Source organism: the organism of the source record quoted next, unplaced genomic scaffold, assembly GCF_019419815.1.
Source record: "Pyrus x bretschneideri cultivar Hongxiangsu unplaced genomic scaffold, Pyrus_bretschneideri_v1 Contig2, whole genome shotgun sequence".
Lineage (NCBI taxonomy): Eukaryota > Viridiplantae > Streptophyta > Magnoliopsida > Rosales > Rosaceae > Pyrus > Pyrus x bretschneideri.
In genome coordinates, this window is record NW_025999501.1 from 10,189,438 (window position 1) to 10,332,199 (window position 142,762).

Below are 142,762 nucleotides of genomic sequence, written 5' to 3' on the forward strand. Positions count from 1 at the left end.
TGCTCTTCCAACGGTTTTCAGTAGAGCAAAATTAGTCTCACATATTGACTATGAGAATGGTACTTCTTAACAACATTGGTAAGGGCACGAACATATGCATAACCAACGATCTATTCCATCAAGACAAAAGTAGATTCTGCAGGGTTAAGGTTTGGGAATACTATCCCTTATTCTTGAAGTTTGAGGTCTTAGATGCCAAGGATCATGCTTTAGGCATGATGCCACACCTTGGCAGACTCTAATTCTGCCATAGGTTGTAAAAACAAACTCGAAATTGAATTATGAGAGAGATAGACCCATAATTGGGTTTGGTAGGCTCTAGCCGAAACTAAAGGGGTTTGTTCGGTAGGCCTCTACCGAAGTAAAGCAATATCATTCGGTGCATCCCTGCCAAAGTAGGGCACCACCATTCGATAGGCTTTGATCAAACTGGGTTAAGTCATTCAGTAGACTCTAACCAAACTGGATTTATACAGTTTGGTATACTCCAGCCGAAACTGGGTCTATACCTTTTTCTCACGTTTGTGGTAGTAATCAAATCCGAGAATTTGGTAAACTTTCACTTTCTACACTTATTGCTTCAGGAGCGAGGTAGAAACAAGGAATGACGAGAAAAGTATTTTCCAGTCAAAATTCGATCGGATTCAAAAACTTCAGAATTATACTCACTTATGGATGTGATCATGGTGTGCTTCAGGCAATATCATTCATGATTAAACAGGTCATAGAAGCGAGTCAAAGATCCATGAAATCCTTGTTCGCTAAGTACTTTCGTGGGTAATGCTTCAGGCATAAGTCTTCGAATGAAGAGCATGATGAAGGCTTATTCAACTCTTCCATGCCATTGTTGGCTACAATGGTTTTCAGCTTCTTAATAGTCAAGTGGAGATTCACGTCTTGTGCCCACATAAAATGGTTTCAGTCAAGAAACGTCCAAATCAGTTAAATCGAACTTGTGACAATTCAACAATCCACTGAATGAAGGAAACAAGATTGTGCATAATGTTATGGACAATAAAACATCCATAAGCATCAAAGTTAGAACATTCGGATTTTAATACATGGTTTACATGCAAAACGTCGGGTTTTCATGGGTGTAGGCCTAGCGTGTGTTGGCTTTGGGCCTAAAAAACCATGCATGGGTGCAGGCCTAGCTTGTGCTAGCCTGTGGGTTGGTGCTGGGAAGCCCAGTCGAAGTTAGGTTTCAGGTGGGTCATGGTGAGTCAAGCCCAGCAGCAAAAGCTGCGAGTGAGTGGGCCGAAGGCTGGGGCGAAGTATAGCAAGCAATAGGCTGCTGCAGGCAGGCCTGTCATGGGTCAAGGGAAACCTAGCAACTATGGCCAAAAAGGTTACAGGCTTCTCGGTTTGGGATAGGGAACTTCATGCCCGTGTAAGCCTACCAGGCCGAAGGCCTTGCGCCTTGGTGCATGAGCAGCTAAGCCCAAAAAGCTGCTGCCGTGTGGTCCAAGGTGTCAAAACGACATTGTTCCATGATTTGCTCCAGACAGCTAGGCTGCAGGCCAACGCGGTGGGTGTCACAGTGATAAGGCTGCCATGTCGCATAAACCCATATATTTTTTTTTCCGACATGTGTAGGGTTTGAAAAACCCTAAATTGCTTCTAATTTATTTGATGTTTTGACTCACAAATTCCACATAGCAATATAATTGCGTAATGCATGAAATGTGTGTGTGTGTGTGTGTGTATCGGAAGGTAAATATGAATGTAGGGGGTTCATGCATCATGGGGAATGTTTTCATGCTTCATGGTTGCTTCAAATATCTTACTTTATTTTAAGCGTACCTGATTGGTAGAAAACAACAAAAGCCTTTGAATTTGTAGAAGATCCTTCCCTGAAATCCGAAATTTCATCTCCAATGCGTTGTATCACGTTCAACAAAGAAAAAATAACTTGAATCAATAGCATGTAGATCAATTCAATAAAATAATAAATTAATCATAAAAAGAATGATTAAAACATAATACTCCTCTGATTGAAGATCAAACTCTCTTTAGCGCAGCATCAAGAGCATGCTAATAACGTGTTGCAGGCCTAATTTACTGAATCATATAAAGGACAGAGAAAGGGGTGCGGCACAGTAGAGAGAAAAAGAGAGATGTATAATTGTGAGGTGTGTTCTATTCCACCCCATTGTGACTTTATTTATAATAGTAGGGAAGGTTAAATTTTTACCCTAATAGGATTACAACTCTAATATGATAATATCTAACCCTATAGAATATTGCAAGATATCCCTAGATACATTAAGATTTACACAATCACATTCCTAATCTAATAGGACTGCAACACACATGAGATTTTATGGACTACTCTAACATTCTAATTGAATATGCCCATATTTTTTTTTAAGTTTTATGAACACCTTTAAAATTTGATTGAATACTCATGAACTTCTACGAATTCATTCAAATTCGTGATTGAATACCCGTGAATAAACTCTTTTAAAATCTTTTAAATCCTTGAATACGAGCCCTAACCCACAGCCAGGGGGAATTACGAACCATTCTTCATTGTATGGAAAATTAAAATCCAACTGAAACTACCATAATCTGTGTTTGATCGGAAATACTTAATAATCGTAGGATTAATCTCCACATCATGATTAAGATCAACGCCCACGATCGCATCTACTCCAGCCGCCTTCTGATCAAATTAATGGTTGTATATTTCATATTTGTATCTGTGTATCTGGAAATCCATGTCCAGAATACATTGACATCTCAAAAGAAACATGTTAATCTATGCAACAAACAGGTTCTTAGCATGGTTAAGTATCCTTGAGGTACAACTGTGAGAGTTTAAACCGTTTGTGACCATACATATCAATTGCGGACATAAAAAGAAGATTTCAGTCTGATTAGTTAAAACTCTGACCAGGCTTTCGGGCGTTTAAATTTCATTCAGCTTTCTTCTTCTAGAGAGATTGGAGATCGATCTTCTTGAGTGAAATCAGATAACAACATACGCGTTCACTGCATCATACCTACCCCAACTAGTTTCATTTTCTCTTTCCGACTGAGTTGCACATGAAGACGATGTATTGACGCTTTCAATGGTGTTCTATCATTCAACCTTTGCCACACCTCCAGCAGGCATGTTGCTTTCTGCAACTCTCTCCCTCACGAACCTGGAAAGAATAGCAAAATTTCACATTACCAGAAAAATAGGTAGAGCAAAGCTTGAATAACCACGCAACACTGATTGAACTTTGATAGCTTGTTCCTAAACTCTATTTTCCAGGTAACAAAGTAGCCCAATATTTCAGAAACATACCTTGCTAACTTGTCCCGTGATGATTGCAAGATGTATATCGACAGAATAAAAGAAAGCATGAGACCTGTTGAATGCATGAAAATGGTTAGTAGCAACAGTGTCAGAAAAGCCCTACATTTAAGTGTGCTCTCAACAAATATATACATTGATCACATTAGGTTCACATATGTTGAGCGTCAAAGTAATGGTATGTTCTTTAAACAGTTGGTTTGAAACTTCGAAGATAAGGCTTGGGGGAAGGATAATGAATACACAATGACAATACTCAAGCATTGATTTTTACCTGATCCAAACAGTACATAAAATCCAGAAGTCACGTCTATCTCTGATTGCTCCTCCCTGCGTGCATACGACAAGATTATGTCACATTTCACAAAGTGCAAATCCGAAAGCCCAAGACTTACACAAATCATAACTAAAAGATAAGTGAAGTGATGCGGACCATGTATATCTGACCAGCACATGCTTTGGCCAGTGCTGAGCATCCCAAAATTGTTTGCGAATATCTGGATGGATTTCTAAGTCTGCTCAGACAGAAGAATCCACACCACAACGGTTATAAGAACTCCTCGACCAATAGCAAAATTAACTCAAATTAGAGGTGCTTTTTGTTTTCCAAAAATGATATTAAAGCTCGAAATATATCAATGACATCAAAGAGGCCTATTGCCTCCTTTTGTTTAGACTGACCTAAATGATGAAGGAACAAAACTAACCAAAAATATGATGAATGGATAAAGTGCCTGCATTACAAGACAGACCCTTCCAAAAGGCTAGCTTAACTCACTATGATAAAGAATTTGAACTAGATTAACGAAGGAGCAAAATGGCATTACGTACAGTGGTGAGGCATATCCACAACTTTAGCAGTGACACCATGCAGATCACTTCCCGAGTACCTCTGTATTGCATGCAAGTCAGTTTTCTAACAGATAGATAAACTTACAGAATCAATTGTTTGCATTATCTAAAAGAAGCTATTATCCCAGTAAGCCACTACTTTCCATTTTCCCAAAGGATAATGGCGTCGAAATTATGTTCTAATGCGCATAACTCACAACTTACCAAATGGACATCAATCATTGGGACCTCAGAACTTTTACGATTTATCACAAAAAGCCACGGTATTAAAAACTTTTCTCTCCCAACTTGAAATGATCTGCACAAGAAAACTTCCTGTAAATATGAATTTGACCAGACATGCTCGTAACTATAAATTTCCAGAGCCTATGAGGAGATCCAACCAGTATCCAGAGAACCTAATTCAGAAGCAAATATACAATCTACAGCTTCGGTTTTTTGAATCAGATGTCACAGAAAACTTAATGAAACTGTTAATTTATTGGTAATTCTAACATTAAGATTCCAAGTTTTGCACAATGCACATTCAATTACAAAGTAGATACAAAAGTAAGTTCAGCTACCAAACTTCAAATTAAATTACACAAACTACTCGATTACGAAATGTTTCACCCTTACTTACATAGATAGTTAGCTGATTCTTAGCAATCTAATAGTGATAATATAACGAAAGAAACGAAATGTGAATCGAAAGACGGAACTTTCAGCCTTAATTATACTCACATCTTATAAGCATCAGCTCCTGTATAACCCATTGGCTTCGCTATAGGAACTAACACCTACAAATTCATAAACCAGAAAAATGAATAAATTTACTGACTATGAAAAAACACACAAAAACCTGAAAAGAAAACCCAAATTGAAAAATACAAATTTACCTCACGATTGACAGCAAATATTGGGCAATGTCGACCGATCATATCATGCCATTCGGTTTTCATCTGAAACCACGAAATTGCACAAAACCCATTGAAAATTAAATAAAACCCATTACAATTGAGCCGAAATTGGATGAAGGTTTTAGAGAGAGCACGGACAGAGTGATAAAGGCCCATCTTGCTCATGGGGACGATGTCGCCTGGCTTGTAAGCGGCAGATATGCAGGGAATTGACAGAGAAATCAGCAGAGGAAGAAGCAGGAGTGAGAATCTCGATCTCCTTCCAGTTCCCTCCATCTTGTAGATTCTATCGCTCTGAAACTTTAACTCGATCTTCTGAAGCTGGAGACTGGAGGTTGCAGATGAAGCCGTCACCGGGCAGAAATGTGAAGGAAAATATTATTTCGGGTTTGGAGTTTGGATCATTTGAGCCTTATATGCCAAAAACCAAACAAACATTTTAACGAATTAGGCCCAATACAATTTTTTAATGTACAAATAATATTGTCGAAGAGGAAACTAGGCTTTGGATCTCGAGCGTAATGGTAAATATTTATCACCAACTAAGTTAATTACACCAACACTCTCTAAAGTTTATCAAATTTTCATAAAACCCCCTCAAGTTTGAGACATTACACTAACATCCTTTCACGTTTTAATTCACTTTCACATAACCCCTTCAGTTAATTTGTTAGTAAATTTTGAGTGAAGGGGCTATGTGAAAGTGAATTAAAACTTGAAGGGGTGTTACAGTAATATTTTAAACGTGAGAGGTTTTGTGAAAACTCAATAAACCTTAGGCGGTGTTAGTGTAATTAGCCCAAGTACTATATACAGCGAAATTAAATTGTAGTGGGCTAATGTACAATGGCAAAATCGACAAAATTGAATGTACAAGAACTAAAGTGGAAAATTTAACAAATTACAAAAATCGAAAATGAAATTTGACGTCTGAATACAAATTAAACGCTACTGTTCCATGTGATGTTATGGTGTTCGTATAAACTTTTTATTTTTTGTTTGATGGGATACAAGTTGAGTGGATGAAATTTTGAATGTAACATATATTGTTTGACTTCTTGCGTGTAAGAACTTATTGTTTTTAGCAGACAACTTACAATTTAACACATACGATTAAAGTTTTTTTTTCTTCTTTTTTCCGGATGTTAATAAGCTACTTCTCATACGCATCAAATTGTAATTCGTAGATAAATAGCCAAAAAATATATGAAATTAACAGCCTCCAATTGATATTTTCCCACCTTGTTTGGCTAACGTTCCTATTTGGGCCATATCTTTTTTAGTCAATTTTTTTTTTTTTGCCAAATTTCTCTTTTTGGTGTAATTTTGGACCAAATGTCTTAAAGATTAATAAATGCTCCATGTGGATGTGAACTTTTTGAGAGATTTTTCAAGGTATTAAGTATAGAAACAGAAAACTTTCTCTATAAGTTATTCAATTGTATTGAATGAATAAATCAATTACACAGATGTGAATATATATAGCCTTAGCTGCCTTAGGCTAGTTACAAGAATACCCTCAACTACCTTAACTAATTACAGTTACTCACAGAATTAATTACATTTAGCTTTATCAGACTATTTAATAGTAACTGCATTGGATGACTTGTCATTCTCCCTATTACACCCCCTCAAGCTAAAGGAGGAATCAGTGAGGATTCCAATTGGAAGCTTGGAACACATATAAGAGAATCTGCTCTTAGACAAAGATTTGGTGTGAAGATCAGCCAATTGATCTTCATAACAAACATAGTGAACTTTGATGAGATTTGCGAGTACCAACTCCCAGATGTAGTGATAGTCAATCTCAACATGCTTGGTTCGAGCATGAAAAATAGGATTAGATGCTAAAGAGATTACGAAGATATTATCACACCATAGTGTAGGTAGTGTAGGTAGAGGGAAATGAAGATCTTTGAGAATTTTGCAAACCCAAGTGAGTTCTGCAGAAATATGTGCTAAAGAACAATATTCAGCTTCTGTAGAGGAACGAGCAACAATACTTTGTTTTTTTGCACTCCAATTGATGAGATTAGAGCCAAGAAAATCACAATATCCAGTGGTGGACCGCCTATCAAACCTGCAGCCAGCTCAATCAGCATCAGAGTATGCTGAAAGATTGATAGGACTTTTAGTGAACCATAAACCATGAGAAATAGAACCTTTAAGAAATCTGAGAACCCTTTTTGCTGCTTGAAGATTTTGTTCTCTTGGAGCATGCATAAATTGACATATCTGATTAACAGCAAATGCAAGATCCGGTTGAGTCTAAGTGAGATATTGTAATCCACCAACTATAGAACGATATTCAGTGGGATTGGATAAAAGAGGCCCATTGTGGTCCAGTTTCTTAGAACCGAGAGAAGTGCAACAAGGTTTGGCACCCTCCATATTTTTTTTCTTGAGGAGATCAAGTAAGTACTTGGTCTGATAGAGAAAGAGTCCATTGGGAGATCTGTGAATTTCCAATCCCAAGAAATAATGTAAAGGACCAAGATCTTTTACTGGAAATTGAGTGCTAAGTTTATGTATAAACTGTTGACAGAGTTGAGAGTTGGGTTGTGAATTTCCAATCCCAAGAAATAGTGTAAAGGACCAAGATCTTTTACTGGAAACTGAGTGCTAAGTTTATGTATAAACTGTTGACAGAGTTGAGAGTTGGGTCCAGTAACTAAGATATCATCCACATAAACAAGGACAATGACTAACTGAGGTCAATTAAGGACAAACAAAGAAGCATCAGATTGGGATTGGTGAAACCTAAGTGTACGAAGGGCTTGAAACAATTTATCATGTACGAAGGGCTTGAAACAATTTATCAAACCAAGATCGAGGAGCTTGTTTAAGACCATATAAGGATTTCTTCAGTTTGCAAACAAAATTAGGAGAGTTTGGATCAATAAAACCTGGAGGTTGGTGCATGTAAACATCTTCCTTTAAGTCTCCATGAAGGAATGCATTGCTAATGTCTAATTGGTTCAAGAACCAATTATATTGGACAACAAGTGTAAAAAGAATCCGAATGGTAACTGGTTTAGCAACAGGACTAAAGGTTTCTTGAAAATCAACTCCTTCTTGCTGATGAAAGCCTTTTGCCACCAAGCGGGCTTTGTGTCTGTCAATGGTTCCATCAGGATTTTTCTTGACCCGAAAAACCCATTTACAACCAACTGCATTCTGAGAAGGATGAGAGGGAACAAGAGACCAAGTATCTGTGGTTATTAAAGCATTATATTTAGCTTGCATTGCAGCTCTCCAGTGAGCATGCTTTGATGCTTGCAAATAAGTACTGGGAACAAATTCAAGATCAACAGGAAGTGGATGTTTGAATAAGCTCTAGACTTGTATATTCCAGCCTTGGATCTTGTAATCATAAGATGTGTATTCCCAGAAATTGGTGGATGACTTGTCTGAATAGGCACTAGAGAGAAGTCTCTGAGAGAGACAGAGCTGGAAGAATTGTGAGAATTATCCACTGACTGATTGCATGAAGGACTCTCAGGTGAAGTTGAGATCTGAGTGATAGGATTAGGTACAGAATTACATGGTGAGTCTGAAAAGTGACTAGCTGTAGGAGAACTTAAGAAGTATTTGTGGAAGTGAATATCTAAGGATGGAGAATATGCGGGAGATGAATTCTCTGAATTGGAACTATGAAGCAGCAATGATTTAAATGGATAAGATTGTTCATCAAAGACAACATGTCTTGATATGTAGATCCTATTTGTCATGGGATCAAGACACCTATAGCCTTTATGTTGTAGACTATATCCCAAAAACACACAACTTTTGCTTTTAGTATCCAATTTGCTGGGAATGTAAGGTTTAAGCCAGGGATAACATTGGCAGCCAAAAACTTTCAGTTTAGAGTAATCTGGGTGTTGATTAAAGAGAAGTTCCCAAGGTGACTTTGTAAGACCAAAAATAGGAAGCCTATTAATAAGATATATTGCAGTGGAGAATGCTTCAACCCAAAACACTTGAGGAACATGAGAGGCAACAAGTAATGTTCGAGCTGTCTCAACAAGATGTCTATGCTTCCTCTCTGCACAACCATTTTGTTCAGGAGTATGAGGACAACTTAATTGATGTAATATACCATGTGCACTAAGAAAATAAGCAAAGGAGTGACTAATGAATTCACCCCATGAATCTAAGCACAGAATCTTGATTTTATTTCCACTGAAATTTTATACATAGCTTTCGAAAGTAACAAATGTAGAAAATACATCAGATTTGGACTTCAATGGAAAAAACCAACTATATTTACTAAAGTTATCAACAAGAAGTAGGTAATACTTGAAACCACTATTAGATGTAACCGATGCAGGTCCCCATAGATCATAATGCAGAAGTTGGAGACTTTGAGTGGTTGATGAAGAAGCCACTCCAAAAGGAAGCTTGTGGTTCTTAGCAAGTGCACAATCTGAACAGAAAAAATCAACACTCTTCTTGCCTTGGTATGCAAGATTATTGTTAGATATAACCCTTCTGAAAATGGAGGAGGAAGGATGTCGTAGGCGCTTGTGCCATATTGTGACAGGTGTTTTGATGCTGAGAAGAGCTAAAGGTGGAGAAGTGTGGAGACTGGTGGAACCTTGTAGAGGATAGAAACCATCCTACAACAGGTCCTTGCAAAAACATCTTCCCCGAAATGTGATCCTTGAATAAGGGTCAAGAGTCAATGAACAGTTATTATCCTTAAGAAACTGATAAGCAGACAAGAGATTATGTTTCATGAAAGGAACATGTAAAACATTTCTCAGCTTAAAGGAATTATAAGGAGTGTGCAGAGATGATAAACCAATATTATGGATAGACAATCATTTACCATTGCTAATGTAGACTTTGTCTTCTCCAGTGTAGGGAGTAGGAGAAGAAATATTGGCTACATTATTGGTGATGTGGGAAGTGGTGCCAGAGTCAATTAACCAGGGCTGAGAAGGTTTAACTGAATGATGCACACACATAGTAGCAAGTTTGGTTGGAGGAATTCGACCACAGATGTCCAAATTCATACGATCAAAGCAGTTAATTGCCTCATGACTGGTGGAACCACAGATCTAACAAGGAACTTTGAAAGAGGAAGAACCTTGATAATTGCGAGAGCCTTGATAATTTCGATTGCCACGATTTGTAGTGAAAGTACCACGAGGATTATGAAAATTGCGATTGCTGCGATTGGAGGAGAAATTACCTCGAGATGGCTTACCACGATTTGAGTTAAACCGAGAAGCAGAGTGAAGTGGTTGATTCTGAGCAACAAAAGCAGATGGAGTAGGAAGCATGAGAGGTTGAGATTGCACTGAGAATGCTTGAAAAGGCTCAGTGACAGAGGATGAAATAATAGTTCTGCGGCGAGCCATAGACAACTCTTTGGTGAGTAAGAGACCATGGAGTTCGTCAATGGATGTAGAAGATAACCACAACATGATGAAATCAATAAGGGATTCGAATTCATCAGGCAATCCATGAAGTGTAGCAGCAATTAGGTCACGATCGGACACTGAGGCACCAGCAGCTTGCAAGGAATCAGCAATTTCCTTGATTTGTTGAAGATAATCAGAGATGGACTGAGATCCTTTCTAAATTGAATGGAGTCGCGGTCGCAATTGGTGAAAGTGAGCCTCCGAAACTCCACCAAAGCGCTGTTCAAGCTTTACCTAAAGCTCGTGAGAAGAAGAAACACCAACTATGAATAGAATGATTTCTTCTGAGATGGTATAATTAAGCCAGATCAAGAGATTTTGATCCTTTTCATACCAATCCTCGAAGGTAGGGTTCATTGAGCGATCATGCAAGAATGGTGAAGGACAAATCTCAATGCCATTAATAATACCAAGAACTTTGTATCGGCGGAAAATTGGAGCAAACAGTGCTCGCCATGGCAGATAGTTGGATCGTTTCAGCTTGATCGGCACCATACTGCCAATGTTGTGAATCGTAAGAGAGGTATACAAGTTTAGATGAATGGGATTAGAGGAAGAATTAGGGTTTTGGACCGAATGAGAGATGATCAGAGAAGATGATCCAGTTGGTGGCGAGTCAAATTGAGCAGCCATATCTTAAAGAGATCAAGATTCAAGAGAGCTCGAAGACAAAAATCAAAGAATCAGAGAGAATCGATCAAGAATCGATCGATTTGACGAGCGAAAGAGAAGGTCGGTGCTATGAAGTAGAATGACGTGATACCATATAGAAACAGAAAACTTTCTCTGTAAGTTTTCCAATTGTATTGAATGAATAAATCAGTTACACAAATGTGAATATATATAGCCTTAGCTGCCTTAGGCTAGTTACAAGAATACCCTCAACTACCTTAACTAATTACAGTTACTAACAGAACTAATTACATTTAGCTTTATCAGACTATTTAACAGTAACTGCATTGGACGACTTGTCATTCTCCTTATTATTAGGAACACGGCTTGATACACTAAATGTCATAATACAAATTGTTTGACATTTGAAAAAAAAATTCAACCATTTGTATTATAAATTTTGATTTACCGAATCATATTCTTACACTGAAAATTTCTCCATTTATTGGTTGGTTGGGCAACTGTAGAGTCTAGACTCTAGTTGATCCTCTATGTTGCCTTCCTCCAACCCCTCATTACCCTCTCATTATGCTTTAGGATCACTAGCTATCAAATTTGGAACTTATGCTAACCATCATCTATAACAAATTAATAGCATTTCTATTATATATAATAATGCAAGAATACTAGGTGAAGTTCTTGTTATTTCACGAAGATATGTATTGTGTTCAATCCACATAGTAAAAACAAAAACTAATTTTTCGATTAAAATCAACAAAAGACAATTTGGTGTGATAGGTTTGTAAGTGGTGAATTGTCTAGATAGTTAGGGTTTTATTTTCAATTCATAATGTCTCGGGTTCATTAGTGTATTGCCAGATAGTCAGTGTCTACTTCTTTAACCCAATACGTTTGGAATTCTAACCATCTACCTTCCAATTATACAAATTAGTATAAAATATAGCTTATAATTAAATTCAAGATATTATACCAAGTGAAGCGTTCACGTCGAGGGATTTAAACGTGGGATTCTATTTTGTTCTTTAGTATTTCCATCATCTTACCACGTGGGTTAAAAGGAACGAAAGAATTAAAAAACAAGTGACTCTACCAAGAAAGGCAAAAGGCAACGATTTGAGCCATATGTTACCTCCGTCCTAATACGTCAAAATGCAATAAGATTATGTTATGCAATGAGTCACAAGGTGGCATCTTGTAAAGTTGCAAACAATGTCATATCTACATATTGGGAAGAGATCGAACTATGATTTCACTCTACTTAAACTAGAATAGTTTCGAATATTGTTTTTATCAAAAGAACGAAATGAAAAAGAAAATAATGTTACTCCAACTTGGCTGGGTCGATCTATACTCACCAAGCGCGAACGGCTAAGTAGGTTTATATTAGGATAAAACCTACCCGAACTAGACTCAACCAAATTGTTTTTTCTGGTTAAGTTGATTTGAGGCCTTGTTGGCCCAAACTGAATCCCAATTTCTAATTTAGATAATATTAAAATCATAGTACCAAGTGGTTTAAAAAGTAAGTTACAATTAGTTTAATCTCGCTCTTACAATCCGTCCGAGTTGTACCTCTACTCTTCAAAACTTGGAGGGTAAAATGTTGACCTTTGGCGCCTGAAAATGTAAATTGGCAAAGAAAACCCTTTGACACAAGAAGGAAGTGTGAATGAAAGAAAGAAGAGAGATGGACAAACGACAATGGAAACAACTACATTTTCGTTTTTTATGATTTAAAGTTTTCCCTAAAAAATAGAAAATTCTTCTTTGTTACGTACCATTAAATATTATGAGCATTGGAATTTGGAAGATTAAAATTGGTTTAGATTACGTTTATTGGGGTCTCGTAAATTTAGATCATTCAATGCTTGTTGTATTTGATACTACGTAGCATGAAAGTAGAATCTAACAAACAAAAGAGTAATGCTAAAAAGGCCAGCTTTTAGACCAAATTTTGTAAGTCATATAATGTGGTTGTAGATTACTTAAATGTTGATTAACGTTATTATTTTTTATTTATGACATATCATATAATTTGCATTTCTGATGCTTGACTATGGCCAATGAAAGGGTAAAATTCCCCAATAGCCTCTCCGGACCCTACAAGATGAATAACCATAACTTACTAGTAGTTGTTATCCTTTTATAAAAAATTAAAAAAAATAAGAAAAAAAAAATTTAAATTTGTCTATTTAACATTCCCCAAAAATAAATAAATAAAAATAAAAACCTCATAAAAAACATAAAATCGACAAACCTGCTCGTACATAGTATCACTTGGAATCCATCTGAGAAATTAAAAAAAAAAAAAAAAAAAATTAATAACCACTTCGTCTCCCCAAAACCTCAAATTGCAAGTCGTTTCGTTCCAATCACACCGTCGTTTTGCCCAACCGTCCGTACCAATCTGCAAAATCTGATCGCCCAAATCAACCTTCGATTTTTGCAATTCGCCGACACCACCGTTGTTGTCGTCGTTATGGTTGTACGGTCAAGCGGCGTGAGGATTTCCGGTTCGGTTTTTTTGTGATTTTTCGGTAAATTTCTGTTATTTCATGGGCGATCTTCGGGATTGGTCGCCTGAACCAAACGGCGCCGTGTTGGAGGAGAGGGAGAGGGCTTCTTCGTCATCGTCGTTGTCGTCATCACCTCCTTCCCAATTTTCATCGAATCAACAGGCGGCGGCGGCTGCTTCTGCTTCTGCGCCGACGGCTGTTAGCGCTGAGTACTGGCTGAGGGCGGAGGAGGCGACGCAGGGGGTCATAGCGCAGGTGCAGCCCACTGACGTGTCTGAGAGGAGGAGGAAGGCGGTCATCGAATACGTTCAGAGGCTCATCAAAAGTTGTCTTGATTGCGAGGTCAGTATTTTTATACGTACCAAATAAATACGTCTTCCGTACATACATACGAATGTGAATGAAAGAAGTTGAATTTGGTGCCGTACGATGTATTGGGCTGCAAAGATTTGTTTGTTTTGTAGAAGAATTTAATGTAGGACAGAAGACCGAAGCACTCGGTAGTTTAACCTCTATGGTGATTAAAGCCGTTAAATTTGATTGTATTGTTCGAAAAGTTGAAAATTTCTTCCTTTAGCTACACAAAACTTGGACCTTGAGTTTAGTTACAAGTAATGTAGTTCATTGGTTCAAATGGTCTACATCGTTTGTATGATTAGCTCGAAAGTTTACTTAAATCCGCAATTATATCTACGTTTTATGTGAATAGGTAATGTAAGTCGGTATAGCTTCGAAGATTTTTACTTCGAGTGAGTTGGGTGCTTGCAAATTCAATTTCTCATTATACCATTTGATTTTTCTCAAACTCAGCAATGGTCTTTTCGATGACAAACTTATGATGTCATGACCCTATTTGATATTTGTCGGGAGGTGGAGGGGGTGTAACCACGCGGGCATATTGATTTTACTTAAATCGTTGCAGGTGTTCCCATTTGGGTCTGTACCTCTAAAGACCTATCTGCCTGATGGAGATATTGATTTGACTGCTTTTGGTGGTATGAATGTGGAGGAGGCGCTGGCCAATGCTGTCTGCGCTGTCCTTGAAAGGGAAGATCAAAATGTGGCTGCTGAGTTTATGGTGAAAGATGTCCAGTTGATTCGGGCAGAGGTTTTTAGCTTTTACCCCTTAACTTATTAGATTGATGATAGGTATAAGTTACAGCTTAGTGTTGATCCTGCCATGCATGTCTAGTCAAGTTTTTGTGTTGAGTTTATGTTGTGTAATTGCCTTTCCTTTAAATTAAATTACTACATGTGAGTCGATGTGATTAGTCATTATTTTGATTCTAGTTAACTCAAGTTTTGATTTTCCTATGTAAAGAATGTTTGGTTTTGTTGTGGCAGGTCAAGCTTGTAAAGTGCCTTGTGCAAAATATTGTGGTTGATATTTCCTTCAATCAGTTAGGAGGGCTATGCACACTATGCTTCCTTGAGCAGGTAGTCATTCATACAGAGCTGAACTGAAAATGAAGTTCGATTTGTTACATATGAATTGAATGTTCCAGATTTCGATTGTATAAATGGATTCTTTTATTGGAAGCTCTGAGTTGTCTAATGAAACTTGTTTTTCAAGTCTTCGGTAGAAAGATTATGTTGATTTATGCCTTATAACCAATAACCTTGAATGCTATTCAATTGCTACTCAGTTGAGCGGTGACTCCAACCTCTTCTATCCTTTTCAAGTCATAGTTTTACTTTTGATCTTATGTTATGCTTTTGGTGATCTGAGTGGTTTGTGATTTTTATGGAATTTATATCCCTTGTTCTTTAGCTTCGCTAATCATATCCATGATGCTTCTTATTGCATAGGTTGATCGCCTCATTAGCAAAGACCATCTTTTTAAACGCAGTATCATACTAATTAAAGCCTGGTGCTATTATGAGAGCCGGATTCTTGGTGCCCATCATGGTTTGATTTCGACATATGCTTTGGAGACTTTGGTTCTGTATATTTTCCACCTCTTCCATTCATCTTTGAATGGTCCTCTAGCAGTGAGTGCTTTAATGCCTTAGCACTAGTATCCTCCATACCTATGGCATAAATTTAACTCGCTGTTCAATGTTCTATAGGTCCTATATAAATTCTTGGACTACTTTAGTAAATTTGATTGGGACAGCTATTGTATCAGCTTGAGTGGTCCTGTTCGTTTATCTTCTCTTCCAGATCTCTTGGGTGAGCAACATCTTTTTGTATTGGTGCCATGCTGTATGGGCAAATGTGTTTAATTGAGAGTCTTTGTGATCCATTTTGTAGTCGAGACCCCGGAAAATGGTGGCGGTGATCTATTGCTGAGTAATGATTTTCTCAAGGGATGTGTGGAAAGCTTCTCAGTTCCTTCAAGAGGATATGAGACAAACCATAGAACATTTCAACCAAAGCATCTTAACATAGTTGATCCGCTTAAAGACAATAACAACCTTGGCCGAAGTGTGAGTAAAGGTGAATTAATGTCCCTATAGTCCTCCCGTTTTGTTATTCTGTTTTTTTTGTCGGATTTTTCTGTTGATTAGTTGATGACAACCTGCATTCCTAAATACAGGTAACTTTTACCGAATAAGAAGTGCTTTCACATATGGTGCTCGTAAACTGGGGCGCATTCTTTCTCAGCCAGAAGTAAACATAGATGATGAGATCCGAAAGTTTTTTGCAAACACATTGGACAGACATGGAGGCGGACAAAGGCCTGATGTCCAAGATCCTGCCCCATGGTCCATATATGAGGGGTATGGTAATGTGCCGTTATCGGTAGGTACAGAGTCACAAGAAGATCAGACACTTTATGAATTGGAGTCTGCCTATTCTAGTGGCATGATTGGGGAATGTGGGTTAAATCATGAGAGATCAGGGAATGGTGAAGTCACAAGTGCTCATATACCTGGTCAAGGTCTGACTAGACCGCATGAAACTGATATGAAACCTGATCAAGATGTTAATGGACCACATGAAAGCAGTACAAGGGTAGCATCCCCAACAATGTTATTGGAAGAGGACAGTTCCCCAAATGGAATTGCTCTTTCCGAAAGGCGTCTTACAGGGGATGCAAAAGACCTTGCTACCTCCAGATTTCAGGGTCTTACAATTTCAAATGATGCTCAATATCCTTTGCCGTCCAGTTGTGAACTGAGTATATCTCCTTTAGGTAAAGTACAGCATGCACCTCATCTCTGGTCCTCTCACTCATCAACTGAGGATGGGGACATTGGCAATGGAAATCAAGATCAGCAATTGCCAGAAAACTTTGGTTCAGCTGATAATTTTGTTGGAAACCAGGATGAGAATCAGTTAGGTTGTAATCAGGAAGCTCCATCTCCTGTTGGATCTAAGCTCCATCCGTCACGGTTGAGTTCTGTTGTGTGTTCCTCCGATTACTTCTATCCTAGTTATTATCCAATGTCAAGTGGTACCGCTGGAAGTCCCAAACCTTATAACTGTTTAACAGATCTGAGTGGGGATTACGGTAGTCATTTAAATAGTCTAAACTATGGGCGTCGGCGTTATGACTGTGAGCTAAATGTGGCAATTCCTCCCATGATGCCACCTCCGGTGCACCCACAGTTTCAGGGCAAGAAGCCATGGGATGCAGTTCGAGAGTCAGTGCAGCTCAGGCAGAATGCATTTTCCCATATGAATGTCAATGGTGTTGTCCCTAGGCCACCATTCTATCCGATGAACCCACCAATGTTGCCAAATGGCATAACCTTTGGCATGGAGGAGTTGCCAAAGCCACGAGGAACCGGAACGTACTTTCCCAATACGGTATACTCATTCTAAGCCTCTGAAATTTCTTGAAGTCATAAAATTTAAGGGCCAGATTTTTGTCAATCTGCTGGTCGTTTGCAGTTTCTCTTTTCAGCTATGTTTCAGTTGCTGGGCCTTTTCATCTGAAGTGCTTTTATGCATAAAATTTTGCAGAATCATTTCAAAGATAGGCCTGTGACGCCAAGGGGAAGAAATCAAGCACCGCTGAGGTCTCATCGTAACAATGGCCATGCCATGATACCATCTTCAGAGAATTATACGTCGGACAGAAGCAGTCGTGATCTGTCACAACTACAAATGTCTCTTCATAAAGGTGGGGGAAAAGCTGGGTCTTCAGATAGCCCCGCTGGTTCCCCTAGAAGGAAAGTACACCCTAATGCGAATGGTTCAATTCATTCCTCTGAGAAAGTTGTAGAATTTGGGGCAATGGGGCATCCCCCACCAGAGGGACCTGCAAATGGCAAACATACAAACGCTGGCTCATCATTCAGTCAGAACTCAAGCAGTGACCATTTATCACCAAGGATGCAGTTGACAAAAGCTGAGTTGGTTACAGATCAGGATAGGTATTACAATTTCATTTGTTTTTAAGAATTCTTAGTCACCGATAGTGAACACAGATAGGACTCCGTTTAACCTTTTGTTTTTGGACATTTAGGATCGCTGCACAGTCATACCGTTTGAAAGATGAAGAAGATTTCCCTCCTTTATCGGCCTGACAGCAGCGTGAGTGATGCTCTATTTATAAGGTTGGTAGAATGAAAGAGTAATTACAGTAATTGCTAACATACCGGATTGAGCCTGTTCTCTGCTTATATGGCTCTGCCGCAAACTTTTTTTGGAAGCGTTACATATGGAGTTAGATATTCTGTTCGTTGGAAGCCATTTGTACATTTCAAGTTATAAGTTTTACACCCTATAAAATCTTGATAGCTGTGCGCTGCACCGAGTAGTTCATGTATAGGTTGGTTTGGTTAATCCTTTTTCCCCAGGTTTTGTTCTCGCCGTTGCCCCCACAGGTGATTGTACGAAACGCTTGTTCGAAATATTGTTGCTGATGCTTGATGTAACTTACATTCAGAATCCTTTTAAGTAAGACAGATTGTCGATTCAGTGGTGCAAAAGGGCCTGTTGGATGGTTAATTGTTTCCTTTTAATGGCGTCCACTTGGTCGACTTTGTGGCATAACTTTGGGGTATTGAAATATCTTGGTCCTTTAGCAATAGCAGAGTCAATTTGATGTGCTGAGATTCGGCCTTTGGAAAGAAAAAATCAAACGAAAATGATTTTGGTTCAAACTTTTATGCATTTATCTATGGCAAATGTCTACAAATAGAGTCCGGTTACAAACTCTTAATAAAAAATATACGGGATAATAAATAGTCGGCGGTCCATGGATAAATCATGGTATGGTTAACTGTTATTGACTTTTTAGTATATGTCCAATTCATATTTTATTTAAAAGTTCGTATTCGGTTTTGTATAAAGGTGGTGCTATCCACACACTCATTGATTTCTCACACTCCTATCTCAATTTTCAGCTGTTGGGTCTAATATATTAGAGAAGATCAATAAACAAAAATTAACAAAAGTGCGTGTGAGATGAAAATAAGTGTGTGAATAGCATTATCTTATATGAGCTTATGGCCATTCACATGCTAGGGGCTAGTAGCTTGAGCCGGCTAAAGGAGCATTATCCCTGCATTTGAAATCATATGTTAAATTCCTTCCTTCCTAGTATTGCTTGTACAAACCAATATTTAGTTTCATTGGCAGCACCAATCGTATAGACAATTATAATGTATACATCGTTTGTCAGTTAAATACTTGTCATGTAGTGAATTAGTTTGACGAGAGAATATATAATGGAAGCTTTCACATAAAATCATGATTGATTTTTGACGAATTTGGAGTTGAGGCAAGTATATATATTTGTAGCCTTCCAGCTATTATGCTTACTGTGCGGGCAATGCAGACGGTCATATTATCGGACTAAAATATTAAGGTGATGCAGGATCAGGAAACATTCAACCATCAACATTGTGTTACATAATTTCTCTTAGTTTTAATTCATTTATTGTTTAAAGCAATGTTTTATCCTTTCTCTCATTTTTTGAGACCTTTTCTTTGCCTGGGCTATTTTTTTGTTTATTTATTAAAATCAAGCGATATTCTTAGTTTAAACTACACCAAGATAAGACGAGAGTGTGAATGCGTGACGCAGTGGACTAAACAAGAAAGTCCTAACTACCATAACAATCCACCACTTGCTTGTCTGGACTTATTTAGGTTCAAAAAGAAAAATTCAAATTTTGAGGTTAGCATAGGTTAGATTTTTTTAATTACGGGAGCAATCGACCACATGCCCTAAATTTAATCTTACTTCTAAATAATTTGAATTTAGAAATTTTACTGTGCTTTTTATTTAAATCTATGAATTTCTTAGTTCTATTTTCTTTTCTTGCCCCAAAAAATGAATAAATCAAGATTGCTGAAGTGGGTACTTGGTATAGAACCCACAACTTGGGAAGTGTAGATTTAGATTAGCCACTGACTATTCCAATTATTGTTCACCAAACGATATAAAACAGCTTCAATTATCAAGTCCGTCGATGACATAAAAATGTATATGCAGTGGTTCTTATAAAGTCTGTATTTTTATTTTTCATAAGACCAACTTCAATGGTTGGGTTAGATGCAAAATTTAAGTTTTAAATTCAACCAAAGTTCCTCTAATTATTGAGCTAAAAAAAAATTTTAGGTTAAAAATTATTTTTGGGCCAAATTTAATCTAGAAAATGAGTCAATGTTACTAGCTGGGACCTAGTTGCTAACGCTTTTATTTTTTATTTTTTTAAGTAAAATTGGTCGCTTAGGGAAACACCACAACTATTTTTTTTATTTGACGCCCAAGTGGTTGGATTGTTGGTTGAAACAACAATCTATATTCAATTTTAAAAAAATTAAATTAAATTTATAAATATATTAAATTCAACAGTTGAGATCGAATACGAGCAAATCTAACAGTAAAAAAAAGATCTAGCGACTCAAAATTAAATCCAACATACTTAAAATTTTCATATATCGAAATTAACTAAATAAAAAGCTCCATTTTTTATTTTAATTCTCATTCTTTGCAATATTCTTTTGAATCCTTTTTAAGTGCATGCACAACGTATTTTTGTCAAACGATTACAAGGCGTATGCCATTTGATCTAGCATATAAGAACATTATGTGCATATATAATTGTATTATGCTTTCTGAATTATTAAGTTGTTCACAAATTTGGGCAAATTGTATCATCACACATGCTACATATTATTTAATTTCCTCAAAATGTATTATTGTGTTAATTATTCAACCTTTATCGACAATAAAATATAAAGTAAGGGTTTATTACTAATAAAACAAGTAATTAAGGTCAACCCTACACTTGTAACAAATCACACATTCGGGACAAAGCTTATGATGTCAACAAATATTTTACTTTTAAAAATCAATTTTAGTGCACATCTGGGAGAGATTTTGCAGTGTGCTGAGAACATGATCTAGTATACCAAGTATAATAATATAATTAGTTAGAAACTTGAAAGAAAAAAATCTATCCAATTGTTATGACACTTGGTGTACCGGACCATGTTTCCGACACATTGAAAATTTTCCCCACAACAAGGATTTATACAGAGAGAAGATAAGAATAAAAAATGGTGGTCGGACTCTTTCAACAAGATGAGTGTGTTCGATCAAAATGGAAAACTTGAAAATAAAATATTGTGATAATTCTTTGCCAACCACATCACAAAGTAGTACCTCAGCAAAAATGGGTTAGGGTTTCTTATTTCGTGGTTGAGAATTTTTAACCATTACAATATTATATGTTTATGTTTAATCATTGTTCTAAAAATCTCCACCTAGTGCCGCCTAGGCAGTTGACCGCCGCCCTGATTAATGCTTAGGCATTTGAAAATTAAGAAATGACACCTAGACCTATTGAGGCACCCACCTAGACTCCCTAGGCACCCACCTAGACACCAACCTAAGTTGCAACTTACTTAAACAGAAAATAGATAACTTTCATTTTGCATTTTATTTTTTCAATAAATTATAAAAGATTTGTTGAATACTTAAAGGAACACACATTGTATACTTGTATTTAATTAGTGCCAACGAGGCTGCAGGCTCCATCTTAAGCAATATTTACTTGTCCAACTTCAAAAGATAAACTTATGCATAATCAGAAATATATTCTCAAGTCATGTGATGAATGCAGTGAGACAAAATAGAGATGGAGATCAATCTCCGATTACATGTAAGTGTCAGCCAGCCTCCAGGCTCTAGCTATGTGTAACTGAAGTTAATGACGGGTTTTGAAGAATAAAAAAAAATTCACGTCGAAGAACTAACAAAATAAATTACAATATATATATGAATGGTGTATTGCTACCACCAAAGTCTTTTGTGATAATTCTCTCACACCTATCAGCCTTGCGAGTGGAAATATGGAAGCTGGAGAACAATATTAGCATGATTGGGAGTGAGCCGATGACTCGTTGTTCTGAAATCTTGACAATTCCCTCCTCTCAAACTATGTACGAAGCTACAAAAATCAGATAAGGTTTAGGGTTTAAGTTAGAAACCAAAAAAGAAAGTCGAAGTCCTAGGGTAAACACAATCGAGATGAGGTATTTAATGTTACTGAGTGAATTAAAAGCCTCAAAATTGAAGACCTGGCATCTGAGTGTTCTGAATCTTTCTGCTCTCAATACTGTGCAGTTTCCATCACAGAAAAACCTAGACTTCCCCTTCCCAATACAATCACTCACTTAAACAATATAAACCAGTTAACACTGTCAGCAACAATGTTCCTGTTCCCTTTTGGGGCCAATTTGGACTCCTTCAAATTCCGTTAGCTCCGTCAATTGGGGACCCCAAACAAAAAAAAAAAAAAAAAAAAAAGGGAAAAAAGGAACAAAGAAAAGTCCCTCCTATTTTCGTTTATAACATGAACCCATATCCCAACATTTTTCCACCCCCACCTTTTTTCTATCCTTATTATTGTTATTTGCAAAATTTGCAAGGTTCCCAGATCTTTCCAAACTCAAAAGTCTCTCTCAAACTAATCAAATCTCAAAAATTTTTCCTTAATTCTGATTGATATTAGGGTTTTTCTTACATCCACAAATGGTACCATCAAAGCACAGCCACAGATTCTTCAAGTTCAGGATTAATATTCCAGTTCCATGCCAAAATCCAACAAGTGCTCATTTGATACTCGAAGTTTTTTGATATTATTGGGAAGATAGTCCTCCTCCACAAGCTAGGTTCAATTTATTTCCAGTACATTAGTTGACAAATATTATTCTCTCTTCCCCACCACACCCTACATCTCAACAGTTTGCTCCATTTAGTCTGTCCTTTTCTGAAAAAATATCTTTGATTTGAATCGGATCTTCTTCTCTTCCTCTATATTTAAATTCCTTGGTACACCTTCATCTTCTACCCAAATGGTTACCAAAAACTTCGAAAGATCGTGTGGTGTTGTGGAAATGGCTTGGATCATGCTCAGCGTTGATTACTCGAGGCTTTTCTGGTTGCTGTATAGAGTCTTCTCTTATGAAAATCATGAGGGAAAGCCTCGGATTTCCTAGCACGTAGAGAAAAGTCTTCCACAAGCATCATAGTAAGTTAGTTAGTGTTGAATTATAAGTTTATAATTACTAGGTATTGCGTACGTAGTATATTATCAAGTGAAAAGCTGCTGGGACTTGTTTGTGGTCGGAGAGTTTCAGAGGGTTGTTTGATTAGTTCTCAACCATGAACAAGAACAACAGCCGGATCGGAAGCAGGTCTGCCAATGGAGGCAGGCCACAATCACCTGCTTACATTGAAACAGATCCATCTGGTCGCTATGGACGTGTAAGTTCCTTTTACTATTTCTATTTTTTATATGGTCTTTAATTAACTATTTGCTTGGGAAGTATAATTTGTAGTTATATATATGTTTTTCTACTAAACTATTTTAGAAATTTATATAGGGAATAAGGATTACACATATTTGCATGCAAGAAAATTACCATATGATGATTAATTTTTGAATTCGATACTCATTAACATTAACATTAAGTTTATATTTTCATTAACCAATATCTTAGAAGAACAAGAATATAATTTATGAACCAAATGGATGGTCAAATAAGTTAGTTCGTTTGCCGAGTCAAACTTTCATGTTAATTTGTACATGATATTAATTTAAACTGATTTAAAACGGAAAGTGTGTCATCCGATCAGTTTTATTCTTAAATTAGCCCAATTTGATGATGCAACCTGATTGATTTTTATATTCTACACTAAATTTGTCCTGCGTGTCTATTTGTAAAGACATGCTTCCAGGGAAACTTGGAAATGGATTAATTAATTTGGATGATAATTAGTCAGATCATTAGCGCTAATTAAGAGGGCAGTTTTGTTCTTAATTGATGTTTCTTTCCAAGCAGTTCAGGGAAATGCTTGGCAAAGGAGCCATGAAGACAGTTTACAAGGCATTTGATGAGGTCCTCGGAATGGAGGTGGCTTGGAATCAAGTCAAGCTTAATGATGTCTTTAGTTCACCGGATGAACTTCAGCGCCTATACTCCGAGGTCAACCTCCTCAAGAACCTCAATCATGATTCCATCATCCAATACTACACATCTTGGATCGATGTTAATCGCCAAACCTTCAACTTCATCACCGAAATGTTCACCTCCGGCACTCTCAGAGAGTAATTAATTAACCTCACCACTTATAACTAATAGCACACAACATGACTTAAATGTGTTAAGGTAGTAGTTGATCATGGTAAAATATGGCAACTGGAACTTCTAAGTTTAAGTTATTTGTGCACACACGAAAAATAAGGGTAGCGAATTTGACACTCCAATATTAATTTTAACAGGTACAGACAGAATTACCAGCGAGTGAATATTGGAGCAGTGAAAAATTGGTCCCGACAGATCTTGCGTGGTCTGGCTTATTTGCACAAACTTGATCCACCTGTGATTCACAGAGACCTCAAGTGTGACAACATCTTTGTTAATGGCCACCTAGGGCAAGTCAAGATTGGTGATTTGGGCTTGGCTGTTATTCTTCGTGGTACGCAACACGCCCACAGTGTCATAGGTAATGATATTGAACTAAATCTCTCCGATTATCGTCCTAATTTTTTCAATTTTAATTTGCTTCTGTTTCATCAGGTACACCAGAATTTATGGCGCCTGAATTGTACGATGAGGAATACAATGAGCTAGTGGACATATATGCCTTTGGCATGTGTGTGTTGGAAATGCTTACTTCAGAATATCCCTATAGCGAGTGCTCAAATCCTGCCCAAATTTACAAAAAAGTTACTTCAGTAAGTTTCGTCTTCAGTCTTCACTTGCTCAGCAATGTGAATGTGTGACATTGCATGACACATGTATATATGACATGTTATATTATGTGACTTGCTTTCAGGGGAAGCTACCAAACGCATTCTACAATATTGAAGATTTGGAGGCTCAACGATTTGTAGGGAAGTGTCTGGAGAATGTTTCAAAGAGGTTGCCGGCACATGAGCTATTGCTAGACCCTTTTCTAGCCTCTGATGACAGAGAGCTAGCGTCTTCCCCAAGAATCCCAATTCTGAAGTTAATGCCCGATAATGATCCAGTCGCGGAGGCAGAGGATGAGGAGGATGAGCTACATTTTGCCGCTGAGGTTGATTTGGAAAGAAGCACAAACATGATCATCACTGGAAAAACGAATCTAGAGGATGATACTATTACTCTCAAAGTTCGAATTTCTGACCTGGATGGTAAATCCTCAACCCTAATTTAAATATTACACTATATGACTAACTGGTCATGTAGATTGAAATAGACCCTTAAATTAAGAGTATGTAATCTTCTGTATTTGTGATGTTTTCTTACAGGGAAAGATGCTAGGAACATATACTTTCCCTTCGACATTTTGAACGACACTGCGATTGATGTAGCAACGGAGATGGTGAAAGAATTAGAAATCAATGACTGGGAACCACCAGAGATCGCAGGGATGATAGAAAACGAGATATCTTCTTTGATTGCGGGTGGTAAGAAATGTGGCTCACTGCGAGATTATCATCCTCATCAGCACAGCTTTAACTATGAAGAAGAAGATGATAATAATGGTGGTATCACCCATCATCCTTTCTACGCATTCTCTTCCTGCTCTTCATCCCAAAATTCTCTTCATGCTTTGAGCTCTCACTGCAAGAATCATGATTCGCTTCAAGGTACATTTATGAAAATAAAAAAATATCTACTCAATTAGTCTTGCTTGTCTAATATTTTTCAAATGCATTTGATCTGATATATTTTAATGTAGGTGATCTGTTTATGAATGATGATGTGAGTTCTCAGAGTTCATTCGACTCCTGCGACTACTCCAACATAAGTTACTACTCAGGCAATGAAGATGATCTCCTTGACATGAGCTTCGGAAAGACTACTCACAAATCTACTCGGTTTTGTCCTTCAAAAAGCAGGGTTGCAAATACTTACAAACATTGCAATTCACAACTAGATAACCATAGACCTCAAATATTGAATCATCATCATGAAAGAAAATTACCCAAGATTCAATCACTCATTGACGTGCGCAGCCAATTGTTGCACAGGTCACTGGTGGAGGAGGTAAACAAGAGGCGGTTGTTTAAGACTGTTGGCACAATTGAGAACGTTGGGTTTCAAACACCAGGAAGCTAGCAGTTGTAGTTTCCTTGGGAGGCAAGTAACAAGTTTCTTTACAATTGCAATGTACTAGTGTGTGCGTAAATAAATAATGGTTGTTAAAACATTCGAGCCATTAGACGATTTTATGGTTCATGATAATAACCGTTGTAGATTATGATTGTCATGAACCTGCGACCTAATTCTGCAGAGTGGACTTCTCTTTTGTGTAAAATTTCAATCGATTCTCGGGAGTTGGATTGCCCATGAAGCGAATCATGCAGCTGACCTAGTTGCCTCACTGGCCTTGAAGAAGATGAGCGATGGTATTTGGGTCTCGCGTCGCCCATCTTCTTTGGTTCATGTTCTCTGGAGGGACGGCCTCCCATGCCCTCCTCTTAACCCATAATGCTTCTGGGCTCAAGCCATGGCCAGTTGCTCTCCCCCATGATTGTGAGCCTCAATGTTTTCGTAATTGCACGCTGGTTCGTACTGGAGCCTAGTGAGGTTGGTTGCTGCTGAAATTCTCTGTTTCTTTTAGTCTAGTCTGTTGTTTTAGCTTTCTATGTTTCTAGTTTTGCTTCACAAGCCACCGCGTCTTTGTTTGGGCCAGTGTTTAAAAATATTGGCATAAGTAGGAATATCGATATGCAAGCTTATAAAAATATCGACGGATACTCGAATATGGATATTGATATCGGTTGTTTTCGATGGAAATGATTGAAATTTAAAATAAAACTTTAGAGATTTTCAAACATTGGCTTGGACGAAATATAAGAGTTTCTCCGATGTTTAACATATGTGTCAAAAATCTGGATGATATATATCAACTTTTGCTTAAACTTAAAAAGTTTTACTGATATGAGGTGAAGTTTATACTTCACCTTTCATTTTTCTTTGATTTTGTGAATACTTCCATGAATATCGGCCGTATTGAAGAAATTTTAAACACTAGTTTGAGCCATTTTTGTTCTGTTTTAAAACTTTACACTGATCAACCCGTTTCGCATAAATTCACAAAATTTGAGTCAATACCATCACCAACGCCACTAAGGCCCATGGGCCATGGGTCCCATGACACCAAACTAACAACTCACAAACTCAAACAAGTCCAACGTGCAAGCAATTAAAATCAAATTAAATTAAATTAAAGAAAAAGGTGCCACCTTTTCTATCTTCATATGAAGAACTGATCAACCAACCTCACCACTGATTACTGATCACCCTCCGATTCAGTTGGCTGCTATCCTACGTCCCCATGGCTATGATGCGAGCCAAGGGCCGCTTAACCACGGCGGACCCGCCTCCTTCTCCAATCCCAACCGGTAGAGGCTCCCGCTCTGCGGCCAACCAGAACTTCATCCAATTCCTCGACAGGTCCCTGCAGATCCCGGAGCTCACCGCGTTGCCGCCTTCGGGCTCCGGCACACGTCACCAACTCCCGGCTGTCGTCGACTTCCGATCGCTCTCCGCCGAGTCCTTCGCCCGGCTTCTCGCCTCGGCCAGGCAGTTCGGCGCGTTTCGGATCAGCAATCACGGGATTTCGGCCGAGGAGTTGGGATCCGTGGTTCGGGAAGCCGAGTCGGTTTCCCGAAACGACGGAGTAATCGGAAAACGATTCATCGAACGCATTGGGAATCGCGAGGAAATTAAATGGCGCCCGCAGGTATCGGATGACAAAATATATCGGGACTTATGGTAATTAAACACCACGAAACACTAATCTCACTTATTGGTTATTGCAATTTGCAAATACAATTGTTATTAACACTTCAGAAAAGTTGTTCACCAATACGACTTCTTACTGCAAATTCCGAGTTGCAATTTGTTATCGAAGTATTGTGTCACGTTGATTACTTGAAATTTGTCACCTACACTTAATGTAGTTAATTTTTCCATGAAAATTGTTGTTGTAGGAACTCGAAATTTTGATGAAAAATTTAACAGAGTTAGTATAGTTGAGAAACTGCAACTAATTAATATGCGAATTGCAACTCGGGTAAATATTCATGTGAAGACTTGGAAAATTTCCCAATTTGCAACTAACCCTAGTTTAGTGAAGTTCATAACTTATGTTGTTCACTGCTTTGCAGCAACAATATGGAGAAGGTTGCAAGAAAAGTTCAGGCAATTGCTGAGCAGCTCAGCCAAGTTTTTAATGGAAATGCAGAAAAGCAATTTGAGAAGATTGGAAGTGAAATGGGAAATGTAAAGTTATTAAGATACAATCACCAAGATCATTCCATGGAGCAAAACCCTAGTAATAATTTTTTACAGAATGAGATAAATAATGGCAGTCACATTCACATGCGCGAGAGCGATGATGATCATGCTTTGTGCCTTCACCTTCCGCTTGAGCACTCTCAGTGTAATGTCCGATCAGAGGGAGGCTCTGCATTGCTGTTTGATGCAGGGCCAGAGACTCTAGTCGTCACTGTTGGAAAGCAACTAGAGGTAACTTTGCTGAGCTCTTGCTTCTTTCATTTAATGTAGAACTCGCTTGAGACTTCTTATGTAAAATACCTATCTGCCTACAAGTATCTTTGTTGAAAACTTGAAAGCGTTTTAATTGCAAATAGGTTTAAAATTTTACTAAAAATTCAAATTCTTCCTATAAAAACACTTAGAAGTGTGTCCTTGAGAAGAACGTGCTAAAGTGCTTTTCTAAAAAGAACTAAAAAACGCATTTAAAATCTTTAAATACTCGTAAAATTTTTCCATCAAACACTGTCATATGCGTCTTTGGTCATTTGAAAGCGTATTTTAAATGATTTTCACATGGTGCTTAATTATATGTTGTTCATGTATTAAACTCTAGCTGTCTAGCTTGTGACATTTTGCATTCAGTGCCCAAAACTTACTTGGGTTTCTTTTGATTTGGAGCATGCAGGGATTTAAATGTGTTTCAGGGGAAATGATCTTTGTCCCAGACAGTAGAAGCCAAGCCTCTTTCTCCATACAACTCAAAGTTCCATTGGTTTCAAATTCTAGAAAAATTTGTAAGACAGTTTCCATTGCTGATCAAATCATCATTGCAGTCATTCTATATGTACTGTACACATTTGTTGTATTTACATACACACACATCATCACTTCATAGAAACACACTATACTTTCCTTACTCTCTTTTTTGGGTGAGATAATTGATTGGGGTTTGAGGATTTCAAGGATTTTTCTTTCTCCTTGTCATCAAGAAACTTACACAAGGATTGTGTATAGTATGGGATCCGTGGCTTGAAGGGTTTTGGTTTGTTCATTCCTTTGAATCGTATCGTACATCTAGATTTAAAGATTTTGTGTTGTCAGTTTGTCGATTTGTTGCAGGATTGTTGCATCTCATTATTGTATGTATTGTGTTGTGAATTTGTAAACATTTTATGCATTGTGGAGTTGTACAATGTACATGTTCAGCTTATACATGCAACTGGTTTTCATTTCTTGGAGTTGCAGCGTCTCTTGTAGCAAGATCCACAAAGCGAGCATCTACCATGTGATGTGTCATGCAATAAACCATAAATGTACATCGTGTCACACAATAAAACTATAATTAGTTACTCGGTAATGTTATCTTAACACGCAACTGGAATATAAGTGACTAGAAAAAGAGAGTATAATTTCTAATAATTAGAAGCGTGAAACTATATCCACTATCAGGAATTGATGCTGTGGTGGTGGTGGTCGCGGAATTGGCACAATCTCGAGTAGTGAGTACTGAGTACAACCACAGGAAACTTCCAAGGGCGGCAAGCGCATCTTGCCCGACATGAAGGCAAGCAAAATGGATTAACCCAATTGCCAATCGTGCATAGAGAAGCACAATCCCTATGACACAACTCAGTAGGCGATTGAGCCGTTCCCAGCACAAGCATGCACATCAGAATCAGCATTCTCAAAACCCTATCACTCAGCTTAGCTCCTCTTTCTTTGGTTTTTCTTATTTTCCATATAAATTACTTCTCCAAGTTTGATGGTGGACGACGTGGAACTTCAAGCCACATTGCTACAACTGATAGGACCCTCTTTTTAAGAAATATTGTAGCTATCATAATTGATAGGGGGAATTGAATTTCTGTATCAATTGCATTTCCTTTGATGAGGTTATTACTGATTACAGTGATGAGCACAGTAATTCCACCAAATTGGATCGTTTTTTAGAGGAGGAGGAGGAGGCGGGGAAGAGATGTTTGGTGCGCAAACTAAATTGATGGGTGCACCTAGAATTGTCTCAATCATTTTTTGGGTGCAATGGTTGGCATAAGGCCCATTTTATGACGTGTGACGAGGAGAAACTTCATTACTACTAAATCATGTCATAGCCGTTGGTCTGTTAAGAAAAAAGAAATAGAATTGTTATAATTGAGTGGAATAATAACCTCACTTACCGGTGTTTCGAGTATAATGAAAAATCAATCATTGATAAAATCCATCCCGTTCGTTGTTTATATATATTTTGTCAATTCCATTCCATTTTTCATGATTAGCATTTTGGAAAGGCATATTTGTCAATTTGCCCCCTAAACTTGTATAGAGTTGCTAATTTCTCCCTTGAACTTTAATTTTAGTCGATTACCCCATTGAACTTTTATAATTAGCCAATTTTCCCCTTGAACTTTAATTTTAGCCGAATACCTCCTGAACTTTTATAAATAGCCAATTTCCTTCTTGCGTTAGATTTTAAAAGTTTTCCTCCAATTTTCCATCCATCTTGATCACGGAAACAATACATGACAACTATATGAGAGCAAAAACGATGAAAAATTGAATGAAAGTTTTTAAAATCTAATGCCAAGGGGGGATTTATAAAAGTTCAGGGGGAGTAATAGGCAAAAATAAAAGTTTAAGGGAGTAATCGGCTAAAATTAAAATTCAGGGAGGAAATTGGTAGCTGCATACAAGTTCAAGGGGCAAATCAACAAATACCTCTTTTGGAAATATATATATATAAAACAACATTTTCAATGATTTGGTTACATTTTTTTCTTCGCCAAAGATTCTTGATTGATTGCCAAATTTATTCGGTTGGTTACAAAGGAAAATTGAAAAGAGTGAAGCTTGGTTACTTGATTAATGTTTTATATTTCCAGCTGAATAGCAATTGGCAAGGGCAGATTAGATTTGTTTGGTTGAGACGTCACTGTTAGAGCCCCATATGACATAACAAGAAAAAGATTATGAACCCTAGAATTAGATTGAATGTACAAATCAAACTCAAATTAGCTTGTATTAGGGGGTAAATTAATCAGAGAATCGTACATAATCTATTTATTGGTGTTGTCGGGGTCACTTTAATCATTTTCTCTTGTTAAATCACTAATCAATATCAACTAATCTCTCAAGATTTGAAATCTGATATTTGGCAAAAGTCCATCTACCCTTATTAAGAAAGCCTGTACTTGGGACCCCCATTCATTTTTCTCCAACATACAACAATATCAACTATGCATGCTTTAACAAGCATGTGAACACCGGCCTATGAGGTGAAATAGTGTTCCACAACTCGTACTATAGAGAAACCTAAAAAGGACTTGCATTTGGTAAGACGCAGCTGTTACCCGATTTGCGAAACACAACTGGTTAATTCGGTGAGATTCTCTTTTGGAAGTTGACCGTGTTTACATAATGGTTGTTAATTATTGATGTATGTGATCGAGCGCATTGAATTATATAGAAACGACTATGAGAATCAAGAATTCAAGAAGTTACTAGTGTTTGAAGATGACAGAGAACTGAAGAAGTTTTTCTCCGACTTTTATCGAGTGAAAATGAATCATAAAACATCGGATCTAATCTAAGCTCACTTTGCAATCCTAGTATGCATATATAGTGAGATAAAAGTTAGGATATTTTTTAATATATATTATGTATTTAAGACTTCTAGTAGGATAAGGATTATGATTAATTTGTCTGTTTGTTTATTGAGGTATTAGTTGATTTGCTCCCTAAATTTTAATTTTAGCCGATTATCTTTTTGAATTTTTATAATTGGCCAATTTTCCCCTTAAACTTTAATTTTAACCGATTAGCCTATGAGCTTTTATAAATAACCAATCCCCCTTAGTGTTGGATTTTAAAAACTTTCATTCAATTTTTCATCCATCCAATTTTCCATCCTTTTTGCCATCATACAACTGTCATGTGTTATTTCTGTGATCAAAATGGATGGAAAATTAGATGAAATTTTTTAAAATCTAACATCATGAGGGAAATTGGCTATTTATAAAAGTTCCAGGAGGTAATCGGCTAAAATTAAAGTTCAAGAGGGAAATTGGCTAATTATAAAAGTTCAAGGGAAAATTGATAGTTGCATACAATTCCCCGGGGGGGTGGGGGGTGGGGGGTGGGGCGGGGGCGGCAAATAAACAAATATTCCTTGTTTATTAGGGTTTCAAGATTGCTTAATATTCTGTTTGTTTCAAAATTAGATCTTTATAAATACACATCTTGTAACTCTATAAGAATAAATCTTATCCAGAGTTTGTGATTCGTTTTTTTCTTCCTCTCGATAATTTGTTAACACTCACGAGAGAATACGTTAAGAATTTTCAATACACTTTTATGTAGCTCAATAATTTGGTAACTGGCCACAGTCCTTTTTCATGCCACAGATAAACACGATGACCGACCACCGACACATGCATGCATTAAACTATTTGTGATTGACTCCTTCAATGGTCTGAAAATTTCACGTCCATAATAGTGCATAAGAAAGACACTTTCCCAAATCATTTCCATATGAACTGTAATTAAGAAGTCGATAAATTTTAGCAGTGTAACATCATCTATCAGCCTGAGACTGACTCATCTGGATTTAACTGTTTTCTTTTGTGTTTGGTAGCAGGGGAATTAGATGAGTTGTCTGGTTTGTGAGTTTATGACGTGCCCAAATCTTGAACCCCAAATATCGTTTTCGTCTCTTTCCTATTGGCAAGTGGTGGGGATATTGCATGCAATGCATGGTAATTAAATAAAGTAACAGTTAAATTGACAGAGTTGAGACTTTTTAGCTAGAGACAATCTGCACATAAGGTTCTTGAGATAAATGGTCGTCTATATCTAAACTCATAAATTCTCCAAAGATTTTTCTGTCTCTCTAACACACGTGCGCGCATTTGTCCCCCACCACGCCCCTCTTCTCTCTTTCGACAAATTTCTTCTCTTTTTTTCTGCTATGTACGTGATAACTGAACGTGTCCAATGAGGGTGTAACATGTACACAGCAACTTCATACTTGCATTATACGTGGGCTTTTTAGTCAAATGGTTTTTTAGATTGGTATAACTTTTCACATTGATTTTGAGATTTGAAGTCAATAGAAATGTGATCCTTGAGTTGTCCACCCTATTATTTGGAACTTCCGTAAAAAATCACTATTAAATAAGGTAAAGTGACAAAAATGCCCTCATTTTTGGCAAATCATTTGACCCATTGTTAATTAAATCAAGGTTTTTTTTGTCATTTTGGTCCTAAAAGTGCGTTGCCTCCTCATGTGGTACCATAAATACACGAGGAGAGACATTAGTCTGTCATATTAATTCATGTGTTAGGGGATTCCTATATTAAAAAAAATTAAGTCAATTAGTTACACAAACTCTATGGCATGACGATGTATATTTCATGCAAACAAATTCAACAATGATTCACAAATATTGTACAAGTAAGCATCTCCAAGAAATTATAAAACCAATAGAATCTAGTTTAATTAATAAGTCAAATTCATAAAAATTCTCTCTAAGAGACTCTATAAAGGACTCGACATAATTGCAAAGTGAATAGTTGATCTTTAATTTTGTAGAGCCGTTGTTCAAATGCTAATGGTAAAAATTAATAAAATTTGAGAGTGGACCCGTGAACCAAGGAGAAAAAGGAAGAGAGTTAAGGTGATTTTAGAAAATGAGTTGGTTGAGTTTTTTCTTTTTATAATGATTGATAATAAAATATTTAAAGTTTGTTAAAATAAAGAGTGTTATTGAAGATGAAAAGTTAATTAAATAGGCTAACAAATGTAATTTTTCGACATTGTTCATCCGCTAAACTATCAAAACTTTTAAAAAATTGTTCAAAATGTTTTAAGCAAATTAGGGTGTTAGATGTAAGAGTGTAAACAAACACAAAGATGAGAATCCAAGTGAAGGGAATTTAAGGGTCTAGATGATGACAAGTGTCACAAGATCCAAGGGAAGTTATAAGGTTGTTAGAATCTGTTGTTAGAATGCTAGCTTATGCATTAAGCAATGTAATCATATAAATACAAATAGCAAAGGTGTAAGGTAAGTAACTTGACACTCAAGAAATAAAAGAAATCTTTTCTCTCTCTCTCTTCTTCTCTGTATATGCAAGTCTGCTTTTCTTAATCACCTCTATTGAAGCTACTGCTTCAATCTTTACATGGTATCATCGCCAAGCATCCACCTGGCGCTTCCACACCTCAATCAAAGCATTTCTTTCTCTTCTTTACCCTCTAGTTTGCAATCTGTTCTGTGATAAACAAAAACAATTGGCTTCTTCCAATCTCCACAGAGCTTCAAGAAATTACTCTTCTTTTCTGCATATCAACTGTTTGATAAATTGTCTCAGTGAAATAATTCTTCACAGCATCAACAATGGTTACTGCTGATCAGCTCAAGATTGTTCAATCTCTGATCACCAGTCTTATTCCCACCATCTCTACATCCATTACAATCAAGCTCGATGAGTCTAACTACTCTTATGGAGTTCTCATATCACACTTTTCTTCAAAAGTCATGGCATTATGGGGTTTGTGGACGGATCAAGAAAATGTCCTCCACGATTTGATGATGATTCTACAAGTGAAGGGATTGAAAAAAATGATTATCTCATTTGGAAGATGCACAATCGTGCCCTTATGCAATTAATCATTGCAATTCTGTCTACAACTGCAATGTCCTACATCATTGGAGTCGAAGTTCTCATGAAATGTGGGTTAATCTTGCTGAAAGATTTTCAACAATTACAAAAGCTACAATCTTTCAAATGAAAACTGAACTCCAAAGGTCTGAATTTGTTTCTGTGTATCTGCAAAAGATCAAGGATGCAAGGGATTATCACGCAGCTGCAAATGTTCATTTTAATGATGATGATATAATCATTCTTGCCTTGAAAGGTCTTCCTACAGAATTCAATACCTTTAGATGTGTCATAAGAGGAAAAGAGAATAGTATTTCACTAAAGGATTTCAGATCTCAGTTATTGGCAGAAGAGACTATAGTTGGTCAATATTTTGAGTCTTCAACATCTTTTTGTTTTGCAATGGTGGCTGGTACTGCAATCAACAAAGGGAAAGCTTTAGTTCTTGATCAAAATTCCTCGTATTCTGTTGAAATTGGTTCAAGCTTTGGAATCAATGACCAAAACTATAAGAGTAATGGTAATGAGTTACCTTCTAGTCAAACTTTTGGGGGTCATTACGACACTAATGGCAGTCAATTTCACAACAATGGTGGTCATTATCAAGGCTTCTCAAGTTCTGGAGGTTACAAAGGAAATAACTCAGAGGCAAAGGAAGAGGTAGATCATATTACTCTAGACCAAGGCCTTATAATCCTCCACCAAATGCAAGTCCTAGAATTCTTGGTGCTTCAAGACCATTTCAAGCTTATTGTCTAGATCATCTTTTTGAGATTCCCACATGCCAAATTTGCAACAAAAGAGGGCATGTTGCAGCTAATTGTTTCTAAAGACACGGTACACCAGTCATAGGTTCTCATTCTCCAATTTGATGCCAAATTTGCTGGAAATTTGGTCATTCAACTATTCAGTGCTATCACAGAGGGAATTTTGCCTATCAAGGCACGTCACCACCCTTGAATCTTTCAGCCATGCATGTCAATCATCAACCATCTGTAACTATGGAACAGTTTTGGGTTGCAGATATTGGTGCAGCCTCACATATGACTTCTGAGCTAGTCAACTTGGAACTGGTGAATCCATATCAAGGCAGTGACACAATAACCACAGCAAATGGTGCAAATTTGCAAATTTCTCACATCGGAACTTCAAAATTACACATTTGTACTCATAGTCTTGCATTGAAGAATGTGTTACATGTTCCAAAAATATCTCAGCATCTAGTATCAGTTTATCAGCTATGTAAGGTTAATAGATGCAGGTTCATATGTGATGATGTTTCTTTTTTGGTTCAGGACAAATTCACAAGGAATACCTTTCCTTATTAATTAGAAGCCATCATCTGCATCATCTCGATCAAAAAAATGCTTTCTTGCACAACCTGTTAGCATAAGTTTATGGCATCAAAGGCTAGGACACCCATCTAATGCAATCACCTCTGCAATGCTTCATCAAAATAAAGTCTCTGCATCTTTTGACACATGTAAATCAGTTTGTACATCATGTCTAGAAGGAAAATTCACCAAGTTACCTTTTGTTTTTCCTACAACCAAGTCTATACATCCATTAGAAGTCATAGATAGTGATGTATGGTGACCTGCCCCTCTATTGTTATATGTAGGATTTCGATACTATGTAACCTTCATAGATGAATATACAAGATTTACATGGATTTTCCTATTGAATAATAAATCAGAAGTGTTTGCTCTATTTGTCAAATTTCATGCTTTTCTGTGTACTCAGTTTTCTGCCAAAGTAAAAGTTCTACAAAGTGATAGAGGTGGAGAGTATACCAGTTCTCAATTTCAACTTTTTCTAGCTAAAAATGGTATTATTCAACAAAAATCTTGTCCATACACCCCTGAACAAAATGGTTTAGCTGAGAGAAAGCATAGGCACATTATAGAGATTGCAATTACCCTACTTCAAACTGCAAATTACCTAATCTTTTTTGGTTTCATGCTTGTGCTATTGCAACATATCTAATCAATAAAATGCCCTATGTCACTTTGAAAATGCACTCTCCTTATCAACTGTTATATGGTCAAATTCCCAATATTAATCATCTCAAAATTTTTGGTTGTGCCTATTTTCCTCTCTTAAAACCATATAACACTAGTAAGTTACAACCAAAAACAACAACATGTGTCTTTCTGGGTTATGCAAGGAATTACAAAGGCTTCATATGTTTAGACATCGCTCAAAATAAACTATGCATATCTAGACATGTGTTATGTGATGAATCAGTTTTTCCATACAAATAGTTTTCAAGTTCTGATAAACCTTCCCAATATATAGTCACGCCTCCTTCACTGTACTCTTGTCCATTTCTGACATGCATTACATTACAAATTAAGTCACATCACCACTTCATTCTCATGCATCTCCATCAAATATCACATATTCAATAACTACAAATGCATCTAATGCCCCATATTCATTGGCTGCATCTAGTGACTTAGATTCTTTGCCTGCATCTAGAACCTTAGATTCCTTGGAAACACATGCATCTGTTAACGCACCTTTGACTCATTTTTGCTTTAGTAGCTCATTTCAAATGGCAACTAAGGCAATTAGATATAAAAAAATGCCTTCTTACATGGCTTTTTACAAGAAGAAGTATATATGGAGCAGCTTCCAGGATTTCAAAGCTCACAACATCCATCAAATTATGTCTGCAAGCTTCAAAAATCGCTCTATGGGTTTAAACAAGCTCCAAGAGCTTGGAATGACAGATTCACCAGTTTTCTACCTGCTATGGGATTCAAGCCTTCATAAGCTGATCCATCTTTGTTTGTTCAACATTCTAACCAAGGCATTGTAGTATTACTGCTTTATGTTGATGATGTTATCTTAATTGGAAGCTCATCTCAGTTGATTTCTCAAGTCATTAAAGAACTTACTACAGAGTTTGAGATGAAGGATTTAGGTAATCTGTATTATTTTCGGGGCTGCAGATTAGTCACACAGATGAAGGCTTATTTGTTTCCCAGTCTAAATATATCAGTGAGTTGGTTGACAAAGTGGATTTACAGGATTGCAAACCCTGTGCTACTCCATGTTTGCCATATCACATACTTCTAAAAAAATGATGGAAAGCCATATCATAGCCTTGATCAATACAGAAGTGTGGTTGGAGCCCTTCAATATCTCATATTTACAAGGCCAGATATAGCCTTCTGTGTGAATCAAGCATGCCAATTCATGCATAATCCTATGGAGTCCCATGTCATTGCAGTCAAAAGAATTCTCATGTATCTTAAGGGTACATCAAATTATGGAATTCGCTTTACACCGGGGCCAATACATCTTTAATCCTATAGTGATGTAGACTGGGCTAATCCAAATGATAGAAGATATACCTTAGGGTTTGTGATCTTTCTAGGGTCCAATCCTATATCTTGGGTATCAAAGAAGCAGCACAATGTGTCGAGGTCATCCACAAAAGCTGAGTATCGGGCTCTAGCTATCACATCAGCTAAAATAGCTTGGATCAGACAATTATTTTTGACTTACACATTACTCTTTATCAAGCACCAATGATTTATTGTGACAACATCTCAATTATATATCTATCATCCGGTGTTTCATGCAAAGTCTAACATATCAAGATTGACTATCACTTTGTTCGTGAAAGAGTTACAAGAGGAGATCTTCAAGTGCAACATGTTTCATCTGCAAAACAATTTGCTGATATACTCACAAAGGGTTTATCTGCACCCTTATTCTAGCAGCATTGTAGCAATCATGCTTAGTTCACTCGAGCATGAGATTGAGGAGGGATGTAAGAGTGTAAACAAACACAAAGATGAGAATCCAAGTGAAGGGAATTTAAGGGTCTAGATGATGACAAGTGTCACAAGATCCAAGGGAAGTTATAAGGTTGTTAGAATCTGTTGTTAGAATACTAGCTTATGCATTAAGCAATGTAATCATATAAATACAAATAGCAAAGGTGTAAGGAAAGTAACTTGACACTCAAGAAATACAAGAAAGCTTTTCTCTCTCTCTCTCTCTCTCTTCTTCTCTGTATCTGCAAGTCTGCTTTTCTTAATCGCCTCCATTGAAGCTACTGCTTCAATCTTTACAAAGATGTTCCTCCATCATGTTTTTGTGCAATTAATTGGTGTTTGGGTTTGTAGACATGGCTTAGCCAAATTAGGTAGAACCCGACTTATCCAAATTCAAATATCAATAGCTTAGATGAATTTTAACTAGAATATGGCTCAAATATGTTTTTCGGGTTTTGGTCCTTTTGGAGCATGGTGTGCCCTTTAGGTCTCTGCATTACTCCATTTGGTTGATTTTAAGACCGCTGTCGGAACATCCGAACATGATAGCCGCAATTTATGTCTGTAGATAGATTAACCTAATTCAATCATTTGATTGGTCAAACTCCATCCTTCTAATACCTGCACGGGTATAGTTAGTTGGATTAAATATTATACTGCACGGGCACATCCAATGCATGCATGTGAAATGGTAGGTCAAGCTGCTTGTGGTTTGTGTATGCATAAAATCTTCTCCCCAAGATCACTAAACTATCGTACTAAATAGATATATTTACTGGTTACTAATTTATCACGTGATAAACGTTTATTGAATGAATGATTCACTTTTTAAACACAATATAAATATTATTTGAGCGAGTGAAGCTACGAAACTATATTTTAGTTGCAAAAGATGTTGAGGCTATGAATTAACAGGTGAGGAACAAAGAAAAATAAAAACAAAAAGGGAAATGTCGAGGTTGGTAATAGTCACACGTGGAAGCAAGGACAGATCCACATAGGGACCAGGGAGGTCCCAGGACCCGTCGGCAATCCTAAATCGTTGCCATAAATTTTCCGAGGACCCCTCGTACTCAATCATGAGGTCTGTGTAGGTTGCAGTGGCTGTCTTCTTCTTGGAGAAGATGACCGCGCACGGGGAAGAAAGAAATAGGGACCCTTCCTGCCTCTCTCCTCCTTGCTTCTGCCATGGTCTCATTCATCGGTGCCACCCACTTCTCCTCCAACCTTTCTGTGTCGTCTGGTGAAGGCAGTACATAAGCCCAAACTTTCCCAAATTATTTCAACCATCTTAGTAATTTTTCTTATGGGTGAAGTTTCCTTCATAAGGTTAGTAAGATGGATATGATCTGTCATGGGTTGGTGAAATTTGGTGGTGGAGCTACCATGGCTTCGGGAGAATGGGGAGGGAGGCGGTTAGTGGAGGTATGGCAGCTTTGTTCTTAGTGAGAGAGAAGGTGGATGTTTGGAAACTAGTAAAAGAGAAAAATGGTGTGTTTGGTTAGAAAGATAGTGGGAGTTTGGGGAGAGTTTTATTTGACCGGTGTTTTAATTTGCTATCCACACACCCCTTTTTACTTCATACACACCCTCTTAATTTGCGGCCGTCGGATCGACTGAATTAAAAAAGATCAAATGACAGAAATAAATAAAGGGTGTGTGAGACGCAAAAAGGGGTGTGTGAATAGCACACCCCTTTAAATTTAGTGGTTCATATTAGATAATCAATAACTTAGGTACTCCCTAGTAACTTATGAAACCTCGTAATGGACGCTTGAATTATGATTTTATAATTTGTAATATTGTTTTGCATATGATTTTTAAATGAAATGTATTATATTTAAATTTTCAATGTTATTTTTGTCTATAAATTTTTTGACCTTTATAATTGGGACCCTCCGAGTTTAAAATCCTGGATCCGCCACTGCGTGAAAGAATAAGATTTTATTAAACGAATGCTCACCAATTATCGGACATTTTAGTTGAGCCCCTAGGCCCAGCTAGGGTTTAATCTTGCTTACCAAAGTAGCCGAGGAGTGAAGTGTGCGAGAACTACCTAGCTAGCTTTCTGCATGTACATTTTACTGGTTTTACATTGCATGACAGTGGGGACGATTCGGGTCGGACGACACTGCAAAAGCCCAGAATCTGCGGATAGATGTTGTGGTGCTTTGTTTTTCTCTTTACGTCATCGACCCTTTCATCAGTTTCTTCTGACCTTTGTCTTTTTTTTCCCTTCCAGCACGCCGACACAACCTGGATATTAAACATTTTAATCTCAACCGTCCAATCCTTTGAAGTTTGAATCATCTTGCAATGATTCTCTAATAAATATACCCACAGCCATAGGGCCATAGCATAAACGTAGGATAAACGTAGCCATAGTATGGTCAAATAATTATTGTATTATTAGGCCTAGATATATAGCAAGTAAAATATTATATGGTTGTACCTTGCATGTGCATAACGTATAGATTAATTCAGTGGTGGAATCAGAATTTTAATCTAAGAGGATCTCAAAAGTCTCAATCCGAAACACTCATCTGATCCTACAAAAATTACTTTGTCTTGCAGTGAGCAACCAAACACCGTCGTTTGAGTTTGGTATGGTGTCGTTCTTATCATCCTCTGCTTAAACCTCTCAAGCCTCGTTGAATTTCTTCCTCTCTCCCTCTACTGATCCCCAAACCAGAGTCTTCCTCAAAACGCACAAGCAACGATCACCTAAACTCTATTGAAACCACCATCCTCAAATCAAACAAAATTAAAATAAATAAATAAAATAGTCGGATAAAGACCCTTACCCTACGAAGAAATCTTAAAAATCATAAGCATAGCATTAATTTTTTGTACGTGTCTGAATGGACCTGAGATCATCCTAGTCGCTTCATCGCTTTCCCTTCGATCACTCTTTGGTCTCACATTGGTGAATATATATTTGTCAAAAAATTTTAAGTAGAAAATATATATATATAGATTGTACTTGTGATATGTGGATTTTTTTTTTTATTTACCAGATATGATAGGTCAACTAAGTTCTAATACTGAAAATCAGTAATCTCACACATCCTATGCATGTGAGAGAAAAACGTGAAAAAGAGATGGGAGAAAAGTGTGGAAGAATTTAATTATTTTATTTTGCATTTTAACTAAAATTACTATATTATTCTTATTATGTCAATGTTGTTGATGTTTTATTTATTTATTTTTTTTTTAACAATGTTGTTGATTTGAAGTGAAGCGTGAAACTAATAAAGGAAACTTAGCAACATTTTTGGTATTTTCACGAAGAAATACATTGTTGGTATTTTGAAGAAGAAATTGACAAGTCCCTTTCTCATGTACGAGAAAAACTTGTGTAGGGCTGAACATGTCACTGGACAATGCCTAGTAGCATTACGATTCAATCAAAATTTGACACATGGTTAAATTTAACTACAATTTCCTATTTACATTATAACTAAAAAAATATTATTTCCAACATTAAAACAAATAAAACAAAAACACCCACTCAGACTTCCTCCACCGGAAAAGCCTGGGAGATAAACTTTAATATGGGTTGATGTTGATAAGTTTCCTAAGTAAGGGATTAATTGGAATTGTATACACTTTGGTCATGAAAACGATTACATATAATTGAATCCATATTTTTTTTTTTCCAATGATGAATCATTTTCTGCAAACACAAAAGATTTCTGCTTTATTTTTCGAAGAATTAGGCTAACCATGACAAGAAAATCTATGAGAATGGAAAATATAAAGTTTATTCCCTTGAAGTTTAGTCAAATGATACCAACATTTGCGCCAGAGGGGTGAATTCTTAGATGATGGAGGACTGGTCCGATTGGGTGACTGGAGTCTATTTTTAATTTTACTAATCTTTATAATATCTTTTAAGTTTTTATGTAATTATATATGAAATCTTTAAAAGGTAACATAACTATGAAATCATAATTAAAATTCTTACCACATGTTAAATTTTAATTGAGTCATAGTGCTATTAGCATTGTCCAGTGGCATGTTGAGCCCCTCACAAGTTTTTCTCCTCATATACAGATATTGAAGATATGCAATATATTAGAACAACCGTTCACAAGATCAATAGTTTAGCATGTGAATTTATTATATATATCGTGTATAACAATAATCTTTTGATATCTTTAAATATTTTCGCGGTGGATAATTTTATTTAGCAGATTGTTTTTTATTTTTTACTTTATACAATTTGTTGCGACATTTAAAAAAAAAAAAAAAATTTTGTCTTAAGCTGCAATTGCATAAGTTGTCCGTTTGGTTCTTTTCTCAGAGTGCTTCATGACACTGCAAAAGGGCAGGAGAGTGACGCTGTGATAGATACAAGCACACGCTTAATTTTTCTCCTTTTTTTTTTCTTTTTTTTTTTTTTTTCATCTCGGTCCAATATCAACTCGTTTTTTTCTATGTGGGTCTTGGCATAGTTTCTCTGCTTAATATTTATCCATTTACTTTTATTATAATCAATAAATTTGGTAGAGGAGGGACGAACGGAGGGTTTCATCATTGCTTACATTAATCGTCCTCTCTCTTACAGGGAGGATAGGTGCCGTGCACACGACTGTTGCCAAAAAGCTAATTTTTGTTTTTGTCAAATGATATTCGAATAGGATTAAGATATACGTGTATATACACACACACACACAAAAATACAACATGTTTTTCTTTTGTTTTTTCATTGTTAGTATGTAGCCAAATAAAATATATTTCTGGTTGCTGAATTTCAATCCGCATAGTAAATTGAGCAAATAGGTTGTTCAATATTTAATCTCATGTCGTAGCCCAGTGTGTTTTGTTGACTCAACAAAAACTCTAAAAATGACACAGTTTTACTCTTTGTTTTAACACTCCAAGTGTCTGTACGTAGTCTTAACCAATAAGGCTAGCTTGCTCTAGCTAAAGTTGAGGTGGGTTAAGTGTTACATCCAACTAATCTCCTGTTATACATATAGTTTGTCTCTATTATATTCTTATTGGAATCCTCAAATTAATAAAGTGATAATATACAGAATTCATTTAGCTATTAGGCAAAAGTTAACAAGCTACTAATTCCCATTTTCTTGGTTGTTTGGATTTGTGTAAGCTAAAGTTAACAATAGTTCAACCTAGCTCATATGGAAATGCGTGTGGACATTTTATGATTAGGTGAAGATGAGTGATAAAGATAAATCTGTAATGGAACAGCAACGACGCCGTATAGTATTATTAATCTGTTATTTATATTATAGTTGGATAACATGATTTATATGTTTTGGACCTAGTTAGAATATTATAGTATTAATACATACATATAGATGTTTCAAAATAAGTGAATTTGTAATATCACATGGCAGTATAACAATCATGCGTACGCTGAAGATTTACTTGTTAATTAGTTCGACCCTACCATTTTCCTTCTTTGTGCAATATGTGCCTATGACTCGAGCTCGACGAAGCAAGACATTGATTCTGAGGCGATTACTTATGCTCAGCAAGCGGATTCGAAGATCAGCGAGTTATAGGTCAAGTCGTTCTCTCGTTTTTCTAATTCTGCATTTACTTTGAAGTGAGTTCCTTCATCTGTTTTGCCATCTGCACCAAAGCCTGATTAGAGTTCTAAGCCTGAAGTTTTTAGAAGATTAACTGCGGAGGAAATCCAATTAGGAAGAAAAATGGGTTGTGACTTTTGAATTGATACATTCCAAATGTCAATCGAAAATATAAGCAAATGACTGATGTTTAATTCAGTTGGTTAATAACATTTCTCTTTACACTTTCTTTAACTTTATTTGAAGTTTTTTTAGAATCTTACACCAATAATACTGAAACCGCAAAGTTAGGGACTTACAAGATTGAATAATAATATATCAATGCATGAGGATAATACATGCTCTACTTTTCTTTTGTCTGATGGAAAGAGTACCAAGCTTGAAGCTCCATGTCCCAGAAAGACACTACACTAACTGGGTGCTTTCTTTTCATGTATTGGTTCAAACTGTTACTGCCACAAAAAAACAAGTCAATTAATCCTAAGCGACAAGTGCAGGCTCAAATTACAAAAAGATGAATGTTAGGGAACTATTTCAAAATTGTAGCTTTACATAGACGTTCTGTCACATCGCAGTTTAACGTTAATTTTTATGCTAATAGTATAAAATATTATACCAAAAACATAAAATATTAGCAAATCTATGAAGAAATCTATTTTTTATAAAATCCTGCTAATATTTCTCTCACAAGAATATTCGTACACAAATGGAAAATTCACCAATTACCTGTAATACTTGTTTTCTTTTGCGAAGCCAATCCGATTCATTCGCCTGGTCCTATATAAAAACCAAACACAAAACAAATCCTCTTGCTAGGCCTCATGGTTCTCTTTTCATGTATTCTACTGCATGCCGTGTATGAATCCAAGGGTCTGAAAAGTACATTGCCTTTGAAATATTCGAAGTCACTTTTTATTTTGAAAAATAAAATAAAATTCGTACTTCCAACAGATTTTATAGGGTGGAAGTCTAGGCCTCTAGCAAAAGCTTTTAGTATTTGAATTTTCACTTCACTTTTACAGCCAAATAATGCAAAAATCTACTATGCTCTAAGTTTATTTTATAAACCGCAATATTTGACTGTCAGATTTTGATCGTTAGTGTTAGAAAATTCCTAATGTCAAATTCTTTAATTTTAAATCATGAACGATTCTTCAATCACCTCCGAGGGATACTTGACAAAGAGGTTTTTTTTAAGTTATCTTATCTCCTCTCGCTTTCCAGAAATGGCTGAAAGATGAAGGCCAAAGTGCCAGAAGGACCATTGAATTTTTCGGGGGAAAAAGGCTTGAAAACATGAATTTTGTCCTCGAAGTGTCTTCTTTTTGCAGGGAAAAAACAAAAGTTTGATTTGAGAAGTTGTCGGGTCTTTGATGGGGTCCTCCCACAACCAGTTTGATATGTATAGTCCTGTATATGTTACCCACAATTTGGTCGGGGTTCATGAAAATTGAAATGCTCAATTTCAGAAACCAAAATTCAGGTATCCTCTTGGTTTCTCTAGCACGACGACAAGTGCATACAACACACGAGGATAACCACACACCCTCTGCCCTTCAAGAAGAACTACCTGGGGATGCTACGTTGTCAATATCTCAGCAAATCATATCACATGTAAATCAATATCTTAGCGTAACATTTCAAATGTAGAAAAGTTTCTCTGCTAGTCTTTGGCCGTATTCAAAATTTCTTGAGACACCGCAATAAATATATCTTAAGTCAATGACGCGCTGATATATAAATAAGTTAAGCTAAACTTAATGCCTTATACATTTGAGATACATCATTGTGACATCTCGGATCTCTTCTATACCCTAGAAGCATAACATGGACAAAAACCCATCTCCACTTTCACATCCAGAAACACAAGAAACTTGTGAACAAATTAAAGACTGAATTTTGACAACAGGGTTGTCTTCCAAAACTGAAAACATGAACTCCTTGATTAAAAAGTAAGGAAATTTATTAGAAACAAGACAAACTAACCAAGGAAATTAAGACTAACAATTTACAGTTAACAGTTTTTTTTGTTTTCTCGAAATTTGTAATTTGTAATTACTTGGACCCAATGTCAGTGAGATCAAACCAGATTTGCTTGAACACCTTGATGATCATCTCATGGTACTCATCAGAATTTAAAGAAAGATAACATGCAAGTAGATCTTCCATATCCTTGGACGCCTTGATGTTGTTCTCCATGATCATCTCCACCATTGATTCCCTGAAATCCCTCTGGGGATCAAACGATGACTTGACAATTGCAAAGCTGTCGGAGATGCTCCTCCGCTTCGAGCTCGAATTCGATGACACGCTCCGCCGGCTGAGGCAGGCCTGGTTGATCTTCCTGTTGGAAATCCTCGGCGAATTCCGAAGGCGGAAGCCGGGAGATATAGCTGCATTTGATGAAGGAAGCCTTCTACCAGCGCTGTTGGTAATATTCCTCTGTTCTTTCTTCTTGTTCTTGCTCTTCTTCACTTCGCTCACCATTTCGCTGAATTTTGCCGGCTTGGTTATAATCGGAGGGAGATCGAGCCCGGAAAACGATTCCAAACCATCACCAGGCGCATCTACAATTCTCACATCGGATAATTTCATGGCCACTGACGCCTTTTCGACGTCGACAACGACGTCTTTTTTGCCGGAGTCAACATGGTAAGCGGAGAGAACGCGGTCGCACCGGAATTCAGGCTCACCGTCGTCGTCGAGAAACTCCGTCTCTGACGGCGGGTCTGGAGAGCTGTCGAAGGAGGAAGACGACCATGTCCCAGGTGGGGATTGGGATCTAGTCCAGACGGATTCAACGGTGGTGGAGTGGCAGCCGCAGCCGGCGGAAACAGAGGAAGTTCGGAGGTTGGGATCGGAGGAGGGAAAGGTGGTAGTTCTGTTCCTCGGTTTTTGTCTGTTGGATTTTTTTGGTGGTGGGTCATTGGTGGGGGCGGAGGAGGTGGGGCATCCGTGAGATGGGGCAGGCGCAGGGGAGGTGAGCTCTCTTGTGAAGTAGTAAGACTGTCTTGGGGAGTAGTGGAGGTGGTGGGGCAGTTGCAGCTTTGGCTTTGAGGGCTCTGTAAAATTTTTTGCTGGTGGAGAAGAAGCAGCAAATGGGGGTTGTTTTTGTTGTTTTTTCTTCTTGGATTGCTTTTTTCTGGGTTTGCTCATGTCTTTCAACTTGCTAAACCAGGAATTGGGCATCATATCTGATAATTTAAACTTGTGGTTTCCCATCACAACCCCTCTCTCTCTCTCTCCTCTCTCACTTTCTCTCTCTTCCACTCAGTAATCTGTTAAACAAAGGAAGGAAGGAAGAGATGAGTTTTATGGCACTCACACTCACACAGTCGCACTGCCGCTGATATTGAAAGATAAATAAGGGGGAGTTTTAGTGGAATTTTCTGAGGGCCCCTAGGGGTCCACCAAGGGGAAAAAGTTTGGTATAAAGAAAGAGCGCCAGGTGGAAATGGAAATGGAAATGGCTATCCTTTTGGTAGCCTGCCCATAAAGAAAGTTTGTTTTATTGTCAAAGTTACCATGATGACTATTTTGTTTACTTTTTTAACAACCTCTTTTGTATTTAGGATGGTATCATCACACATTTTTTTTTTTTTCTTACTTTTTACACATTTATTTTAATTTTTAATTATTGAATCGAATGAATAAAAATGATCAAAAAATATAATTAATAAAAAAGGTGTGAAAGATAAAAATAAATGTAGAGATAACATCATTCAATATTTATGTCTTTCAATAAAATGATGCCCTAAGTTATTGCCTTTTTAAAGAAAATGATTCTTTATTTAAAGTATTTTGACTAATATTGTGTAACAATCTCATCTTCTTAGATTTTATGGCTACTGTCCGTTCTTAATTTAACGATAAAGCAAAAAGCACAACATTAAAAGTTATATGACCACTTACCATTAGATTAAGATTGAACGGTGAGTGACAACAAATTTCATAGATCATAAGGTCCAGAAGAACAAAACTCTACATTGTAACAGTATTACCCTCTTTTATAAGTAGGAGTAAGGACGGAGCTAGAATTTTGTACATTGATGGGATAACATTACTTAAGAAAAAGGTTATCTCTAGCCAAGAGCCATATGCAGCAATATATCTTGAAAACTTCAAAAACCATCTCCACACAAAGGAGCTATATTCTAGTCAGCAAGCCAGGTCAGCTCCAAGTAAACTTCGAGCAGGTCCTCGAGCAGGCCACATTTAGCTCTTTGAGAAAGCTTTTATGTGGAGCTCACATGAGATTCCTCTCTCTCTCTCTCAATACACGAAACTATTAGTGTATAACCATATACTGCTGAAAATGAAAAAAAAAAATATAGTCTAAAACTAAACATTCAAAATATAATATTTTAAATAGCTAAAATATAGTCCTCATGGTTAAAGATGGCCTAAAAGAAAAATGAATGATAATAAGTTTAATGTGCTTCCTTGCACATATAATGTTTATGTCATATGGGGCTAGATTGAGCTTATTAATATGGTAAGACGTGGGCTAGATATGTCTAAAGTAAGTTGTCTTAGGCTATAATCCATCCCATGGAGGCTAAGCACAATTCTGTTCTTAAATGAAAGGTCGTATGTTCGCCTCTCATTAATATGAACTCGATATCTAATTATGATTAGTTAATTACCTGATTTTGTCCAAATTTTGCCCCGCTAACATTTTATTTAAAGAAAAAAAAAACTGAATCTCCCTCTCTTCTTTCAGTTTTGTCAGTATTTTCTTTGGGAGCTATTTTATCGTGACTGGGAGGTTGTTTCTGATAGTACCACAGCTTATCAGTGTCCTCCAATCCTTTTCCAACCATCCTGTCAAAGTGGCTTACATGCAGCCTGTGCCGGTAGGGTCCGGAATCAGTTTTGTGGGGATACAAGGGATCTTTACCTCTTAATCGTTTATCATACATCATGAGATTAATTTTTATCTGATACTATTTGTGTTTAATATTAAATAAAATCAAATCAAATGAAATGATTTTTGACTGCACGATGAATGACTAAGATATAAAGATCCTAGAATCCCCACGATTTAGATCCAGATGAGATCTAAATCCATAGGGTCCTAACCTGCACAGCAACACAAGGGACCCAGATTATCACAGCTGTTAGGCCTCTTTGGCCACATATGGATAAAATGGACTAGGATCCTCTTCTAATCTAAAGATGAGGATCCTCATGATCAAGAGATGTGAACCGTTGGATAAAAATCCAACGGTTATAATTATTATAACTTTAACGGGACCTCCTGTTTGTAGCCGTTAAATAAAAATTCAACGGTTCACATCCCTTGGTCATGAGGATCCTCATTCTTAGATTAAGAGAGGATCCTGGTCCGGATAAAACTACCCCAAAGGACAACCTTCTTACGATCACTGTTACTCTTGGACTTTGGGGACCTCTCTGAGAGTTGCCACTCATTCAACTTCAGAAGCAAACACAGATTTTTGCCGTACAATGAATGGCCATGAGCACTCGTTTTTATGCATAATCTATTGTTTGTTGGAGACCGACTGACCCATGTTTCTTTCATCATCCAAGTCCAACCCGAAATGAAAACCCTAGTCCAAGTAACAACAAAACCCTAAACCACAAACTCGGAGTAGTGCACAAAATGGGACAAGGATAAACTAGAAACCACTGGGGTTCCAAGAAGAGGATTATATCGGCATAAGTCCAAGAAAAATTTGTTTTTTGGTTTTTTGAAATTGGAGACCCGGTGTTGGATATGTGACTTAATATGTCGTTTTTTTTATAAAAATGGCAAGACTTGCTAAACACATTGCTTTGTTGTGAAATACGAGTTTTTATTTATTTATTTGTGTCAATAATTTTATAATTTATTCATGTTTAGCTAGGGCTTTGTAAAGAGTTGTATCGTATTCAATTTGAATATGATTTATAATTTTCTTATAAATAATGCATATATTTGTACTCATAAGTTTCAAAAACAGAGAAAAGTTGAATTTAAGAAGGAAAACAGGCCCTAAAGTTTGAGTTTGTAATCCAGTTACTCTTATCTTTTGTTAAATAAACTTGAGTTTTCTTATCATTATTGTTCCTAGCTAGCTAGGGTTTAAGGCTGGTTTACCCATTTATCATACAATTTTAAAGTTAAAAAAAAAAAAAAAAAAGAAAAAAAAGAAAAAAAGCAGAGACTTGCAGATAGGACGATCATGGTGAAGTTGCTTGCTGCTGTTGGCTCTTGGATGACCACACACACACACACACATATATATATATATATATGAGACAGTTTTAAAAGCCAGCCAACAAGCGAAACAGTGGGTGAAATGGGCATGGGTTCACATTCAGAAGGTTTGAGAGCCCTATAATTCCCCGTCAAAAAATATTGGTCCCTTTCGTCCTGCTGCTGCTGAGCCGTCTGAAAGTAACCGGACCAAACCCACAGCCAAAACAGTGAGTACTATATGGTATATACATATAAAGAAGAAGAGAGGGGACCAACTGGAATTTGTCCTTCTTAGGACAGGTTTTTGGAGTTTATCACAATTATTTGTTCGTGGAAGGAGGAGGAGGACAACAAAGAATTAAAACTCCAGGCCTGCCCAATATTTATGCCAATTGATATGTGTGAATTGTGGAAGTTTTGGGAGCTTTGGTTTTGGTTTTGGTGGGAATGTTTGCTCGGCACATGCAAGAGTATGGCTATATATACTTCTAGACAACTTGGTCTTGGATGGAAATTAGGGTTGATGATAGAGCGAGACAACGTAGTCCTTGGATTCATTGGAAATTTGGTTTAATCTCAACTATTGAACTAAATAAATTTATTATATTGGTCATAATGACCGCCTATTGATGAATTGACAACACAGAGGTGAAAGATTGATTATATCGCAAGGGTGGTGTTATCTACACAAATCTTTTTACAATCTACATACTCCTCTCAATTTCTGGTCGGATCAAATAAATTGAAGAAAATCAAATAATAGAAATAATTGATAATGTGTAAGAGGTAAAGCGAGATGTGTGGACAGCACTACCCATATTGTAATCATATATCTATGCCATATTGAAATGTTGATCATTTTAGCAATCGAGGTTTAAAAATTGATCATTTTGGACAATTTTCCAAAGAAAAACCTCATTACTTTCACTCACAAATGAGAACGCATATATCAGTCTCTGTAAAATTCCCAATTTGGAAATGGCTCAATTCCAGAAGTTTGGGCTTAGACTTAGGCCCGTTCGCGCTTATTGGGCTCTTTGAACAATTATATCCAAACACATTTTAGTGGAGGAGATGAGGAAGTTAGATTATTATGCCTCAGTCAATCAGGTACAACTACTCTTGTTAAGTGTTTAGTAGTTCATCTAATTTAAAATTGAAACTAATGTGGTTACTAAGTTAATCTTTTTTCTAAATAAATAGCTTTATATGTTAGTTAATGATAAACTAAATGGGCAAAATTAGAAACTTAGAAACAATGTGAATATATATACTGAGTTGGACAAACATAGAGACTTGATGGTCATTTCTCCAGCAATCATGGTCCCACCCCCATTTTAAGTGTCAAATTCCTCCCAATTCACAAACTAAATTCTTTGAATTTCTTGATACTGTGGCGTTATCTGCTGTGGATGCAAATTTCTTCCTCCTTGTTCTTGAATAAAATTGCACCTACAAAACAAATAACACCTTAGGTCAAGGCCAAAAGCCTCACGTGCCCATGATGAATGGGGGGCTTTGGCCGAAGAACCTCTGATGCCAAAGTTAGAGTTTAGAAATAAAAATGTTTGGAGAGTTTTTGGGAGTTTTTTAAGAGTGTGGAACTAGCTTTTTAGAGAAAAATGGGGTTCAGTATATAAAGCATGGCCGGTCCCCTTTGGAGAAAAGGTGGCCGGCCCTTTGGGGTATTTTTGGTGTGTAATGGGTGATAATTTGTGTAATGGGTGATTAATTGGTATAATGGGTGATTAATTGGGTGATTAATGGATTAATTAGGAATTAATCCATTAGTTAGCCTAATTAATTTAATTTATATGGAAGGTTTTGAAGGTTATGAAATGATTTCCTTGTAGAGGATATGGAGTAAAGATGGATGAGATAAATTTGAACTTGTTACCTATTTTGGGCACTCTTGACTCGGTTGATGGATGATTGCCCGCTGCTCGCACGTAGGAATCCCAGTATGCATCAAGGGTATTTTTGTCCTCTTTTATCCAAAAATTCACGTATCGCCTTGTGATTATTTTTGGCTCCACACTTATGTTTTCTTACCATTTGCTTAGTAAACGTTAAAGCAATCCGTAATCATAATCTCTAATACTTTATTTTAAGGGATTAATTTTGAATAAGCAAATATATGCGCGATGAATACCGACATTTTTCTCTCATTAAGAGGAGAGATATGGTGAAGATGGCAAAACAAATACACGAGACATTGGTATGTTTCTCAATTCAAGAGATGTGGTGAGACAAATGGAAACAAATATATTAAAGAATGAAAGGGATTTTTTTTTCATCTAATCGTGAAACAAATCGAAACAAAGAAAATGGAAACAAATATATCAAAGAATGAATGGGATTTTTTTTCTCTTTACAATCAAATTCGACCAAATTAGTGACCGTCAAATTTAATCAGCTTGCTACCACTGTTGTTGTTGCCGATGTACTCACATGATTCACCGTTGAATATCCCCCCTCCGCTACCTCACTATCCAAACCGGCAGCCCATCTCCTCAGAATCCTCAATAGAGACGCCGCCTTCCGCCTCGCCCTCAGCGTCCCCACCCCCATCAATTCCCATATCACCCTCTCAATCCCCGGCATTGACGCCAATTCTGCCACCATCTCCGATCCCCCTTTTCGACAGATTGTCACCAGCGTGGCCGCCGCGCTCTCCCTCGCCCTCTCCGACCCTTCTCTCAACACACTCCCCAATTTTCTAATCGCGCGATACGCCGCCGCAGTGGCCAGTAGTCCGCCGCTTCTCACCACAATTTCCAACACAGTAACCGCCTCCTCCGGCAGCCCCTCCATCACTTGCACGGTCATCTCCACCACCCCACCTTCCACCAATCTCGCCACTGCCTCCCTCTCTCCCGCCAAATTCAGTATCGCCACCATGGCGTCCTTTTTAAAACACCCGCGCTCGGGCCCATCCCTAGCCAGCTCCACTAACCCCTTTATGACACGTGTCTTCTTCCCGAGTCTCTTCCTGTACGCGTGCACACCTGATAAACTGAATATCGTAGCCGCCGCATTCCCCTTCGCCTCCCAGGTGGCCCCCGACCTCAGCACCTCGATAACGCCGTTAAGAGCTCCGTCAGTCTCCATGATCCGCGTTTTGTTCGCTTCCAAAATAGAAAGGTTAAGAATCGTCGTCACGGCGTTAACCTGCAGGTTCGGATGGGTCTCTCCCACGTCCGAGCTTAAGTACCGTACCAGCAAAGGAATAGCCCCGGCCTCCGCAATGCAGGCGCGACAGTCGGAGTCCGTCTTCGCCAGACTCCGGAGCTCGTAAACGACGCCGTTCGCCGCCTCCATCGACTGAGACACCGAAAGCTTGTTGACCAAAAACGAGCCGGTCATCCGCGCAGCTTCTAGCGCCGCCTTGTTCTTTTTGACGGCGTTGACCAGCCCCCTATTGTTCTCCGCGGTTTCGAAAGGGACTCTCTGCTCGCGGCACCACATGGCGATGAGATTTTTCAACGCGCGATTCGGTATGAGCTCCGTGTGGGCCAGGGCCTGACCTGTCTTGGGACACGTGTTGTGTCCTGATTCAATCCACAGCTTGATGGAATCACGATCGTATGTCTGGCCGGTGGCCACGGTGACCGGGTCCCGCATTAGCTCCAAACTGATCGGGCACCGAAAATCCACCGGGAAACTTAATTCCGATGCCGATCTACGGCGGATTAGGTCCGATCCCGGTGTGGATGCTCCAAATAACACGCACTTGCCGTAGCGAACGAGTCCGACGAGGGCGATGAGCTGCGACTTGGATTTCTCCTCCGTCTGGTTCTGGAACTCGTCCTGGAGGCTCTCGAGCTCCTCTCTGCAATTCGACGCGTCGCCAATCCCTAATTGCGCGAAAATGTCAGAGAGATTGGAGTGGTCGGGGACGATCTCGTTCCTGAGGCGGTCGAGCATCGAGCAAACCTCGCGGCGGAGGGCGTCGTCTCTCGGATCGACGAGCGATTTTGTGGTGCTGCGGGAGCACTGGCTGCGGAGAAGGGAGACGACCTCCCCGACATCGTCGTTTAATCGGAGCTCCTTGACGGGGAGGATGTCAAGCAAGGTGGAGAGGTCGAGGGTGAGCTCGTGGAAGCTGTTGGCGAGGGACTCGGTCTGGAGGAGGAGCCACATCCGGCTCCCGTTGGAGGAATCTTCCATGAGAGTCTGGATCCTCTGGAGCAGGATGTAGAGCTCCTGGAAGCAGAGGAGGGCGGAGGGGGAGAAGACGGCGGTGGAGCTCCTGATGATGTCTTCGAAGAGGATGGAGAGGAGGGTTGACCTGCGGATCATGGAGCGGGAGGTGCGGTGGCGGAGGAACTGGAGAGGCTCGAGGGAGGAGATTTCAAGGGAGAGATGGTGGAGGGAGCGGAGGAGGGTCTGGTCGGAGAGCTTGGGCGACATGAACGCCCCCGCCGAGGGCCGGCGTTTTGGCGGCAGGAATGCTTGGGGAGATATTGTCATGAGAAATTAGAGAAATTACAGAAAGGGGAAGGGGTTTGGGTGGTATTTTGTAATTTACAATTTATATAGGGGGGAAATTTGGAGAGGGAATTTGACTGTTTTTGGATGTATTGAGGAAAGTGATAAGCAATGGAGTTGGCGTGAGGTTGAAAGGGCAGGAAGCAGGCCTTTGTGTCGACAACAAAGATGTGACCAAAGTTGGAAGGTGCGGGGATATTGGAGCCGTTGGATGACTGGATAGAGACCACACAAATTAACCAAATGGCCAAATTGATAACATGTCTTCGCAAGTTTTGAACTGCCGCCGTGCCTTTTCTTATTTCCCAATTTTGTAAAGAGTTGTCAAATTTCTCCATAAACTATAATTTTAGCCGATTACAACGATGAACAACTTATAGTTTTTTTTTTCTTCTTCTCTTCCACTAATTCACTCCATACACTTGAACTTTAGGATTTAGTGGGGAAAATACAGTTTAGGAGAAAAATTAGCCAATTATAAAATTTCAGAATGGTAATCGACTAAAATTACAGTTCAAGGTGAAAATCGATTGATTATAAAAATTCAAACGTAATTAGATAAAATTAAACTTCAAAAGAAAATCGGCCATTACCTCTTTTTCTTCAAGTCTATCGGATATATAGATGTGGAATGCTATCATCATGGGTCTAGAAGAGTTTGGTTTGGGTTTCATAATGTGTCTCATAGTCATCTACAATGCATTCACAATTTCTTAAACACCTAAGCGTTCTGATGTAGGTGTCACAATGCACCAATAACTTACGTAGCTAGCAACAAGACTACCTTGGGATATAACTTAAGTATTTCTTATTCATTAATTCTAACTCTCCATGTTTTTCTAAATTTCTCGGAAGTTCACTTGATCTGTCTTTGAAAATCATGTTAACAACAAAGAGAGTCATTCCAAGGCATCCACAATGGATAAGTCGCCTAAACACGTTTTATGTCGGATTTCACAATAAATTAACACCTCACAATCATTCACAGCGCAAATTACGATCATTCAAAGTTAATATCTCACCGTCAAACTCGGTAAATTGATTGTAGCATAGTTTCATAACGACTAAAGTACGATTTATGCACTCTTCTCTCCACCGTCGGCACTTCAAACTAAATATTTTACCATTTACTTTTAGGGTTAGTGAAAGAAACAAAAGAGAAGCCCTAAAGTGACTACATCCTTTGCATATGGTCATCCACATCTGTTCAGCACTAATCATCAGATATGGCATGGCATGGCATCGCATCGCATTGGAAGGCAACGTCGGTAGGTGGAGAGTTGTTAGTGGATTTGGCTTTCCACCGTCACCCACATGCCATCTGCAACTGCATCATTTCGTTTGCTTCCCACTTTTCCTTTTTATCAAAGATTATTTAAGTTAGAAATCGGTTGGCACTGGCTTTTCCTTGTCCCGGACGTCATGGCGTTTTGATTAACATAAGCCACCATATACAAGTTTGTCCCCAAAAGGACAAATACAAGATATTGATTTAAACGAATTGATTGTTGCTTTATCTCTAATTACAAGTCACATTTCTGGTTTAATTTCAAGGTTCTTTTCATAATTAGATGGAGATGGGGGACAAAAGCAACAGAAGATTGTAGGGTTAAGATACATAAGGTTCCAAAACCCTAGCTTCAAGATAAAAACAACAGAGAAGATTACGATATTACTTGCATGTGGTCCAACATCTTAATGAATAGAATGTCATGTTTTCACTCATATGTCACGAGTTCAAAATTATCCTCCCCTCTTAACATATTGTAATAGTTTCGAATCCTCTTAATCTCCTTTTGTTTTCAATAAAATTTCTTCATACCGTCGAATTTTTTGTAAACTTCTTAAAATACGTATTTGGCCTAGCAAATTTCGTCACTTTGCCATAATAATAAAACATAAAAACCCTAAAATTAACGACACGACATACGTAAATCACCATTTCCTTACAATGAAGAATGACACGAAATGTGGCCGAAATTGGACATCGAAGATCCCCAACTTTAGAATTCTTCAAACATGTTATTCTTAGACGTACGCATGTCGAGTTGTTCCATGATTTCCCCCACTAATTGTTCCACATCATGCATACTACTTACATAATTTAGATGTAATGGTGCACCAAATTGTCGAGCTCTTGTCTTCAGCAACCAAAAGCTGAAAAGATTACCCCCAAAACCAAACTCAGTGAAATCCTATTATTATTTTTTTTCTTATTGTGGCAAACAAGTTAATAACTAATTTCAGAGTTCATTTTGAATTCATTTTAAAAGGACTGGAAATGTTTTTGGCGAAAATATTTTTAGAACCAATTATTTGTAAAAAATGTAAGTAAATCTTAGAAAAATACTTCAAGCATCTTTTAAAACCAATTTTTTTTTTCTTTTAAAAGCACTTGTAATCATTTTAAAACTATTTCCAAACGATTCATAAGATATCTTCACTTGTGCGTCTAAACCAAATGTGTGTTGGCTAAAATAATAAGCACAATTGCTCTCAGGTCAAAAAAGAATACGCGCTCTGTGACCTTCGTTCAACTTTCTACGAATGTTTCCATATTTTATGCCGTTGAATAATTAGTATTAGCTACATACTTTGAGCTAACTATTTTAATTAGTTATTAATTAATATGTGATTAGATTAATATGGCTGTAATGGTTGGTGACAACCACCTTAATGATATGATGATTGAAAGAAGGGCACACACCTGGCAGGCTGGTGCCTAATTATACAGCCAGCTAGATGGAATACGTTCTCTTTTTAAAGAACCTTTAAATTGAAGTATAAAATTAGGGTGTAGTTATCCACATACTTATTTTTACTTCGCACGTACTTTTTCTAATTTCCGACCATCAGATCAAATGAATCAAAGAAGATCGATGAACAAAAGTTAACAAAGATGTGTGGGAGTCAAAAAACGGTGTGTGAATAGAACTACCCTAAAATTATGAACTCCCATGTTTGCCACTTGGCCCTCAATAACTATTAGTTTTAGCAAAAAAAAATAAAAAATAAAAAATAAAATAACACTTCAAAAATCAAACTATAAAAGAATGGTAGTGATATCTACACACTCATTTTTACTTCTCACACACCCCTCTTAATTTTCGATTATCAGGATCGAATGAAGGATATGTGGAAGGTAAAAATGAGTGTGAATAGCATTATCCTAAAAAAAAACAAAGCACTTATGAATTGGTATTTGTCAGGTTTTGCGCATTGGAAAGCAATCAGCAATTAAAGTAGTTTACTTGCTTACTTAAAGCATAATAAAACAGAATACGGAGGGATTATTCCACCATTGGAGAATAGGTCTCTTATTTTGGAAGGAACAATATTCTAAAGAACTTTAAGATAGTTCTAAGAAGCTTTCTCAGCAAACAATAGTTGAATCGATTCGTATGCAATAACAATTTAGGGATTTTTTTTTTCTTTCTTCAAAACGGTATTTTAAGTGTTTTCACCTTTAAAATTAAGTATTTGGTAAACTTCTTCGTGACACTCCAACACATGGGCGTTTCGGGGCGATATGTCTTGCTATTGTGGTGATCGTTTCCAATGGGGTATCGAGTTTACGTGGTTGGAGTTGGATAAGCAATAAGTAGAAAGTAACACATGGCATATGTCGCTCTTGAGCTACATATAACCAATTTGTTAGGCTGCCCCCAACACATCAGCACCTTGAAGCCATCGAAAACGCACGACATGACAGTGCCAAGTTTCGTTAATTGCAAGGGCCAGCTGTGTTTTATGTTAAGTAGGCACTTAATGAATCAATTAGAGCCAGTTTTTTTGGACAATGCAATGACCTAACCAAACCAAACAAACCAGTATGATAAAGGGATTAGGATTCTCTCCCCTCCTCTTTTTCATTCCCTTCCATCCCCTCCTCTCACATTCTCTTATTTTGTCTTTCTCTTGCTATAAAAAATTAATATAAGATGTTGAAGTGGCTTAATCGTGACCATTCAGATAGGAGGGGAGGGAAAGGGAGGGAAATAAAAACTCTGATTTACGAGCATCAAAATAGAACCAGTATGTGGAACTGGAGAGAAACTGTCATAGGTTAGTGATAGTTGGTTACCGGTCTAATCAATATTTTTTATCAACAACTTATATGACATGAGTATTAGTGGTTTCATTTGTAGTCTATTACCTCATGGGTAACATATGTCGTGTAGAGAGAAACTGACAAGTGTATTGTATCATTGGCACATAATATCACAATACTAGTGTGCTCGTGTCATGAAAATCATTCTCATTAAGTAAGCATCATTTATGGTATGTTACCTATTACGTGTGGGGTGCCTCCTAACATGTGGGCTTAGTGCCTACTTAATTTGATCTCAGTAGAAGATGATGAGGTCACAAACTTGACATATCATCCATCGTAAAACAAGTAATTTCATTACTCTTAATTCTCTACTCAGTTATAAGTCTACAACACTTGGTATTTGGTCATGACTGTAAGCAATAATCGATCTCCTAAAAAGAAATTTCTATTCTTGATTAGTTAAGATTGCAGACAACTTACCATTTACCGTTTCTCCTATTAGTGAGCGTTTAAAGTGTCTAACCCTGCATAAGGAGCCGATTCACCTATTTATAGGCTATGAGGAGCCGATCTAAGCTATCGACATTTCTCTAAGTCATCAGTACAAGTAGGGGTCAGTGGCAAGACCTGTCTACTCAAACTTGCCCTCTGTCTATAGTAGGGCCGCCCGCTCCCTGCACAATATGGGCAGACATATCAGCCACGCCAATCAGTCTGGCTTGATAACCCACATGGTTGAGTGAGTGTTGCTCAGACTAGATAGGGCAGTTTAATATATGAGTGGGAGCAGTTGGTATAGCTAAGTTGCCGAAGTCGACTTACTCTGCCCGGAATAGTTTCATTTAGCAAAGAATTGCCTCCACTTTAGGCCAACCGGTGGAGTGGGCTTGAACATTCATTGTTCCAGGAAGGTGAAAATCATGGTCTCACTGCCGACGAGTGGGACACTCATGGTTGTGCATGACCCAGGTTGCTAATTGAACTCGAGCCAAACTATGCTTCTGCTTTTCTTTGTCACCCGGAATAGTTTCATTCAACGAAGCATTGCCTCCACTTGGGGCCAGCCTGTGGAGTGGGCTTGAACGTTCATTGTTCCAGGAAGGTGAAAATCATGGTCTCACAGCCAACGAGTGGGATACTCATGGATGTGCATGACCCAGGTTACTAATTGAACTTGAGCCAGATTTTGCTTCTACTTTTCTTCGTCTGATGCGTTGCCTACTCCAATGCGAGGTGAAGGAAACTCTTTGCGGGCCAAGCCACGAATGGACACTTCGGTTGAAATTGGGTTTAGAATGCTCGTCGAAGTGTAGGCTCTACCATGAATGCATATTTTTTTATGGACCTAGTCAGGAGTGGACACTGCTCTGCTCGCTAAGGCGAGAGAAACATTACCTTGAGGCCCAAGTGGAAGTGAAAATTGCACGAACACTCAGTTCGTGACTGCTTGCCGAGATGTTGTGGAAAGAAACATCGTCGCTTGCCCTCGTGTCTAGATGTGCTAAAGAGGCTGATTAACCAAAGTTATCTTTTGCGTGAAGGCGCTCATCAAATTTGCAACATACTAGGATACGTGTTAATCGTTATTCAGGGTGGAAGAGCTTGGATAGTAGGCGTCTCCATGAATAGTGGAAGTGTAGTGGACTTTGGGTTCAAAATTTGAGCCGAGATGAGTTAAATCTACGAAAAAAGGAGAAAACTAGGGCAAAAATACCCTTGGTTTAATCGCTAGTCCAACGGTCTGTCCGACCAGACCGACTTAAGTTGGGTACGATCAGAGAACCAAAAACCAATTTAACTGAACCGATCTGGAATCGATTGGGCCTCAAAAGTTGGCTAGACTGCTAGTATAGGCTGGGTTTGGTTGTGGGTTGGTTCGCTGGTCTTTGAGGCTCCATGCGCTAAGCTCTCGAGCTATAGGTTTCGGTATGTTGCGATGCAGCACAAAGCCTGGGTCTGGCTTTGAGCCACGACGTGAACTGCTTCTATAACGATTTGAGCTTGCTACTGGTAAATTGTGTGGCAGTGGAGATGTCTCACGGGCTACCAGAGTGGCAGCTGGGTTGCTGCTGCTGCATGTGCGGCAATTTAAGCTTTGCCTGGAGCTGTCTTATAAGCCACTGCTGCAATAACCACCGCTATCATAGCCGCGGTGGTGCTTTGCAGTCACAAAGTTGCTCTAATTGCAGTTAAAGCGACATAAACTTCATGCAAGCATATAGCCAAAACAAACAAATTTTTATGTGGTCTTATCCTACCATGCAAATTTTTTGTCTTTAAGATGGGCTAGGGCTTATGTGGTACTGTTGACCCTGAAATTACAAAATCTACGTTGCGCGCAGGCCGAGTAACTGATAAGCTAACTACGTCATTCGGTTGAATGCGGCATGTGCCAACTCTTCGCCCGAGCTCGACCGAGGAGTAAAATTTGTTGATGTTGCGTTAAGTGCGTTGCTGACTTCTTTATCTTGCAACTGCGACCGAGGAAGGAACAAATCTCTGCTTTTGGATTCTCGAGCCTGAAGACAAGGCTGCTAGTTCTGCGAAGTTCACAAATCGTCGGCGCCTGATTCGGTCACAGTGATTATATTCGTAAGAGTATAAACACGTCGAATCGACACCAGACTGTACAGACACAAGTATTCAAAGGTGATGTATGTTTTGATGGTGAAAGTGGTTCGGCTGTCAGAATGCCGAACTTTGAAACTCACTTGTGAGTATCCAATCATAAAATTATTCGGCGTCCAGTACGCTGAATGTCGTAACTCGTAACACCTTACTTCGCCAAGAAAGTTAATAAGATGACATCTGCTAATAAGGATTCGAAAACCCTTCTCGACCAAGACTTGGATAGGTAACCAATCAGCCTTGACGCAGTGCTGTTTATCCAAACTGAAGGTGCTCCTCGGTCTGCTAATTCTACGGTAACAGTGTTGTTTATCCAAACTGAAGGTGTTCGCCGGTTGCCTTCACAGTGCTATTTATCCGAACTAAAGATTTGTCGACGAGAAAAAGAAAATAAAAGGTCTCAAGATGTTTGAGAGGTTTTGCGCATGGCAGTTGTGTGTTCAATTGAAGGTCCCCAATTGTTGCATAATGTCTTGTATTTATAGTACTGAATCCTTCTTGAGATCGAGTCAAAATCATATCTGGATTGGGACTTCTTATTCCGTTCCAACTCTGCTTCAACCAATCCTACCCCCATTAGGACTTTGTACTCACCCCTTTGTGAGGCTTTATTCATTATTGGTCGAGAATCCTAATTGCCCTAGGATTTCTTTGACCTCTTTTGCTTATCCGAACCACTCATCCCTATGGTAGGACTCGACCATCCCTGCTGAATGGTCCGGGATCACCAGATAACCCATAGTATTTTTGAAACGGCTTTGGGCCGAGCATAAACCTACACTGGGCCCAACAATATTATTTTGGGCCCAAACATTACCCCCTCGCTTTTGAGGTCGTTGGCTGCCAACCTTTGGTCGAATCTCAACCTTGAAGAAGCGAAAACATCTTTTGCTTTTAAACTTAACTGTTCTCGATAACCATCACCATGCGCATTTATGGAATATGATTGCACGATCTCTGTTATTCCCGACGTCCTGCCACGTGTCGATTCTCTAATAAACCTAACAACTCTTAATCATGGCCCTCGAAAACGTGGGTCTGCCGAAGCGTCTTTTCTTCATTAATGCATTAAATCCACCGCCGCACGTAATCGTCCGTCCTAAAACCTCGAGAACCTTGATCTTATCCTTGGCGGTTTTCGAGATATCCGAAATGATTGGCCATTTCCCGATCGATTTTCCCTTAAATTTTGAAAATCAAAACGTTTCTGAATATCAAACGTTTGATTTTCCTTCTGAAATGCCTATAAATATCTGAGTTTCCTTTATTTGCATTTCACGTTTCCAGAAACCTTCAAAGAACCTCTCAGCCATTTTGCTTTCTAAATCCCAGAAAACAAACTCTTACTCTAGAAATCCTCCCAAGCATTCTTCCAAACCCTTCCAGGCTTTCCAAAATGACTTCCAGCACCTTCATTTCCAAGGTCAACGACGAATACAGCAAATGCAAGGGCTTCATCAATCGGAGCGCCATCAAAACTCTGCGTTTTGAGGGTGACCTAAGCACTACCCACCAAATCTTGGGGCCACTCTTTAAGGATGCAGTTCCTTTGTCTATCACCACCCTCTTCAAGGCTCACTGCCTGACACCCTTGCTGCAAGGGTTCGACTGGTCAAAATAGGACCTATCGATGCCCCAAGGAGCCTGGCCCACGACCAATGCTAACTGGGTGGCTTGGGTTGTCCGAATGGAAAACTTCTTCGGCCAAGAGTGGAAGACTCTTAGTATCTATGACGCCGTCAAGCTTTCGACCATGGATAAAGAACTCCTCATGCCAGCGCTGAGTCTCTGGTGCTCGGCCACCAACACAATGGTCATTCCTTTTGGCCCTCTCGGCCCTACCATCATTGACTTCTCGGCTATTCTTGGGACTCCTCCATCTGGCATCCCGATAGATGCCGCTCTCTTTGGGCACTCGTCGAATCTCGACCTTAAGGCGCTCTTCGAAGATCAAGCCGTCGAAACACTGAGTCGAGATGGTCGAGAGCCTTCGAAAGAAAACGTTCAGAACCTACACAAGAACTTCTTCAACTACAACACCCTCATCTTCCACTTCGCTGGCCGAGGCAAGGCAAGTCTTAGGAAGGGAGAACATGAAGCCTTCCTATTCTACTGTTGTACCCGATCGAACAAGTGTTTGGTCGAGAACATGCCGATGGCCGAGACTCTGGCTAGTGGTCACACCCTGATGCTTAGCTCCGCCGTTCTCGCCAATCTTCTCCACTACCTGGCCGAGGCGACTATTGAAAAAGTTGACCCAAACCAGAATGGTCCCCTCTGGGTCTTCCAACTCTGGCTACAAGTCTATTCACCACACTTCACCCGGATCTCTGCCTTTCACCCTACTTCCTCGCTCGGCCTTCAGTTGGCATCTTGGCCGTCGCGTCCTCACCAGGCTGAAGAAGTCTTCAAGTACCTCTTCGGCCTAGAAGTCCTCTCCAACGACGAATTTTTAGTATGTCATCGTCGAGAGCATCCTTGCTCCATCAGGCTTCCATCATCAGCCTAGAATGAAAGTGAAGATGCTGCCCTCCGCCAGAATTGGGGGTCGATCGTGCTAGCACACGACCTTCCCCTTGGTTGTGATCCTTGCCGAGCAAGTTGGGAAGTCTACCACCCCCACTTCACGGCCCGACAACTTGGATACCTTCTAGGTTGTCCGGTCCTTCTACTTACTTCTCGTTCCCTCCTCAGCCGAGAACGCCTTTCTGGCTCATCGGAGATGGAGTGCAGAGAATCCGAGAAAGAGTTTCAGGATCGGTGCAAAACATTTCACCTCCGACCAACTTTCCCCGAATCTCTTGACACAGACACCTTCGATGATTGGTAGGAAGAATACACTGGAGTCTTCTTCGGGGTTGCGGTCGAAAACATCACCGACAAAATTTTCGGTGATCGGCCAAGGAGAATCTCTACCTCCCAATCCAAAGAGCCGACCCGAGGTAGACGGCTACTCTTTCTTTTATTTGTTTTTTCGATTGTCACTACCCCTTTCTAATACGATCTTATTTTCTCAAATGGTCGGTCATCGAAGAAAGCGGATGTGATCGCTGCGGCTGCGGCCAAGAAGAAATCTGCTCTCTAAGAGGAGTAAAACCGCCGTGCAACCCTCACAAGGCAAATGGCCTTGCCCGAAAGCTAAAATGGCCGGCAAAGCTCCCCGACCCTCAAAACGCGTTAAGATCTTGGTGAAGAAAAGGGAACAGGAGATCCACGTGATTTCCAGCCATACTACTGGGACAAACGCAACAAACAACTTTCCCCCTGCTCGGGTCGTCCCGGCCCTAACGGAAGAACGGTCAATGGCATCTTGCCAAGCAACTCGAGTCGTCTCTAGGGTCATGGCTGATCTAGGGACAGCTCCGCTGGTCAAGGGACCTGTAATCCCGGGGCCAACGCCTGTCCTGGAGAAGATAACCCCACCCGTCGGGACAAATTCTCTAAAGAAACAGTCAACGGTAGTCTTGGAAGAGGTATGACTATATTGCTAACGACCCTTCTTCATTTTACCAAGTTTACAATCCTAACGGCTTTTATTTTAGGCTGATGAAAGCGACGAGAATGACGAAATCATGTTGTCGAGTCACCTTCGACCAACTACTACTGCCAACTTTCCTCTCGTGGTCGTTGCGGCTGCTCGACCGGATCCTCCAATGGCCGATCGTGGGAAAAAACCTTGGTCGAGCCTGAGGCAACGGCAAAAATGCCGCTCCACCCCTAAGATGAAAACCTCGACATTCTTCCACAAGAAGTTACCTCGGCTTTTGTAAGGCTCACTCTTCTTTCTTTATTAATTTTATTACGACGCATCTGAACCCAGGAAAATATTAAATGTCAGGTGCCCGAACGTTCATTTCACCGATAATTTTATGCGCCGAAAGGTGTAGTCTATATTTTTTGGCCACCTAAGTGGCCATCAAATGTAGATAACCTCAATCGACCGTGTGAATTGAGAAACAATCTTAGGCACTAGGCCCGGCCATTAAGTTCTCTAGGTTCGAGCAACAAACCAGAGGACATGGCCAAGGTCTCCTCTCAGCAGGTCTAGAAACACATTCCCTCTGTTATACATTCCATCTAATTTTCTTTTTGCTTACAAATTTTTCTTTTGTGTGCAGCCTTCGTGGGAGGTCAAGCTCGATGTTCTTCTTCAGAGCATCACTGGTGCGGCTGGTTCCTCTGCCGCCCCTGCCGAACTAGTGGAGGCCGTAGCCGAGGCCCAAGCTTTTGTTATGCTGCAGGAGCTCCTGTCCCTCTCTGCCTCTCAGGTCCTCCAATGCAAAGGTCTTGACTCCGTTGGGGAGTGTTTGAACAACCTTGCAAATGGCGGTTTCCTGAGCACGGAGAATATCGCCTATCTGTCTGACCTTTTGGAACGGACTCGGCAACACTTCACCATTTTCGAACAAGCTTTACGGGCTGAGAACAACCTGAAAACGGCCAAGATTGCGCATGAAGCCAGTCGGTCAGAGGTGAAGGCCATAAAAGTGAAGAATGCGCAGCTGACCGAGTTTGATTGCCTGATTTCTGAGCTTCAGCGTCAAATCGCTGAGCTTCAATAACAAAGGTTAGTTGCTGCTTCAGAGCTTGAGAGGGACTTTGAGGCGAATAAGGCTCGGCTTACGACCTTCACTACAGGCGTAAAGCACAGCCAACAACTGCAACTTAATAAGAAGACGAGGCAGGCTGAGATAATTTTGAGCGAAGTAAGGTGGCCGGAGTTGAAGGCTGCTCTCGAGACTTTCCTCCCTTCGACCCCTTAGAATTTTTAGGAGCCTTTTAAATGTATCTATTCGTCCTTTTATGAATTTAATACAATGATATTTATTCTTGCATCTCCCACGTGATTGGATAGTACTTCTTTAAGAATTTTCCGTTGATTGGTAATTTATGAACTAAACCAATTCGGTCTTTAAGGTGGTATGCCCCCTTGCCGAGAACTTTGTGTATGATGAACGGTCTTTCCCAATTTGGCGACCATTTGCTGAACCTGGGGTCTTTAGTTCTTGCGGGTAACATAGTTTGCCATACCAACTTTCCATCGCCGAACGTTTTTTGTCTGACGCGTTAATTATAAGCTCGCTCAGCGATTTTCTTCTGTGCTACTAATAAATTACACGCGTCGAACCAAATTTCTTCCAAGTCTTCTAACTCTTGTCGCATGGCTTGACTGTATTCGGCACTGAACAAACTACTATGCTCAATCATTCGTAAGGAGTTTATACTTAGCTCGACTAATGACATAGCGTTGTGTCCGTAAGTTAATGTGTAAGGAGTTGTTTCGGTGGCAGACCGGGCTGAAGTTTGGTAGGCCCATAATGCTTCATTTAGCTTTAAATGCCACATCCCAAGCCTCTCTCTTACCGTTTTTTCAAGAATACCGATTAATACCTTATTGCTTGCTTCAGCTTGCCCATTCGCTTATAGGTAATACGGCATAGACTGCTCAAGTCAAATATTCAGACTTGCCGTGTACTCCTTAAACATGTCGGCTGTGAAGATTGTGCCATTGTCGGTTATGATCGTTTCTAGCACGCCGAATCTGGTCACAATATTTTCTTCTACAAAACTGCAAACTTCTTTGGCTGTTAATTCGGCGTATGATTTTGCCTCGACCCACTTAATGAAGTAATCGGTTGCCATCAGTATCCATGCGTGTTTTGCCGCTCCAAAGGATGGTGTGATTTTGCCGATTACGTTCATTGCCCATCCTCTGAACGATCATGGTTTGGTAACCGATTGGAGTAATTCAGCCGGGGTTCTCTGTACTGGTCTATGAATCTGGCACTGTATGCATATTCGATGCAATCCTTTAATATACTCGGCTAGAAGTAACCGTGTCGTCAGAGCAACCAACGCATTTTGCGTCCTGATTGGTGAGCTCCGCAAATTCCTTCATGTACTTCGGCTATTGCTCGGGTGACCTCATGTGGGCCGAGGCACAGTAATAGTAATCCATCCTCACCCTTTCGATATAATTTATTTTAGTATGACACGTAATTCGTGGCGTAGACCCTCGTTCTCCGGTCGTGTTCCCTGTTAGGGTTATCGAGATATCATAAAATCCTCTTTCTCTAGTCGTCTGGTAGTGTCTCGACGACACATACTTCTACGGGGTCTCCTCGCTCTAGTAACGATGGTAACGACATCACCCTCGTGCATATCACGTGATTGCACTGGAGAATTTGCTGATTGACCAAGGCTGGGTAAGATTGCAGGATTGTGGGTGTTACCCGGCCTAGCTTGCCCCCTGTGAGTTGTGCTCCGGAGGTTATTTGGGTGAGTTCATCGATGTCAGTGTTCCGAATACATGAAATGTGCTCAAATGTAATTCGTTCAAACGACTCGGCCAAATAGGTGGCGACCATGTGATAGGGCGCCAGAGTACAACTCATGCAATGAAAAACGCCATTGAGTTGGTTAATCACCAGTTCAGAATCTCTAAGGACGAGGACACGGGTTGCTCTTAAATCGTGCAGGACGTGAAGGCCGATGATAAGAGCTTCATACTCGGCTTGATTATTCGTACAGCCGAAATCTAACTTAAGAGAGAAATACCAGCGGCAGTGGTTGGGGGATTGAATAGCAATACCAACACCAACCGAGGTCGAGGTGCTGGAGCCATTAAAATGCATCGTCTAATGGTTGTCACGTATTGTGACTAAGCCGATGTCGACGTCGCTGCCCCCAAAGCCATAATGAGAAGGGTGTTGGGCCAAAAAATCTGCGAGGGCTTGGCCTTTGACGGTTTTTTGGGGTACATACTGCAAACTGAACTCTGATAAAGCCATTATCCATTTTCTGATTTGGCCTTTGACGATAGGCCGAGTGAGCATGTAACGAATAACATCTGTTTGGGCAATGACCTGCTTAATTGATGGGAGCATGTAGTGCCAAAGTTTTGATGCGGCAAAAAACAGACCTAAGCAAAGTTTCTCGACGGGTGAATAATTGGGCTCCGGCGAATTCAGATTGCGGTTGAGATAAAAGATAGTTTGTTCACGCCCAGCATTGTTATCTTGTGCGAGGAAACAACTGATGGATTCAACGGCTGCCGAAATGTACAGTTTGAGAGGCTTACCACGACAAGTTGGAACTAGTACTGATGGCGTGGTAAGGGAAACCTTGATTTGCGTAAAAGCCGTTTAGTGTTCTTCGCGCCACTCAAACTTGTCGGAGTCCTTAAGTTTAAGGAGCGTAGAGAATGCTTTCATTTTGCCTGCCGAATTAATGATGAAACGACGGAGAAAATTTATCTTCCCGAGCAATGACTAAAGTTGATTTTTGGTCGTCGAGTGTAGAGCGCTAATGATTGCGCAAGCTTTATTTTCGTCGACCTCAATGCCACGATGGTGCATCAAAAAACCCAAAAAATTACCGGTCGATACACCGAAGGCGCATTTGGCCGGGTTCATTTTGAGATTATGTTGTCGCACGCGAAGGAATGCTTGCTGAAGATCATCCAAGTGTGTTCGGCGACTTTTCGATTTCACGACCACATCGTCGATAAAAAACTTCTATGACCGTACCGATCAAATCATGGAATATCGTATTCATGGCTCGCTGGTATGTGGCGTCGGCGTTCTTAAAGTCGAATGGCATGACGACCCATTCGTAGGTACCGAGTGCCCCCGGGCAACGAAAAGCGGTCCTGTGAACGTCAGCCTCAGCGATAAAGATTTGATTGTAACTAGCATGGCTGTCCATGAAGGATAACATTTCATGATTGGCTGCAACATCAATTAGTAAATCCGAGATTGACATTGTGTATTTATGTTTGGGAGTGGCCAGATTTAAATTATGAAAATTGATGTAAATGCGGAGGGCTCAACTTTTCTTTAACATCGGGATGATATTGGCCAACCATTCGACGTACCGAGCAGTCTGAATAATCCCACCTTTCAGAAGCTGAACTAATTCGTCCTTTATGCCGAGCTGTACTTCTATCGAGAACCGATGTGGGGTTGTCGGAAAGGCTTACACCCCTCTTTGATGCGTAACTCATGTTCGACGAGGTTTCGATAAAGGCCTGGCATCTCATGATAATTCCACGCGAAACAATCTTTAAATTCATGAAGCAGTTTACAAAGCTCGACCTTCATAAGAGGTGGCAATAACACACTGATAAACAATGATCGAGGATCATCAGCTGTACCAACATTGATTTCTTCCAATGGGTCCTTAACCTGGGGCCGATTATCTTCGAGTTTAGCCGGTGCGGCCTGAACTTTGTCGAACGATAGAACAGAGCCGTTATCCGCTTCGGCTAAAAATTCGATTAAGTTTATGCCTAAATGTGGTAGCTTGGCAACGGCGTACCAATGAGCCAGCAAACGTTCTATGGTCGACGAAACCGCGGCCCGACGCCTTTCTTGTTTGGCGGCGTCAGTCATCGGCATTGGTAATTAGATCTGCCAAGTCGAGTCTCGCCGAATCCTATTGTACAATCTCGGCGCCTACCTCGATAGCTTTCTGAACCGAAATTCTGGTCGGCCGTCCATCCTCGTTAAAACCCTGGAGGGTGATGTAGCCGACGTGATCGTCATAATAGCGAGCTTGAATCATGTTAGTCTCAAATGGCTGATTATCAGCTGGGTGCACTACGACTGATTTGTCGTCCCAAAAGATGAGAACTTGGTATAGCGATGAAGGAATGCAACTTGTTTGATGGATCCAATTGCGACCGATCAATGCATTATAGTCAGTCTTTAAGTCAATTATAAAGAATGTCGTAATATGGTTACGACCGGCAACGCTGACTTCTAACGGGAGCACTCCTTTGGTTTGAGACTTTTTGCCGACGAAGCTGCTCATCGTTATCCCTGATGGGATAAGCTCGTCATTGGAACGGCGTAATGCCTTCATGACGAAAATTGGCAGATGTTGACTGTGGCTCCACAGTCGACAAACACCTTGGAAATGGGATATCCCTCAATATGAGCCGTGACGTATAACGGCTTTAGATGTTGGAGATTAACAGAGGGGGAGCAAGGAAATAATTCGGCCAGGGTTGCCTTAAGATTATCGCCTTTACTGACTTCCCCATCTTCGTCAGTAGCGATGAAATCCACTTGTGTTGCTTCTTCGGCAACCACGTCCCCATCCAAAAAATTTGACTGATGGGTTCTTGGTTGAAACTTAGCCGGTAGGACATAGACCATACTGATCTCTATATGCTCGAGGACCGGGGGACCCATCGAGCCCTAGTCGTCTTCCAGAGTAGTGGATGTAGTATCAGTTGTTGGAATGTCTTCAATTGGACTATTTAGCGATTCGGTATGAACCTACTCCTGAGGCGTATGGACTGAATTTATTCTATTCTGGTTATCTTCCTCGAGCGCGTTTACTGCCGAAGATTGATTTGGTTATTGTAGTACTTTACGGGCTCGTTCTTCATAGGCAATTCGGGCATTCCTTGTGTCTAGATATGCGTCTAAACGCGCCACCCGATTTTCCTCATCGGCCATAAGGCTGAGAAAACTTCGAAATGATATTGCAAATGCTGAAGGTCTTCGAGTGAAAAGGGTAACTCGGCGGTATCTATATCTGTGTATGAGTCGACCTCAAAGCCGAGGACCCGAGCCTCACGTATATGCTGGAACCTAGCTTTCATTGTTGGATCGGAAGTTTTTTGGATAATTTGCTCGGCATCAAGGCAAGTTAGTGCTAGGTTGAAGGCTTCCTAACATGCCTTGGGTAGTCCATATAAATCATTGGTGGAATATTTCTTATGAAATTCCTGCATGTACTCCAAGGATTCATCGAGAAATGGAGGGTGCAGATTGCGCCGTACTTTGACTAGCGGTTCCTGCGGTGGTAGTGGGGGAAGTTTACTTTCAGCCTCTTGTTCAAAATGCTTGAGACGAGCTGTCATCTCTCGGGGCCGAAGAAGGAGCTTGATGCGTTTCTTGGACTCTTCAATGGTGGTCTCAAAGTCGCGAGCAACTGCCTTTTTCCCTTGAAGTAATTCGGCCATGATAATAGGGGTAGGCCGATCGTCACTGCTTCCTACTGCCTCTTTTGGCTGCCACTGAGTAGTCGAATTAGCTTGCGCTTTTTGTCGTCGAGCCATGCAATCTATCTGCTGGCGACGACGTTTCTGGGACTTAGATAACGCTGTATACAAGCCAGTTGGAGAATTGTAACTGTACCAACGTTGGTTTCGTGGCTTAGGCGGTTTAAAGGTTTTTCGATCGACTGACGAACTCGAACTGCTTGAGTTGCGTGAGTAATAATCCTCATTGTAGAACGCTGCGTCAAAGTCAAGACGTCATCTGACTGGGGCTGGGTCTTGTACCTGTGGACTGAGTCTCTCAAACACTTGGCGTCGTGGGCCAGCACTGAGTTCCTTTGGCGGTTTTGTAGCGGCTGTGGATAGTAGGCCTGAAGTTGGTGCCAGAGATGCCTTCTTTTTAGGTTCAACTCGTGTTTTACAGTAGTCGCATAAAACCATTGATTCATCAGTTTCTTCGGAACTAGAACCTGATTTGGGTTCAACGATGGCCGGCCCTGAAGGCTCCGTGGGTGGTGCATTTGAAAATAAATCAATCTTCAGTCTTGGTTGACTATTCTGCTTACGGGCATGCTGCACCGAGATGAATTCGCCCATTCCTTTTCCTTTGTTTTAGGGAGATGAGCATCCACCATACCAATTGTCATTGAGGGGAAATGATTGACGTCGACCACCATCTGTTTCTCCGGGAATTTTAACTTACCCTTCTCGATCCAATTTTGAATCACGTCACGGAACACAACGCAATTATTGGTAGCATGCTTGTTTGAATTATGTTACTTGCAATATGTTTTGTGTGACATCCCACATCGCCCAGGGGAGTGATCCTTAAATGTATATTCTCATCCTTACCTAGCACGAGCCTTTTGGGAGCTCACTGGCTTCGGGTTCCGTAGGAACTTCGAAGTTAAGCGAGAAAGGGGCTAGAGCAATCCCATGATGGGTGACCCACTGGGAAGTTGCTCGTGAGTTCCCAAAAACAAAACCGTGAGGGAATGGTAAGCCCAAAGCGGACAATATCGTGCTACGGTGGTGGAGCGGGCCCGGGAAGTGGTTCCGCCCCGGGCCGGGATGTGACATTTTGCCCTTCAATTCTTCGGCCTTAAGGATGTTGTGTCCTGGCCGAAGTTTGATGATCTTTGCTACCAACAACTGGTCGAAAATTGCATCGGCTTTGGTGATATCGAAAGTGTAAACCTTCGATATTTTACTCATCTCCTCGGCGGCCGAACGGGTCTTGGCATCTTTGGGACTTACTTGAGCTAATGGCTTGCTTGTATGGTTTACCTATCACTATTTCAACCGCGTCCACACTGGCATACTGGGGGTCCTCACTTTCGGCCAATGCGTAGCTGACTGTGGGATTCTTGTATAATGTTCCCCGGGATGGGGACTTTGATATTTTTTCCTCTCGAAGCAAATAATCATACTGCTCAACATGTTGAGCAAGTTCGTACATATCTTGAATATTTGCCCCTAGGAATTTCTTTTTGTATTCCACGTCCAAACCGTTTAGGGCAATTCTGACGAATTCAACTTCAGGAAAAGGTACTCGACACCAATTCCTGGCCGACTTGAACCTTGTTAAGTATTCCATCGGTGATTCGTCTGAAGCTTGAGCATCTTAGCCAACGATGAAACAGACATTTCCATCCCTGGTCAATAGAATTGTTCATGGAATTTATAGACCAATTCTTCCCAACTCTAGACGGAGTTTGGTAGGAGATTAATGTACCAAGCAAAAGTTGACCCTGTCAGTGAAAAGTTGAATAGCCGTAGTTTATGGAAGTCCCTATTGACGTCCCCACATTGCGCCGTGAACCGAGCCACATGTTCTAACAAGGATAAGGATGATTCTCCGGCGAACAGACTTAAGTCAGGGATCTTGAAGCCTTGAGGGTATTCGAACCTTTCCACATAAGCTGGGTACGGGGTAGATGAATTTTGGGAACTTCGGCCCTTTTTTTAGGGTCGAGTCGATCATTCTTTAGACCTCGGTCATATTGACTAATGCTGCTTCTACTCCCTGGTCAGGTCCGTTAGATCTATTGCTTGATCCGCCTCTTTTCTCTAAGTCAATTGGTTGTAACCGAGCGGATCCTTTCTCGGCTTGTAATGGGACATTCGTAAAAGGAGGCTGCTGAGGTTGGCCGACGTGGCCATCTTCGAAGGCTTTACTAACCAATAGTTTAAGCATCCTGGTCTGTGTATCACTATTGCTTCGTATTGCGTCAGAAATCATTCATTTTCTAGCCAATCGACTGCTTGACCTGTCGATATTGTTTATCAAGTTGTCTTCGAATAAACGACCTAATTGGCGGATCAGAAACCTCCCCACCATTTTCATCGCAATCTTCCACTATTCTTTCAACAAAAATGCCTACCGTTTGGTTGGGAATTTCTGGGTTGCGAGGCTGTCCGCCGAGACAAATTTCCTTCTCTCGGCGTGTCGCACTTGTAGCCTCGGGGGGTGCAACGATGATCGGATTTTGTGCCTGAGACAAATCTTTCCCAAGGCCTTGCATTGGTAAGTCAATTGTTGACCCTGAAAATTACAAAACCTACGTGGCGCGCAGGCCGAGTAACTAATAAACTAACAACATCATTCGGTTGAATGCGGGGCGTGCCAACTCATCGACCGAGGAGTAAAATTTGTTGATGTTGTGTTGAGCGCGTTGCTGACTTCTTTATCTTGCAACTGCGGCTGAGGAATGAACAAATCTCGGCCTTTGAATTCCCGAGCCTGAAGCAAGGCTGCTAGTTCTGTGAAGTTCACAAATCGTCGGCGCCCGATTCGATCACAGTGATTATATTCGTAAGAGTATAAGCACGTTGAATCGACACCAAACTGTACGAACACAAGTATTCAAAGGTGATGTATGTCTTGATGATGAAAGTGGTTTAGCCGTCAGAATGCCAAACTTTAAAACTCACTTATAAGTATCCAATCATAAAATTATTCGACGTCCAGTACGTCGAATGTCATAACTCGTAACACTTTACTTCGCCAAGAAGGTTAATAAGTTGACATCTACCAATAAGGATTCGAAAACCCTTCTCGACAGAGACTTGGATAGGTAACCAATCGGCTTCGACGCAGTGATGTTTATCCAAATTGAAGGTGCTCATCGATCAGCTGATTCTACGGCAACAGTGCTGTTTATCCAAACTGAAGGTGTTCATTAGTTGCCTTCACAATGTTGTTTATCCAAACTGAAGATGTGTCGGTGAGAAAAAGAAAATAAAAAGTCTCAAGATGTTTGAGAGGTTTTGCGTATGGCAGTTGTGTGTTCAATTGAAGATCCCAATTGTTGCATAATGTCTTCTATTTATAGTACTGAATCCTTCTTGAGATCGAGTCAAAATCATATCTAGATTGGGACTTCTTGTTCTGTTCCAACTCTGCTTCAACCAATCCTACCCCTATTAGGACTTTGTACTCACCCCTTTGCGAGGCTTTATTCATTATTGGTCGAGAATCCTAATTGCCCTAGGATTTCTTTGACCCCTTTTGCTTATCCGAACCACTCCTCCATGTGGTAGGACTCGACCATCCCTGCTGAATAGCCCTGGATCACCAGACAACCCATAGTATTTTTGAAACGGCTTTGGGCCAAGCATAAACCTACATTCGGCTTAACAATATTTTTTTGGGCCCAAACAAGTACCTAAGGTTTGTTCGCATAAAGCTGTGGAGATTACAAATGAGGTTACAGGTCATGAGTTCAAGGTTAATGGTCACAAGCCAGAATTGTACTTGGAGTCACCCTATGATATTGCACGTGAGTCAATGACTCTGGAGGATCCAGTAACCACTGAACTTCTGCTGTGTCTAGCTATAGACGTTAATAAAGCGTTTATTGGGAGACAACTCAATTTTCTAACTTTTTCCTTACTTTCTTCAAGTTTTTTATTTTATTTTATTTTCAATAGTTTCAAAAACAAAAAATAAAATTAAAAAACCTTGAAAAATCTTTTTTTTTTTACTTTGTTTCTTTCCTAATTAGTTCTAGTTTAGATTTTGTGTCTTACATTCTGTTTTTAATTTTCAGAAACACTTGGTTCAAAAATTCTTGAGTGCTTGTGAACTTACTATGATGTGTAAAACTGGGTTAGTAAAACATGATGTTGATTAGAAAATTTGGGCTTTTGCAAGTAGCAGACAAAACATACAATATGGTCCTATTTTCAACTACAGTGCACATAAGGAAAAGTAAAATCGAATTCTGCATCTAGCAGCAAGTCTACATTATCAACAACCACATCACTTTTACATTATCAATTGGCAGATAATTTAAAGCAGTTAAAGCGACATAAATTTCATGCAAATGTAGTCAAAGCAAACAAATTGTTATGGGGTCTTATCCTAGCATGCAAATTCTATGTCTCTAAGATGGGCTGGGCATTATGTAGTTTCTAAGGTTTAGTCGCATGGGGTTGTGGACATTAAAAATGAGGTTATGGGTCATGAGTTCAAGTTTAATGATCATAGGCTTGAATTGTACTTGGAGTCATCCTATGATATTGCATCCGAGTCATTGATTCTGAAGGATCCAGTGACTTAACCATCAGACTTCTGATGTGTCTAGCTATTGGGAGGTAGCCCAATTTTTTAACTTTTTCTTTACTTTCTTTAAGTTGTTTATTTTAAGTTTCTAGATAGTTTTAATTTCTTAATCTTTATTTTATTTTAGTTTATTTTCAACAGTTTCAAAAACAAAAAATAGAAAACCTTGAAAAGTCCCAAAATCTTTTTGTTTTTACATTCTTTCCTAATTAGTTCTAGTTTAATTTGGTCTCTTACATCTGTTTTTAATTTTCAAAAACATTTGGTTCAAAAATTCATGAGTGCTTGTGAACATACTGTTGTGTAAAATTGAGTTGGTAAAACATGTTTTGGATTAAAATATTTGGGCTTTTGCAAGTAGTAGACAAAACATACAAGATGGTTCTATTTTTAGCTACAGTGCACATACAAAAAACTAAACCTAGATCATGCATCCAGCATGAAGTCTACCATCAATCACATAACCACATCAGCTCTACACTACCAATTTTGCAGATAATTTAAAGGAGTTAACACGACAGAAATTTCATGCAAGCATATTCAAAGCAAACAAATTTTTATAGGGTCATATCCTGTGGCATGCAAATTCTATGTGTCTCAGGTGGGTTAGGTCTTATGCAACCACTAAGGTTTATTCTCATGGGGCTGTGGAGATTTAAAATGAGGTTACAAGCCATGAGTTCAAGATTAATGGTCATAGGCTGGAACTGCACTTGGAGTCACACGAGTCATTGACTCTGAAGGATCCAGTGACTTAACCATCAAACTTCTGCTACGTCTAGCTATAGACGTTAAATAAAGCGCTCATTGCGAGACAACCTAATTTTCTAACCCTTTCCTTACTTTCTTTAAGTTGTTTATTTTAAGTTTCTAAATGCTTTTAATTTTCCTAATCTTTATTTTATTTTAAATTTATTTTCAATAGTTTCAAAAACAAAAATATAAAATATAAAACCTTGAAAAATTCAAAAATATTTTGTTTTTACTTTGTTTCTTTCTTAATTAGTTCTAGTTTAATTTTGTGTCTTACAGTCTGTTTTTAATTTTCAAAAACACTTGGTTCAAAAATTCATGAGTTCAAAAATATTTTGTTTTTACTTTGTCTCTTTCGTAATTAGTTCTAGTTTAATTTTGTGTCTTACAGTCTGTTTTTAATTTTCAAAAACACTTGGTTCAAAAATTCATGAGTCTTTGCGAACATATTGTGTTGTGTAAAACTGGATTAGTAAAACAAGCTATGAATTAAAAAAATTTGGGCTTTGGCAAGTAGCAGACGAATACTACAAGATGTTCGTATTTTCACACATAAAAAATGTAAAACTGGATCCTGCATCCAGCAGCAAGTCTACATTATCATCAACCACATCAGTTGTACATTATCAATTGGCAAAGAATTTACAGAAGTCAAAGCGACAGAAATTTCATGCAAGCATAGTCAAAGCAAACAAATTGTCATGGGGTCCTATCCTAGCATGCAAATTCTATATCTCTAAGGTGGGGTGGGCCTTATGTGGTTATTAAGGTTTATTCGCATGAGGCTGTGGACATTAAAAATGAGGTTACAAGTCATGAGTTCAAGGTTAATGGTCACAGGCTTGAAATATACTTTGAATCGATATTGCAAGCGAGTCATTGACTTTGAAGAATCCAATGATTTAACCACTGGACATTACTTAACCTTTCCTTACTTTCTTTAATTTATTTTAAGTTTCTGGATACTTTTAATAGAAAACTAGATTTTAATCCTTAAATAAGATGAAGTTTAGAAAAATGTCTTATACAAGATTAAAATTTGATTTTAGTCCCTAGACTCTATTTAATGTCAGCATATGTATTCAATGTCTCTTTTTTTATTTATAATTTTATGAAGTTTAAATTTTATGAAAATATTATAAATTTTAATTCTCATTATGGTATGCATCTTATATAAGAAAATATTTTTGTAGAGATTTTTCGGTATTTGCATATTTTCTTATCTACCATTAATTCATTACAATATATTTACGTAGGGAACATTTTGGTACACTGGGTTAGTATATTATGTTTATGTGCAGACATTTCGGTACACTAATTTAGTATAATATATTTAGGTACTGACATTTCGGTAAACTAGTTTAGTATCATATAGTTAGGTACGGAATTTTCGGTACACTTATGTTTTTACATATTTTCTTACGTGTCACTAATTCATTCAATATATTTAGGTACGGGCATTTCGGTACATTAATTTGGTAAAATATATTATGATACAGACGTTTAGGCACACTAATTAGAGAAAGTTAAATAAAATTAATGAATTAAAACTTGTATAATAATAAATTTAAAATTAAATGTAATAACATTAAATAATTTATCTATTAAATATAAAAATAAAAATATAATATGAATTTGAATTAAGTACACATTAAGGGACTAAAATCAATATTCACTCTAACACCAGGTTTTTATTAAATTTTATTTTTCTTAAAGGATTAAAGTTCAAAAACCCCTACTTTTAATTTACTAAGCTTTATTTTAGGGAATTGTTATTGGCACTCCAAAATTCTCATTCTACATCCAAACTTTCTATATTTAGTAAGAAAAATAAACTTGTGAGGAGTGTAGAATGAAAATTTTGGAGTGCCAATAGCACTTCCCTTATTTTATTTTAGTTTCTTTTCAACAATTTCAAAAACAAAAAATAGAAAACGTTGAAAAATCCCAAAACATTTTGGTTTTACTTTGTTTCTTTCCTAATTAGTTCTCATTTAATTTTGTGTCTTACATTTTGTTTTAAATTTTCAAAAACACTTGGTTAAAAAATTCATGAGTGTTTGTGAACTTTCTGTGTTGTGTAAATTTGGGTTGGGAAAACAGGTTATGGATTAAAAACCTTGGGCTTTTGCAAGTAGCACACAAAACATACAAGATGGTTCTACTTTCAGCTACAGTGCACATACAGAAAACTAAAACTGGGTCCTACATCCAGCAGCAAGTCCACCATCAACTACATCAGTTCTACATTACCAATTGGCAGAGAATTTAAAGCAGTTAAGGCGACAGAAATTTCATGCAAGCATAGTCAAAGCAAACAAATTGTTATTCCTATCCAAGCACGCAAATTTTATGTCTCTAAATTGGAGTCACCCAATGAAATTGCACGCGAGTCATTGACTCTAAAAGAATCAGTGACTGTTAACTAGACTTCTGTTGCGCCAAGCCTATGGTCATAGGCTTGAATTGTACTTAGAGTTACCCTATGATATTGCACACAAGTCATTGACTCTGAAGGATCCAGTGACTTAACCATCGAACTTCTGTTGTGTCTAGCTATTAGGAGGCAGCCCAATTTTTTAACTCTTTCTTTACTTTCTTTAAGTTGTTTATTTTAAGTTTCTAGATAGTTTTAATTTCTTAATCTTTATTTTATTTTAGTTTATTTTCAACAATTTCAAAAAAAAAAAATAGAAAACCTTGAAAAGTCCCAAAATATTTTTGTTTTTACATTCTTTCCTATTTATTTCAAAAATATTTTGTTTTTACTTTGTTTCTTTCTTAATTGGTTCTAGTTTAATTTTGCGAACATATTATGCTGTGTAAAACTGGATTAGTAAAACAAGCTATGAATTTAAAAAATTTGGGCTTTCACAAGTAGCAACGAATACTACAAGATAGCAAGTCTACATTATCATCAACCACATCAGTTGTACATTATCAATTGGCAAAGAATTTACAGAAGTTAAAGCGATAGAAATTTCATGCAAGCATAGTCAAAGCAAACAAATTGTTATTCCTATCCTAGCACGCAAATTCTATGTCTCTAAATGGGCTTGGAGTCATCCAATGAAATTGCACGCGAGTCATTGACTCTAAAGGAATAAGTGACTGTTAACCGAACTTCTGCTGCGCCAAGCTATTGGGAGTCAACTCAACTTTTCTAACTCTTTCCTTACTTTCTTCAAGTTGTTTATTTTAAGTTTCTAGATGCTTTTAATTTCCTAAGCTTTATTTTATTTTAGTTTACTTTCAACAGGTTCAAAAACAAAAACAAAAGATAGAAAACCTTGAATAAGAAAACTGCTACTAGTACTAGACAGTAAGACACACATACCATCCTACTTCGGTCTCTTCGCTTCCTGATCAACGTCCTGCACAGCTGCGGATTTGCAGCAAATGAACTCACAGACACTTCCTTGGTTTCCTGATTACATGTAACCAATACCAAAAATTGTAATTCGAACTAAAATCGAAAAACCAAAATGCAAACAAAAGATCCTTGTCATCGGTCCAACAGGTACTACCTTTGGCTGCTGCTGGAGCAATTGCGCAAACCTCGTATGCAAACCTCGTACTACCTTTGGCACATTTTTCTTAAATTCAAACCTTCTCACGTTTTTCTTCCTGAATAACGACGATTATAATGTCTCGAATTAGTTCATTTGTAAACGAAAGGCTAAAGAATCAAACATATTAAAACATAAACATGGAAAGAGATTCATCAGATCGTAAGAAAATGTCACAAACCTAGGACATTCTTTTCTGGTGATGTTATGGACATCCCTCAGGCGCTGCCCCCAAACAAATTCTCGGACGTTTTCCAAAATTTCAAAGAAAACAAATGCAAACGAAGAAGATATATTTAAAAAAAAATTCAGAAATTGAAAAGTATTTACATCCTGGGGTTCTGCTACGTCTGTTACCTTGAAAATTTGAAGGCCTAACGAGATCTGGGTTGTTCTCCTTTGATCCCATTTCGGTCACCTTCAATACGAAATCACCATCAAACAACAGAAATCAAAAACCCCAAATTAATATTTGAATGAAGTCAGAAAAATTCATGATCTAACATGAAGAATAATAAGAAACCGTCCGAATCGAAACCCAGAACATACGAAATTTCAAAAAAAAAAAAGAAAAAAAATAAAAAAGAAAGATCGAAAGTAACCCACAAACCTTGAAGAGAAATCAAGGGACTTGACCAAAGTAAGGCAAATATCAAAGCTTTGAATCTTCAAAATCCCGGTAGAGAATGAATGGCATAGGAAGCCCCCTCTCTCTCTCTCTCTCTCTCTCTCTCTCTCTCTCTCTGCGTCTGTGTTTCTTGTTGGGTTCTTTAAAAGGGCGTCTGTGTTTCTTGTTGGGTTCTTTAAAAGGGGTTTTAATTAAGCAAACTTTAATGAAAAACTTTCGGTGCTGTTTACTTTAACGAAAAATTTTATTTTTATACTAAAAAATCAATTCTAATACTGTTTATTTTACCTTTTATTTTGTTTTCATAGTTAAAATTCAAAATTTTCAAACAATTTTCGTTAGTTTTCTTTTTAATTAATCATTTTCATATTGAGAGAGAAGGGCATGTGCTCGTCTCATTTTGAATATAACGGCTACTAATTCCTGACCGTCAGATCTTCATACTACCGAAAAGTCTCGATGGTCTGTCGATAACGGCTATCTCGTTTTTGTGCCCGTGCCCAATTTATTATTTCAAATATTTTTTTGTAGGTTTCCGGGCTTTTTATGGTTTTTTTGTTTTATTAGTTGGGCTGGGCCTTTGACCTTTTTGTATCTAGTGGTTTCTAATTTTACCCACAAAAATCCAACAAAGAAAAATAATAATTTTACGAGCAAAAAAAAAAAAACCTTTATAACAAGTTTCTTCTAAAGTTTCAAACCTAGAATATCACGTGCAATAATAATTTTTTTAATCAAGATAAATAACCTAATCATTTGAGCTACAAGCTTCGTTTTACTATTTTTTTTTTTTTTGTTTTTTAGTAGCAATGACTAAGCTGAAAATTAAAAGGGTAGTGCTATCACACACTCATTTTTACTTTTTACACATCCTTTTTAATTTTCAGTTGTTGAATCGAATAAGTTGAAGAAGACCATTAGCCAGAAATTAACAAGGCTGAACAATGGATGTGTTAAATTTTTTTTTTTTCTGTTTTTTTTTTTTTTTTGGAAAATGGGTGGACGTGTTTCTTTTGATACAAGTTATTATGCGGGATGGATTAGTCACAAGATTTCGAATGCATAGATAACTGTTTATCATTACATATGGTTGAAGCCTTTTTCATGGAAGCTAGACATTATGGTTTATTTGCCTTGATACAAAGATATTGGGAGGGTAGGCATTTGTACTAAAGTCATATAACTAGAAGAAAAGTTAAAGTAGTTTTTATACTACTCACCTGCTAAACTAGTAAAAATTTAAGAAAACTGTTGCAGATGCTCTAAATCCAAAATGTTCAAAGTTATGAATTCTCACAACCTAAATTCGACAGACCAAAATCTAAAGTTGAACCAACCCAAGCCAATTCAATTGGATGGGTAAGTTTAGATTGCAAAATCTCAGGTGCGCAAGCCGCAGTACGTTGCTCGTGTGCGCAAACCCATGTAGCCGCATGATAAAAATTGAATGGTGTTAATTTGAACGAGTGTATCGTGCTCCTTTGTAGAGGATCATCCCATTCTACGATGGGTAGACCCAAAAGACTAAAAATTTTACATTAGAGAGTCGCGCCCTCATCAATGACGGATCCAGGATTTCAACTCTGGGGGGTTTTAGTATAGTATCAAAATTACTATAATGTTAGGATAGAAGATAGTGCTAAATGTACTAAATGCTAGTTTTTTTTTAGTACAACGATATATTTTACACTAAGGGAAGGGGGAGTTCGGCTAAGCCACACAATATAGGCAACCTAATTTGGTATCGAATTCGACATCTACGAGATTCGAACCTAAGACATCTCACTTACAAGTGAAGATGAATACCACCAAACCGTAGTACTGAGTAGCGAATGCTAGTTTTGAAGACTAGACAATAATCTATTAGCAAACCGTATTAGACAATGAAACTGAAATATTATGTTTGTGAAGCCATTAATCTGTTACTAGGTTTGCTTCGCGATATATATGTTGAACTTGAGTTTGCTTCGTGATATATACGTTGAACTTGAGTGACAACGATTAATCAACAACTTTTTACAATAAGCGATAGAGTAATTTCATTAACAAGAACTAAAGATATACAACGAGTAACAAATGAGTACGACTTGTAGTTAGAGATCAATTTCTTTATCTGAAAGGTAATCCCAACTTCTTTACCTTTTGAACATGTTCTTTCTGTTTATTAATGCCACTAGCCAACTACTGCCAAACTTTAAATCTGTTCTTAAAAATGGTGTAATGGAAATGTCTTCCGATTAATATATTTCTTCACTAAGTCAATTTCTTGTAATCAAATCGATCACAATGTGAAGCTTGAGATTAGAATACAAGAAGAGACAATAGCAGAGTTGAATGGACTTTAAGTATTTAATAAAGTTGTATTTATACATGTGGGATCTCTTGTTTACCTAACAATGTACGTGTTTGAGTTGGACATAAACTCCAATATATTCATGTACTTTAAAGAATATTTTTAGTTGGATTAAGTTGGCTCGTTACGTATATAAAAATTTTACTTTAAAAGAATGTCAAATTTTATTTTCCTTATATTACATATAAGAAGCAAAACGATTTCCGTTGCAAATGCAACTAATTTCCTTCAATTGTTGAAATATTAATTAGTCTATTACTTCAGAGTACTCCTTAAAGAAAGAAACCCTAATTCGTATTTGTTAGTCTGCGGGATTTAATATATACAAGCTATTTAGTACTACAGTATGGTGGTATTCCTCTTCACTTGTAAGTGAGAGGTTTTACGCTCGATTCTTGCCAAAGGTGAATTTAAACTACATTATTGCTAGCCCATTTTGTTCAAAAAAAATTTATATAGATATATACAGTGGACCGAATAATTAGTCTTTATTTTTATTTTTATCAAAGACCGAATAATTAGTCTTTTTTTTTTTTCTTCAAAGACCGAATATTATATTACCATGTCAACCCTAAACATAGAATACTGATCTTTGGCCAGCCGTCTGGCAGAAGATCAAGGATTTAGGATTGCCAAAGCATGTGCTGTGGTAAATATGAGACCAAAAAGTCATAGTATCTTGCTAAACAAAACTTATACGAGAACTTGAAAATTTTAATGGATCAGTCAACCATTGCATAGGCTGCAGTAGCAGGTAATATACACATTAAAAGACCAAAAATATGCAAAAAGCAATCGCAAAATCGTTTGAAAAACAGAAATGGTTTTGGCCAAATTTTAAACTTTGAGTCAAGCAATAAAATATATGAAAATATTTGCTTCTGGGCTTGTAGCCACCTTTCGAAATTTGTCGAAGAAAAATTCATGCATACCAACCATACAAGTAAAAAAGGAAAACCATAACACGGATTTGCCTTTTGACAGTACTCAAAAAACAGGAATGTTTCCTGCCTCCTATTTTGAATTAATGGTATATTGAGGAAATAAGAAAAGGTCCAATATATATCCTTTTATTAGATGAATATTTCAATGGAACGCAACACACCGATTTGTGGCGTCCTCTTATTGCATGAATGTTGAACATCAACGTGAAGTGTCTGCAAACTTACACTCTTTGACTGCGGAATGCGAACTGCATAATTTGTGAGTACCACTGAGTCTCACATTTGAGGCAACTAATGCCTTGAAAAGGTTCGTCTGAACTCTCTTGGTTTCATATTTAAACACGCAACCCCCCCACCCCAAAACCACCCCCATATCTTTGTTCACCTCAATGGCAATGAACTACCGTCAACATCAAGTTAGTGTCGTGTTAAGTTACTATATCTAAAAAATATATTATTGTTGGATTAACTTGTATTGAGGTTCAATATATAATCTAAGGTGTCTAGTTTTTAAATCACCAAAGAATCATTCGATTCATTCCTACAAAAAAAAAATCGTTGAAATTCAAAATTGTTTGACCATATGATACATCATCATGAACATTTTATTCTTTTGGAAGAAACATTGTGTTTGTCTATTTATTATGTAGTTGTTTGATAAGTAAATGACATAAGATTTAAGTGATTTTTCGTAACATGTCTTTGAATGAGATCCTAAATATTAAACACTTCGAATGATAGAATTGCATTAATGGTATAATAGTAAAAATATTTAGATTAAGAAGAAGCGAGATCCATCAATTAGAAGCATGGTTACGAAAGCATCATAATTAAGCAATAATATTCGCGATCTCTTCTAACCAGTAAAGAACAAACCTCCTTCACTTAGAGCAAATCAAGCAAACAGAGCCACCATCCGATATGAGAATTTGACGTGGCAAGTATCTTATCAATTCCTTCCAAGCAACATTTCTTAATCTCATTCCTAATGGCGTTAGTTATAAATTATAGCTACCAGGAGACTCAAATTTCAATCTTTCAGGAAGATGAGGACTGGAAATTAATTATTGTGTGACCAAAATTTTTGTAATCATACATAAAATTGGTTCTTGTACCTATTATTCCCAGGCAATATACTTATTTCGTTGATAACATCTGTTGGGAATTATTTATGAACCATACACACAATCAGACAATAAATGGACTTTTTGTTGATAACATCTATGGTTTAAATTATGAACCAAACACATATATAAACCCTTATGAATTATCAAATAATTAGCAATAGTCCGACAATGTTATGAATTAGGATAAAACCCTATTTAGCGTTTGATTATATAACTATATTTCATAATTGTTTAGAAAACTTGCTTCTATATTTCATCTAATATAGAACAATTATCAAATAGTTATCCTAATTTTCTTGTAGAGTAATGCTAGAGAGATCAAATTTTTTGTACCACATACATGATATGACAAATGATTCATACAATCAACATCTAATATGATGAAGTCATTAATTAAAGGGAGTTTTAACGAAAAACCCACGGTACTGTTCACTTTAACGTAAAACCACATTTTTACACTAAAAAGTCAATCATGGTACTATTCACTTTACCATTTTTTTTGTCCTTATCATTAAAACTCAAAGTTTTCAAACTCTTTTCATTAGTTTTCTTTTAATTAAAATGACATGCACACATCACTTGCTACACATCAGATGGGGCACCAGTGTTTAAAAATATGATCTCCCTAGCATTTTCTTCTCATGTATGACTTGGCTATTTATAGAGTGTCGTCTAATAGCAAGGCAATGCTAGGCAGGTTGACTAGTGGCGCAGAGGGTGGTGTGGTCTAATCCTTTTGGTACGTTTACGATAGTTATTCAGCTTGCAAGTTTAGTCCTAATGAGTGTTGTCATTCATGTTGGTTTGATGTGAGTCTTTTGTGTTTGAAAATTTTGTGTATTTATGATTGAGCTTGTAATTATAGGATTGTAGTGCTTCTTGTGGTATATGTGACCTCTTATATCTTTTCCATTGATTTTTTGGTTCTTTTATGGTAAAATGTTCTGTAATGTACGTTTGACATACATATTCTAGATACGAAGTCCTTAAGCGTCGTTAATAAAATTTCTTTCCAACTAAAAGAGATAACCAAGCTCACACATTAAATTGGGAATAACTAATAATTGTATCAAATCTAGTCATGGGGTCAACATATATACATCTACGAATACATGGGCATATGTCATTGTCGTGGATCGTTTTCAACATATAACTATACATGGATCTCCTTCTATCAACAATTCATGCAAACTACCATATGACTTAACTACTCACAAAAGACAAAAAAAAGACTACTACAACTTTATAATCCATATAATCATCTGGCTCGCTTTCTTCTAATGTCAACAACCACAATAGATGAAGAAAAAGAGATGAGGTGAGACCTGTAATTGTAACAGAATACAGAATAGTGGTTCTGTTATTTTTGGGTGCTTCTCAATGTTCTCATCACTTCCAAATTGACAGGACGCGTGTATAGCTAGAGAAAGAAACCAATGACCAATGACTTCCAAGTTTCGTGAACAAATACAAACAGCCAAAAAGCCGGTAAAATACAAACAAATAGCTAGGGTGTCATGTGAAGTGATTCCTTTATTGGATTCATTATTTAAACACGTTAAGTTCAGTGATTAATTAATGGGCTAGTTTGCAATTAATTATGGGGTAATTAATTTATAGGAAACTTCATTCCAATCCTGGTAAAGATGACTTTTAGTATAAAATCATGCATCAGATCAAAATCTAATATTAGTCCCTTGATACATTAGTCACCTCATTTATTAGTTATATTTGATGTTTTAATTATCTATTTTTCTTCCTAATTTTAATGTATTAGTTATATTTTATTATAATTATAATTTTTATTTCATTTATCATAATATATTTTGTCGTAAACATTTAGATAAATTAATTTTTAGTATACAATATATTTGGATATACTTTGTCTTCTTCATATAGGTACATTAATTCATTTAATATATTTTAGTATATCCATTTCGGTACACACATTAGGTTCATTAATCCAATATAATACACTTCGGTACTAATAAATAGGTACATTAAATCAATATAATACATTTCGTTACAAACATTTCAGTACTAATATTTAGGTACACTAATTAAGTCTTTCAAGTTTGAAGAATATTAAACAAAACTAATAAATTAAAAAAAAATTCAAATATTTAATGGGAGATATTGAATAAAATATACATTAGTTAATTTGAATTAATGACACATCAAGGGACGATAATCAATATGTAATCTAACACCAGATTTTTATTAAATTTCAATATTTTTCAAGGATTAAATTTATAAAAATAAATAAAAATAATAAAAAAAACCCATTAATTTATTAGCACTTTAACTTTGCCACACTCGAAAACAATGTATGAGAAATGCTAAAGAGACTCTCAAAAGTGAAACTATCCATGGACTTTCCGCCATCTCATATTATTTGCACAATGTTCATGCCAACATTCGAAAACATTGTGCCAAAAATATGAAGTGGCGGAGAGTCCATGGAGAGTCCTACTTTGAAAGAATTTCTTTAGCATTTCTCTCAATGTATACTAGTATATGCCCACAAACAAAGCGTATGAAATTTTTTACTTTGATTGTTAAAATTGAGAGAGAACGTGGGAATAAGAAGAGAGGGAGAGAGGTTGTTTTTTATTTTATTTGTTATTTTTAAATTAGAGATAATAAACTTACATGTAGGTGAGGTTTTAAAAAAATAGCAAAATTTTATTTTGTGAAATTACAGTTCTATCCTTAACTTTTTTGTTGTGAGAGAAGACAAATATGTTTTTTCACTATCTTTTGGTTGATAAAGAGGGTTTCATTAATGTAGTTTTAGATATGCAAAGGCGAAGTGGGAGAAATCAATGATAGCGTGCTAAACTCTCATATATCTAGGTGTTTATATGGATAATTGACACGAATCGTGGAAGTGATTTCCGCACTTTTTGTTTTTGATGCTGTTCATTTCTTTTGATCTTCTTTTAGTAATTTGAATTAAATAAATTAAGGCACAATAATAAGGGAATGGAGTGCATAAAAAAACTGGCAAAGTAAAAATCACTACCCTACAAATATCCAATGTCATTATTGTGATTTAAAAACCTTATCGCTTTATGATATCTCCTTATTCCTCTTAATTTAACTTAAGAATTCATGTTCACTTTATGGTAATGGTAGATCAATAGAAGTATTACCTACTTAATCTGCTGGGAAAGGAAAGCATTGATATAATTATATATTCATATGGGTTCACTATGCTAAATATGGTGTGTAGTGCACTAATATGTTTCACGTTGAGGACAATCTTGTATTATTATATAAATAGACTGGATGTGAATCAAAATGTAGGGCCAGAATCAGAGCTAACCAAGTCAAAGTGCAGTTGGAGCAGTGAAATTAAGTTACTTTACCACTACCATTCATATATTCCAAAACCCTAGCTCAATTCGCATGCCATGTATTTTCATTCATGCATGATGGACAATTTGCTGCATTTTAAGGTTTTCACATTGCAACCTTTCACATGTAATCAGTGAAGGAGATTATCAAAAGTAAATAAGTTACTCTTTTTTATTGGATGGGACGGTCATTTTTACGCTATGATGCTACATATCAACAAAAAAAAGTAACTATAAGTTAATCTTTTCGATTAGATATGGGACAATCCTGTCTATTATTCATATCGATCTCAACAGAAATATGAAGACACAAGGAATGAAAGTTCAATCACTTTCAAAAAAAAGAATATATAAGACATTATTAAACATTTCACGGAAATTTTGATTCAGTTAATTTCTTTAACACCATTGTTATAATGATGTGAGTTTGATATGGGTGAGTTTTATTTATTAATTGTGGTACGCCTCGACTTTCCTTTGTGCCTACTCTCCTACCAACTTGAATTAGTGTCTGCATACTTACACTCTTTGACATGTCAAAAATAAAACTGTGAAGAAAGACTTAAGAGCAGATCCACCTTTACCTGTGACTACAGAATGCGAACTGGATAATGTGTATGAGTACCACTCATGTCAAAGTCTCATATTTGAGGCAATTTATGCCTGTGAAATGTTCGTCTCAACTCTCTTGGTTTCATATAAACACCCCCACACCTCACCAAAAAAAAAAAAAAAAATGGAAAAGGGAAAGCTATCTTTGTTCACCTCAATGGCAACGAACCACCGTCAACATCAAGTTAGCGTGGTTTGAAGTTACTATCTAAAAGATATATTATTGTTTGGGATAATTCGCATTGAAGTTTAATAATTTAAAGTGTCTAGTTTTTAAATCATCATCTAAGAATCATTCCTATAAATAATCGTTGAAATTCAAAACTGTTTGACCATATGATTATCATCATGAACATTTTATTTTTTGAAAGAAACATTGTGTTTGCCTATTTATTATGTAATTGTTTGATAAGTAATGACATTAGATTTAAGTGATTTATCGTAAGATGTCTTTGAATGAGGTCCTAAATATTAAACAATTCGATCATTCAAATTGCATTAACTCGAATTGCATTAACGATTAAGCCCGCCTGCGTTACCTCTTGATGAATAGTAAAAATATTTAGATTAAGAAGAAACGGGATCCATTAATTAGAAGCATGGGCGATCTCTTCTAACAAATAAAGAACAAACCTCCTTCACTGAGAGCAAATCCAGCAAGCAAATAACAGAGCCAGCGTCCGATATGAGAATTTGACGTGGCAAGTTTCTAATCAATTCCTTCCAAGCAACATTTCTTAAGATCATCATTACCACCAGAGTGGAGACTCGAATTTCAAATTTTTCAGGAAGATAAGGACTTGAAATTATTGTATAACCACAATTTTTGTATTCATACATGAAACTGGTTTTTGTACCTATCATTCCTAGGCAATACTTATTCCGTTGATAACTTCTGTTGGGAATTAATTATGAACCATACACACACAATCTGAAATCAGACAATAATGGACATTTTGTTGATAACATTTTATATGTTTTGAATTATGAACCAAATACATATATAAACCCATATCAATTATCAAATAATTAGCCTCCAACAATATTATGGATAGGATAAAACCCTATTTCACGTTTGCTTCTGTAACTATGTTTCATTATTGTTAGAAACCTTTGCTTCTATATTTCACTTAATATAGAACAATTATCAATAATTATCCTATTTTTGTTGTAGAGTAATGTTAGGGAGACAACATTTTTGTAACATATGATGTGACAAATGATCCATACAGTCAACATCGAATGAGATAAAGACATTAATTGAAATGAAATGTACACATCATTTGTCACACATCGGATACGATGCCAGTGTAGTTTAAAATGTGGTCTCCCTAATATTTGTCATTCTCTTGTATGGCTTAACCATCTATAGGGAAGAAAGTCCTTTAGTCATCTACTAGCATGGTAGTGCTAAGCAGGCTAACTGGTGGACCAGAGGGTGGTGTGGTCCATTCCTCATGGTACATTTACAATAGTTATTCGGCTTGCAAGTTTAGTCCTCGTGAGTGTTATCATTCATGTTAGTTTGATGGGAGTCTGTTATGTTTAGACATTATATTGTATTTATAATTGAGTTTGTAAATATGGGGTTGTGCGTTGTGTTTCTTTTGGTATGTGTGACGTCGTACATCTTTTTCATTGATTTTTTTTGTTCTTTTCACGGTAAAATTTGCTCTGTACTCTACGTTTGGCATGCATATCTTATCTTAGTTGTTAAGCGTTGTTAACGAAACTTCTTTCAACTTCTTTCCAGCTAAAAAACAACCAAGCTCACACAGTAAATTGGGAATAACCAATAATTGTATCAAGCTTGCTAGTGGGGCTTGCATCACGTGAACCCCATCTACAATGATTCAGCATATCTACAAAATACATGGGTATATGTCATTGTCCATGAAGCACGAGCCAATGTCCAATCATACAACTAATAACCCAATCACTTAGATCTATATTATATCATAGTTGTATATACTTAATTGTTAATTTTCTTTAAGCACGATGCATCACGTCAACAACCACAAAGATCATTTTCTATGACAATTCATGCAAATAGCCATGTGACTTAATTACTCACAAAAGAGACGACCAATACTTACAGTCCACATAATCTTCTGGTTCACAAGAAGAAAACGACATCTCTTTTTTTTCGATGCACACTTTTTGTTTCCGATGCACTTCGTCTCCTTTTTTTCTTCAAGTATTTTGAATTAAATAAATAGAAAACTTCATTTTAATTCTTAAAAAAGATGAGTTTTAGATTTTAATTTTGTGTAAGATTAAAATCAAATTTTAGTCCCTAGTACATTTAATCATATCATTTATTAGTTATATTTTGATGTTTTATTTATCTTTTTATTTTTATTTTAATGCATCAATTACATTTAAATTTAATTTTTATTTCATTCATCATAATATATTTTAATGTCTACATTTAGGTAACTAATTCTTTTATAATTTATATTCTGATAGCAATTTTGTATGTTCTTTATTTAGGTACATTAATATATTTGAATATTTCGATATATCCATTAGTACAAACATGTAATTACATTGATTCAATATAATGCATTTCATTACGTACATTTTGGTACACACATTTGAGTATTGACTTTTAGGTATATTAATTCAATATATTATATTTTAGTAAATACATTTAGGTACGTACATTTTGGTACATACATTTCGGTATTGACATTTAGGTACGTACATTTTAGTACATACATTTCGGTACGTACATTTTGGTACATACATTTCGGTATTGACATATAGGTACATTAATTCAATATAATACATTTCGGTACATACATTTAGGTTCATTATAATATATTTCGGTACAATCATGTGGGTATAAATATTTCGGAACAAAAAAGTCAATTTTATATATTTCGGCACAGTTATTTCTGTACATTTATGTATTTATATATTTTTGTATCACAAATGTCTTTTAATATTTTCTCATTTACGTTCATTTATAATTAAAAAACTAAATATGTGCATATTAATAAAATTAAAATTTAATAGAGAGATTAAATGAAAATACACATTAAATAACAAAAATTTAATGTAAATTTTGATGAAAGCACTCTTCAAGGGATTAAATTGAATATTTAATCTAGCACCAGGTTTTTTTAAAATTTTAATCTTTTGCAAGGACTAATGTTCAAAAACCCCTTAAATAAACCAAGGCACAATACCAAGGTAATTATGAGTGCAAAAAAGAAACCAACAATGTAAAAATCACTATCCTACAAATGTTTAATTGTACTCATTCTAAGAATGGGTGACTAACGAAAATCATTGGATTTTGTTGATTTTCTGGCTGTCTTTGATCAGTTGATGGCGTGGAGAGGTCTAGGGCTTTGAACGGCTGCGGCAAATTTCATGGTGTGGGGACGACTACGTAGAGGAATCGTGTGGTGTTTTCTGGTGGGCGCATGTATTTGGGGCTTGGTTACAAATACCTTCATGGCTATGGAGGATTTGATGGCGAATTTCGCATGAAGGTTCGTGATTACGGATGAAGAAAACAAACTAATTGTTGGGATCAGATGGAGGCTACAACACTGAAGTTTTCGAGTGTCTTTCTCGTGGGAATGGTCCTTTCACACAAAGCAATGAATAAGGAAGCCTTTAAACGACATATGAGAAATCTTTGGCGTCCTAAAGCGACTGTGGTGGTGACAGATTTAGAGGACAATCGGTTTACTTTCGGATTCAATTCCATGCAGGAACGTACCACTATTCTTCATCGAGGACCATGGCTGTATAACAAGCAGTACCTATTGTTGCTTGGAGAGGCAGATACGTTGGCATACCCTGCTCAGATTCCTTTGCACATTCAGGAATTTTGGGTACAATTTAAGGGGTTACCCCTATGCTACATGACTCGACATATGGGGGAATTTTTAGGAAATATATTAGGAGAGTACATCCTCATGAATCAAAATCGTAAGGATGAATTATTTGGTAGCATTCTTCGTGTGCGGGTGTGTCTGGACGTAAGGAATCCGTTGCAAAGGTTTGTGAATATACAACTGGATGGCAGGCAAATGCAAATAGATGCTAGGTATGAGAAATTACCTCTCACATGTTTTCTATGCGAAATGATGGACCATGTTGAAGACCAATGTGAGTGCTATGAAGGAAAAGTTTTGGATGATAAGGACAAACCGTATGGTTGTTGGTTCCAACTGGATGTGCTCGATAAAGATTATCGACGCCCTATAGGGAGACAGTTTGGTTTAGATGCGGAGGGTGGTTAGTTAATGAAGGCTCCGGTGTTGGAGGAGGTTGACGCTTTGATGGAAGTGGAAGAAGGAAAATCGATGGAGACGGGGGCAGTGGGACAAGGAATTTCTTCAATCCTTGATTTGAATGAAGCTGTAGGCGAGCTAGATAGTAAGGGAGATCAGGTGGCAGTGGTACCCTTCATGTCGAGGGCACTGGGTAGACAATTCCAGGATATGCTAGAGGATGAGAGGGAGGGTTTAATGACAGCGATGAGGCAGCCATTACGGCTGTTTGGGGCTACGATTGAACCAAGCGTGGGAGGTGAGGGAGAAAGTTAAGAGATGCAGAGGATTGATGGAGAGACCATTGCTCTAACCTTGGCGAGTGGGCTTAATGGTGAGGTTACTCTCCTAGGTCCATTGATTCAGACCCCTTTAATTTAGCTCTGTTTATTTTTAGCATGTGAACGGTGCATGGTGATAACTCGAGAGGGAGAGTCTCTAATACAAATAAAAAGAGGCAGTCTAAAACCCGATGTTTTGTTTTATCGGAGTTGGGAAAAAGAGGTCACCATGAGAATGAGGAGTGGGGGTTGATCCCGGGTGCAAAGAAACGTGTTTTAGCTACTTCAATGAGGTTCATAGCGGCAGAGGCTGAGGAAGTTCAGCCTTGCTGAGCCCAATGAGGTTTGTAAGCTGGAATTGCCAGGGGCTTGGGAACCTCCGGGCCATTCAGGCGCTAAAAAGACTTGTTCTCTTCAAAGATCCCATGTTGATTTTTCTAAGCGAAACAAAAAGCTCAAAGGAGCGTATGGAGAGGTTAAAATCATAGTTGAATTTTGATTTTGTGTTTACAGTTCTAAGTTCGGGAAGGTCCGAGGGTTTATGTGCAATGTGGAAAGGTAAGGCAAATTTGATGATATCGTATTCGTCAAACTATATTAACTTGGAGGTTGGAGGAATATGAGATGATACTCATTGGTGACTTACTTTCTTTTATGGCTTTCCGGCGGAATCAGATAGACATAAATTGTGGAGTTTGCTTCAAAGGCTGAGTGAAAATTCGGATCTACCGTGGTGTTACATGGGAGATTTTGATGAAATTTTGTGTGTCGAGGAACATGAAAGAGGTCATGAAAGAAGTGACCACCAAATGGAAGGGTTTTGAAATGCATTAGCAAGTTGCCAGTTACAAGATCTAGGGTATATTGGAAATAAATTTACTTAGGTGACTACCAGATGTGGGGGAATCAAACTAAGATTAGATAGAGTTGTAGCGTCGCAGAAGTGGGTGGATGTATTTTCAGGGCTTTGAGTCTCTCATTTGAAACTGAATTCGTCGGACCATATACCTATAATGCTGGAATGAGTGCATAAGAACAAAGTTAGATTCAAAAAAACCTTTTGTTATGAGGAAAAGTGGTCAATGGAAGATGGATGTGTAGCAGCGATACAACAAAGTTGGGCAACAGAGTTCCATGGTTCACCAATGTTTCGAGTCACAGAGAAGATTAAGGCAACAAGATTACAGTTGGCTAATTGGGCAAAAACAACAAAAAGATTAATTTCAGGGGAAATCTCAGAAACGAAAGATAAATTGAATGCTTTATTTGGGAAGCCCTTTACTGAAACCACTATTGCACAACGGCATGAATTGAACACTCGGTTGCAAGCTTTATTAGCGCAGGAAAAAGCGTTTTGGAGGCAGAGGTCCAAGGAAAATTGGTTAAAGCTTGGGGATCAAAATACAAAAAAATTTCACCAGAAGGATAATCGAAGACAACATAGGAATGCTTTGCCAGGGTTGTATGATGAGGCAGGGGTGTGGCATGCAGACAAGAGAGGCATGGAGATGGTGATTGTTGATTACTTCATGAAATTGTTTGATTCTCAGGGTGCGACGGATGTGTCGAAAATCATGCTGGTGGTGACACCCAAAGTCACGAATGTGATGAACCAGAAGCTTATTCAACTGGTTTTTAATGAGGAAATTAAAGGGGCGTTGTTTCAAATGCATTCGACTAAAGCTCAAGGCCCTGACGGTATGTCATTGGGTTTTTATCAGAATCATTGGGAGACGGTCGGCCAGGATGTGTGTAATGGGGTAACGCATATTCTTTCATTGGGTCATATGCTTAATAAAATCAATTATACTCATGTCACTTTGATTTCGAAGAAACTGGATCCGTCAACGATGACTGAACTTAGGCTGATTAGTCTTTGTAATGTGATTTATAAGATATGTTCAAGGGTTCTTACTAACCGGCTGAAGGCCATTCTTCCGGAAGAAATTTTGATGCATCATGAGATGAGCAGGGGTCGATTGAAGGCTATGGGCTGGTAGTGAGAAGCTCGAAGGGCAGGTTTCTGGCAACACAGGTGAATAGAGTGGTTGCCGTGAGATTGGCGCTTCATGCAGAGGCAACAGCTGTTAGGGCAGCAGATTTATTCTTGCGCATATGTATCATGAAGCAGGTTCAGGTAGAAGGGGATGCATTGTTGGTGATTTCTGCCATTCAAAATGCAGGTGCAACATTTAGTGGTCATTATGGTTATATGTTCGACGATACTAGGCGGCTTCTATAGGATTTCAAACAATGGAATCACCCTTGGTCGAAGAGAGACGAATAAGATGGCTCATTGTCTTGTGAGGTTTAGTCTCACTGTTGATCACCCGGTTTCTTGGTTTGAAGAACCTCCTGATGTAATTTCTCATTTATTATTCGAGGATAGTACTAGTAGTTAATTTGGTGCGGGACGCTCTTTTTTTCTTCGATCGGGTTGAAAGCCCGAATAAGGTTTTTATTGAGGCCTATTGTAAGCACCCTATCCTCAGTTTGTACGTATTTCAATCTTCAATGAATATTGTACTCTTCTTCAAAAAAACAAAAAAATTGTTTTCATTTTCGAATATCAAAAATTTAAAATGTGATTATTGTGATTTAAGAACCTTATAGCTTTGTGATATCACCCTATTTCTTAATTTGACTTAGATTTCATGTTCACTTTATGATAAAGAATAATGCTTGACTACTCAAGGATGAGTAGAAACTCATACTCAAACTTTATGAAAATTGACAAAATTTATTTTTATTTTCAAACTTTGCGCTTGATTTGCATGCGGAATTGGTGTTGTCGGTTGTAATTGGCGGAATTAGGAATTGGGCTGAGTGATGTCAGTTGGCGTAGAGTGGTGTTGGTTTTAACCGACACCATTGCAGTTTGTGTCAGATATTGATTAATTCAGGTTTGTCAATTTTCAAAGTTGGTGTCGATTCTTTTCGACATAATGTACAATTACTGGCGCTTTTAACCAACGACAGATTTTCAACCCTAAATAAAACATCTCTCTTCCCCCATTTCCTTCGTGTGCCTATTTTCCCTCTTTTTTTCCTGCTTCCCCTGCTTCTTTTTCTTTAGTTCTCCTTTCTTTCTCCTTCCCATTTTACTTCTCATTTTCTTCTTATGTTCTTCTCCTTCCAGCAGCCTTCACCACACCTTACACCCATTTATCTTTAGCCTCCTCCTAGTCCTTCTCCTTCAACTCTCCAACCCTTTTCTAAAAACCCAATCTTCTTCTCCCAAAACCCAATATTTTTCTCCCAAAAGATCTATTTTTTTCAGTTCAGAACATCCGATGTGTGTAAATGGAGGCAGAATCTCACCAACACTCAGGTGAGATTCACGTCATCGTCGGCGTCATGTTCACCAACAAGGCTCCCACGCTACTTCGTAAAGTTCAGTCCGAAAGATGCGATAGCAAGTTTGACTCCCCCACTTATTATGTTGTATTTTTTTTTAAGTATGAATGTTTGATTTTGTTCAATGGAACTGGGTTCCAAGAATGGCCAACCAAGCAGCTCATATGGCTGTATCTTTAACCGATTTGAGGGTGAGCAATCTCCCATGGACCACTTTGCCCCATCCCTCACTGGTAATGGTGCTATCTCGGGATGGGCTTCCATAACCTCCGCTATCTTTTAATTGAGGTCTGATAGTGGTATCACTATCAGCCTCTTCCTCTTTTGTTTCACCTGAGTGGTGTTTAGTAATGTTTGTCTAATTGTCTAGGCTGTATTCCATTGCTGCCTAGTTTGTATTGACTATAGTCTTTTTCTTCTTCTTTTTTCTTTTTCCTGGGGTTTGGCTTTGGGCTATCATAGCCTTTATTTGTACTTGCTGCACCTCTTCAGGTCTTTTTATGAAGTTTTCATTTGACAAAAAAAAAGGTATGAATTTTCATTTGTGCTGAAGAGGAATAATTGGGTTGACTGTTTGAGTGGCTATTAAGATGTTGAATGTTTGGATGATATATGTAGTATACAAGAGAAAATTGAAGTTTCTTATATTTTATTAATGGTTTTTATGTATTTTTATTATTATTAATGGTTACTGGTGTTAGTTATGGGCGATTAATGGTTTTTTATGTTTATTTATTTATTTATTATTAATGGTTAGTTGTGTTGGTTAGGGATGACATAAAGCTGCTCTATTCGATAGTCTCAGTATTTAATATTGCATGTATCCAACGGGAGTTTCCATGTCACTTATATCCAACATTACTGTCCTTTTTTAATTTTAAAATGCTTTCTTTTTTTACTTGGTGGATTAAGGGAACTAACCGACAAAAAAATATTTTTGTGACGCTAGCAATTATGTTAGTTCTTTTATGCACCATTACATGAATTTCTGTTAGATTTTTCCTAATATCCGACAGAAATGAGCTTTTCTTGTTGTTTTTTAAAGCGACACTATTGGGTACTTTTGTATTAGCAATTATAATCTCTAAACAAGTGAATATATATATGAAACCACACCCGTTTTTACTTCTCACACACCTTTTTAATTTTCTGTCATCAGATCGGATGTATTGAAGAAGATCAAATAATAGAAATTAACAATAGGTGTGTGAGAAGTAAAAATGAGTGTGGATAGCACACCCCTATTCAAAACACTCACCTAATTAATGAAAAAAAATCGATTGAACTAATTACCAAAAAAAACTAGTGAATTATTCGTAGAACTTTCTTTCTTTTTGCTATCAAATTGTGATTCATGATAACTTCCTTTTTCTTAAAACTTTCTTTTTGCACGACTTTAAATCTTTAATTCTTGTTTCTTTAGTCCCATTACTCTTTTTTGGTAGAAAAAATCTAAGCCAATCGGAGGCTAACCTATTCTAGAGTCAGGGTACACCACAACCCTTTCTAAAGACTTGTAGAGGGCTCTTTTGGGCACCTATTGAATTATCGCGTGGAATCCAAAAAAAACCCCAAAAGACATCCTAACCATTAAATGAAGTTCGTTGAATTTTATTTTTAAAAGAAAACTAAAAATTAAGACATAATAAGAAAAGAACTAGAAAGGCATATTTTATACTCTTGCAAAAAGAAAATCCATAACTTTATGACTTTGCTTGGTACGGAAAACATGGCCAACTCAGCTACGGATTCCCGTTTTCTGTTAATTACCTATTCCAAATGTAATTAGGGTTTGGTGCCTACTCAAATCCTACTTTTTTAATATTTTCTCGGCTCCACTGAAAGTTCAATCCAAGAAAAGTATATCCAGACTGCGTACGACCGGACTTTTACACTCTCGGTTTTAACCGCCGTCGGATTAACGCGCGACGACTCTCGGATTCAAATCCTTGAACAGGATTTCAGAAATCAACGCTCATCGGAGCACCGTACGCAAGTTACAACTTCGGAACACTGTTTCAGGGACCTGGACACGTGGCTGGTCACAATTGGTTCCCACGTCGACGTAGATGCAAAGTGGCATTGCGTTGTTAAAACGGGAGCCAACTACTTTATATAACACCAACAACTCCAATCGACAGAGCGACAAAAATCCTTTTTCCAAAAAAAACACAATTCTTTCTCAATTCTTTCCCAACTCAAAAATCCGTTCTCTCGGGAGCCATGCCGGAGATCGACGTCGTCACTGACAATGGCGACGACTCCGGCGCAGACGAGGTTAACCTGTTCGGGAAGTACGAGGTTGGGAGGCTGCTGGGCTGCGGGGCCTTCGCGAAGGTGTACCACGGGCGGAACGTGCACACGGAGCAGAGCGTGGCGATCAAGGCTGTCAGCAAGCAAAAGGTACTCAAGGGCGGGTTTGCGGCGCACGTTAAGCAGGAGATCTCTATCATGCGCCGTCTTCGACACCCGCACATCGTGAAGCTCAACGAGGTTTTAGCGACTAAGACCAAGATCTACTTCATCATGGAGTTCGCCAAGGGTGGCGAGCTCTTAACGAAGATCACCAAGGGGCGGTTCAGTGAGCATCTCAGCCGTCGGTACTTTCAGCAGCTGATCTCCGCCGTCGGATATTGCCACTCACGGGGAGTGTACCACCGCGATTTGAAGCCCGAGAATCTGCTCCTCGACGAGAACTGGAACTTGAAAGTCTCGGACTTCGGGCTGAGCGCCGTGACGGGGCAGGTCCGGTCCGACGGTCTCCTGCACACACTCTGCGGGACCCCCGGCTACGTGGCACCGGAGATTCTTGCGAAGAAGGGGTACGAGGGCGCGAAGATCGACATCTGGTCGTGCGGCATCATTTTGTTCGTTCTGAACGCAGGCTACCTGCCTTTTAACGACCCGAATCTCATGGTGATGTACCGGAAGATTTGCAAGGGAGATTATCGGGTTCCGAGATGGACGTCGCCGGAACTGAAGCACCTGATTTCTCGGCTCCTCGACACGAATCCCGAGACTCGGATAACCGTCGACGAGATTTTGAAGGACCCGTGGTTCGAGAAGGGGTACCGGGAGACTAAATTCGACTTCGAGGACTTTGGCTTGGAGGACATGCGGGACGGGGACAGCGACAAAACGTCGTCGTTGAACGCGTTTGATTTGATTTCGTTCTCGTCTGGGTTCGATATCTCGCGGTTGTTTAGCAAGTCCGGGATATCTGACTGCGGGGAGCGGTTCGTGTCGGCGGAGACGCCGGAGAGGATAATGGAGAAGGTGGAGGAGGTGGCGAAGGCGGGGGACGTGTCAGTGACGGAGAAGAAGAGCTGGGGGGCGAAATTGGCGGGGAAGAATGGGAATTTTGTCGTGATAGTTGGGATTTACCGGTTAACGGAGAAGCTGGTCGTGGTGGAGTTGAATTTAAGGCAAAGAGAATTTGAAAGTGGACCGCAAATGTGGATAGATAAGCTGAGACCGCAGCTTAACTGCTTGATGTACCGACCGGGAGAGCCGGTCGCCGGTGACTGTAGGACCCCAGAAACCGGTGACTGTCCAGGAATCTGAGGTGTGGTACATACAAATTGATAGTTTGGGGTACATATTAAAAATAAAAAAAGGGAACAATACAATATCAGTGTCCGGGTTTTCTTGTATTTTTGTTTTTGGCCGGAATTAATTTCGAAAATCTCAAAAAAGAGACAAAGGAAACTTTTTTAGAGCATCTTCAATAATGCTAGTTAAATTCTTGTTATCGTAGCTAGCCAAATGAATAGCTAGCCTGTTGGAGCTTTATTTTTGTTAAATTAGCCAAAAAACATCATTTGAATGGACTGTTGGAGATGCTCTTATATTCTTTTGTATATTCATAAGTTCATTTCATTAAATCTATGGTAAGGTGCAGCAAATATCAAGAGATTGCAATTAGTAGCATTGTTTATTGTTAAAGCTAAAAGCTCGTTTGATAACTGTCAAATTTTTTTATTTTGGCTGAAAAACGGGGCTAAAAGCGAGCCCAAACAAATCTGCTTAATAATAAATCTAGACCGGGACATCCCAAGTCGATAATCACGAATAAAACTAACTAAACAAGAAGGAGTATCAAAATAAAAATGACCTAAATCTAAATCAAGACTATAGGTCTCTAAACTATTCGCCGCAAAATTCTTTTTTCTTTAGACATGCCGAGACATCCCAAGTCAATCATCACGAATAAAACTAATTGAACAAGAAGGAGTATAAAAAAAAAAATGACCTAAATCTAAATCCAAGACTATGATTTAATGCTTGACATAAAATCATATGTTTTTATATAAATTTCTGGTGCAAGTTTATATGGGGAAGAAATTGTCATAATTAACACATTATCCATTTTTGCAAAGTGTTCTTAGAGAAAATCCCATTATTACAAAATAGTATATTGCTTCCAGATGCAGCATGCCAGCATGTGAAGTACTCGATCAATCTTACCTAAAAGGTTCAATTAACTCAGACATCTACCAATCTCCACGAGAGTCCCATGACTCATCTCATTGCAAAGTGCTTGCAGCAATTAGGTTAAAAGCATTGGTTCACGCACTCGAAGTCAAATTTATACTGTCAGAATGTACAAAATTGTATCGTATCGAAAATTTACAAAATTAAGAAAACGGAATATATAGTTGGATTACTTCACAGTAACCTCAGTATCTCGCTTGTATCCAACATGTTATCTGATTAAAAATCCAGTGTGGGATCGTGGGAGAAATATGAACGTGATGCAGATTGGTAGGTAAAGCTTGACAAAAATTGCAGTTACTGTCCTATCTTTAACAAATCAGACTCAAACTTCACTCGGTTCTGCACGTGCTCTGGCTGCCTTATCCGCAGCAGATAATCGTACTGCAATAACACACCGCCCCTTTAAACTAAATATTTTTTTCTGATGTGATTTGATTTTATACATTTTTGCGTCTGAGGTACTGTTTGCTGATGAATATATAATATTTTTAATGAATTTTCTTTGTGTCACTTCCAAATCCTGTGGAGGCAGGCAGTTGCAACATGGGGTAGTGGTGATCGGGTTCCAATCCGCCGTCGGATCATGAATAAACAAATGCAAGAGGGTCCATCACAAACTGCACTAATGCAACTTTGTTAATCAATATTTAATAGCAAATGCCAAATGGTCCACCATGCAATTGTACGGAGGAAAATTCTCCGTTCTTTTATTTTCCGTGCCCTTCTGTTTATATAGTCACGGTTAAGCCACATCAATATTTTATATTACTATTTTTTTTGTCTTATTATCTCTATAAAAAATAATATAAAATATTGACGTGACTTAACCGTGACCACACAAAACAGGAGGGCACGAAAAATGAGAGGGTAGAAAATCTGCCTCAACAATTATATACATGCATGATTTTTGGGTTGTTAGTAGTGTCCAGGCCTGGAGTTAGATGGATCAAAATATGAACAGCTTAAAAGTTTGTTTGTGCCAAAATCATCATATTTCAGAATTAGTGGACGAAATCCGATGAGACTTCACCCAGATTGACCATCCTTGTTCCACAAGATACGGAAATCCAATCCAACAAGGAATTATCAGGTTTCCTATAATCTTTGACTCCTTACCATCTAAGGATTGGTGTGCGTTGCAAGTAAATTACACTCCTAAAATGATACAATATCTATTTTTATATATCCTCAGCGAATCTCCTGTTTAATACGGATTCTTTATCCTAAAAGATTACATCCTCGACTAGTATAAATACACCTTCTAGGGTTAATTTATGGTAACACAATTATCACATACTTATCTCTTACCCATTGATTGAGTCTTGTATTGCTTATTAACTTGACCGTAGGAAAGCCTTTGACCGGCATACCATCCCCCGATATTTGGCTAACTCACGATTTTTTGTTCCTTTACCAGTTACACAAATTTATGCATCTCCACCCTTCACGACAGTGCATGAATTTAGTTCCAACAAGTAGGTATTGAAAGTAAGTTAGCTACAACATTGTGTTCCTCGTACAACATTGTGCATCTCCACCCACATTAATCTTGATGTATGCTCATCATACACCTTCTTGTTTGCCATGTGTCTCATCGCCAAACCATGGTTAACATCTCAATTTAATGTTCTTTTTATTTTTTTTAAAAGTGATTTAAAATGTTGACTAAATAAAAACAAAAATATATACAAACAAAACAGTTCTCTACCCAGCCATGCCAACCCAAACAAACACGCAGCCGCGCTGCCACTGCCGGCGGCGACCAATTTCAACCTAATTCCTTATCAACCTATCACTCCACTCTTACCCCGAAACAACATCTACCACGCTCTTCACAACATCATCCGTCCCATTATCTTTGATCATGCTGTCATAAAAATGCCTGAACTGGAAAAGCCCTTTTTCAACTGTTCTATAATTACCGCAGAGGTTTGCACATCAATGGAAAAGCCCTTCTCCGTCATTTGCCTCACATTGATCCAAAGCCTTTCATGGGTGTTCATCCAATTTCTTCAAAACACGAGTACTGCACATCAATGGATAAAGACCCACCGAAGAACTCAACTAAATCCATTTCTTCTCACATGCCCAATTGAAAAAAATCCAAAGCCTTTCACGGGTCTTTATCCAATTTCTTCAAAACTTAGATCACTGCATCAGTGGTCAGTGATGGGTACGACTCGGATAACTCGTTCTCGAACTCACCGGACCACACAGGTTAAAGAAAACGAGTTGCTGACTTGCAGGACCGGTGAAGAATAGAGATGAGAGAGACGGGAGAAGGGTGAAGAAGAGAGAGGGAGAGAGTGAACATATGGTTTGTCCGGCGGCAGGACGGAGATCTGGTCATCGGCGGCTACGTGGGTAGGTGTTTATCGGGCTCGTTGGGTGGGGAATTTGAAGCGCTAGATTTATTTTAATTTTGTTTAATTTGTGTTTTAAATCACTGTTAAAAAATAAAAAGAACATTAAATAAAGATGTTAACCATAGTTAGAAGATGAGACACATGACAAACAAGAAAGTGTATGGTACGCATATACCTAAATTAACGTGGGCGAGCGAAAATGCTTCCAAAAAAAAGTTTCAAAAAAATAAAAAAAAGAAACTAAATTCTATGTAGCAAAAGCAGACAAAAACCATATGCTATGATTAATGAACGACAATACGGGTAGGTTTGTATTGTTATAAAACCACAACCCAAGAAAGAAAAAATAATTTGGGCTGGGTCATGTCAAGACTCATGACAAATACAGGACATGGTCCACCATGCCCTACGTGATCGTCATTCCAGGATACCTTGTACGCAAAATAAAGCGACTTTTATGGGCGAAGTTCCTATTTGGACCAAACGACTTAAATATTACTTCTGTATGTATGGTAGATCAAGTTCTTCTAATTTTTAGAATGCAATTTTAAGGTCATTTTCATGCAATTTTAAAGTCATTTTTTATGCAATTTTAAAGTCATCTTGTATGATGCATGCACTTGGTAAGTTAATTCTATAATCTACATTAATTTATAAACGTGTTCACTATTGGTGATCCCTTCACAAGGAGGAAGAACGATCTCTCTCTTTTCTCTTACGATTTAGGTTTAAATCTTTGACAGTTTATTATATTAGTGTATTACATTTGCGAATCATGATATTGCTCCATGATGGTGTCATTTTATTTTCATTAAAGTGCGTATTTATAAACTTCAAATTTACATAGAGAATGTCCCTAACTCATTCCATTTTGCATACCGACCCCTAAGTGAATAACCACATAATAAATATAATTCAATAAATAGAATATGAATATAATAATACGATGAATAGCAGTTTTTGATCAAATTTTTCACAAAAAAAGGTTCTTCACTCGTAATAATTTAAGAACTAAATCGATATTTCATCTTGTATATTCTGTATATGTGTGTTTTGTCATATCCTTTTTACAAGCACCCCTGTATAAACTTTTTGGCCTCATCCCTTTCTCTTGGTTCTTATCCGTTGAAGATGCTCAATCGGCAATATCCATTTCCATGCCTTTTGGCTGGTTTCGATAGTTCTGCATTATTGGTTGCACTTTTGTTTCCTTTTGGACCGACCACACACGTGTTGCACATACAATGGCGGTGGAAAACTAATTTTCGTTTCAGTAATATTCCCATGGTTGTCTGTTCATACAGAGGTGGTCAGAGATCCTTTGTCTGCCACACCCTCGATCTTTTGGCTAACTCATGATTGTTTGTTCTTTTTTAAGTTAAACAAATTACAACTTATGTTGGTGTGATTGTGGCATTGTTAATTGTTGATGAATCATATAGCCTCGCCAATGATTTTTTTTTTGTCGTAGGATTAAATATCATTGATAATGGAAATATTACAAATATGAGGATGCGAAGAGTGGTCTCGTTAAAACCTTAGTGTATAAAAAAAACCTTAAATAAAAAGAAGCTAACTAATAGCTCGTTTGGAAGTGTTTTTAAAACAGCTGAAAGTACTTTTGGTGAGAATATTTTTTGAAGCAATCTTTAGTGAAAACGCAAGTTAATCCTAGAAAAACATTTGAAGTGCTTCAAGCAAAAAACACATAACTTAGTACTTCTTACAGAAAACATTTCAAGTGTTTTTGAAATCCAAAAATACTTTTTTAAGAACATTTTGAATCATTTTAAAAATATTTCCAAACAAATTCTAATATTTTTCTTTAAATCAATTAGCTACGGTAAGAGTTGCAGGCAATCGAAAAGTTCTGAGAACTATACCAAAAAGACAAGAATTTAATAACTTACTAGATATAAGCCCATTAAAGCAAATATATGATCATGGGCCAAGAAAGTAATGAGTAATGGGTTCACATGAGAGGTGGATAAGCCTACAAAACTTCTTTTTTTTTTTTTTTTTCTTATGATCGAAATTATTAATATAAAAATTAAAAAAAATTAATGAAAATGATTTGAAAATTTTGAGTTTTAACAATATAAATAAAATAAAGGATAAAGTGAATAGTACTAGGATTGACTTTTTAATGTAAAAATGTGGGTTTTCGTTAAAGTGAACAATACTGTGAACTTTTCGTTAAAGTTCCCTATAAATTACTCTGTAAAGAACATGTTTGCAAAAAAATAAATAAAAATATGAGATGGCATTGAATTGGTGAAAGCATTACAAGTTGTTTATCTATTTGCTACAATTTATTGATTAAATAAGCTTATTTTTAATTAAATTTTTACAGAGATAAATTTTATATAATAGTTTATAATATTAATAATTCTGATCATAAGCATAATGTTTATGAAACCATAAAATATTTTGCAGAGGAACTTCTACAAATCTTTGAGGAGCCAAAACTTTATTCTTGAGGATATTCTTGAATAATTTGACTTCGATGAGGAAATATTAATATTTCGAGTTCAACATTATGCTGTAACATTATTCTAACAAACTATAATTTGTTTTTGTGTTTGGTGGGCCAATGGCTACGAAGATACTAGATTATTTGTTAATATAAAATCAATTTGAACTAACGTCGACCAATTTTTTTTATTTTGTGTTGCTAGTTTCAAACCATGGCAAGATACTTTCAGACTGTTTTGGCCCCCCATAGGCAGCTTCTAAAATATAAATTTGTAGTCAAGATAAAAAACATAGCGGATTTGTCATTCAAATTTGGATAGTACGAGGGAAAAAATTCGAACTTGAAATGTCTTTTTAGTTTGGCAAGAAGAGTGGCACGTGACCAACAACCAATTGATGAACTAGTTCGTGTATTTATTTCATGTTTTCTTGAGTTGGGTTTGTGATAATAATGAAATATAAGTACTTGCAAGATTTGGTTAATTATTTATTTCATGTTTTCTTGAGTTGGGTGTGTGACAATAATACAATATAAGTATTTGCAAGATTTGGTTAATTAGCTATATATCTTCTCTTGGGTTTGGACTAATTTAGGAGAAGCAAACGAAAAATAATCAACTACGATAAAAAAAAATAAAAAATAAAAACTTGTAGCTCAAGTGATTTTTTTTCACTTTCTATTTTTTGTTATTTGAGATGAAAGTTTAAATGATTAAAAGTATATACTTTTACACAAGAAATTTTGTACTCAATTATATGTATCCATAATTTCACCCTCCCTAGCAACTACTTATTTGATAAAAATTATTAGAGAAAATTGGAGTAATAGTCTCTAAATGGAGTTTTGATTTTTGAACTTAAAATCCATGAGTATTGGTTCCTGAACTTATTATAATGCAGAACAATTATCCTTTCTGCTAACTTTGTTAGAATTTTCATCCAAAATAAAGGGTTTAAAATGACAAAAAATAGATAGAAGTTCCAACAAAGTTAGCCCCAAAGACCATTACTCCATATTATTACAAATTCAAAGATAAATACTTTCAAATTATTTTTATTTCAAAAACCAAGGCTCCAATTAAACTGAAACTACGGAATTATTCCTCTTATCTCGACTTACTATACATGAAAAGAATAAGGGACCCCAAGATTCTCTCCTTACCAATTACCCTAAACTCACATCATAATATCTGCCCCACGATTTTCTATCATCTTTCACATACTCTTTTTGCTTTATCCTCAAAATCTGCCACGAGCTTCAAATTCTAGTCAAAATCTGACCTCCTTGAAGCACAAGAAAAGACCCCCTCCACTTTGACAAATTTCAAGCTAAATTTTTACCCTTAAACGTAGTTAGTAATTAATTAATTTGGCATGCAAAAGACATTTCAAATGCTAATCACGCCTTCCCTAAATGCACCCATCAATGACTGCAATAATATTTCCCTAATTAAATTTACTTATTTACTTAAACAATTAATCAATTCTGACCCTCAAATTAAACCCACATCTAATATAATTTTTGTCAAAAAAAAACTCACTTTTTAACAATAAGATTTGGGATTAAGCACTAATCACCTGTTAACATGAAGAAATTTCGTATTAATAACACCTTACAAGCTACAACCCTCTATTCGCGTTTGCCAAACCGACCATTCAAAGACGGGTTGACTTAGAAGCCGGTCCGACCGGGCGGTCCAGTGCTTGGTCATATAATTTATTTTCTTTACATTGTCTCATTTTCTTCTCCATGTCTCTTATCTTTTTCTGCTTTCTTTCCATCATCGCAGTTTCTCAACTTCGGTGCTGTTTCGCAACGAAGGCGATAAAACGAGCTCAACGGCCGGTGCGACCCGAATCCGAGTCCTAAACCCTTTTCAAAGCGGCGGCGGCGGCTCCAATTAGCCTTCCGAAACTTGGGCCCTCATTCCGATTACGGCATGCACTTCGAATCTGTAAGTTTCCGAACCGCTGAACCCATTTGATTGATGTGCAGCTCAGAATCTTGAAAACCCTAAATTTGATTGAATTTTCGAGCTTTGTTGGGTGCTGCTCAAACATTAATGGTGAATTGTCCTTTTCCATGCTTTTCTGTATCTTGAAGGGTTCGAGATTTTAGTTGCTTCTAGGGTTCTTGGCGACGTTGGAGAAATTTGTTGTCTTGGTTTTTGATTTGAGCGGGAAATTAGGGTTAGGGTTTGCTATTCGGAGCATTGTTGCTTGGGGAAGTTTGCTGTCTGAAAATCTAAGCTGTCTGAAAATCTAAGGGTTTTTAATTTGTCGAAATTCGAGACGGGGAAAGATAGGCGTATGCTAGAGGATAATGTGTATACTTTGTGTGATTCAGAAGTGGTCTCGCCGGGTTGCTACAATGCTTCCTTGGTTAGTTATTCCATTAATAGGACTGTGGGGTCTCTCTCAGCTTCTACCACCAGCTTTCCGATTTGAGATAACTTCGCCTAGACTCGCTTGTGTTGTTGTGCTCTTGGTTACTCTCTTCTGGTATGAGGTTTTGATGCCTCAGCTTTCAGCTTGGCGCGTGCGGAGGAATGCAATGCTTAGAGAGAGGAAAAGGTTTGAGGCAATAGAGTTGCAAAAGCTGAGGAAAACAGCAACAAGGCGGTGTCGAAACTGCTCGACACCATATAGGGATCAGAATCCTGGTGGTGGTCGGTTTATGTGTTCGTATTGTGGGCATTTATCAAAGAGACCGGTTTTGGACTTACCTGAGGTACCCGGCATGGGACTTTCGAAGTCTGGGATCATCAAAGATTTAGTTGGAAAGGGTGGAAAGATATTGAATGGAAAGGCGTGGTCTGAAAATGGGTGGATGCAAGGTCAAGATTGGTCGGAGAATGGAAATTGGGTCAATGGTTCTGTTGGAGGAAAGTCTAGTTATTGGAGAAAGGATGGGAGCAGTGTTTTTGGAGGGGATGAGAGTTGTTTGGCAGAGAAGTCGTATTCAGGTGTTGTTAATTTTGCTTGCAAGCTACTAACCTTTTTTTTCTTGAGTGTTAGATGGCTTTGGAGAAAGCTTTTTAGTAGTAGTACATCAGATGATGCATCTGACGGAGATCGTAAAGGATTGGCCAAGAGGGGCGAGAATGGGGCCAACTTGAATGAAAGTAGAGGAGAAAAGGCCCGCAGAAAAGCTGAAGAGAAGAGACTGGCTAAGATAGAGAAGGAGCTTTTGGAGGAGGAAGAAAGAAAGCAGAGGGAGGAAGTTGCAAGGTTGGTGGAGGAACGCAGGAGACTTAGGGATGAGAAAAAGGAAGCTGAGCATGGGAAATCATCACCACCTGTGAGGGAAAAAGATACTAAGAAGGAAGCAGAAAAGAAACGACAGGAAAGAAGGAAAGAGAAAGACAAGGGTTCTAGCAAAAGCAACTCTGATGCAGAAGAGCTGGAAAAGAGAGCAGGTAAGGAAAGTGAACGAAAGCGGGACCTTGACAAGAAGAGTGACATTGACCGCCGGGAACATCTGAAATCAGGGGCAGATTTTCTTAAGGGACAAAGCACAGAGATGGGGCATAGTATTAAAAATGCATCTGCAAACAATTTTATTCAGGGAAATGCTGGATCTAGGTACCTGGACCGCATGAGGGGTACAATTTTTAATTCTTCAAAGGCATTTGGTGGAGGTAGTTTCTTTGTAAAGGATGCTAATGCTACAATGACAAAAGAAACCAAATCTAGCAGTTCTGTAGATCCTGTCCATAGTTATGCCCAGAAGAGAGACTTATGTCCACCTGAGCGCGTAGCTGCGAGACCTTTTATTAATGGAGATGATAATAGTGTCCACCGCCCTGTAAGTTTCTTGCTTTATACCTCATTGTTAATATGTGCTTTCATATAACTTTAAATGTGTATCAGTAGCCTGCCTAACTTCTAAGGGAGAATTTATACACTAATAATTTTCATGGGAATTATAGATACCTGTGATCCAGTTGAGTTTGTTCATTATGCCATTTATCTATTAGGTTGTCTTTGACTTTCTGAGCATTTAAAAATGTGATTGTATCAAGTTCAACAGTTCTGTAACTTAAGTAGATTCAGGCTCAACATTTTCTGGATCCTTCTTGGAACTTCAACCCAAAAATCTACAAAGTGAAGCACTAATTTCAACTCCTGTTGCCTCATAAATGATAATAATATTAGGCGTATTATAACAACATTTAGATGCATACAATAAGTGTTACAATGTGATCCATTTCAATGCAGGTTCACTCAGAACCACAGTCAGGGACTGCACCTAAAAAATCATGGCAGCAGTTGTTTACTCGTTCATCGCCAGTGCCTTCATCATCAAGTGTAAATGTAATAAGTAGACCAAATGCAAAGTCTCAGACAAAAGTTCAAAGTCCTCAGTTATCTGGCCAGTCGTTGTCAATTCAATCATTCGATAATCCAATCAACTTTGGGCTGCCATCACCATTCGCTTTATCTACTACCTATCCAAAAGGATCTACTAGCAGCAGTTTAGGTTTTTCACCTGCAATTGATCCCATATTTCCTCGCATTGGGGAAGGACGTCATGAACTTATACCTGAGGAGCCAGAGCTTTTTGAAGACCCATGTTACGTCCCTGATCCAGTATCCTTGCTTGGGCCAGTTTCTGAGTCACTTGATAATTTTCAATTAAACATGGGATTGGAGAGGCCTCGCACATTGAAGAATGGACCTGCTTCATCTGAAGTGAACAAGCCATCTCCAATTGAGTCACCAATGTCGCGAGAAAAGCTTAATAATTCTAGTCGCTTCCCAAGTACCCCAAAGGCCCATGACATGCATGCTTACCCCTTGGATGATGCAAGTGCAAATGATAAGGGAACATGGCAAATGTGGAACAGTTGCCCTCTTGGTCAGGAAGGTCTAGGTTTTGCAGGTGGCTCTCCAAGCTGGTTTCTACCTCCAGAACTGAACAGATCAAACAAGGATGATCTTTTGCACCCGTCATCAGTATCACTGTTTACTACAGAAGATCAGGTTGTTTCTGGCTCTCAATCTCCTAAGAATCAGAGAATTTTCCTTGGAAATGGCCAGAATGGCGGAACCTTTAGCCCTGTTACTGGTTCCGGTGATCATGATCCTTGGTTGCAGAAAGCCTTTTTTCCTCCATTGTCAACAGCTGAAAACCATTTTCATCTGAGACCTCCAGATGAAACTTCGAAGAATGAACTGATTTTTGGGAGTCCCATCAGAGCTACTGGCAACCATCCATTTGAGCTGCCTCAAGCGAATGGTTGGTCCGAGTAAGTGCATCACACCTCATCCTCTGTATTTCTAATTTAGTTTCTAAAACTCGCTTTTTATGTCCTTCATAGAGCTTTTATAGATTAATTATGGTGGGATTACTGTTCTGTAATAGTGGTGTGTAAAGGTTTGGGATATTTATTCTTGCCTGAAGCGAAGAATGTCAACTAGAAACAATAATGAATCACAAGGGGAAAGTTAAAATGTTTACACTTTTTAATTCTTTCCCATTCTTGCAATGTAATCCATTCAGTACAACACTAGGGTGGACGTTTGAATCAATAATGAATCAGGAAGGGCAAGTGGAAACGTCTACGCTTATTTTTTTCAGTTCTTGCAATGTAATCCTGTATAGCACTAGGGTGGACGTTGGAGTTCTAATGTGCTGAGAAAGGGTTTGGATGTGCACAGTATAAAGCTCGATGTTTTAGTTATTTTGTTGTGGGAGTAATTTCTTCATTAAATGGCTTGTATGTTTTGTTGCCTCTATTTGCCAAACCTTGTAATTGGATGAGGTTGACCATGTACCATGTCATGGACGGAAGTTGGTAAGAGTTTTCATTGATGCCATAGGCACAACCCCAAAGCTGGAACTCAATTAAGGTTGTCACTGAATAATAGCTAGTATAAGTTTGTTTTGAATGGTTGGACAACGAGTAGATTTATGCAGCTTTTAACCAAGTCATGGCGTCCTTTCTTGGTTTGCTATTCTGTCGTGCTATTTATTTCAGTGTTAAATAGAATTCATTGTTTGAGAATGAGAATGCCTTCCAGTTGATAATGGTGATCTAATTTTTGTTCTGATTTGGTTTTTGTTTTCCAGCAGAAAGGAATGGGATGAATGCGCTGTGACGGGAGCAGGGGACGGTGTTGGAAAGCCATATGTGTTGAGGCCTCCTGTCAGGGGTCTGTATCCCACCCCGAATCCGAATGTACAGCCGCTTTGGTGAATTTAATTGAAAACAGAAAATGAGAAACAGTCTGCCTCCTGTACTAGTGGTCAAATAGCCTGTTTTGGCGGATAGTTTAGAAAATACTGGACGCATTGTATCTTCCTGCTCTTCTTTATAAGGGAGATTGACGTTTGCTTAACATTAGCTTGGATAGGAATACCGCGTGACGTGCATGCTTCTTTCTGCTCAGGTAACAGCTAGCTATGTCGCTCTTCTGATTCTCTTTTGTTTCGTTTTTTTATCTCCCGGCGAAGGGGCGGGTGTTTCTTCTACTGAGAATTCTGCTGCATTTGCCCTCCCTCTCTCTTTGCTTGAACCATGATGTGAATGTTGGATGTCTTGTAACACACTAACTAGCAAGAGGAACCAAGGAGTCCCTTCATTGCTATATATAGTTGTTTTCCGCCTGTTCCTGGTCGTTTTTAAGGGGTTTAGAGAATCGAACAAACGACACTCATCTAACTATGGTTCGAGGTTAAATAGCACTCATCTAACCTAACCATGGTTAATGCGGTGGTAATATTGTTGATTTTGCTCCTATATGGGTTCCGTTATGAATAGTAATAGACGTGTTAGTTACCATTGGCAATGATTATTTTATTTTTTGAACGTATGATTCAATTACTCAATAATTATTTAATAGATGAGATGAATTAAGAATAGGTTGCTATAGTTGCGGTGTCCAAATTTTATTTGACAAAAGAAAAAGGGATTTTTATTTTATTTTAAATATATTCGACAAATTTTAATAGAATTTTTTTTTCAAAATTTTCTGATTTTCTTATCATTTTGAACTTTACATTAAAAAAAAAATGTTGGATTGAAGTTACCATTTGATCAGAAGGCTAGAAAAGTGTCACGTGGCAAAAGGCCATTGCACTCCAGCTTTTGACTGGTCTCATGAGACATGTTCACATGACTAACGTCATCCTGTGATGCATAAAAGGTCATTCCTCTCAAAGATCATCAAGGGTAAAGGAAAACAAACACTATTGAACTCTTATTTTGACGAATCAATATTTTAGTTACTCCAGTGTATGGAGAAGAAGATTGAACTTGAATGCAATAGGGCACCGCACAATCTTGAGTAACGAGTTTAGTTTTTATTCATTGTGTGTTAGTTAACTTGTTTAGCAGATAAAATAGAAAGATACTACCATGGTGTTAGAACAAGACAGGTGTCTTGACTAAAAAGACATGAAACATTATTAATAAAATTAGAAAAAGATACGCTTCAAAAATAAAAAAAATACAAAAAGGGAAATCCGACCTACCGGATTCGAACCAGTGACCTAAGGATGCCTGACAGGCTTTTACCCACTACAGTCCTCCGCTCTACCAACTGAGCTAAGGTCGGTTGTTGAAGTTGTATCAAGAGTTTTTATTATTATACGTTGTAGCATCCAATTAGTAAAAAATACAAAAAAAAAAAAAAGAAAAAAAAAGGGAGTAAGGCGGCATTTGCCACCTTTTAGGTTGTTTTTTACACATTCTACGCGTCAAATATTTGGTCAAAAAAAAAAAAAAAAAAAAAAGGTGACTCGGTAATCCCAAAACCTCCACTGATCCAAAATTTCGACATCCACTTTGCATTCTAATTCCAAATCTGAGTTGTATTAGGAGAAGCATAGATTGCCTATTTAAGCAGCTACAGCTACAGCCAGAGCCACAATCACATCTCTCTCAAATAGTTGCTCTTATTTCTTAACTTCTAAATCCAACGTTAACAAAGAAACAAGGAAAGAATTTAAGAAAGCAAGAAAGAAGAAGGAAAGGAAAGAATGTGTCCGCTGAGGCTCATACTCATCTTCTTGTCCGCCGCGCTCGCCGGATTCTTGGCTTTGAGGAACCTCGACAACTTGTTCCAAGATTCTACTACTTGTGCTGACCATCACCAGGAACTGCTCAGTTCGCTTAAAGATCAATCGGCATCCCCTTCCTTGTCTTCCAAGGTTGCATCTGCTGCCGGAAAGGGTTTTTGGACCTTCGTTGACATGGCAAGCGGACACTACCTTTGGAGGACTTTGGTTTCATCATCTTCTTCTTCATCCACAGCTTGATTAGTGTTTTCTTGTTGCAGCTCTTATTCATTGTTTTTTTTTTTTTTTTAATTCGCTTGTAATATATTTACACGTTGTAGGAAAATTCTTGCATTCGCAAAAGGTTTAAGAAAAATTCAAATTCTTGCATTCATTGTACTTTGCAATCGCTACAATGATTAATGTTTCTCAATAATGGACCAACAAAGTTCATACTATGACATACTACAAACGAATCCGCTACCCTTTTTTTCTTCGATTGTTATGAATCCTAGGGTGCGACTGCGTGCACTGGGATTGCCAGAGAAGGCTGTTGCTCTTGCTGCCCTAGCTGTGGCGGCTCTTGTTCTTGTTGCTGCGGCAGCTGCTGCCCGAGTTCTGGTGGCTCTTCTTGTTGTTGCTGCTGCTGCTGCTGCTGCTCCTCTCCTTGCCAAGTCCAAACGATGTCCTTGAGAGCTGGTCTGAAATCTTTCTTCATGGCCTTGTGATACTCCAGTGTATCTCCACTAGACTTCTTCACTTCTACCAGATGAAAAGACGGGGTGATTTCAAATATCTCGGTTTCAATGCCCAGCACCCCCTTCCTGCCCTCTGTGGACCCTTCCATTTTCAACAACCCTCCATCCCGCTTCTTTATTTTCAGTTTCAGACGCTTGGCAATGTCCTCCAGCTTAGAGATGATGGTGGAGGCCGTTTTGTTGGACGTAAACCGCACTTCCTTTTTCTGATCTGTCTGCTCAAACAATCCAGACAAGTCAAATCCTGCTGAGTAGGAGATGATATCGAAAGCATTCAAGTTAGATGGCTTTGATAATTGTTGCTTTGACTCCACAGAAGAATTGCTATCTTCATTAGCTCCAAAAATTGCATCAACATCCAGAGGGGCTGGCTCTTTCATTGGTACCTCAGCAATTACAGGTTTCTGGACGAGTCCCTTCCGGCACCAAGAACTCTGCATAATTTTGGCAATGGATATCCGAGTATTTGGATTCGGGTCCATGATCTTTGACAGCAACCTGCGTACTTCCGGAGAAAACCAGTTCGGGAATTTGAATTCACCCTTACCAATCTTCCTATACATCTCCATCAGATTTGAATCGTGAAATGGGAGATAGCCAGCCAATAGAACATACAACACCACCCCACATGACCAAACGTCAGCTTTGGCGCCATCATAGCCTTTCCTGTTTATTACTTCTGGAGCAACGTATGCAGGGGTTCCACAGGTTGTATGAAGCAGACCATCTTGGCGCTTAGATTCACCAAGGGCACTCAATCCAAAATCTGAAACCTTTAGATCCTCGTTCTCATCCAAAAGTAGGTTTTCTGGTTTCAAATCTCGATGGCAGACTCCTCGACTATGGCAGTAATCAACAGCACTGATGAGCTGCTGAAAATATTTCCTAGCAACATCCTCTTTTAGCTTGCCTTTGGAAACCTTGTTGAAGAGCTCACCGCCTTTGACATACTCCATGACAAAGTAAATCTTGGTTTTGCTGGCCATTACCTCATATAGCTCCACAACATTCGGGTGTCTAATCAGTCGCATGACAGAAATTTCTCGCTTAATCTGATCTATCATTCCGACCTTCAAGACCCTCTCTTTATCAATTATCTTAATCGCAACACTCATGCCGGTTTTAAGGTTCCTTGCATGGTGAACCTTGGCAAAGGTTCCTTGCCCTAATAATCGCCCCAATTCAAACCGCTGCATCAACACGCTCCCTTTGTTTTCCATTTCCAGCTACTATTCTTGTACACTGCAGAAGCTACTTCTACCTGATAGCGTAATATATAATACAGAAGCTATATTCTCAAGAATATAAAAGTTCAACCATCTTCATAGACATCATGTTTTGACAAGATGTGCCCGCCTATATTTCTCACTGAAGTGGGCACTTGAGCATAGAATCTGAACTCGTTGCGAGTTTTATCAATCTCATCATTGATAAGCAAGGGCAGCCCAAACAGAACTACAACCTCATCAATAAGAGATGGAGAGTTCTCGAACTTGACACACATCTTTCAGCATTCCCTGGCTTCCGTCTTTGATAACCAAGAGAAAACTGAGGAAGATGACTTGCTCAAACTCAAACGGACGCGAAACCAGATTCTCACCTGAGAGAAAAACAACGGAAACATAAGATCTTTGACCCTTCCATGCTTAAATTCGGTGCATAATTTGCAACTAAGTTCGAAAAAATGCGTAGTTTTCACAGTGAATTACAACAACCCTGTCAAAGCTTTTGTATTTTACAACATTTTGTCAATTTCTCTCTTTCATATTTGAAAGCTGTGAACTTCACCAAGTATTTCAACAATTTATAAATAATTTGTAGGTTTTTATTAATTTGCAACAAGAAATAATCACAATTCAGCAACATAATCATCTCTTAAACTCGATATATTCAACTAAGACTCATCCAAAAAGAACCAGGAAGAAAAACCCATTTCCCAGCTTCATATTTCCAAGATTTCAGCATATCAAGAAGGGAAAATAAAAGAAAAAACACAAATTTTCTCGGAATCCAAACAGTAAACAGATTCAAAACAAAAACCCTCAACCTAAAAAGAAACAAAATTGAAAAATTCACACTCAACAGAAACAAGAAAGAAAACCAGAATCGAATAAAAAGATTCGAACTTTACCTGGAAATTAAAGCAGAAATTCTTCCCCAGTTGAAAGAATGAAGAGAATTTGAAGAGAATGAAATGCTTGGTGGTTGGCTTTTAGATTTAAAGCAAGAAAAAAAAGGGTGGAGGGCTGTGCCTAACGCACCAACGGCAACCAATAATTTTCCAAATCGTTTGTTTTCACTCGTTTTTTTTTTGTCTTCTTGCTTCCCTGAGATTACAGCACTGCCACTCACTGTTCCGGGACATAATTACAAAGATGCCACCTTTTTCTTATTTATATAACATTATTTCCATAAACTTTGATAAAATATCTGTAAAATTTAGATAAATATCTGTTTTGTTTTGCTAACTACATACGTTTTTGTTAAACCGAAAAGCATTAAGCGCTAATCATGTTTCTGAACTTTTGTGTCTGCCACTACACTTGTCTACTTATCTTAATTGGAGGCTTTAACATGAATCTTCTTCATTGCTTCACAAGTGGAACGACTTTAACGCGATGGATATTAGTATTTTGCAAATTCTTTGTCATTTATAGTTTTATGTTAATTTTCGTGCTAAAATTATGAACATTGTGCCAAAAACATAAGTGTAGAGCAAAAAAGAATCTTAAAAAATCCAAAAAACGATATTTGAACTTATTCCTTAAATAAGAATACCCTCATTAAATAGGCAAGGTACACAAATATTCCCACACAGTTCAACATCCCCAGAGGTTCGAGCATACGACAACTACATTAAGCTCTCATGCTCGTGGCATGGAAAAGTTAATGACATTAAAGATATGATTAATCACAAAATCTTATTTTTAATACATTTCAGATTAAAAATCAGCACAAACAAGTAAGAATCATTATCACAATCAATCAAGGATACCTACCTTGTCATCTCAAGATATTATCGCCTAGTTAATATTTTTGGGATTTTTTTTCATCATCCATCTTACGAATAACTCACTTTGGCCAATTAGAACCCACCACGTGTAGGCAGAACCCTACCATGGCTGAGCACCTCTCCTCTCTATGAATGCCCCATCTCCACTAGTTCTTGGTAAGTTGAAGGCTGCATTTACAAACCCTTTTCAGGGATACAGACTTGTGGCTTTGGTCCTTGATCAAAAGTGTTATTTGTTTTGTAGTACAAATTCGTCAAGACTGAACATGATAAATTTTTGCTACCACAATGAGGTAGCGGAGAGTTCATGTAGAGCCCTACTTTGAGAGAGTCTCTTTTGTATTTCTTTTACGATGTACAACCACTTTATTTTGCCTTCGAAACGTAAATACTTTTAGCTATCAAGAAAACACGTAAAAAACGCATTTTTCAAAAAATTGAAAATATTCTTCTTAATACGAGAAGCACTCCAAATGAGAAACTCAATTTGATTCCAGAAGCCTTAATCACGACAAAATTAAAACAAGATTTAAGCGACAAAATCAAAGTAAAATAAGAGATTTGGGGGTGCAAATGCAATGCACAGTTGCACACAATTTGGGTAGGTCGGGGGCGGGGCCATGTGAAGCTTCATGGCTCGAACGTCATTTGCACGTGTCGCCCAGCGACCAATCAGCACACGACAACCCGAAAGTCAGTGGGAGTTTTTGTTGTTAATTTGTTATTCTCTTTTTTGTCAGAATTAATGAATTAGTTTCCAGTTTTTGGTATTTAGCAGAGGTTTGGCCTTCCTCAGGTCACGTTCCAAGTCCACGCACTTACAGGTTTCAACTGCGACGGCTGCCAACCTTACACATTCCGCTCAGCGATTGCCTGTCACAAACCCACGCGTCCGGTTGCCCATCCTCGGGCCCCACCGTCTCCGGTGTTGGAGTTGGCCGCGCGCTGCTCCATACAAAATCAATGCATGTCCCTTCAATAAACAAAAACCATGAATAAACCAAGCATTTCAAACCACATCGATAGGAAATCGCGACAAGTGGTTCAGTGAATCGTGCCAACGTCAGCTTTCTATGAAGTCATGGCTATGATGAGAGTGAAATTTCCAACCATCATTCGAGTCCAAAAATAATGGATAATCTTAATTTGTCACAAATTGTCTTATTTTTTTCTAAAAAAAACCCCATAAGAATAAGGGAGGAGGAGGAGAAGTTGAGGGAAATTACGAATTCATTTTCTTTTTAATAAGCTTGTTTAATTTTGACTTTTCGATTAAATAAATTAAATCAATATTAATCGACATGAATGAATAGTGTGTGTGTGTGCAGGGAGAAAAAGAAATCGTTTTCCTAAGCTGAAACGAGCCAAAATATACGAGGATGGAAATGTAATTTTGCTTAGTAAGTTGCAAGTTAGAATGCTATAATCTAAAGAGAAAATGATTGACTTCAAAGTCTAACATATGAAACAAAAGGCAGGAGAAATCTAGAATTGGGGAAGTTTCATGAAACCAACCGACCAATCCTTTTTAATTTCTTTAGCAACGACCCCATCGTCTCCACCCCGTAGGAACTACGAGATCTATCCATGGATGCCTTCGACATTCAGTGGTCGTAGACAAACCATATAACCCTATTCAATAAGTGGACCGCATTAGCTGTTTGCTTTCAAGTTGGACATTAATAATCGAAGAAGGACAATTACTCATTCTTAAAACCAGCAATACTTGTGCAATGAACAATTTTCTTGCAAGAACATTTGCCAAAGTCAATCAAACATTTTCGTATGTTATCACTTTTTCCGTAGCACCTACCGCCATTGTTGCAGTATCCAAAGCCAATCAAGCATTATCAAGTTGCTAAACTTTCCTTGTTTTGAAATCTAAACATGATTTAGAACCAACCCAGATAAAGAGATTTGAATTCGTCAAAGATTAACGCGGTACAGAAGTTTCAGGATCAAACATTTTCATAAAAGCAGTTGAATTTTATCGCACATATTTTACAATAAATGTTTAGCCGAGTCTCCTGTCACAAATAGAATATAGCACAGGCAGGCACACCTGGGAGTGTTTTTACACAAATGGAAGAGGCGGACACAGGTTATATCTTTGTTGCCACGACGGAATGGATTCATCGGTCCAGTATCTCTTTGTTTCTAAGAGGTGGACAGATTGGATATGTGCTCCGTAATGCTAGCTTTGTTCGAATTACAGGCATGAAGCGCAGTGCATATGTCCGTTGTTTCGAGGAATTGCTCTGCATTGGCAAGAATGAGGGGGCCATACTCGAAAACGAGCCTCTTGCACTGTCAAAAATCCAAGCATATCAAAAGAGAACTAAAGCAATAAAACCACATTAAACAAGGAATATCATTTGATCTGAAGCTCCAGATGAGAGAAACGTTCCTATTATTTTCCGATTGTATCAACCTTAATCGGCCAATCTATAGTTCTCTTATATGGCTATTATTCAAATATGTCGCAAACAAAAATAATATAAAATCCCCCGGAAAGATTTTGAAGGGCCATGATAAATAAAAGAAGTGATTAATCTGTTAGTGCATGCAGCGATAAAATTCTCATAAATGACATAAATTTTCGATTTGATCAGCCGTTCATGAAAATTACTCTTCTATATCCTAATTCAACATTTTGGGGCTCACACATCTTCAAATAACACCAACTTTCTGGAGTAAAACACACAATCTATGGATACCGACTAAAATTCTTAATTTTCCTCACCTTTTTGGTATAGTTCTCCACCGAATTGCATGCCTTCAGAAGCAACTCAATAATCTCCAGCTGACAGAAAACAAAAATTAGAATTCAGTTGTCTAGGTAGCATGAAGTGTCGTTGGATAAAATATTTCTAAACTCAGTGGGACGAAGGATCTCCACAAGAAGTATCGAGCTATAAGTAATAATAAGAATTTCTTGCAGGTAATAATTATATAACAATCACGAGAAATCTTGGTTGTCTATTTTGCTAATGTTTGAAATAAAGAGTTCCTAAGTTTTCATTGTTATTTTGCAACATTACTATGTTACTCCTATTTACAAAATGTATTGATATCTCATTTATGTTTGCAGTGAGCAGCATTTCTGAACACGTACATCCCAAATTGCGACAAATTTTCAACACAATAATTCAAAAGCTTCAACTGTAATCTCTAAGCTTTGTTATTCAACTAGTTCTGTTTGTCTAACAAGTCATACTGGTCAGTTTCTACCTCTTTTGTATAGTATATAACATCGTTCTACTTTTAGTAAGGCATGGTGCTAAAGTTTCTCCAAGACGTGGAGAGAGCACGAAGCCAATTGCAGAGTGCTCCCAATAAGTAGATAGAAAGAATGGTAGGTTTCTTTGGGACTAGACCCAACCACAGCAGTCTAACATGGGTCATGCGTGTTAAATGATTAAGTTCAAATCACATGCAGTAGCTTGTTGAGCTTTTGCAAACAAACTAAATATCAGCAATAAATAAAATGACACATGCATTTACGTTGATGTATGGAGGGCTCCAAGTTTTCTCTTAAGGTTGAGGATCTAATAATATGAACAGGGTTCCATCTTGTAAGTTCAAAAGGATAGTGGTAACCATAATTTATCACAAAACATGTAAAACTGTGGCTACGCAAGGTCAAAAAGGTAAAAATAAACTTCTACACATCAAAATCTGATATGTTCAGAATTGTGTCATCTTATTATTGAAAGAGTACTGCAAGTACTAACCTGCGTGTCGGGATCCTTCAACTTAACCAACACTTCTGAAACAGCACGGTGACATAATCCACAGCTATCCTCTTTGAATTGTGAAGAAAACAAAGCTACTTGCTGACAGAGATTGACCTTCCGACAGAACTCAGAAGGTTGTAGAGAGGTAACCTCTAAGAAGAAGAGAGGAGCATAATAGTCCACCAAAGTGACACACTGTCCCACAAAAAAAATGACAAAACGTTCAGGAAGTTCTTTCCTAAAGTAGGGGAGTTGGGAGAACAAAAATAGTGTTAAACATCCCCAAATGATTTTGGTTTAGGGTTTAGATACAATGCGTCATAGCTCATCGTAACTCTACAAAGCTTCTCAGAGCAATATATTTCATAGTGTGTTAATACTCAATAAACTTCTTGTAAATTTGTAATAACATGTTCAACTGTCCAAGCAGAGCATCTTTCAGTGTACGAGTTTCCAACAAAACTTATGTCAAAATTAGAAAGTTAGAAAAGGTGACTACCTGCTGGTTGAATGAGCGCAACTGATGGCAAGCCTGATGTAGGTATTCAATGATCTCCGCCTGGGTCTTGTTTTCACTAATGTATTCGAGTGCTTGCTCAGCAAACTCCTCACACAATGTGCACACGTTATCATTCCCAACAACTTCTTCAACTTGGAAAGTTTGAGTTTCCAACTGGTGGTCTGACTTTGAAACTGATTCAGAGAGTAAAACTATCAGTTAAAATTTATGTTTGCAGCACAAGAACGCAATTACTTATCAAGATTGAGGTGAAAACGGGACCCTAGATTTTCAAAGATGATAGGACCAATCATGTTAATATTTCATTCTCATTAGGCAGTAAATTTTCTTACCTGACAGATCAAGGTTTGTCAGTTGTCTAGCATCACAAGCCCAACTAGCTGCCAGCACAAAAAGAAACAAAACCCCAACTCTCACGTCCATGGTGCCTGAAGTTGCAACCATTTGACGACATAAGAAAACCACAATGATAAAGGGTTCATAGTAAACAAAGCAATAACAAACCATAACTGATCATAGTTGTAGTTTCCCAAAAAACAAAGAAAGTGGCGATGATATAATTATGAAGTCGTAGCAAGAGAGCTTAAGCTGCAAACGCAAATTAGACTCAAGAACATATAATAATTTACTGACTCCATTCTGTTTACATCCCAAATACACTTTGAACCTATTAACCTAATAAAGACTTGAAACTATTGTCTCGCGTCGCTAGATATTGAATAGCAAAGGCTAATATCAACTAGGGTCACGGCCCTAACCCTCGATTCGCTACTGACTGGAGCTGTAACACACCTACCTAAGTTTTGATCAAGCCGAATTCACCAAGCCAAGCGTGGCAAGGTAAAATCTTGTTGAAGTCTACAACAAGTTCAAAGTTTTATTTTTTCACACATACTCTTCGGATTAGCTAATGATGTTTGTGATGATTTTCCCAATTGAAATTATAAAAGCAATATCTATAACATCAATAACCAAAAAACACACAACCTTAATCAGAGACCAAAAGCAATAAAATTTGTCAACGACAGAGAAACAGAAGAACATAATAAGCAAAACCACCCACATAAAATACCAGCATATGCCGAAAACATAGAAAGAAACATAAAAAAAAAACATATAACAAACAACATAGACAGACAGATATCGAGTCAATCCTAAAAATCTCAGCTTTTGGGGGTTGGTGCTGAGAAAACGTGGGAAACGAAATAAGGAACAAGTTTCAAGTTGTAAAGATCCTACGATGTTCGATGTGGGAAGGACAGAAACGACCGGAATCGAAATCCCGCACAATCGGAGATGGATAGATAGATATTTACCTGCGATTGTGAGGAGAGAGAAAGAAAGAAGTGGAAAACTTGATGCCTAGGAATTTTTCCTTTCTTTCTTTCTTTGTTGCGGGTGCGCGTTTGGGAGATGCGTTGAAATGTCGGCTGCGGTCGTTTGCCTTGCTCCTTTGTTTTATACAACTAGCTACCCAATTGCCCATCTGGGTTGGGCTTGTGTGTGCCAAGCAACATGTGACGTGGACTCCTTCCTACGTGTAACAAGGATATTGCTTATTACTTGTAGCTGAGAAGTTTTAGATTTGATTACTGTTAAAAATAAATTTGAACCACATTATTCCTAACCAATTATGAGGCTTAACCTACTAATCCATCCCTTAATATAAATAATATCGTTTATTCAAAAAAAAAAAAAAAAAACTACTTGGATTTGTTTTGTTTTTTGAGATTTTTTTTTTGCTTTGTTCTTGTTTATACGGAAAACACGTACAAGATTAAACTCCAAGTGTACAAGATTAAACACTTAGTATAGAAAACACGTATGAGATTGTTGAGAATGAAATCCACATTGATGGGAGGAGAGACCTTGCATGGTTTATAAGTAAGTTGGGGTACTCCTTATACAGCCAATTGGTTTTATGATGGAATCCAACTTTCTTTATGGTATCAGAGCAGGTTGTCCCACGTGTGAAGCCAAACAGCCACGTCCTTGTTGTGTTATCCACGTATTACGTTTAAAAATTTGTCACACGTGAAGGGGCATGTTGAGAATGAATCCCACATTGATTGAAGGAGGAACTTTATATGGCTTATAAGTAAATTAGACCACTCTCCATATAACCAATTAATTTTATGATGGATTGCCAGGCATATGTTTGTATATTGGCACCATTTTTTGAATATAATCCATTCAAAACACAATTGGCTAATCGAGCGATATTGGAAGCAAGGGAATCAAAGACAGGACCTCGGGTGAAGGGTTTAGTTCTTGTGTATCACAAACATTTTCGGGAAGAAAATTAAACATCACTCCAGAAGAATTTTAGCATTAGGTAGGTACATTTTCTTCACAACCAACACATAAAGGGTTTACATATATAATAAACAGATCCAATAGTCTGGGAACAACTACAACCTAAACGCAACGAATTCTTAAGCAAGAACAATCAGAGATGGAGGAGAGCGAAAACAGACGCGCACGCACATACAACTAAAGTCAGTTCTTGATAGGCCGAATTACTTCAAGTTTGGAGTTGGCTTCTTCTTTTTCCTGCTTTGCTTTGTCAAGAGTAGCGAGAATCGAGCAAATCCAGACTTCTTTCTCTTAGCAGAACAGTCCTTGAGATTGCTTTCCCTCTCGGACTTCCCAGAAGAGGGTAGATCGCCATTTTGTTTCTGCAGCATTTGTCCCAGCGACACCTTCTGTTTTACAGGGATTTTTCCGGCCACCTCCATTTCAACCTCTTCCGGCAAAAGCAGTTTCCTGCTTAGTATTTGTCCTATCGACAAAGTTGGCTTCAACACAGGCGTTGGCCCGTCACTAACAAGATTCAGACCATTCACATCCCGTAATTTCAAATCTTTCCCGTGATTAGACGGGCATGGATTTTTGAACTTCGTAGAGTTGTGTACAGAAGAACGTCTTCTTTGACCGTGATGGGATCTCCATTTGCGAAGTGCTTCTTCAACTGCTAGTTTCCCCCTATTTGCAGCCTCCACTCTGTTCAGAGCTTCTTCCAGTTCCTTTTTACTGGTTTTGACTTCTTCGGTTGCTTCCTCTACCTTCTTCAAGATTTCCATTTTTGATACATTTGCTTCTCCAACATGAAGCATAGCATCTGTCACCCTATTCTTAGAAAGCTCCTCCGCATCTCGAACTTTGCGGGTTAATGCTGAGTACTCCTCGAATGAAAGAGTTACTTCGTTGCGTTTCTGAAATGAATCTCCAGATGAACTCTTGTGGTACGATAGAGCCTTAATCTCCGCTAGGGTCACTGCTTCTACCGCTCTAGCTGCCTCTTTCATTTTTCTCGCAGCAACCAGCCTGATTTCAGCTGTTTTTATCTTAGTTCCTGTCTGTTCAATCTCAGATGTTGCTCGCAAGACCTCTAACTTTGCAGCTTCTGCCATTCGTTTGAACTGCTCGGTCTCAGAACTCAGCCGTTGAAGCTCCTTTGAAATATCTAAAGGATTAGCAGGACCACCCTTAGTTTCACCATCCTTTGCCAATTGTAGCTTTAGTTTTGTTTGGTTTAGCTCTTCTTCAAGAGACAACACTTTCAAAGAATTTGAAGTAAGCCTCACACGGGTTTTCTCAAGCATGGTTCTTTCTTTTTCCAATTTCTTGTTCAATGATTCAACAGAAGCTCGAATGTCAGCAAGATCGCTAGTAGTCCTTGTAAGGTTCATTTTCGCCTGTTTCAGCTCCATCAAGATTAAACCTGGAGCTGAAGAAGGGCAGGGGCACACACCGCCCATCGAATCGTAATGACCACCCCCATTCCCATGATTTTCCTTATCCTCTTCATTTACCACAGGAGTCACGTATTCGTTACCTCCATTTGCCTCAAGGGTCACATTCACTTCAGATACTTCGTTCTGTAGCTTCTTTTTCAACTCATCGATTGTCTTTTTGGTTTCTTCAAGTTCGATTAGAACATCCAGCGTTTCCCTTTCTTTCAATGTAAGATCTTTCTCCAACTCTAAAGCCTGCTCCTCGAGTTTTGCAGCGTCAACATCTTCAATGTCACGCTGCTAAGAAGAGAAACATGTCACCACATAATAAGATAGTGTTTAGCAATTTGGTAAGCAATAGAAAACACCAAAAAAATAAAAGTAAACTTGAACTTTAAAACGCTAACTACAGTAAGAAAAAACACATTCATTCTCTTTGGTGCAGCTGTAGATAACAATTTCTTGAGAATCAGGGTCTTACGAAGTCATGGTTCAGTAATTTTATGAAACGGGTACCATCCAGAATGATTCTAACAAGAAATGAATCCAAAGTTGCAACTTATGAATCTACAGTTCGGTGCAACCAACACGAAAGATATGACAAGATGTATCAGGACACAATCCCAACGGAACAAACCAAAACCCTCGAGTCCCCTAATCAGCAACATACACATAAATCACCTTTCCGCTTTTGCAGTAGGCTGACACACATTTCATAAATCTCAACTGCTTTGAAATTAAATCGAAAACTTACACGCCCGGTTTCCCCACACTAAAACGATGATCCTATGGGATGCTCATCAGTCATAAAGCCAGAAACTCCCAAAAATGGCAGAAACAGATAACGAATAGCATTTGGCAACACACACAATTCCACAGAAACTGAAGCTCATCAAATTCCTTCACAAATTTCAACTACTTTTCGAAGCAAAAGCAATCGGATCATTATAATTTACAATGTCAACCAACAACCAGCTTCAAACATTAATTAAAGAACACAACGAACATACATTTTAAACTAAAACTTCATCGTCAACCCAAAAACCAAAGCCATAAATCTCAATCCATGTAATCTTTCTCCTTTCAAGAAAAAAACCCTATTCGAATTTCTACATTTCACAGAAGAAAACACCAATCTTTATTTGTTTAGAGAGAGAGAGAGAGAGAGAGAGAATTACCAGAGGTTCAGAAGGCTTATTAGCAAGCTGAGAGGGTTTCCAGTAACCGATTCCACCGAATCGACTCACCGCTTCCTTCACAGATTCAAAGGGGGCCGAGGTATCGATCTCCGCCCTCAAAACCCTCTCCTCTTTCCTCACATCCAGACCCGACTCCGACACTCCGATGATTCCGGTCTCCATGTCCAACCCGACAACCCAAATGAAATCCCAACAAAACGAATACAAAGATTGAAACTTTCTCAGAAACCTAACAACACTTTAGCGAGTAGATTAATGATGCTTGGTTTCTGAGTAGACAGAGTTCAGAGTCTTTCGACAGACACAACCCCAAGCAGCACGGCTATTAATACAAACGAAAGTATACGTTTGATTTTTTGGAGTTCCAAAACTACCCCTGAATGATGGAGATTTTTACGGGTAAGGAAGGGTTAGAGGAGGGGAAATAGTGCTGGGATTTATGGGGCTTATGGGAAAGGGAGGAGATGGGTCGGATGACACGTAGGACAGGAGAGATGGATGGAGTGATGTGCGCATTGATTTTTGAAATTTGGTGGGGGCATCGAGTGTCGTTGGGTTTTTTCAACGGCAACAAAAGCCAATAGGATTACCTAACGGGCTTCTGCCTTCTGGGTAATGATAAAAGTGCGTTAAAGAAAAGCACTTTTGCTTGCACTCTTGGCTTTTGAGATATTCGGCTGTTTACTGTTATGTGAATCTACCACAGATATACTCAATTATGTTATCCATGGCCATCAAACGTTCAAAAGAGCAACTTCACCGGGACAATTAGCCCGATAGACCGGCGACTTTACCAACCCAATAGCAAGAGCTGCAAGCTCCAACCCAGAGGGCGATTGGGCAGGAAGGGGGGCCTAAGTGAGAGTCCTGGCTCGAATCGGTGACCCGAGAGCCCGAGGGCCAAGTGATGCAACGCTGACGTCAGGATGGCATCAGCCATTATTTTATTATTTTTGCGTCATGCGCGTGCACAACACGCGCGTGTGGGGGCACGTCCCTGACAACATTTCAGGCGCTGGGGTCTACGGTTCAGACTGCAAAAATGTTACCGTTGGTGGCCACGTGTCACGTTCTCGTCCGTTGGATTTCAACAGTTACTTTTCCTGGACTGTTGGATTTCCAACGGTAAAAAAAAAAATCAAACCTTCCCCAATATTAGCCGTTAGATTTTAGATCAACGGTCCACGTTATTCGCCTTTATAAATTTAAAAAAAAAAAGAATTCACATTAAAAAATTCTGAAATATTACCATTGTGCCACGTGGCATAATCTGGACGGTTGGATTTCAAAAATTTTTAATCTAACGGCAAAAATTAATTAAGTTAATAAAAAATGTTAAGAATTAATAAAAAAAATCCTTTTTTTTTAAATTAAAAAATTAAAAAAAAATTGATTTTACTTTTCTATAAATACCTTCTCATTATCTTATACATTACACCACAATTTCATATTTTCTCAAATATTTTCAACCACATTCCAATATTTCTCTCAAAGTTTCAATCCAATTGGTTTCCAACTAAATGACTAATGATGCAGGTACGAATTGGACGCTTATTGAAGATGTTACGTTGTGTTCTAACTGGGTTGAAGTTACTTATGATCCGATTACGGGTAATGAGATGCAGTTGTGAGAAATGTGGAGTCTTATTCATACCAATTATCTTAAGACAATTGGTGGGAAAATAACCAAAGAATCGATGTCCAGTCATTGGAGAATACTCAGCCAATCGTTTAGTCTTTGGAGAGATGCCTTGGCACAAGTTAGTGCTAATCTTCGAAGTGGGGAAAATTTAGTGGATCATATAACAATATATTATTTATTTGTTTGTATTATACCCAAATTTACATTAGCTACTTTGATTATAATTATTTCTTCTCCCATATTATGTAGATACTTCGAGCACAAGCTTGGTATAATGCCAAAACCAAAAACAAATCATTCACCTAGTGGGAATGTTGGAATATTGTCAAAGATTATCCTAAATTCAGAGTTGTGTCTGCCGGTCTAGAAGTTATCATGAACAACATCCCTCTACACTCTATGCTTGTTCATGACTCGCATGTTCATGAAACCGACACAGAAGAAGTGTCGGAAACACCCCCTGAACAATCGTCGGGGTAAGAAGGCTTCAAAGAGAAAATGGAGTGCTTCCAAGAATGATTATGCAAAATATATGGAAGAACTTGCTCGCCAAGGTGAATTGACTTTGGCACGGGGAAATGACTAAATTTGAGGCTGATAAGGCTAGAGAGAAGGCAAAAGCTGCAGCTGTTGAGAGATCATTTCAAGCTAATGAGAGAGAAATAGAGCTACTTAGGCAAGAAAGGGAAGAGCTTAAAGAAGAAAGAAGGCTCAATAAGATCGTGACATTATGAATGAGCCAGTAGAAGGGAAGTCACCGAATTCTAAATATTTTTGAAATTCGGAGAAAGCGGACGTGGTGTGAAAGAGGCGTGCAAGGGAAGCGAGAGCAAGAGGAGATGGTCCTAGCACCACAAGAGGAGATAATCTTAGCACCACAAATTGGTTAGGTGATGATTTTCCCTTCACAAGGGACTAGGGAATTTATTTTTAATCGGAAACAGAAACTATGAATAATGATAAAGATTTTGATTTTGGTGTGTGATTTCTTAGGATGGATGGTGGGTTATATGGAGGAAAAAGAAAAGATTAGGTTGCAGATAATGCCACGTGGCATGCCGTCATTTGTTACAAATCTGATCGAAATCTACTCTCAAAGATTGTAAACAGATTGTGACATGTGACGCGATGTGATTGGTTAAAAATCTTATCGAAAATCTATCCTCAATGATTCTAAAAAGGTAACGACACCTTGCATGACAACATTGGATAAATATCTTATCAAAATCTATCACCAAAATTTGTCTTTTCGAAAAATGACACGTGGCGTAACGAGAATGACTAAAAAGCTTATTCGAAATTACAAACCATAAATGAGAGGTCTAGTGGTATTGATACTATGGTCTAGTGGTATTCCTCTTCACTTGTAAATGAGAGGTCTTAGATTCGATTCTTGTCAAAGGCAAATTTGAACCACATTATTAATAGTTGATTGTGAGGTTTAGCCCATCCATTTTCCTTATGTAGATAATATCATTCGTTAAAAAAAAAAAAATCATGTATCTTATAAAAATAACAAATATACACATATGACTTCAAACCTCAAAGATAATTTAACTTAAAAAGATCAAAATGTTTTCCATACTTAATGCCCTAGAAAATAAACTATACTTTAGAAGCATATTTTGAGAAAGAGTTCAATTTAGAGAATAGAATTTGTTAAAGTAAAAAGATTACTAAATTCGTGAACGATGCATGACTCGTCAAAGAACATGTGGAACAAGAAAGAATGATTGTGAAGATCCTTGGCACTGGTTTGGTACCGGGCTATGGACTCTTTAACGATCAAGCTAGTAAAGATTTTAGAACTCAAGCAGTACGCAAGCGAGCATATTATGTGATACTTTGGATGCTTACCCATATGTGGTATTTATACTAGTCGAGATGAGTCCTTATGAGAATAGAAATCCATCATTAACTGGTGAGAGAATCCTAGTGGAGGAAATCTATGGATCTTGTTACTATTACTTGTGGCACACACCATTCATTTAGTTGAGGGATCTCTGAAATATCATGTAATATTTCCTAAACCAATTATAATTAAGGTTCTCATATCTTGCAGAGCAAGTATTGACTCTCTACGAGATAAGTCTCGCCCACTAAATCAGCGCCCATTATGTTGGAATATACCTTAATATCTTCGTCCTCTAAGCCTGATTTGTTCCGAACCACATGGCCTGAATCGTATCAGCCAATCTCAGTCATTCTGACAACCATGATCCGGTGGTTTGAAAGTCATGGTTCCACATGTTATATGAATACTTATGTCTTAGGGTTTTTATCACAAATAGTTCTTGAAATTGACCCTTACCATCAAGATGGTCCCTGAAATTGAAAATCAATCAACATAGTCTTTAAAAATAGGTGTTGCAAATCAATGTGGTTATTTCGTCACAATTTTGTTAAAAAAAAATATGTTAAGTGCTGATGTGGCACATAAATAGGTCCCATAAGTCTTTTTTTTTTTCTTTTCACAAATAGTCCTTGAAATTGACCAATGACATCAAAATGGTCCCTGAAATTGACCCACGACATCAAAATGGTCTCTGAAATTAAAAATTGATCAATGTATTCCCGCCAGTAAGTGTCTCAAATCAATGTAGTCATTCTGTCACAATTTTGTAAAAAATTCTGTCATGTGCTAATGTGACATATAAATAGGTCATACAAGTCTAATTAAATTTTTTAAAAAAAGAAAAAATTACAAATAGGCTTAATAATTTAATAGTTAATAAAAAAAATTGTCAACCCAAAAACCCAATCTTGCAATCACCTCTGATCCCAGTCCACATTTCTATACCTCATTTGCTCTCTATTCTCTAAAAAATAATCTCAATACACCCATTTTTACACACTTCAACACTCTTCACCGAATTGAATCTGGATTGAGATTACCTTTGGTGACAGTTTGACCCATTGACAACTACTTCTGGGACATCACTGTTAACATTTAGGCAATCAACATCCTCATAACCTTAATCTTGGAGAACTTGTTCGGCGCTTCCCTGATGGTCTGGTGATGCAAAGAATGACGAGGTATGCCTTGAGATAATGAGGTTATAACCGAGGTGCATTCATTGTTGGTTGAAAACTATTTCCACACCCCCTCTTAGACCTTGGTTAAGCCTTGTGTCTTTGAGAATTTATGAAAGAGATCTCTCTTCGGAGTAGGCCCTACTATAAGAAAAAAAAAATTTCATTATGCAAAAATGTATTTAGACAAAATTTTTAATTAATTATTAAACCCACATCAGCACATAACAATTTTTTTTTTATAGAATTGTAGCAGAAGGATCATATTTATTTGCGACACCTATTTTCAAGGGCTACATTGATTGATTTTCAATTTAAGGGACCATATTGATGGTGTGGGTCAATTTCAGGAACCATCTTGATGATGTGGGTTAATTTCAGAGACCATTGTGATAAAAACTCGTAAATCTTGTGGATCCCATTTATGTGCCACTTCAGCACTTAACAGAATTTTTAACAGAATTGTAATGAAATGACCACATTGATTTGCGATACCTATTTTCAGGGAGTACATTGATTGATTTTTAATTTTAGGGACCATCTTGATGGTGATGGTCAATTTTAAGGATTATTTGTGATAAAAACCCTATGTGTTATTTGTTTTATGTATTTTGTCAATTACTAATTTATATATTTGTTGGGCCATCAATGATTTTAAGAAAAATTATTATTTCATGCATTTAGCAAGATTATTGTTTTAATACACTGGCCCTAGTCGAGACCGGAAATTATTATTTAACCAATGTTATTATTTTGTAGAATACTCATTTATCGAGGTTTTACTGTAATTATACATCATATATAATAGATTTTTTTTTTTTATTGAAAATGGTTTAACATAACAAAAAATACACTTAATGAACTTTTATTCATAGCAAGAACAAAAAAAGAGGCAGTGTCATTTTTATAAATAAGTTAAAGTTTCGAGGCACAAAGTGTTTATACATTATTAAGTTAAAGTTTAATAATGTAAGTGAGATGTCTTATATTCGATTCTTGTCAAATGCGAGTTTGAACTACATTATTGCTAGCCTATTGTGAGGCTAAGGCCATTTCCAACCGATATGACTAGAGGGTTAGAAGGCCGAAAATAGCACGAAATGACATGAAAACGGTCTCCAACGAAGGGCTAGGCCAAAGGGCTCGTGGGCCCACAGAGCCAAAAATAGCAAATCAGGCCAACCTGCTGGGCCCAATCCAGCCAGCCCCTGGCTGGCCCAAGATTTGAATGCAACAACTAGTTGAAGTTAGAGTGGCGTTAGCTAGCCGTTGGATTTGATTTTTTTAATCTTTTTTTTTTTGGGACAAAATTTTAAAAAATAAAATGAAAAATTCTAAGTTTTTTCCTATAACTACGTAAAATTGTTAAGATTCCTTATCGACAAGAAATCTGCAAAGTTACTCACATATCGACACGTGGCACTTGAAATCCGAGACGTAAAATTATTAAGATTCCTTATCGACAAGAAATCTGCAAAGTTACTCACATATGACACGTGACACTCGAAATCCGAGACATAAAACTATTGAGATTCCAACTTGAAAAATTATTGACATTCCATATCGAAAAATTATTGAGGTAGTTTAATTTAAGTAACCATATTAATTCAATTAAAATAATAAATTATGTTTGGCCCTATGGCCTCCTCGGTTGGAGATGATTTTTTGTCACAGGGCTATGTTTGGCATATGGCCATCTGGCCCCTTGGTTGGAGATGGTAAGAAAAATTGCCTGGCACTGTTCATTAAAATATTAATTTATTGGAGGGCTATAGAGCTAAAAGGAGCCCTTTGACCTTGCTTCGGTTGGAGATGGCTTAAGCCTACTCTCTTCCCCTTAGTAGATAATATTGTTTATTAAAAAAAAAAAAAAAAAGTTCGAAGTTTAAGAATTGTTTTTGGAATTCCAATCTTCTCATTTATTGATGGTCGATTTGTATCCTTTTGTAACTGGTTATATCCCAATTACATACATTGTTTAGTAAGGGCGACTGTTACGAAAGTCATGAAAATTACATGGGAAGATCAATGTAAAGGTTCCTTTTCATACTTTTCATTCATTGATGACCCATTTGTATTTGCATTAACCGGTTAGGAGTATGATTCTCTCATTTCTTAATCTCTTTCTCATTCCCTCTTTTTTTATTTAAACGGTTATGATTAAGTGTAAGAGAAGGGGAGAGAAGAAGATTGTAAGAGCATCTCCACCAGTTGGTAGAGGGCAAAGACAATGACGATTACTATTCACAAATATATATATATATATATATATTTATGCTTTATGCCTTGTAAGTGTGTACTGATAAGTTTATTCTTTAAATTATAATTCTCTATTTGTAAGTTTGTTAAGTGTTTTTATTTTACATGTGTTTAGAATTTTTTTGATTTTTTTACCTTCAAATTGATCCAGGCAGTTGGTTTATCACACTTTGTTTGAATCAGATGCACTAGATTATGACATATGGCAACAAGCTTTAATTTTCAATCTTCTTATCGTTAGAAATCAAACTGCCGTGAAGCATTGCAAGCCTATTTTTTGGGGAGGGGGGAGGGGGCGAGGCTGAGTCCAAGGAGAGAAGAGGAAATGGAGGGCTTCTTTCGGCTTTTGTGGGTGTAGCTAATATCCTTTGTTAACGAAAAAAACTTTGTCCGTCCCATAAAATAAGTAAACCACATGCTTATTGGACCCTCTGTTACTATTTTGGAGTGTAATTTTCTTAGGACTAGGCCCAACTAAACGGCCATGGTAGCCAAATTAAAAAGGAGAAACGATAGGCCCCGGCTCATGGTCTCAAGGCCCTTGGAATCACATTGTAGTGGCTGGCTTTTCTACCTCTCTCCAAGAAGTTCAATCTCTCTTACTGTTGTTGAAGTTTCTTAAGAACTAAATTTGTCTCTTGTTTATTTTCCTAACAAATCAAAGAATGACTTGAACACATGCTTGACTGCTAATATAGAATGCTAATCGCGGATCGTTAGCGAGAAGATGGTGCCGTTTGTACGTCAATGCAGTAACGGAGCCTATAATTTAGAGTAAACTATAGAATTGGTCTTTGAACTTATAGTCTAGTTTAGATTTTATCCTCAAACTAAAAGTTCATTAACTAACATCCTTAAATTTTGTTTAATGTATAATATTGGTCCCTGAACTTACACTCTAGTTTATACTCTAGTTTATATTTGATCCTTGAACTAAAAATCCGTTAACTAACATCCTTGAATTTTTGCACGCTTGTTAACTGATCAAGAATGCTTAGCTTACATTCGAGGTCCTATATTCGAGTATTCACTCCTAATATGGTTGGTATAAGAAGAAATAAAAAGAAATAATGATAATTAAGACATATATATGACATATCTAGTTATTGCAATGGATATGCTATGCATTTGGGGCCTTGGGGCCTCTATGGGAATGGTCCTTATATCATAGTGATTGTGAAGTGTGAACTAACAAATCGGTAGTTGGGATTACGAATTGTTTGTGGTCCTTGACACTGTCCTGATTAAGGCTGTTTCTATTCATTGTATGATTATTATTCGAGTTTAACTCTTCAAGTAGTAATGAAGTCCGAAAATGTAACTGCATTGCACCCCCAACATATCGAACTCACAAAGGAAATTGGTGACCTCATGACAGGGAAGCTGGCGACCAAAGGCCAGGTGAACTATGAGAAAAAAGAAGAAGAAAAAGGAATGAATCTTGTAAGATTTCCGAGAAATTCTTCGATTTTTTATACAAGTTTGATATACCTTGTGTTTTCTTTTTGATAGCATTTCCCTTTTTAAATGGAAGTAGAATTTTTATTTTATTTTATATGGAAATTGCCAAATGGAGGTCCATAATTCAACTCGTAACACTATAATCTGATTATAAAGATAACTAGATAAGCATATACATGTTGTAAACATTTCTATTTAAGTGTGATTGTGTAAATCCTAAATTAGATTTGATTCTAGTTATCCTTTCCTATTACAACTTGTATTACTTGGGGAAGAAGGAATATCTTCTCTCTTTTACTACTATAAATAAAGACACAATGTAGGAAGGAAAATAACATACATTCTCCTACAATTCTACAAACACATCTCTCTCACTCTCTCTTCTCCTTGCCGCCGGCCACCCTAACCTTGTCAGATAAATAGGCTACAACACGTTATCAGCACGCTCTTACCATTGCGCTTAGGAATCTGACGTTGAAGAATTTTTCTACATCAAACCAGTTCATCCATATCATCACGCAATCAGGTTCTTTTAAAACAATGGTTTTTATCTCGATATTTTTGTAGTCTTGATAGCATGAACATTCACCATAATGCATGACCCAACTTTACGTTTTTCGAATTTTAGATTCTACATAAATTGTGTATGCATTATATCCATAATTATTAAATTACGTAAATTTGATATTTGCTATGAATTGAATCAAATATATTTGTATATGCATCAAATTGAATTAAATTAACATATTATTGTTTTGAATACGCTTTGAATTGAATTATATTTGAATTGAATCAAAAATAAAATAAAAAATAAAAAAACTTTTGCGATTGGGAAAGCTAGGGTTCTTTTGAAATCGTGCCCTGCACTATCCCATCCATGGCGATGGGCCACACCGTGCAAGCCTAACCCAACATTGAACACAAGCCGCAAGCTTTGAATCGAAACAGTGCGCTTGATGCACCACCGCCCCGACCCACGGCTTGAAGCGCAGGTCTCGCACATCGGTTTTTCGACGAAACACGACCGGCAGTCGTGAAAATTGGACGACACCCATCATTTTTACAACGATTTCTCAAAATTCCAGAAGAATTTCATTTTTTTTTCTCAAATTCGATTGAATTCATTCGGTTCTCCATCCCTCGATGTTGAGATTTCATCTCCATCGAAAAACACTTGGATCTTCGAAGAACCTTGACTTGCCCCGACCTTGGAAACGCCATCTGACACGGCCTCGTCCACTAATTTCGGCGTTTTTCCCCGGCAAAACGCACCCACCACACATTGGGGTGTTTGGTTCCAAAACTCGAGCCCTATTGGGCTCTGTTACTCGGCCTTCTGCTGATATCTTGCTCCAGCCCGTTGGGCTTTGGAGCTTTCCCGGTCCAAACCATTTCTCCCGGCCCGTGTGTGAAGGAAAAAAAAAAAGAAATTTTTTTTTGGGCTCTCCTGAAGCGGCCAGCGTGAATTTTTATTTTTATTTTTAAAAAATCTTTTGGGTCTGCTTGAAGCAGCCCATTCCCCTGCCCAATCCTCCCCGTGGACTTGCAGTCCCACCCGAGAGTCACAACCCAATTTTTTCGGCCTAGGTTTCACGGACAAATTTTTTTAAGCCACCCGTGGGCTTATTTTTTTCTTTTGGGCCCCGAGTTTTATTTGCCTAATTATTTTAGGCCCAATGGGTTTTATATTTTTCACCCACACTTTAATTTGGCCTGAAGTCCAAATAATTAATTCAATTATAATTATAAACCTAAAGTTATATTTTGCATATTCTTGTTGCATATTTCTGTGTATATATTTGTGTTTGCCTCCAGGAATATATGAACCTGAAGGTCATAATTATTTTGAAACCTGAAGTTTCTTATAAACATGCGTTGTTTGAAAACCTGAAGTTTTTCACTTAAAAACATCACCTATGAAAACTCGAAGTTTTTTCAGGCAAAATTAAACCAATACATGTCTATTAGAATCTGTATGTTCTACTCGTATGTGTATGGATCGATTTTTCTCCATTACACTAACCACATCTTGTCCATCTATTTTGTGATAGGAACATGTCGAATTTGAACAAACTCGACTTCACTGCTTTAGAGGTCTCTGGAAGAAACTACCTCAAGTGGGTCCAAGATATGAAGCTCCACCTCACTACCAAGAACTTGCGTCTTGTTATTGAAGAAGAGACAGACAACCCTGTTGGCGAAGCTGAAAAAGCCACTGCTATGATCTTCATCCGAAGACATATCTATGACGCTCTGCAAACTGAATATCTTGCTGAGGAGGATCCACGTGCACTATGGGTCGCTTTGGCTGATCTTTTTGATCACCAAAAGGACATATTTTTGCCTGAAGCAAGACATGATTGGCAGCACTTGCGCTTCTAAGACTTTAAGTCTGTGAATGAATATAATTCTGAAGTTTGTCGAATCTGATCACTTCTTAAGTTTTGTAATGAAACTTTGACCAAATGGGATCTCTTGGAGAATACCTATTCGACCTTCTCTACTTCTAATATTGTCCTACAACAACAATATAGAGCTTATAAGTTCACTAAGTTCTCAGATGTGATCTCTGTTTTACTTCTCGCTAAAAAGCAGAACCAGCTGTTGATGAAGAATCATCAAGCTCGACCTACTGGGGCGACTGCTATGCCTAAAGCACATTATAGCACAAACCAATGCCTAAAACGCCAAAGGAGGAGTGGTAGGGGCAGCCATAAGCTATCCCACCAAGGTCAACAGAGTCAAGGCCCATCCAAGGGAGGAAACAAAGCCCAGAAGCGCCCAAACCTCGCTCCTAAGGCCTCGAACTTCAATAATAATGGCAAAACACCTGAAACCATGGATTCGTTTATGTGCTATTGCTGTGGTTCAAAGGACCATTGGTCTCATGTTTGACGAGCTCCCAAGAAGGTTGTAGATGAATATCATTCTCATCGTAAGAAGTTTGAATCAAACTTCGTGCAAGTGGACGAATCGAAGACTACAAAGATGGAGGTTTCTGACTTTTAAGGTATCCTCCTTTATGGAAGATTAGAATCTTAGACAGACTTATTTTTTAGTTGAAATAAGACAATGGGGCCGAATTCACCTAGTGGCCGAACCCCTCATTTGTGTTTGGTTGATTTTTGAGCAATTTTCCTTTTATGTTTGGATTATTTGTTGGTGATTTGTTTTTGGATATTAAGTTTTACTTAATAACCATCCTTGAATAAATGAAATTATTTTGAATTGATATTTATTTTTAGAACTTTTATGCGTGTGACCAATTCGAATTAATTTTTCATTCTAGGTATGACTAGCGGGAAAGTTGTCTGGCAGATAGTGCAACCACGCACACAGTTTTGTGTGAATGCATCTATTTCACGAACTTCATACCTAAGAATGCACCTCTGACAACCCTCTCAGGCCTATCTAACCTGATTGAAGGATACGGTAAGACACGTATAATGTTGTCCAATGGTACAATCTTGACCATTTATGAGTCACTCTATTCTCCACATTCGAAGAACATTGTTGAGTTTTAAGGACATTAGAGATAGCAATTACCACGCTGAAACCCATGTAGAAAATGAAGTTGAATTTCTGTGCATAACTTCCTACTAATATGGCCAGAAACGTATTGTAGAGAAGATGAAGTGTATCCCGAGTGGTATGTATATTACAACCATACGCCCCATAGAATGTCACTATGTGACCGGCCCTACTACTGGGACCGCTCACAAAATTATACATTGGCATGATCATTTGGGACATCCTAGATGAATAGCGATACGCTGTATCCTCAAATCATCACACGGGCATCCATTAACCCAAAGTTTAGGTACGATCCAAGGAATCGCTTGTCAAACATGTTCAATGGGAAAACTTATTACTAAGCCTTTTTATGACAAGATTTGTTCGAATCCTCCCATTTTTCTACAACGGATTCAGGAAGACATTTGTGGACCGATTCACCCTTCATGCGGACCATTTAGATACTTTATGGGTTTGGTTGACGCTTCCACATGTTGGTTACACGTGTGCTTGTTGTCCACAAGGAACACTGCATTCTCCAAATTGTTGGCTCAGGTTATCAAGCTCAGGACTTACCACTTTGATTATCCGATCAAATCTATTCAATCGGATAATGCTGGAGAATTCACATCTAAAACTTTTGATAACTATTGTATGTCGGTTGGGGTTGAAGTTGAACATCCTGAACCCCATGTTCACACCCAAAATGGCCTGGCAGAGCCTTTCATTAAGCGCTTACAAATGATTGCTCGATCGTTGGTTATATGTATCAAGCTCCCGATCATTGCTTGGGGCCATGCAATATTGCACACAGTAAAGTTGGTCTGCCTAAGGCCTGTTGTGACACAACCATTTAATGCCCTTCAGTTAGTTACTGGATACGAACCCAACATATCGTATTTACGTGTATTTGGTTGTGTGGTATATGTGCCGATCTCGTTGCCCTTATGTACAAAAAATGAGGCCTTAGCGAAGGATGGGAATCTATGTCGGATATGATTCTCCTTCGATTATTTGTTACTTAGAACCTTTGACAAGCAATCTGTTTACCGCTCGTTTCACAGATTGTTACTTTTATGAGACAGTCTTCCCGTCATTAAGGGAAGATAAGGACGTCAAGGTTCCTAAAGAATGACGCGAATTATTGTGGATGACTCCCACTTTGTCTCATTTAGATCCCCATACCACTCAGTCTGAAACTGAAGTGTAGCGCATAATAGATCTCCAAAGCATAGCTCAGAACATGCCAGATGCCTTCACCGATCTAGTGTGCATGACAATATCACATATTCCAGCTGTGAATACACCTGCAAAGATGGATGTACCAAATGTACGACAGACTTCTCTTTTGGAGGCCCATGACACCAATATTGGTGATCCACGTATATTATCGGCTAGCCAATCATTTGCCTCTACACAAAAGTGTGGTAGACCTCTTAGTTCAAAGGATTCACACCCCAAGAAGAGGAAATCCACATCCCAAGGTCCTGAAGAGCCTACCATGAATCTGACTATTGCTTACTCATTCTATCAAACTCATAAGGAAATTCTAGATTATGGAAGCGTCATTGAAGAGACGAATCCTTATCCTAAGAATTATGAGATTTATGTCTATTATGCTAGCTTAGATGATTTGTGGTGTAGAAATAAGATGATTGTCGATGATGCATTAGCTACTAAGATCATGTTGAGTGATGACATCGAACCGCATTCCGTTGATGAATGTCGAAGTAGAACTGATTGGTCAAACTAGAAATAAGCAATCCAAGTTGAACTCGATTCATTTACAAAACGTAAGGTGTTTGGACCTGTAGTTTCTACTTCTCCACATGTGAAGCCTGTTAGCTACAAGTGGGTTTTCGTTCGGAAGCGTAATGAGAAGAACAAAATTAAGTGTTACAAAAATCGTTTTGTTACACAAGGCTTCTCACAACACTCCGGGATTGACTATGACGAAACTTATTCACCCGTTATGGACGTGATTACTTTTCGCTACCTTATCAGTTTGGTAGCTTCTGAAAAACTGGATATGCAGCTGGTGGACGTAGAAACCACATATCTTTATGGGGATCTTGAAACAGAAATCTATATGAAAGTTCCCAAAGGACTTACATTAACTGGTTCAAATATTTCAAAACCCCAGAACACGCTCTCAATTCGGCCGAGGCGTTCACTTTACAGTTTGAAACAATCTGGAATAATGTGGTATAACCGTCTGAGTGAGTATTTAACTAGTCAGGGATATGTGAACAATGAAATATGCCTTTGCATGTTCATTAAGAAGTCACATTCCGAATTTGAGATTGTTGCAGTATATGTTGATGACATGAATCTTATTGGAACTCCTGAAGAGATCCGAGAACTGCCGGGCACCTGAAGTCGTAAATTGAGATGAAAGATCTAAGTAAGACTCGATACTATCTCGGTTTTGAGATAGAGCAGTGTTTGGATGGAATCATAGTACATCAATCGAACTATACCCAGAAGGTGTTGCACTGTTTTAATGAGGATAAAGCGAAGCCTTCGAGCACTCCTATGGTTGTTCGATTGTTAGATGCAAAACGAGATCCCTTCTGTCTGAAAGAGGATGATTAAGAGATGTTGGAGCCTGAAGTTCCTTATCTAAGTGAGATAGGCGCTTTATTGTACTTAGCTCAATGCATTAAACCCGACATCTTCTTCGCTGTTAATTTTTTGGCAAGATACAGTAATGCACCAACATGCGGACATTGGACTGGCGTGAAAGACATCTTCCGTTACCTTAAGGGTATTACGGATTTGGGCTTGTTCTATCCCTACGGATCCTCAAATGATGTTGCACCCTTTGCTTCTTGAGTCGATTCTCACCTTGTTGGTTATGTCGATGTAGGATACTTGTCTGATCTGCACAAGGCGCGTTCTCAAACGGTTTATGTCTTTACCATCGGTGGCATTGCAATATCTTGGAGGTCAACTAAACAGACCTTAGTTGCCACTTC

The 142,762-nt window shown here is 38.0% G+C and overlaps 13 protein-coding genes, 1 long non-coding RNA gene and 1 other non-coding gene across 19 annotated transcripts; 7 read left to right on the plus strand and 8 right to left on the minus strand.

Annotated features, from left to right (window-relative positions):
* Window positions 1-2,663: 2,663 nt before the first annotated feature.
* On the minus strand, window positions 2,664-5,438 carry LOC103961196. Its single transcript, XM_009373729.2, has 9 exons — window positions 5,194-5,438; window positions 5,035-5,097; window positions 4,880-4,935; window positions 4,361-4,454; window positions 4,136-4,196; window positions 3,738-3,819; window positions 3,579-3,634; window positions 3,296-3,359; window positions 2,664-3,149 (listed from the first exon to the last, which is right to left on the minus strand). Exons 1-9 carry the CDS (start codon window positions 5,329-5,331, stop codon window positions 3,086-3,088), a joined length of 678 nt encoding a protein of 225 aa, XP_009372004.1. The 5' UTR covers window positions 5,332-5,438; the 3' UTR covers window positions 2,664-3,085.
* Window positions 5,439-13,617: 8,179 nt separating this feature from the next.
* LOC103961195 lies at window positions 13,618-18,506 on the plus strand. The gene is made up of 9 exons (XM_009373728.3): window positions 13,618-13,975; window positions 14,556-14,741; window positions 14,978-15,070; window positions 15,443-15,625; window positions 15,704-15,806; window positions 15,888-16,073; window positions 16,174-17,390; window positions 17,547-17,959; window positions 18,052-18,506. The coding sequence occupies exons 1-9, from the start codon at window positions 13,673-13,675 to the stop codon at window positions 18,110-18,112; spliced, it is 2,745 nt and encodes a 914-aa protein (XP_009372003.2). The 5' UTR covers window positions 13,618-13,672; the 3' UTR covers window positions 18,113-18,506.
* A 3,919-nt stretch (window positions 18,507-22,425) lies between these two features.
* Window positions 22,426-26,385, plus strand: LOC103961194 (probable serine/threonine-protein kinase WNK5). The gene is made up of 7 exons (XM_048583500.1): window positions 22,426-23,310; window positions 23,889-24,154; window positions 24,329-24,552; window positions 24,627-24,784; window positions 24,886-25,225; window positions 25,343-25,684; window positions 25,777-26,385. The coding sequence occupies exons 1-7, from the start codon at window positions 23,209-23,211 to the stop codon at window positions 26,154-26,156; spliced, it is 1,812 nt and encodes a 603-aa protein (XP_048439457.1). The 5' UTR covers window positions 22,426-23,208; the 3' UTR covers window positions 26,157-26,385.
* An 869-nt stretch (window positions 26,386-27,254) lies between these two features.
* LOC103961193 lies at window positions 27,255-29,563 on the plus strand. The gene is made up of 3 exons (XM_009373726.3): window positions 27,255-27,818; window positions 28,214-28,574; window positions 29,011-29,563. Exons 1-3 carry the CDS (start codon window positions 27,379-27,381, stop codon window positions 29,218-29,220), a joined length of 1,011 nt encoding a protein of 336 aa, XP_009372001.1. The 5' UTR covers window positions 27,255-27,378; the 3' UTR covers window positions 29,221-29,563.
* A 16,719-nt stretch (window positions 29,564-46,282) lies between these two features.
* LOC103961192 (transcription repressor OFP2) lies at window positions 46,283-47,658 on the minus strand. Its single transcript, XM_009373724.3, has one exon. It carries the CDS (start codon window positions 47,557-47,559, stop codon window positions 46,393-46,395), a length of 1,167 nt encoding a protein of 388 aa, XP_009371999.3. The 5' UTR covers window positions 47,560-47,658; the 3' UTR covers window positions 46,283-46,392.
* A 5,129-nt stretch (window positions 47,659-52,787) lies between these two features.
* On the minus strand, window positions 52,788-55,161 carry LOC125476893 (U-box domain-containing protein 16-like). The gene has a single exon (XM_048583501.1). It carries the CDS (start codon window positions 55,013-55,015, stop codon window positions 52,955-52,957), a length of 2,061 nt encoding a protein of 686 aa, XP_048439458.1. The 5' UTR covers window positions 55,016-55,161; the 3' UTR covers window positions 52,788-52,954.
* Window positions 55,162-56,925: 1,764 nt separating this feature from the next.
* LOC103961190 lies at window positions 56,926-81,393 on the minus strand. Of its 2 annotated transcripts, none has more exons than XR_007257962.1 (4): window positions 80,798-81,389; window positions 80,575-80,674; window positions 80,385-80,474; window positions 56,926-57,190 (listed from the first exon to the last, which is right to left on the minus strand). It is a non-coding gene; the product is annotated as an uncharacterized LOC103961190 (long non-coding RNA). The 2 variants fall into 2 exon arrangements; XR_007257963.1 differs by lacking the exon at window positions 56,926-57,190 and having other exon boundaries at window positions 79,952-80,474; window positions 80,798-81,034; window positions 81,227-81,393.
* Window positions 81,394-93,187: 11,794 nt separating this feature from the next.
* On the plus strand, window positions 93,188-93,901 carry LOC125476834 (uncharacterized protein At4g02000-like). Its single transcript, XM_048583396.1, has one exon. The coding sequence runs from the start codon at window positions 93,188-93,190 to the stop codon at window positions 93,899-93,901; it is 714 nt and encodes a 237-aa protein (XP_048439353.1).
* Window positions 93,902-99,452: 5,551 nt separating this feature from the next.
* On the plus strand, window positions 99,453-101,417 carry LOC103961188 (CBL-interacting serine/threonine-protein kinase 14). Its single transcript, XM_009373721.3, has one exon. The coding sequence runs from the start codon at window positions 99,793-99,795 to the stop codon at window positions 101,131-101,133; it is 1,341 nt and encodes a 446-aa protein (XP_009371996.2). The 5' UTR covers window positions 99,453-99,792; the 3' UTR covers window positions 101,134-101,417.
* A 7,232-nt stretch (window positions 101,418-108,649) lies between these two features.
* Window positions 108,650-113,520, plus strand: LOC103961187 (stress response protein nst1). 3 transcript variants are annotated; one of them, XM_009373719.3, is made up of 4 exons: window positions 108,650-108,862; window positions 109,012-110,715; window positions 111,129-112,159; window positions 112,984-113,520. In XM_009373719.3, exons 2-4 carry the CDS (start codon window positions 109,231-109,233, stop codon window positions 113,108-113,110), a joined length of 2,643 nt encoding a protein of 880 aa, XP_009371994.2. In that variant the 5' UTR covers window positions 108,650-108,862; window positions 109,012-109,230; the 3' UTR covers window positions 113,111-113,520. The 3 variants fall into 3 exon arrangements, with proteins under 3 accessions (XP_009371994.2, XP_009371995.2, XP_048439459.1); XM_009373720.3 differs by having other exon boundaries at window positions 112,987-113,520; XM_048583502.1 differs by having other exon boundaries at window positions 108,650-110,715.
* A 598-nt stretch (window positions 113,521-114,118) lies between these two features.
* LOC108868228 lies at window positions 114,119-115,183 on the plus strand. The gene has a single exon (XM_018650882.2). The coding sequence runs from the start codon at window positions 114,895-114,897 to the stop codon at window positions 115,171-115,173; it is 279 nt and encodes a 92-aa protein (XP_018506398.1). The 5' UTR covers window positions 114,119-114,894; the 3' UTR covers window positions 115,174-115,183.
* Window positions 114,378-114,470, minus strand: TRNAY-GUA. Its single transcript has 2 exons — window positions 114,434-114,470; window positions 114,378-114,413 (listed from the first exon to the last, which is right to left on the minus strand). It is a non-coding gene; the product is annotated as a tRNA-Tyr (tRNA).
* Window positions 115,184-115,277: 94 nt separating the features above from the next.
* LOC103961186 (CBL-interacting protein kinase 2) lies at window positions 115,278-117,990 on the minus strand. The gene is made up of 2 exons (XM_009373718.3): window positions 117,802-117,990; window positions 115,278-117,270 (listed from the first exon to the last, which is right to left on the minus strand). Exon 2 carries the CDS (start codon window positions 116,888-116,890, stop codon window positions 115,424-115,426), a length of 1,467 nt encoding a protein of 488 aa, XP_009371993.2. The 5' UTR covers window positions 116,891-117,270; window positions 117,802-117,990; the 3' UTR covers window positions 115,278-115,423.
* A 2,643-nt stretch (window positions 117,991-120,633) lies between these two features.
* On the minus strand, window positions 120,634-124,224 carry LOC103961185 (prosaposin). Its single transcript, XM_009373717.3, has 6 exons — window positions 124,180-124,224; window positions 123,273-123,368; window positions 122,920-123,113; window positions 122,418-122,615; window positions 121,427-121,486; window positions 120,634-120,990 (listed from the first exon to the last, which is right to left on the minus strand). Exons 2-6 carry the CDS (start codon window positions 123,361-123,363, stop codon window positions 120,841-120,843), a joined length of 693 nt encoding a protein of 230 aa, XP_009371992.1. The 5' UTR covers window positions 123,364-123,368; window positions 124,180-124,224; the 3' UTR covers window positions 120,634-120,840.
* A 1,018-nt stretch (window positions 124,225-125,242) lies between these two features.
* On the minus strand, window positions 125,243-128,189 carry LOC103961184 (WEB family protein At2g38370). 2 transcript variants are annotated; one of them, XM_009373715.3, is made up of 2 exons: window positions 127,856-128,189; window positions 125,243-126,974 (listed from the first exon to the last, which is right to left on the minus strand). In XM_009373715.3, the coding sequence occupies exons 1-2, from the start codon at window positions 128,036-128,038 to the stop codon at window positions 125,460-125,462; spliced, it is 1,698 nt and encodes a 565-aa protein (XP_009371990.2). In that variant the 5' UTR covers window positions 128,039-128,189; the 3' UTR covers window positions 125,243-125,459. The 2 variants fall into 2 exon arrangements, with proteins under 2 accessions (XP_009371990.2, XP_009371989.2); XM_009373714.3 differs by having other exon boundaries at window positions 125,243-126,977.
* Window positions 128,190-142,762: the final 14,573 nt, after the last annotated feature.

Coding starts and splice junctions, on each gene's coding strand:
- LOC103961186 (XM_009373718.3), bottom strand. CDS start 116,890: ATGGAAAACAAAGGGAGCGTGTTGATGCAGCGGTTTGAATTGGGGCGA.
- LOC103961185 (XM_009373717.3), bottom strand. CDS start 123,363: ATGGACGTGAGAGTTGGGGTTTTGTTTCTTTTTGTGCTGGCAGCTAGT. Junction 123,114..123,272: donor GACAAACCTTGATCTGTCAG/GTAAGAAAATTT, acceptor TCTCTGAATCAG/TTTCAAAGTCAGACCACCAG. Junction 122,616..122,919: donor TGCGCTCATTCAACCAGCAG/GTAGTCACCTTT, acceptor TTTGTGGGACAG/TGTGTCACTTTGGTGGACTA.
- LOC108868228 (XM_018650882.2), top strand. CDS start 114,895: ATGTGTCCGCTGAGGCTCATACTCATCTTCTTGTCCGCCGCGCTCGCC.
- LOC103961188 (XM_009373721.3), top strand. CDS start 99,793: ATGCCGGAGATCGACGTCGTCACTGACAATGGCGACGACTCCGGCGCA.
- LOC125476893 (XM_048583501.1), bottom strand. CDS start 55,015: ATGACAATATCTCCCCAAGCATTCCTGCCGCCAAAACGCCGGCCCTCG.
- LOC103961192 (XM_009373724.3), bottom strand. CDS start 47,559: ATGGGAAACCACAAGTTTAAATTATCAGATATGATGCCCAATTCCTGG.
- LOC103961196 (XM_009373729.2), bottom strand. CDS start 5,331: ATGGAGGGAACTGGAAGGAGATCGAGATTCTCACTCCTGCTTCTTCCT. Junction 4,197..4,360: donor CAATGATTGATGTCCATTTG/GTAAGTTGTGAG, acceptor CATGCAATACAG/AGGTACTCGGGAAGTGATCT. Junction 3,150..3,295: donor TCACGGGACAAGTTAGCAAG/GTATGTTTCTGA, acceptor TATTCTTTCCAG/GTTCGTGAGGGAGAGAGTTG.
- LOC103961194 (XM_048583500.1), top strand. CDS start 23,209: ATGAACAAGAACAACAGCCGGATCGGAAGCAGGTCTGCCAATGGAGGC. Junction 24,553..24,626: donor ACACGCCCACAGTGTCATAG/GTAATGATATTG, acceptor CTGTTTCATCAG/GTACACCAGAATTTATGGCG. Junction 25,226..25,342: donor TCGAATTTCTGACCTGGATG/GTAAATCCTCAA, acceptor GTTTTCTTACAG/GGAAAGATGCTAGGAACATA.
- LOC103961184 (XM_009373714.3), bottom strand. CDS start 128,038: ATGGAGACCGGAATCATCGGAGTGTCGGAGTCGGGTCTGGATGTGAGG. Junction 126,978..127,855: donor ATAAGCCTTCTGAACCTCTG/GTAATTCTCTCT, acceptor TTCTCTTCTTAG/CAGCGTGACATTGAAGATGT.
- LOC125476834 (XM_048583396.1), top strand. CDS start 93,188: ATGGAGGCTACAACACTGAAGTTTTCGAGTGTCTTTCTCGTGGGAATG.
- LOC103961187 (XM_048583502.1), top strand. CDS start 109,231: ATGTGTATACTTTGTGTGATTCAGAAGTGGTCTCGCCGGGTTGCTACA. Junction 110,716..111,128: donor ATAATAGTGTCCACCGCCCT/GTAAGTTTCTTG, acceptor ATTTCAATGCAG/GTTCACTCAGAACCACAGTC. Junction 112,160..112,983: donor CAAGCGAATGGTTGGTCCGA/GTAAGTGCATCA, acceptor TTTGTTTTCCAG/CAGAAAGGAATGGGATGAAT.
- LOC103961193 (XM_009373726.3), top strand. CDS start 27,379: ATGGCTATGATGCGAGCCAAGGGCCGCTTAACCACGGCGGACCCGCCT. Junction 27,819..28,213: donor AAAATATATCGGGACTTATG/GTAATTAAACAC, acceptor ACTGCTTTGCAG/CAACAATATGGAGAAGGTTG. Junction 28,575..29,010: donor CTGTTGGAAAGCAACTAGAG/GTAACTTTGCTG, acceptor TGGAGCATGCAG/GGATTTAAATGTGTTTCAGG.
- LOC103961195 (XM_009373728.3), top strand. CDS start 13,673: ATGGGCGATCTTCGGGATTGGTCGCCTGAACCAAACGGCGCCGTGTTG. Junction 13,976..14,555: donor AAAGTTGTCTTGATTGCGAG/GTCAGTATTTTT, acceptor AAATCGTTGCAG/GTGTTCCCATTTGGGTCTGT. Junction 15,071..15,442: donor CACTATGCTTCCTTGAGCAG/GTAGTCATTCAT, acceptor CTTATTGCATAG/GTTGATCGCCTCATTAGCAA.